Genomic DNA, 140,247 nt, shown 5'->3' with positions numbered 1-140,247 from the left:
ACATTTTTTATTTTTTACATAAAAAACAAGGCAATTCATGAGTTTTCAGTATTCAGGATTATGAAGAAGACACGTCTCTTTTTAACAATATGAATTGTTTTCATCTAAAACATAGACTATGTACCTGTATAAAAATGACTTCTGCATGTTAAATGATTACAATTCATGAGTTTTTAGCTTCATTCACGATCATTATGAATATGTCACGTCTCTTTTTAACAATATAAATTTTGTTCATCTAAAAGCGTTATGTACCTATATAAAATGACGTTTTACTGTTTACTAATTAGTGTGGAAACACCTAGATGCTATTGCAATATACATTCATGTAAAATCAAAAGATCGTCATCATCATTACTATCAGGCAATGACGACGAAATCATACTATTCCAAAGCTAAGACAAAATAGAAAAAAATATCGGAAAGCTGAACATATTTCATGTAAAAGATGGATTTGCATATTCATGCAAAAGTGACAAAGAAATAGTTACATGACGTTGTATATATGTTATCACACACATGAGCAGGTCCAAACTTCTAAGCTTTTTCTTATGACATTTACATTAAAGTTAATTTGAATATATGTAGTTATAAAAGGGGACATTTCTTTGATGATATTTTCCCAAGAAGACATAAAATGAATTTAAAAGCTTATAATTTACCTTTCATTTTTTGCGCAAAAAGCTATATAAAGCATACTGTCACGAAATTGGTTTCATTTCGTAGATAGTTATTTCGGCGTAGATGGCGTAGTTCAGGTTAAATATACGACGCTAAAGTCACGTGTTAATTTTAAGAATGTTCGATTGTGCATGTTTTTGACAGTTTTAGTGTAATTACTTTTCTACCATTAACAATTACTTGTTCTCTTTTGTTTAGTTTTATAGAATAAAACTAGTGCTTTCATTTGATATATGGTTTGTTTCAATCTGATATTGGAAAGTGGAGTTATATCAATGTTTATGTAATTTTTGGAAACCTAACCAGAATAATAAATGTATAAGAAATGTGTATATAAATCAATTGTCGCACGTGTCTACGAGTTTCCTGTCTTAGTCTACATAATTGCCGTCGCCCACTGGGCAACACTTACACTGTAAGGCAATTAGGCTATGTTTGGATATTTGCCCAATAAAGTATTGCGTGCAACGAAATGATTGAGATGATCGTTGCATGTCTTTCCATGAGGAAGCCTAAGATTGATTTCTGATCTCAGGTGACGACCATGGTTAGGATCTAGGTTGTGTTTGTTGGGTCTTTTGCGTTCTAGCATTAGACGATACCAGGGATTGCTCTTTCGGTGGTCTGGAGTAGACGGCTGGTAGGGACTTACTGCGTAGCAGAGCCAGTGGCACGAGTAAGCTGACTGTACAAAGACAGACGGTCTGGTTGTTTGAAGGTGCATGCATGAAGCAAACTGGTGCGGCCAATGGAAGTTGCATGCACAAGCAGACTAGTATAGACGTCTGAAAGGTGCATGAAGCAAACTGGTGCGGCCAATTGGAGTTGCATGCACAAGCAGACTAGTATAGACGTTTGAAAGGTGCAGAAGCGGACTGGTTTAGTCGACTGGTGGTACACGACGGTACAACGGTTGGTAGAAGACGGTGGTGAAGTACAGACCTGTACACGGTCTGGTAGTGTCGACTGGACGGTGGTCGAGAGGTGGTGCAAGGTCAACGGGGCAGTATATCTCTGCCAAACGGATCCACGGCGAAATTGGTACCGGACTAAGAAAACATACCAGCAGAAGGCATCCTGACAAGATACCCAGGACCAAAATCCAATTGAAACCAGTTGAAATCTCCAACTGGTTTCAATTGGTTTCAACTGGTTTCAATTGGTTTCAATTGGTTTCAATTGGAATATAACATTTCCAGTTGAAACCAATTGCCGAACTGGAAAATATTGTTATGGGTACTCATTTCCAGTTCAAACCAATAAGAAGTGCAACTGGAACCAGTAAGGTAATATTTCCAGTTACTCAATTGGTTCCAGTTAGAGGTCATATTTCCAGTTACCCAACTGGTTCCAGTTAGAAGTTCAACTGGAAACAGTAAGATGATTTCCTGTTACTCAATTGGTTCCAGTTAGAATTCATTTCCAGTTATCCAACTGGTTCCAGTTAGCATTCATTTCCAGTTAGAAGTCATTTCCAGTTACCCAACTGGTTCCAGTTAGAATTCATTTCCAATTACCCAATTGGTTCCAGTTAGAAGTCATTTCCAGTTAGAATTCATTTCCAGTAACCCAACTGGTTCCAGTTAAAATTCATCTCCAGTTACCCAACTGGTTCCAGTTAGAATTTATTTCCAGTTACCCAACTGGTTCCAGTTAGCATTCATTTCCAGTTAGAAGTAATTTCCAGTTACCCAACTGGTTCCAGTTAGAATTCATTTCCAGTTACCCAACTGGTTCCAGTTAGCATTCATTTCCAGTTAGAAGTAATTTCCAGTTACCCAACTGGTTCCAGTTAGAATTTATTTCCAGTTACACAATTGGTTCCAATTGGAAATATTTCCAGTTACCCAACTGGATCCAATTGAAACCAGTTAATTTGCATATTATCTGCTTGTGTGCAGATCAATGTTTTATGTAATTTATTTTGATTTACAATGTACTTATTAATTAATTTTCATTTGCAAGTAATGCATTTGTTTTAGATAAATATAAAGATTAATTAGCAATGATAAGCATGTTCATTAGTAACATATTTTTGTAATTACACAGATTAAAAGTTGATTAGTAAAACACTAACCATGTACAAAATACATCAAATACAAACATATATAATGGCAATGCCTTTCTTGTTAAGTATATTATATGGTCTGCATATTATGATTCCCTTTACATTGTACTTAATGTAGACACATATAACAATGCTTCTGTGTTGACATTAGCGATAATTAGTGCAAGAGCTAATTAACTTATAACTAATTAAGTTTATGCCAACTGTAAGTTTCAATTGGATCCAATTGAAACCAGTTGAAACCAGTTGAAACCAATTGAAACCAATTGAAGCCAACTGGTTTCAATAGGGAAATTGGAACAGCTGGTTCCAGTTGAAACCAATTAGGCAACTGGGACCAGTTGGCAATTGGTTTCAACTGGTTTCAATTGGAACCAGTTGGCAATTGGTTTCAACTGGTTTTAATTGGAACCAGTTGGCAACTGGTTTCAATTGGAACCAGTTGTTCCAATTTCCCTATTGAAACCAGTTGGCAACTGGTTTCAATTGGTTTTGCTCCAATTGGTTTCAACTGGATTTTGGTCCTGGGTAAGCTGCTGGGGAGTATTCGACAGAGCTCCGGTTTCGTTACATGTGGTGTCAGAAGTGGGATCCAGTGACAATGGCACAAGGAAGAAATAGGCAGAATCGACCACGCCAGGAGAAATGATGAAGCACTTAGAAAGGAGTATGACAGAAGTAGATCAAATGATGGAGCAACTACGTGCTTCGATGAGTCAGGTACCAGTTGCAGACCCAGAACCAGGCCTCCAGGAAGCATTTCCCCCAACTCTGAGTGGACAAACTGCATCAGGACCAACTGCAGATTCACAGATGCCAGCGGCACAGCGTGTTAGATTTAGTTCAACGCCCCGAGAACAAAGTAGACGGCTGCCCAGTGCAGGAACTGGAGTTCATATCGTCACCGTTTTCACGAAGTGGCCTCAGTGGCCAAAATCGTTGAAATTTTTAATTTCGAGTTTTGACCGTTTTTGAGCAATGTATATAAATGTCTACAACTTCAGTAATTTTCAAAGTCTAATCTTGCTTAATTACGTCATACGTGACGTCACGAAACGTATCACAAGCGGTACAACTGGCAAACACCGTTTTCACGAAGTGGCCTCTTACGCGCAAATGTAGTCTGCTATTGATAATCGTACACGAACCGGCTCCGCGAAGCCTTTGTTACAGATGCCGGTGCTTCTGGCGGAATTGTTAGAGGAATCTGACAGCCCTAGGTAATTATTTTCACTTATTTTAAAACAATGTTATGCATCGTTCAATAATATCGTCTGTAGCAGTATAAACAAACTCATATTCTAAACGGATATCAAGTTACGAAATGGCGAGATAGGTCATTACAGTCCCACGCACTGTTTTCTGCGTGAGTTGTATTGTCGGTCTACTAGTATGCAGATCTAGTAGTACGTAGTACTCGCCTACTACTACTAGTACTATCAACAGAGTGCTACTAAGTATTAAGTAACACAGTATCTTAGATAAGCTTGAACATGTATAAGTGCAGGAGCAGTTACATGAAATAACAACAATGTCAAGAGTCACAAGGCGAATTCGCTGAAGAGTGAAGCCCAGGCCAGGGCGCGCAATTTTTTTTACACGCTAGCCTGGCCATTTCTATGATAAACACCATTGAAACGACTAATATTAGTCTAGCAGCCTACATGCGAGGAGCATGATGATAAACATGTACATCGTGCATGACAATCATCAGATAAAGACATAGCTGGCCCTTTTAAATGAGACGGCCATCTCAGCCATTGGGCGATGGAATTCAAAAACTTAATCTATTTTAATTTAATTTAGGAACTTTACATTAATCTTGATCTAAGCTTGAGACACGAACGACCGAACGTTCAGCTAGAGAGCAATCAAGTTAAACTGCAGTAGGCCTAGTGCATGCCTATATGTAGGCTTTACCTCCAGCGCACTTTTACTAGTATTACGGCGAAACTGGCCAGACTAGCGTGTAAAAATAATATTCGCGGCCAGGGCAGGGGAGATATCATTAATAATAATTTTACATTAACTATGTTAACTGATTAAGCAGTACCAGCCCAAGCCTCCAAGGCATGGCCCAATTAGCCAAGGGCACATTTTGGTTAAAATTCAATGTCAATGTTGATATGACAATTCCAAATCATAAAATGGCAATTGCGACGTAGGAGTTGAGTCTAGGCTCGAGCGCGAGCCTAGAGTCTAGATCTACTACGTTAGTACTTACGTACTCCTAGTACTAGATTTAAATGTTACATGACCCCCTCGTAAGCTCTTTCCATGTTCATGTTATAAATACGAGACTGAGACTTGAATAGTAAAGCCAGGTATGCTTGAATGAATAAACAATTTTGTGCTTGCTAATAATTTAAAGGGAAATCCAACCATGAGAATTGAGATGAAGTGGCTTAATTTCAGCAAATGCAGAAAAATGAAGCAAATACATTTCATGTTTCTTCCCGGTTTTACCAGTAGAATAGCCGGCTGAGAGGACCATCACTAGCACTCCCAGTGGCTGATGTCTAAGTAGGAGTTTGACGTGGAGAGCTTTAAGCATGTTGTTGAGGTACTAATGGATGGGGGGGGGGTCAACCTAGCATAGGCTGGAGCGGCTTCTTATACACTCGGCTTTATGCTCATAAACGCATGCCTGCTCTTAATTAATTTGCTTTAAAGACAAAGATAAAGCTGATGGTATGGGAAGATGTCCACTACAAATTCCTCCCTCTTTATTGTGCATGATAATTTCATTTTGCCACCAAAGTTGTGGTTGAGCTACTTAAGGTGTACCTTTTGCCTTGGACTTAGAGGATGACAGGCTTTTTGTTTTGTTGGGGGGGGGGGGGGTTGCTTATAATAATAGTACTACCGTAGTTGCTTCTGGTATAGCGCACATGTCCGTCACGTTGTGAGGGGGGGGGGGGAATTAGCACTAAGTTGGGTTGTTTCATCCCATGTTTGCAAGACTGAGACTTAATTATGCAAGGTCTTCTTAATTGCTTTAGATAATGATGTGCTTGCTAATAAGTTAAAGGGATATTCAACCGTGAGATGAAGTGGCTTGTGTGAACAAATGCAGAAAAATTAAACAAATACTTTTCATATTTTTTCATAGTTTACCAGTAGAATAGACGGCTGGGATACGCAAGAGATGAGGGACCACTAGCACCCCCAGTGGTTGATGTCCATGTAGGAGTTTGTGCAGCTGATGTGGAGAGCTTTTAGCAAATTGACAAGGTATGTGTGGTAAGGAAATTAGCTCCAAAAGAAAAGTTATAGATTGGGAGTTGGGCTGGCGAGGGGGAGGGGTCAATCTTTAGCAAACAAATGAACTATTTTCATTTACATAACAATGATCCATGGACAAAACTGTGCTGGGAAGTAATTTTCTAATGTGCGCAAAGTGGTGGGGGTGCTAGGAGGGCCCTCCAAAGATGACGGCTTCCCAAACACTCAAATTTTTTTCATAAACACATGACTGATCTTGCTTTGAAAGGTTTTAGGCAGTTGATGGTATTGTAAGGCATCAAACACAAGTTCCTCGCTCTTTAATGTGCGTGACAGACATTCATTTTGCCAACATGTCATGTTTGAGCTACTTATGGTGTATCAACTTACAAGATGACAGGCTTCATCTTATATTTTGTATTTTTCTTATTGTCTTTTTTTCATAGGGGGAAGAGGGTGAAGAAGGAGAGTTACACTAATTTGTGTTGTTTCATCACAGAAAAAATAAAATAATATGCATTAACCTGATGCCTGTAATTTTTTGAAGAGATGCGATTTTGAAATCCTATCATCCCAGTATAGCTTCCTGTACGAGCTGTGTTGGGGGTTTTCTGCATCCATCATGAGTTATCAAATATATTCTCCTTTTAACCCAGCATCTTCACCCTCTGCCCTTGAACTGATTGCTTTTCCAATACCACGGTTTGGAGGTCAGACCAAACGACTGACAGACCGACCGACTGAATAGCTAAGTCCCCTCAGTCATCAGAGGTAAGTTTTAACCTAATTTGTTACATTTTATATTGTTTATATATGAAATATTTTTATAATTTTGACTGGCTTTAATGGGAATATGAAACTATATTGCCCAAATATAATCATATTGGCGGGGTCAAAGACGAGGGCAATATGGTTATGTTGAGGGCAATATTGTCTCATATCAACCAAAATGTGAGCCAGTCAATGTTATTATTATCAATTATCCTCTTCTTATATTTCAAGTATCACTTATACATGTATCATGTACAAGTACCCAGATGTGAAACGTATGGTAATGCTCTTATATTACCCGCTGCTACATCACGCGTGTCTTTATGCGATAATTGCACCATAAATAATAATGAATGATATTATACGCTTGACTAACTTTGAATATTGATCCTTATTGAGTGGTCTTTCTGAAAGTTGATATAATAAAGTTTCTTTCAATCTGGCAGACAAGTACATGCAAGTGCATTCATTGTTACTTACTGGGTTTATAACATTCATCACAAATTTGCTGATAACCTGCAGATTTTATATCTTCTTTAGATATGAACATATCAATTCAATGATTGACAACAAACCCAGTAATACAAATGGAACCCTATCATATCATCTTCAGTGGTTGATAAATACTGTATAGATGTCCGCTACATTTCTTATTGAAATGGAATACAATAGTACCATACAGACCATGGAGTATGCTGTCACAATTTTTTAAACAATATACCAATCCTCCCAACCTTAACATTTTTAACACAGGAAAGCCATTCATATTTTTAAATAGGAGTTATACCACTCTGATTTCCTACCAGGAATTTAGTGCCACAATGTCACAAATTGCATTCTAAGTGAATAAATGGTGCAACAGTATTTATAAAACAATTGCAAATCTGCTTTTCTACTCGGTGCATGCTTCGCTTTTTTTCTGTTAAAAGTAGACCTTAAATTCATATTCTGATTTTCATTTATAGTTACTGTATATTTCAAAATATCAATTTAGGACAGAGTAAAACCACTTTTTATTTAATACCTGTTTCTAGGTTTCATCCCTGTTTTATGAAATAAAATTACTATGTCCTCTCTACTTATCATTGAACAGAGTTATTGATAACTTGATTGTAACAATCTTTTGTCAATTACCTCTTAGGATGGACAAAAATACAGAAGTTATTGTTAGGTGGGATCGTGATGGAGAGATCAATTGTGGCAAGAAACGAGATCTTCGATATAACAGAAGGCTTAGGGTGGGTTCAAGAGTCACTATGAGCTAGATGGATGTGGACTGGACGGGGACTGCAACGCTGACAGGAGACTCTGACTCCGAATGTGCCTCCATTTAGAGGTTTTGTGGTCTAGTGGATAAGTCGTTAGACTGTGGATCACAGGATCCATGGTTCAAGTCCCGCCACAGCAGTAATGTCTTTTGGCAAGATATTAATCTACATTTGCCACTCTGCTGTGAGCACCGAAAGCGGCTGCCTAGCAGAGCCAGGGTAATAATTGGAGCGCCTTGAGCATATTGTTATTATTATTTTGACAGTGACAACCTCCCTCCTTCCTCACTAAGAACAGCACAGACTAAGGTCATCCACCATATGAGAGTTGCATGTAAGAAGTTTTAATCCCATAAACTTACAGTGTTAATCCCATAAACTTACAGTGTTGTATGTTTTTAGAAGGATTTGGCATGTAGGACTAATATTAATTGCTAATAGTTTATATTTCAAAGGGCAATCCAACCTTTGTAACAAGTTGATTTATGTTAAAGCAGAACAAAATGAGTGTAATAGACTGGTGAAAGTTTGAAAGAAATCAGACATAGAATAAGAAATAATGTTTGAAAAGTTAGATTACAACATCTATGTAAATCTCAGATCTGCAATTTTATGAGGCAACAGGGACGTATGCAGCTGACAACTTTGTATGTCACAAAAAATATATATAATTAATGATTTTCTTTTAAGCTCCTCTTCCATTGTGGCAGTACTCAAACTATATTGTAACCCTCCCTCCCCCTAATCAGTGGCCTTGTGAATTTGCATTTCAGAATTTTCCAAGAACACCGGTACCCCCCCCCCCCCTTCTTTATAGAGCTACCATGTTGTATTTTTTGCCATGAGTGTTGGCTACAGTTAAATAAGTTGCAATTTTGATATTCAAACATGATTCATTACACCGGAGTGTTGGCTCAGTCAGTAGAGCGTCCACCTCACAACTGGGAGGTCGTGGGTTCGAATCCCGGCCGCGTCATACCAAAAGACGTTAAAAGATGGGAGTTGTTGCTACCTTGCTTGGCGTTCAACAATAAGGGATAGAGCAACGTCGATCTGGCGCTGCTCAGTGGCTGCCGGGCTCACGATCAATTGGGCAAAAAGAATTTCCGTTTCGGTTTAATAAAATTTTGAGTGAACTATTAGGCTATTATTATTATTATTATTATTATTATTATGATTTATCAATTTTTAATGATTGTACATGTAATTGTGAAATGAAAAGTGCAAAAATGATTCCAGTTACTGTATATTGCAAAGAAATAAATGCAGTCATAATCAAGACGAAAGTATTAATCTTAAGATCTTATTGCTTTGTGCTATTCAACGTTTATTCTTATTTAGTTAGATTTGTTTATAGGAGAAATGTGTCTGAGAGAGTAATGTACTAAAATGATAATGACTTATGTGACAACAAAGAGGGGTAATAAATGACAAAAAGAGAGATAAAGAGAGAGAAAGAAAGAGAAGGAGGGGGATGTTCTTGTTTGCATGAGAGAGCTAGAGAGGAGAGAGAGAGAAAGAAAGAAAGAATTGAGAAGAAGTTGTACATAGTGCTTGGTGTGCCCCCCCCCCCCCCCCAAACAAAAAGTATACAAATATGCTATTGATCATTGACAAAAATATTCAATTAAACTTAAATCACATATGAAGCAGGACAGTATATACAATTTCCATAACAGGCATTCAGAGTCACTAACAAGGGGGAAACAGAATCAGCTAGGTATGACAAATATATTTTTATGGGGGGGGGGGGGGGATACGCAAATTGGCATTGCTTTGCACAGCGCGCACGTCAACTGGGACGGTTCGTAAAAACGAAATTTCACATAACCAACAGGGGAAACGGGGCCGCGTAAGCTGCGGGGCCACTACGTGAAGACGAGCCTAAGCGTGGATGTCAAGTTTTTCGTTTTCACGAACCGTCCTCTGACTGTCCTCTGTGATTGACGTCTAATTATTGTTTAAATAAACATTATTTCCACGTAAAACTTATATCATTTCATTCTGTAGATAGTGTACTATCAAGATATCCAAAAAAATGAATACCATCACATACTTTTTCCCCGTGAAAACAGCGATTGTAAAAAAGTGAAACTTTAAACGCGTTTATCTCAAAATTTGTTTCTGTACGCTAAAACACTCTTGGGACACTTCGTGAAAACGGCGACGATATTACACCACCGCTTTTCTCTCCACCTATGCATGATGTGGGGAGGGCAAATGATGCAGTAATCGGCAGACGACCCCATATGGTACCAGACAGATTTGACGGTCGTAGTCCTGTCGAGGATTACTTGCACCATTTTGAGGCATGTGCTGGAGTAAACAGATGGACCAAAGTAGAAGCAGTGCAGTTTCTTGCTGCAAGTTTGAGAGGATCTGCTGTGAAGTTGTTAACCCAACAGCCTGGAGTGGATTTGACATACGACGAGTTGGTATACAGACTCATGAACCGGTTTGGTCTTGGAGGTAAAGCTGAGGTATACCTAGCAGAGTTGAGACAGCGTCGTCGGCAACCAAAGGAAAGTCTCCAGGAATTAGGACAAACGATACGGGAGCTGTGTGCATTGTCCTACCCCGAGTTCGATGAAAAAGGACAAGACCGACTAGCCCGTGGGCATTTTCTGGATGCCGTAGTAACACCAGAAATAAGAGAAGGATTGTTCCGTGCTCAACCTCGCACGCTTGATGATGCCGTGGAAGCAGCTTTAAATACAGAGGCCTTCCTGAGGATGGAGGGTCAGAGAAACGAAGTGAAGCGTTCAACCACGTACAGTCGAGCACTGGAAGAGTGTGAGGTTTCAGCCATCCGAGAACAGCAACCAAGGAATCCTACTATCGATGAGATAGTAAAGAAGGTATTAGATGCCTTAGACATGAGAAATGGGAGGAATACGATTAAACCAGATGTACCAGATAGGAGACCGGAACAAACCATGCCGACTAAAGTCTCGGAACGGGAAGATAACCGGTGTTTCAACTGTAATGAATTGGGACACTGGAGGAACCAATGTCCTTATCCAAGAAAAGCTAGGGGAGGAACAGCACCACCAGCAGCAGAGAAAGCAAATACAAACTTGCAGTGGGCAACTGCAAATGGGATGACAGATGAAGAGGAGCAGACCAGAGTTGGTTCGTCTCAGGATCCTAACAGGAAAGGACTTTTCCTGGAAGGGAAAATCAATGGACAGTCCTTGAAATTACTGATCGACACCGGAGCCACCAACACTTTGATTTCAGATAAGGTGTTTGACCGGATAGAGGATAATAGAAGACCTGAGTTATTACCAGTGACCAGCGTGGTACTACAAGCAGATGGGACCCCGTTGAGGACCAGAGGTATATCAAGGATGGAAGTGCAGATCGGAGATTCACTTGTCACTACAATGGTTACTGTGGCCAGCCTCAAGAACGAAGGCATTCTTGGGCTAGATTTCCTAGTTCAAATTAATGCCGTACTTGACTGCCAGAAGATGGAATTGAGGACCGAATGGGGCATAATTCCATGCCTAGATAGTGAAGGAGAATCATTCTGCAGAAGGATAGTAGCGGGGGAGGAATACTCACTTCCTCCAGGACACGAAATGGTGCTAGCAAACAGAGTAACAGGTGAAAAGATAGCACTGTGTGAAGGACTGGTAGAATCTCCTGTGAATCCAACCGAGTTATGGAAAAAGGGACCCATCGTTGCCAGATCTGTCGTGAAGGCAGATGAAGATGTGTTGCCTGTCAGGGTGTTCAATTCAACAAGGGAACATGGGATCACAAAGGCAGGCACTGCCATTGCCTCATTGTCAGCGCTGGAAGAAGTGGGCACAGAAATGTGCAATCAGACGATGCCCATTGAAACCAGTGCAAGCAGAAACAAGCAGGGAGACAAGGACGTTGATGCCCGACGTACGACTACCCACTTCTTTCAATGTGACTCTTGTACCAAAAGTTATGAGAAGAAAGACTCTTTGCAAAGACACAAGCGGGAAGTGCATATCCTGAAGTATCGTTGCGACCAACGCGATTATCGCACGGGTAGGAAGACGGAGATGGAGCGGCATCAGGGAGCCCACGATGTAGCTGTGGTTCCCGTGAGAAAACACAGCTTAACACCTGTTTCTTCGCCAAGATACAAACCCACTTCCACGCCAATAACAGGGACCTCTGAAAAGGCTGATGCATCGTGGCGTCATGTAAGAATGGACTGGCGGTCGCCGCCACGTAATGATCCAAGATTGGACCGACCTCGAGGGAGGTCACCACGTCGTTACCGCTCATCGCGACGAAAATCCAAATCGCCCCAAAGAGACCTGACGAAATTGTCATGTCAAAAGACCCCGGAGTCTCCACAGCATGATGGATCGGAAGCTTCCCCTCGACATAGCCGACAATCTACGCCCGAACCAGGAGAAGAGTTGGATAACGACGAAAGGTCCCCTTCACCACTTGACTTGCGATATTCATCTAGGAAAATGGCGTCGGAGACTGCATGGGCTAGTGAGTGGACTGAAATTGCTAGTAAGAATGCTGAAACTCAAACTGACACTGATAGTTCTCGTTAAAGAATTCAGTCAGTACTGCATGAACTTAGAACCGCTGGTTCCGGTGGGAAGGATACCTAGATGCCCATGGACGTTATTTTCTGTAAATGTGTTATATGCCAGTTTGTAAATTGTGTTAGATACCGCTCGGGGACCGAGCTAAGAAAAAGAAGGGAGTTGTGTCACGAAATTGGTTTCATTTCGTAGATAGTTATTTCGGCGTAGATGGCGTAGTTCAGGTTAAATATACGACGCTAAAGTCACGTGTTAATTTTAAGAATGTTCGATTGTGCATGTTTTTGACAGTTTTAGTGTAATTACTTTTCTACCATTAACAATTACTTGTTCTCTTTTGTTTAGTTTTATAGAATAAAACTAGTGCTTTCATTTGATATATGGTTTGTTTCAATCTGATATTGGAAAGTGGAGTTATATCAATGTTTATGTAATTTTTGGAAACCTAACCAGAATAATAAATGTATAAGAAATGTGTATATAAATCAATTGTCGCACGTGTCTACGAGTTTCCTGTCATAGTCTACATAATTGCCGTCGCCCACTGGGCAACACTTACACTGTAAGGCAATTAGGCTATGTTTGGATATTTGCCCAATAAAGTATTGCGTGCAACGAAATGATTGAGATGATCGTTGCATGTCTTTCCATGAGGAAGCCTAAGATTGATTTCTGATCTCAGGTGACGACCATGGTTAGGATCTAGGTTGTGTTTGTTGGGTCTTTTGCGTTCTAGCATTAGACGATACCAGGGATTGCTCTTTCGGTGGTCTGGAGTAGACGGCTGGTAGGGACTTACTGCGTAGCAGAGCCAGTGGCACGAGTAAGCTGACTGTACAAAGACAGACGGTCTGGTTGTTTGAAGGTGCATGCATGAAGCAAACTGGTGCGGCCAATGGAAGTTGCATGCACAAGCAGACTAGTATAGACGTCTGAAAGGTGCATGAAGCAAACTGGTGCGGCCAATTGGAGTTGCATGCACAAGCAGACTAGTATAGACGTTTGAAAGGTGCAGAAGCGGACTGGTTTAGTCGACTGGTGGTACACGACGGTACAACGGTTGGTAGAAGACGGTGGTGAAGTACAGACCTGTACACGGTCTGGTAGTGTCGACTGGACGGTGGTCGAGAGGTGGTGCAAGGTCAACGGGGCAGTATATCTCTGCCAAACGGATCCACGGCGAAATTGGTACCGGACTAAGAAAACATACCAGCAGAAGGCATCCTGACAAGATAAGCTGCTGGGGAGTATTCGACAGAGCTCCGGTTTCGTTACAATACATATAAAATACATAGTACATACATGTATATTAAAAACACGAAAATCCATTACAGAAATGTCTATTGTGAATAATTCATTACATTGTGAAATCTATCAACCTCTCTTTTTTTCCTTCAAGCTACATCTACATGTACTAAAATCCTCCAAACTAAGGCCATAATAATTATATACCGTTTCATCTATAGAAAAACGTGAACCTATAACCCTCTTCTTTATCCTCAGGCTCGTAAATATAATGACGCTGCAAAACTGCGGCGGGTTTTTTTTTTATATTTGTTTACGTTAAGTGTAATACGTTTCATATTTATCTAACGGGAAGGCAATATTTTTATAATTCTATTTAAACAAAATATATATCAATGTTCATACAATCCATGTTTTTCAGTGACAGAATGCGAAATACCTACACTACAACTATTGATAAACTACGATACACCCCTCTATAAAACAATAGCTACATGTACACCTTTAATCCATAAAACGATGACGTAAAGTGTCATATACGCTTCACAATTATAATATTCAGTTTATTGAAAACATGCGAATCTTTTGACTCGCAACGAAGGCGGGCAACAAAGGATTTTATTGCCCATAGTTGCCATTCAAAGTTACAAGCTTAAAAATTGCTGCAATTTTTGTTCTTCTATACTTTTAAAGACATGGTGTTCTTAGTTTATGTTATTTTAATGTACCATAATATTATAATACTTCAACACAAGAGAAACAACTTTTTTTTTTACAATTATATACACAGTATGTTGACAATTTAGTATCACTATGTTCAGTATGTTCAATATTTTATTTTCTTTTTCATTAACGTATTTGGAACATATACAAATTATATAAATCCTTGATAATCAACTGATATCAGTTGATTATCAAGGATTTATATAATTTGTATATGTTCCAAATACGTTAATGAAAAATAAAATAAAATATTTCCATAGTTCTACACTTTATAAATGAATATATAAAAATAAACATATTTCTATGACAGTTAAATTCCTATTTACACGATACTGTAGTATACACGAAGACAGTCTATAATACAACACTAATTAGGTTAGGACTCCACTATATTGTAAAGCAGGATTCCAACAGGCGCCCGGGAAACAAGGGCGTCCGAAATCCAAGTCTGGACCCTCAAAATTTCTAAAATGTTTACACATGGCTCACGAATACAGATTCTAAACAGTTCAATTCGAACCTATATTCAGCTTACACTCACGACAGTGTGGAGCCAAGCTGTAACGAATATATAGTTGTACATATAACAGGAAGACAATTTGTATCATTATTAAAAAAATATAGTTGATAAACTGCGAACACCCCTCTATATAACATCAACAATTTACATGTACACCTTTAATCCATTCCTGTACTTTGTCTATTGTGCATAATTCATTATACATGTATTGTGCAATATATCAACCTCTCTCCTTTTTTCCTTCAAGCTACATCTAAATGTACGAAGATCCGCCAAGCTAAGACCATAATAATTATACACCGTTTCATCAACAGGAAAACGTAACAGCAACCTTAACCCTCCTCCAGCTTATATAGGCTCGTTCAGATATAGCGCTGCAAAACCGTCTGCGGCGTTTTTTTTTTTTTACGATGACGTAAAGTGTAATACGTTTCACATTTCTGTATATTTCTGTATATAACAAAGGCTTTGGTGCACACAGTTGCCATTCATGCTCAGAAGTTAATATAAAACAAAAACTGCAGCGATGTTTGTTTTTGCGGCCGGTTAACAGCACCATATCTGAACAAGCCTTAAAGCTACAAACATTAAAAATATATATCATTGCAGATTGAAAACTGCTTGAAAATAAAGGCACTTTTGAGTTTGAATCCACTATATGTACATGTACTGTTCACATTATTTATTTGGTATTTTTAATATACAAAGAAATTATGTACCATAATAACAGAAACGGCGAAAAAGAAAAAAAAAGTTCTCGGCCGGGAGTGGTGAGTGGCTTAGCTCTGGTAAGCCTGATTAAATAGATCTCCATTAAAAAGCAAACAATCAATGAAATACTTAAATATCATTGTGAGTGATTATTATACAACACCAACTCTTAAAAGAGCTCCCGCAAACAGAAAAGTATATTTACACAGTAATTTATAGGTGCCGTGTCGGAGATCAAACCCACGACCTTTGCATTTGAAGATAAATGCCTTAACCCAACCCACTACGACACCTAAAGGGCAATACACAGGAATATCTTCAGTGACATGTACAACCTTCGTATAATTCTACGTCTGCACTCATAACGTGTAATTGATTATAGAACAGAGCTGTGTAGTATATACAGTCAACAACTAAACTATTCATACCCCCTTTTAAATTTGATGTTGTTTGTGTTATTTGTAACTCAAGAATGACAGGTGTACTGGTTGAATACGGCCTTTGTGAAATACTTTTAGATGTAAGCTTCAATATGTCACATTCTCAAGAAACATATATCGGACAAACACATTTTCTGAAATGCTTAAAATATACGAAACTTGGTAAGAGTATGAATAACTTAGTAGTTAAATTATATGCATACGGTACATTCTTTTTTTCATACATCAAATGGCACTGAAATGTGTATATTTGATATATCCTTCTTTTGCACTTAAAGAAAACTTCACCAGTTATGGTCATGCGATTGCATTGTGAAAGAAACATTGTGAAATCGATCAGAAAAGGTTGATCATCTAGCATAGATGTACTGCAAGGTTCTGGAATCATCAAAATGATAAGAAATTTGGCCAAGTCTTCATAAAGTTAGAATCACTGTACACATGCAGAAAGATGTATATGGAACTACACACACGTGCGCGACACGTGCATTTGTATCTCTCAACAGGCGAGAGATACACTAATTTACCAAATATATCAATAAGTAGGCGGTTTCCCGTCAACATTTTTATCATCATGTATTATTCAAAACATATTCTTTCACATGATTGGTAATAAGAGCTTCCATTTCCTTTTTTGAAATTGGGGCGTTTCCAATACTGGTCTTTACCTTTAACATACATGTACTTGATAATTACAGCCATGCAACGTTTATATACACATCCTGTTTCTTACAGATATATACATGCAAAACTGGAATAAAACTTCACATAAATTGAAAATGTTGAGAGTTTAGTAAAAAAAAAAAAAATAAAATAAAAAAAAAAAAAAAAAAAAAAAAAAATAGGCAGCTGATCGATGAAAATGGATTGGCATGTTTCGGGAAGAAAATAATCTTCTTGATCAAAACTTCTAGGCCCTATTTCATAAAACCTGTAATCTATAACGAATGCTACATTACTGTGACAAATTATATCGCAGCCAATCAAATTCCACGAATTCAGTAGGTTAAAACATTTATTGTAACTTGTGATTGATAACAAGTTTTATGAAACACGGCCCTGCCGCGGTTTAAATCAGCAAGTTTTGAGAATCTGGTTAATAAGACATGCATTTCACAACTTAAAGGGGTACTGCATATAGGTCTGGATGTAGCAGTATCATCCCGTACATCACTGAGCTGTTGGTTCCTCAAACTCTTTACTACTTAATGTAGAGTTCAGTGGGTTACGTACTGTTCACAAGTTGACCACCACATGGTGCTGTGCAACTTCATCGGTTCAGTCTCTCCTAAGTACAACTCTTTTTTGTTCATTTCCCACCATCCTCCCAGACTGTCAAAGTGTCCCTACTCTTCTCTTCTTCTTGTACAAGTACTAAAAACTAGAAAACCACAGGGATAGATAATTTGTACTTGCTGGATCAAACGTTTGGAACAACGGAAAACATACATGTACATGAATCATCTGATCTGTTAATCCTTTGAAATCTTGCCTCTCAAAACAAAAGTTGTTCAAAACAACAACTTTCAATTAATTGAATTTTTTTTATGTAGACCTAGATGAATCACCAGAGCCCAGAGCATTTTGCGCAATGGATACATGGAACTTCACACATGTTTATATCCTTTATCACTACTATCGTAACCACCCTTATTCATAAAACGATTATTATTCATGTCATTTTCATTACCATCTCACTGTCTTGACGGAAAAGGAAGTATTCCCTTTTTCCTCCTGATGTTTGGCTGTGTAAATGCAACCACTTTGGACTGTTGAGCATTTAATCTGCGTAATTGTAATTCATCTGGCGGTTTTGGGAAGATTTCGAGCGTTTCCTAATCCTGGTATTTGGATAAGGCTCAGTCAGAGCAGAAAATCGACCCCCATATGCCTTATTAACTGTTATGTTATGGAGCAGCTTTTGAGCAAGCTGGACTCGCGCGAATGTAGTTGATCGGACCCACTTTGCTGCTGGTCTTGTTTATGAAGGCTTCGACGCCGAAGTCGCTGATCTGATCCGCCTTGCTGCTGCTGATGGTCAGGGCTCTGATTTTGTCCCGCTTCATTTCCATTAGAACCGGTACAACGTTGAGAAGTTCCTGCACCAGTGACTTCGCTAGTTGGTCTTCTTTCATTGTTATCATGCTCCTGTCTCTCTGGACTCACTTTTTGTTGACAGCTCTTACGCTGAGGTCGTTGATCTGACCTGCTTTGCCGTTGCTGATGGTCAAGGCTCTGATTTTGTCCCGTTTCATTTCCTTTAGAACCGTTACGACGTTGAGAAGTTCCAATAGTGACTTCACTAGTTAGTCTTCTTTCACTGTTATCGTGCTTCTGTCTCTCTGGACTCACTTTTTGTTGACGGCTCTTACGCTGAGGTCGTGGATCTGACCTGCTTTGCCGTTGCTGATGGTCAATTAGGCTCTGATTTTGTCCCGTTTCATTTCCATTAGAACCGGTACACCGTTGAGAAGTTCCTGCACCAGTGACTTCACTAGTTGGTCTTCTTTCACTGTTATCATGCACCTGTCTCTCTGGACTCACTTTTTGTTGGCGGCTCTTACGCTGAGGTCGTTGATCTGACCTGCTTTGCCGTTGCTGATGGTCAAGGCTCTGATTTTGTCCCGTTTCATTTCCTTTAGAACCGTTACGACGTTGAGAAGTTCCTGCACCAGTGACTTCACTAGTTAGTCTTCTTTCACTGTTATCGTGCTTCTGTCTCTCTGGACTAGTCACTTTTTGTTGACGGCTCTTACGCTTAGGTGGTTGATCTGACCTGTTTTGCCGTTGCTGATGGTCAAGGCTCTGATTTTGTCCCGTTTCATTTCCATTAGAACCGGTACACCGTTGAGAAGTTCCTGCACCAGTGACTTCACTAGTTGGTCTTCTTTCACTGTTATCATGCTCCTGTCTCTCTGGACTCAATTTTTGTTGACGGCTCTTACGCTGAGGTCGTTGATCTGACCTGCTTTGCCGCTTCTGATGGTCAAGGCTCTGATTTTGTCCCGTTACATTTCCATTAGAACCCTTCCGACGTTGAGAAGTTCGTGCACCAGTTACTTCACCAGATGATCTCTTTTCACTCCTTACATGCTCCTGCTTCTCTGGACTCACTTTTTGTTGACGGCTCTTACGCTGAGGTCGTTGATCTGACCTGCTTTGCTGCTTCTGATGGTCAAGGCTCTGATTTTGTCCCGTTACATTTCCATTAGAACCCTTCCGACGTTGAGAAGTTCGTGCACCAGTTACTTCACCAGATGATCTCTTTTCACTCCTTACATGCTCCTGCTTCTCTGAACTCACTTTTTGTTGACGGCTTTGACGCTGAGGTCGATGATCTGACCTGCTTTGCCGCTTCTGACGGTCAAGGCTCTGATTTTGTCCAGTTTCATTTCCTTTAGAACCCTTCCGAGTTTGAGAAGTTCCAGATCTAGTGGCTTCACCAAATTGTCTCCTTTCTCTCCGACCATGCTTAATGCTGTCAGTCCTTGAACTCTGGTGTTTTCGCTGCTGACCTGCTTTATTTTTACCCTTCTGCTGCCTGGAAAATCTCACATCGTTCCCCGTTCCTGTAACACTTACTTGTAAACTTTTCCCATCCTCTGTGTCAAGGCTAGCATCAAGACGCGAACTTTTCCTCCTCTGTCTTTGAGGACTACAGGTGCTACTGCTGCTGGCAGTTATGCCCTGGGCTGTTATTGATCGACTGTGGCTCCTTAGGTTGCGATGCACCTGGTGACCAACAACACCTATATCCTCTTCATGACTTGTTGATGCTACGTTTCTGTCAGGTTTCTTTAGTATGCTTCGAGGTTGAGCAGGGTCTCTGGATGATGGGGGGAAATGGCTACTTCCACCAAATGACTTCCCGCTAGAGGACTCACCGTGGATAGAGTCGCATGACCTTGTGACCTTTGCTGCTTTTCCATGATCCTCTGTCCCTGTGTCTAAGCGTACTCGCTTCTTGCACCCGTTATCTACTCCATCATTGCCAGAAGATCTGATCTTCTCCACCCCATCGCACGAAGCCTGGGTGGCTTGAAAAGATTGACTCTGAGAGATATCTCTTAGAGCATTAGGCACATGCTGTTCTCCTACGATCATAGGGGCGTTACCTTTGCTGTTAAGTTCCTGAGATGATCTGCTACCCGTGTCCACTACTGGAGGTAACAAGATGGCCCCTGCAGGCATCACAGCATCTGCCGGATGGCTTGATGTCTGCGAATGGCGTCTCTTTTCTGGAGGTTTCCTAATGTCCGATGGCACCAATGACGGGTTTGGAGGGTCACCTGGACAAATAGATCTATCTTCATCGGTAGGTTTTGCCCTGTCTTGTTTAGTATTGGGTGTCGATGAGGTGCCTGAACAGGCAGCTTGACCACCAATGGTCTCAGAGATGTTTGCAGAGTACGAACTTGTTGAAGGGAAGGACTCGCCTAGAATTGATGAATGACCATGTGACAAACTTCTTGAATCTGCAAGTAGTATATCCTCCAAATCCATCTCATTTGAGTTTGATGATGCAGGTTGTTGAAAGCAATCCTGCTCGGAATGGATCACGGAAACAAAAGAGGTTTCTGAAGGTTCCTTTGAACTTAAACTAGGTGGATTAGATGGAGTGCAAGGAACGTCCTGTACATAGTTGGTCCTCAGGGTGGGATTCTTCTCCTTTTGACGATCATTTTGTTTTGTAGTTGACGGTAATTTATCAGGTCTTGAGGGTCTCTGGATGTGTTGTTCATTTCTACTTGCAACCAATTTGTCAGGTGCTGCTGTAGATATGCTTGGGGCCACACACCGAGAGAAAGGCTCCAGTAGTTGCAGATGAAGAGAGGGACTTACCTGATTAACCTTGGAAGGTTCTGTCCCTTGGTTTCCTGACGGAACACTTGATGTCTGCGAGTGGCGTCTCTTCTTTAGAGGTTTGCTCATGTCCGATGCCACCAATGATGGGTCTGGAGGGTCACTTGGACAAGCAGATCTATCATCTCCAGTAGGTTTTAACCTGTCTGGTTTGGTACTGGGTGTTTCAGAGGTGCCTGAAGAGGCAGAATGACCACCGTTAAGAGTCCTTGAGGATTCAGAGATGTTACTGGAGTACAAACTTGTTGAAGGAAAGGAAACACTTGGAATTGATGAATGACCATGTGACAAACTTCTTGAATCTGCAGGTAGTCTATCCTCCAAACCCATCTCATTTGAGTTCAAAGATGCAGGTTGCTGGAGGCAATCCTGCACGGAACGGATCATGGATGTAGAAGGGCTTTCTGAAGGTTCCTTGGAACTTAAGCTGAGTGTATTAGATGAAGTGTCAGGAATGTCCTGTAGAGAGTCGGCCCTCTTGGTATCATTCTTCTCCTTTTGACGATCATTTTGTTTTGTAGTTGACGGTAATTTATCAGGTCTTGAGGGTCTCTGGATGTGTTGTTCATTTCTACTTGCAACCAATTTGTCAGGTGCTGCTGTAGATATGCTTGGGGCCACACACCGAGAAAAAGGCACAGCTAGAGCTTCTAGCGAGAAAGAATACACAGGTTCTGATTCTCCCTCTTGTAGCAACAACAATCTTTCTTGTGGGTGCAACCTTGATGGAGACCATGCATTTCGTAGACATGGAAGAAATTTCTTTCCAGAGTTCTTATCGAGGTCCTCGGAAATTCCTCCGGATAAGTGAGCTTTGGAAGGAATGGACATTGCTAATTGCTCCTCTTGTAGCAACAAGAATCTTTCTTGGGGATCCAACTCTAAGGGACACCATGCATTTCGTTGGCAAGAAAGAAGTTTCTTTCCAGAGTCCTTATCAACGTCCTTTGAAACTCCTTTGGAAGGAATGGACATAGCTGCTTGTGCCTCTTTACCATGGGATACTGTTCCTTTCTCATGTTGATTAACTTGTTCTTTAGTGTCTTCATTCTCCATCTTGATACTTAATTGAGAATCTTTGGGGAAATACTGTCCTTGAGAGTCATCCTCTAGAGGCTTTTGCTGTAGCTGCTGAGTGGTCAGATCTTCAGTATCCTCATTCTCCATCTTGATACTCAACTGAGAATCTGTGGGGAAATACTGTCTATGAGAGTCATCCTCTATTTGCAAACGTGGCGGATTGACACCATTATTTGAAGAAGTTTCTAAACCTGCATCATCCCTTTGAGGTTGGTGGATTTCTTCATCAGGGCTTTGACAGCTTACGTGAGAGTTAGGTTCTAGGTCAGCAGCTTCTCTATCATTATGTTCCTTATCCTCCAACAAGTGTGGTGGGAAATCTCTTGGAACGATCGTGTCAGAGGTAGGGAACTCTTTGCTTGCATCACTTAAAGAATCATCACTTTCTTCATGAAGAATAGGTGAGAAAGGCTGTGTATCAAAATCCTCAGTTGTTTCTTTAAGGACTACCTCACCCACTTCATCGCCTGTCATATTTTCAGTGTGCCCGTGATCATCTCCATCATTACTGTCAATCATAGTTTCATCCGAGTCTGTCTCATTCTCGGACACCGCTGAAGCTTTTGTGCTGACAAGACATCTTCTTATTTTATGAGTGTCTTCATCGCTGACAGTATCAATAGGCTCTTCGCCTGAACCTTCATTCAACGGGCGTGCAGGAATTTTAGGAGGCAACCTGTCCATTTTTCCAGATTGCTCTGGACCCCGTCCTTGCTGCAAGCAAACCTCATTCGTTGAAACTTGGTTGGATTCAGGATCCTGTAATGAACCAACATCACCCAAAGAGTAACATTTACCACTCTTTGCAACTTTCTGCTTCTTCTTCTGACCTCGCCTGTTCCTACATTTCTTTTTACGTTTCACCTTCAGCTTTCTTCTGGCATCAGACTGTTTATCAAAGTCTGGCTTCTTCTGTACATTGTCCCAGGATGTCAGGTCTCCTTCATTAGTCGATGAATTATCATCACTGCAGTGAGGTTTTCTACGGCTTTTTGTCATGGCCAAGTTGATTTTATCTTTGCAGCTACCATCCAACCCACAGCCTGAAGTAAAAAGGACAATGTTTCATGTTGTACTTTCATATTTTATTATGTAGACTTCGATGTCAAACTTTTTGACTCAATAGTGAAACGGTTGGAATATTAATAACACTTTTAGGATATGGTGCATTTTAAATCCAACGAGTAACATTTAACAAATATTAATGGCAAAATATTTATAAGATTTATGGATAATAATGGCTATTTCATGTAGTGTTGTGAATAATCAGAGAAAATGGAGACCATAAAAAATAAAAATGGAAAGAAAGCAAGTACCCGGTAGTTAACATTTTTTCCAAGCTATCCTAAAGCAATTTGCAAGAATTTGGGAAAGGTTGCTCATTGCGCACATCTATATTTAAACTATGCAGTTGTCGCTCCAAAGTTATTATGGGATAACACAGGATTATAAGTACTCAAGTTACTATCAATTTCAGCATTATACCTAATATCTAATAAAAGATATGGGAAATTGATATTGAGTCACAACCCCCCCCCCCCCCCCTAAGACAATCACCCCCGGACAATTACCCAAGGAAAACCATAAACTTTCAAATCTACGTTATTTTATGACAGAATATATTTGTTTCAAACAGGGGTTGTACAAAAAAACATATTTGCATTTAAATATATTTAGGGTGAATGTATAATTAAAATTTTCTCACGGAAGAAAACAGCTTTTTGGAAGATTTTAGTACAAGAAAAATGGGAGGGGAGCTCGCATGATACGTCACAATTTTGCTAATTTGTGTTTCATTGATGACAACTTTTTTTTTATTTGTTATTGGATTTTTATCAAACTCTCAGTAACTTGTTTCTCCATATTTTCTTCTTTTATTAAAAACAACTTATTAACAGGGTAGACTTCCCCTTTAATGAACAGCCCCCTGGAAAATCACAACTGTTGTAATTTTCCAGGGGGCGTAAAATTTTCCTCGGGGGTTGTTGTCGTTGCATAGTTGTCGCTGATTGTGGATGAAATTGGGGTTGGGTACGTGGCTGTCCCATGACGATATTTTATTTATTTTTTTTGGGGGGGGGGGGTATTTGGGGGCAGTGGTTATTTTGTGTGGGATCGATTGTCCTTGGGGTTTAATTGTCCTAGGGGATAATTTTCCAAGGGAGTAATAATCCTCGGTGGGTGGTTATCCTTGGGGAGTAATTGTCCCACTGGTAATTGACCAGGGGTGAAAGGGGGCAATCGTCCTAGAACCTAATTAAACAAGTATGTCCCCTGATTAGATTCAGAATCAGGATAAACTCTGTTTCTTGGATCAAGGAAATCTCCCAACAACTAATTGCAATGTTAATGAGCAGAAGATGGAGATCATTATATTGAAGGGAAAAAAATCATACCTGGATGACGAAGGTATGTGCCACTTGCAGATGGAGCATCATCGCCTTCACAGTCGCTGGATCTGACAACACCTGATAAAATGTGAACAGCTGATGGTGAATCCTGAGGCAACGGCGACTCCTGAGATTGAAAAATATCTGGGTTGCTGAAGTCTGCTAGATGTAAGTCCCAAGGCCTATCCTCAAACTTGTATTCTACAGCGTCCACTTGACTATACGACTGAGATTCCTTCCAAAGGTCTCCCAGAGTCATTCCGTTGCCTTTGATGTCACTAGCGTGACTAACGTCTCCACTCATATGTCCTGGTTCATTATGATGTCTTTGATTACGAGGTTGTCCTTCAGATTTATAATCACCATCCAGTTCTGAATTTTTCTCTCCAATGCCACTAAGTTGTTCCTCTGCTTGAAGGTCAGACTCATAATCCACTGCACTATCTTTCCCCACTGATGGCAGTGAGGTATCCTGCTTTATTGCAATATGCCTTTTCCCACATCCTGACGCTGTGATCCTCCCAGTGCTTATGGATGGCAAATCTCTGTCGACATCATCGTCCTTAAGGCTTTCATTCTCACTGGCCCAAATATCTGGTAAATCTGAATTAGAGTTCGAGGCATTATCTTGCAAATCCTTGGCAGAGTTTGAGGGACTATCTCGAGGGTCACAACTAGTGTCTGAGGATATTCTGTCACTATCAGATTCAGTTGGGGATCCTTCATCCATGGTGTCTTCCACTTCTTAACTTTCATTCATTTCTTTTCATTCAGCTCTCTGTACTCATCATCATCTATAAAGCATAAATTGAGAGAATCGTCATGACAATTAGGACATTCTAAACGTTTCCCTCTTTTGCTCATCTGGCCATCTGCACTAAGCTTGATAATGTTATTGGTGTGTTCTATGTCCTTCACAGATAGTAAAATCTATCCCTCCTTTCTTTGGCACGAAAAAACACCGTATGCTTAAACAAAAATACAATGGACGATGGACGACAACCAACGCGGCAAGCAGTGTAAACGTAGCTATAAACACAGCACAAATTTGCGTCCCAAAATGGCCGCGATGTACACGGAAGTTTAGGGGAATCCCTACGGGGAATCCCCGCAACGACCCGGCCGTTACGATTTTTGTTTTTTTTAAAGATATTTGTTATTATATTCTCTCATATCAAATACATAATGTATAAATCATTTATCTTAAACAAAATTGTACATATTTTCATATAACAAAACTGGATTCACTGTACATTGATATTTTGGTAGGCCCTAATAAAAGGGGAAAAAGTACATTTTCCTAAACTGTTTAGAAAACATTTTCATATATTATATGATCAAAGAATAGTATCTGTCAACTATGTACATAATCGATATCGGAACGATACCACTTCTCAAAAATAAATGGATCCACACTACTCCGTCCGCCTCTCTAATTTACGTGTATTTCAGAGACTGCGGAGCCGGGGCAGGGGCATAGTGCCCCCCACTTATTCAGATACCCCTTAAGTGCTCCATTTTACATACGAAAAGTGTCCATTTTAGTTCAGACAAGTGCCCGTTTTTATTTTTAATAGGTGTCCGTTCTGCAATCTTACAATGGCCTCTTTAATACCATATATGATAAGCGCCCCTTCACCTATTATAAATTCCCCTATTCAAATCTGAAAGGTGCTCATTTTACTTTAACAAGTGCCCTTTTCTGTTGTAATAAGTGCCCCTTGCCCTTTCCCCTTCTGATAAGTGCTCCTTTTTTACTTGACACGTGCCCCCTTTTTCTTTCTAATAAATGCCCCTTTTCCTTCCGATAAAAACCCCTTTCCTTTTTTAATAAGGGCCCATTTCGCTTTTCATAAATGCCCCTTCTGACACCTCTGATAGATGCCTCTATACAAATCTCATAGGTGCCCCTTTTCTCGCGACAACTATCTATTTTCCTTTGTGACAAGCGCCCCTTTTAATTCTAACAAGTTCCCCTATACATCAGGTGAGTGCCCCTTTTCAAGTACAATAATTGCCCTTACCATAGGCGCCGGAACTGCCCCCTGCCCCCCCCCCCCCCCCCATCTAAAAAATGGGGGCAAAATGCATTTTTGCCTCCCCAAAACGCCCCCCCCCCTAAAAAAAAAGCAGTAAAGGAGTAAAGATGGTTTGTATTTTAACCCAAAAGAACATATTAAACAATAATAAAAAATGATGTATAAAATTTCATTCAAAGAAAAGGAAAGTTAACAGGACTTAAATTTCCTAAACGTTGCGCATGCTACCTATAATTTTCAATGGAGGTTTTTTATAATAGCGATACGCGCATATCGTGGCCATATTGTGAGAAATTGGGAAAGCGTGTCTATTTTTTGTTACAGGGATGAGAAGACATGAGCCCCTGAACGCTGGCGTACTGATGGGTGGGGGGGGGGTGTATTTTTGTATTCGATACCAATGATTTACAAATGTTCCTGAAATGACATGATTTTCCGGTATTTTTTTCTCAATTTTGTTTGTAATTCATACCTTTTTATGCGTCTGTTGGAAAAAATTGAAATTCCCAAATTTAGTGCAGTCGGGCTGAAAATAAGATTATTTAGAAGCCTTTATGGCAGGGTCTGCAGAACGGCCAGGCTCGGGGGCTCGACCCCCCCCCCCCTCACTTTTTGAAAAAGTTCTGTACAGAGAAAAAGAAAGAAAGAAAGAGAGAGAAAAAAAATAAGTGACCTGCCAATGTCACAAACGAGGTAACAAAATATGCTCATCTGACCGTAATTAAATGCCTAAAACCCCAGAGCTTCCGGGGGCTCTGCCCCCTGGACCCCACCAAGGGCCCTAAGGCGGGCCCCTGGATGCTCATCTGACCGTAAATAAAATGCCTAAAACCCCAGAGCTTCCGGGGGCTCTGCCCCTGGATCCCACCAAGGACCCTAAGGCGGGGCCCTGGATGCTCATCTGACCGTAATTAAATGACTAAATCCCCGAGCTTCCGGGGGCTGTGCTCCCTGGACTCTTCGCCAATTAGTGGCCTGCCAGTGTCACAAATAAGGTATCTAAATACGCTTATCTGGCCTGCATGTAACGTGTAAGAGTGGTGGTGATGCAGATTTTTCTTCTGCCCCCCCCCCCTTCCAAACGTTTTTGCTCGTTACGTCAATGCATGACGCTGGAAGGTGAGCCCGCTGGCAGTGAGGTATCCTGCTTTATTGCAATATGCCTTTTCCCACATCCTGACCCTGTGACCCTCCCAGTGCTTGTGGATGGCAAATCTCTGTCGACATCATCGTCATTATGGCTTTCGTTGTCACTGCCCCAAATATCTGGTAAATCTGAATTAGAGTTCGAGGCATTATCTTGCAAATCCTTGGCAGAGTTTGAGGGACTACCTCGAGGGTCACAACTAGTGTCTGAGGATATTCTGTCACTATCAGATTCAGTTGGGGATCCTTCATCCATGGTGTCTTCCACTTCTTAACTTTCATTCATTTCTTTTCATTCAGCTCTCTGTACTCATCATCATCTATAAAGCATAAATTGAGAGAATCGTCATGACAATTAGGACATTCTAAACCTTTCCCTCTTTTGCTCATCTGGCCATCTGCACTAAGCTTGATAATGTTATTGGTGTGTTCTATGTCCTTCACAGATAGTAAAATCTATCCTTCCTTTCTTTGGCACGAAAAAAAACACCGTATGCTTAAACAAAAATACAATGGACGATGGACGACAACCAACGCGGCAAGCAGTGTAAACGTAGCTATAACACAGCACAAATTTGCGTCCCAAAATGGCCGCGATGTACACGGAAGTTTAGGGGAATCCCTACGGGGAATCCCCGCAACGACCCGTTACGATTTAAAAAAAAAAAAGATATTTGTTATTATATTCTCTCATATCAAATACATATTGTATAAATCATTTATCTTAAACAAAATAGTACATATTTTTCATATAGCAAAACTGGATTCACTGTACATTGATATTTTGGTAGGCCCTAATAAAAGGGGGAAAACAGTACATTTTCCTAAACAGTTTAGAATTTTTTTCATATATTATATGATCAAAGAATAGTATCTGTCAATTATGTACATAATCGATATTGGAACGATACCACTTCTCAAAAATAAATGGATCTATTCCGTCCGCCTCTCTAATTTACGTGTATTTCAGAGACTGCGTAGCCGGGGGCAGGGGCACAGTACCCCACCCCACTTATTCAGGTACCCCATCATTAAGTGCCCCATTTTACATACAAGAAGTGCCCCCTTTTAGTTCAGATATTAGTACCCCTTTTTATTTTTAGTAGGTGTCCGTTCTGCAATCTTATAATAGCCTCTTACCATCTCTGATAAATGCCCCTATTCAAATCTGGGAGCTAGGTGCTCATTTTACTTTTGTAATAAGTGCCCCTAATTCCCCTTCTGATAAGTGACCCTTTTTTATTTGACACGTGCCCTCTTTTTCTGTCTAATAAATGCCCTTTTTCCTTCAGTTAAATGCCCCTTTCCTTTTTTAATAAGAGCCCATTTCGCTTTTAATCAATGCCCCTTCTGACACCTCTGATAGATGCCTCTATACAAATCTCATAGTTGCCCCTTTTCCCGCGACAATTGTCCATTTTCCTTTGTGACAAGCGCCCCTTTTAATTCTAACAAGTTCCCCTATACATCAGGTGAGTGCCCCTTTTCAAGTACAATAATTGCCCCTTACCATTTCTGATCAATGCCCTTTCTCCTCTTATAATTGCCTCGATATTTTTGAATCTGAAAGGTGTATGTTGTGGTACTATATGAACAACATCAATAGTTCATTGATGTGCGTAATGAGGCCGCGATTGGCGGAAGGATACATGAATAAAGCACTTTCAAGATGGCCACTTATACATGAACCTTGTCTACAGTGATCTCTTATTTATCCGTTCATCTGATCTTTCAACATGGTGGCAGCGGTCAAAAGAATTGCCATATCTATTACTATTGAACTGCAGATCACATAGGGCAAGCAATAATCTTGAATGACTTATGAAAGATTGATAAGGGACGGTTTTTGAACTGCCGACAATCACACTGCACAGCCAGCAGAGTAAACTCACAGCCGCGTCTCCAATATGACTTTGTGTCGGCGTAAGGTTGCGCACTATATTACGCGGGAAACACTGCGAGTAGACTAGTGTATTGACTGTCAGACTAAAGCCCTATACATTCAGGACCAGAACTGATGCGGAGGCAGAACCAGAGCCTAGAGGCTCGCCAGGAGCAGAGCCTAGAGGCTCGTCAGGAGAAGAGCCTAGAGGCTCGACAAGACCAGAGCCTAGAGGCTCGACCGGGACCGGGAACAGTACAGCTCTAAGGCCGCTACCTCGGACTTCCAGCCCTGCACTGCATTATGGTTTTGGAACTAGCCGCCACTCGGACCCAGAGCGTCGTGTTGTGGACCGTGCAAGTAGATCCAGGACTGATTGCTGGACTTGGCCGGATCTGATTGTGGAATGAAAACTAGATTAGACTCTCAATCAAATGGACTATCATCTAAGCAGACATATAATGTTTGGACTCGGTTTGAAACAATTAAACCATAATTAATGTGCTTTGTTTGTCGTATAAAACTGGACTAGAGTCTAGTCTAGTCTAGGGGTCTAGATCAAGACCTAGCCTAGATAGATAGACACTTTTTTCTAGTCTAGACTCCACTTATGGATCTAGACTAGACCGAGTATGAGAATGAGTATGACTAAGAAGGTGTAATTTGATCAAAATCTACTTTCACCTTGTTCTATATTACTGGACCTGGTCTAGATCTGGACTAGGCCTAGTCTAGATTTCTAGATGTGTTTACTTTAGACCTTAACAAGTCCAATTTCTACATGTGGACCTGTCCTAATTAAGTGAATGATACACACATATCTCTTACATGTATGTAGAAGTGCTGATGTACTATTACTAACTTAGATCTAGATCTAGTGGTGGTAGACTCTACTGCCACTGGTACTATAGACCAAACAGTGGTCCGTGGTATCCCCTTAAAGCGGGTCCAGGACCAGTTGTCTTTGCTAGACCAATTACACAAGGGGGTCTAATTGTCTATGGATCTAGACTTGATATATTTTGATACATTTGAACCTACATTTTGAAGTTGTACATATAGATCTAGTCTATAGTGTAAATGCTAATTGCTATGTAGGCATACATGTCGATTTAAGTCACAATTCATGTATTACATGTAATTACCTGTGTAGTCCAAGACCCCATTGTAGAAACCAGGACCATGGTTCGCTATCCAGAGATGAAGTGGGACCCTCAGTGTGGTCTCGCTGAAGAATTCACGTTATTTCAACAGCGAATGGAACTTTGCCTTCTCGATAATGAGATAACTGATACTACAAAACAGGCAACAAAAATAAAGATAGCTCTTGGGAACGAAGGGTTACGCAGGATAAACGCCTCTAGCCTCAGTGTAGAGGATCAGAAGGACCCAGGCAAGCTATGGGCCCTAATCGAAGGCCAACTGAATGTCAAAGTGAACTTCAGGATTCATCGTCTCGAATTAATGCGGTACAAGCAGATGCCTGGAGAAACGATCGACGAGTTCGTCAATAGATGTCGGAGTAAGGCAAAGGAATGCAAATTCACCGAGGGGGAATTGAGTGAAAGACTCATAGAGCTGGTGATTTCGTCTACACAACTCGAGTCATTTCAGAAAGACCTACTCGACAAAGAAAAGGGGTTCTCAATTGATAAGCTTCTTGAAGAAGGCCGCAAATATGAGGCCATTCAAGTCGGTAAACAGTGCCTGCAGACGCTCCACACCATTGGAAGTGGGAACATTGATGCTGTTAGTCACGACAGTAGGCAGAAATGCAGGAACTGTGGTCTTTCACACCTTCCAAAGAGGTGTCCAGCCTTCGGGGACCTGTGCAATTTGTGTGGCGTCAAAGGACACTGGGCGAAGATGTGTCGAAAGACGAAAGAACAGGTCAAACCGAAGATCCCTCCTAGACGTCCACCATCACAAGACAGGTGGAGCTCACAGCAGAGACAGCCCAGAAACAGGCAGTATAGGCCTACATCCTTTCATAGCAGGAACCAGCGTAAGGTTGACGAAATTGGACCGGACGACACAAACCAACCGGACAGTGGGGAACGTGAATTCCACATGATACATATATCGCTAAACTCTATTGACTCGGAGGAGACCGAAGCATATGCGAGTATCAACATCATATGTCCAGACTTGAGGGGTCATCATCGCCTCAATGCAAAGGTTGACACAGGAGCCAGCGGTAATGTTCTGCCACTGCGGACGCTGAAGGACATGTACAGGGCTCGATGGAAAGATGTTATCCGTCCCACTACTACGCGACTATCTGCCTACGGAGAAACGCCTTTACGCTGCTTAGGCACCTTGATGATGTCGATGATGTATGAAGGGTCGCCTTGGGTCGTAGACCAAACATGGTATGTTGCGGACGTAAAGGGACCAGTCATTGTCGGACTTCCTACTTCCAGAAAGCTAGGGATTGTTACGATTCACACAGTAGAACAACAGATGGGCCTGGACAGTCCAAATGATCTTCCTCCCATCAGGTCAGCTAAAGACCTACAGGCGGCTTACCCAGACCAGTTTGACCAGATTGGGAACTTCAGTGGCAAGGCAACGTTGCACTTGAAGAAGGATGCAACTCCATCAATTGATGCCCCTCGAAAATGCAGCATCCACCTGAGGGACAAGCTCAAGAAAGAGCTGGATCAGATGGAAAGTAACGGCATCATTAGGAAAGTTACTCATCACACAGATTGGTGCAGTTCCCTCACCACAGCCCTGAAGAAGGATGGGTCATTGCGAGTCTGCCTTGACCCCAAAAGGCTCAATCAAAACCTGAAAAGATGCCCTCACAAGATTCCAACTCTAGAGGAGCTCAATCCTGCATTCTCACAGGCCAAGTACTTCTCGAAATTGGACGCAAAGGCAGGATATTGGTCAGTCCACCTGGACGAAGAATCGCAGGAGCTTACTACATTCAGATCACCATTTGGAAGGTATTGCTTTCGCAGACTTCCATTTGGACTTTCGGTGAGTCAAGACATCTTTCAACAAAGGATGGACACAATCCTTGCACAGGCGCCAGGCTGTGAAGGTATAGCTGACGACATAGCTGTATTTGGCAAGACTGAACAGGAGCATGATGATAATCTCTGGAGACTGATGGGAGTTGCACAAAAAGAAGGTCTGGTGTTCAACAGTACAAAGTGTGTGATCAAGGCGAGAAGCATCAATTTCTTTGGTTCACTGTACACAGACAAAGGCATACAACCAGATCCTAGCAAGTTGGAGGATGTCAGAGAAATGCCTACACCACAGAACAAGGACGATCTCCAGCGGGTGTTAGGGATGATGACCTATTTATCACCATACATCTCAAACTATGCTGAAAAGTCAGCAATACTGCGTGATCTTCTGAGGAAAGATGTTCCCTTTACCTGGCAGGAGGACCATGAGGAATGCTTTCAACGATTGAAATCAGAAATTTCAGAAGGAAAGTGTCTACGGTACTATAACCCCAGTGTCCCAACAGTACTAGAGGTAGATGCATCGCTCAAAGGACTTGGAGCCTGCCTCCTTCAGAATGAAAGACCAGTCGCATTCGCCTCAAAGAGTTTGTCAGATGCACAATCAAACTACTCAAACATCGAGCGAGAGACATTGGCACTTGTTTTTGGGATCACACGTTTCCATTCATATCTGTTTGGTAACCAGTTCACAGTCTACACTGACCACAAACCACTCGAAACGATCTGTAGAAAGCCCCTGGGGAGTGCGCCTCCAAGATTACAGAGGCTTCTCGTCAAAATACAGGGCTATGATTGTGATATCCTATACAAGCCCGGAAGTCAGATGACATTACCAGACACACTCAGTAGGTTGCCAAACCCCAGAAAGAGAGGAGACGTCATCGTTGAGCTCCATGTAGATGAAGTCATGGAATTAGAAGAGAATCATGACAATGATCTGGCAAGCTTCACACCTATGAAGCAGACACAGCTGCAGAGAGAGACAGCAAGCGATCCACACTTGAAGCAGCTGAGTAGAATTATTCACGATGGATGGCCAGACGTGATTAAGCAGGTTCCAAGCAGCTCAAGGATTCACTGGTCATACCGAGAGGAACTGGGTGTCGCCAACGGCATTATCTTCAAAGGAAGACAGGTGTTGATACCTTCAACGCTGCAATCAGACATCCTGGAGCAGCTACACACGAGTCATATGGGTATAGAGAGAACTCGTAGACTAGCAAGGGACACGGTATACTGGCCAGGCATCAATAAGGATATTGAAAACCTTGTCAAGACTTGCCCTGCTTGCCAGGAGAACCAGGATCGGCAACAAAGGGAACCACTACAACCGCACGAAGTTCCAATGACGCCATGGACAAAGGTAGCCACAGACCTGTTTTTTCTTGATGGAACTGAATACTTACTCATTACTGACTATCATTCCAAGTTCCCTGTGATCAGGAAAATGCACAGCACCACAAGTGCTTCAGTTGCTACCGTAATGAAAGAAACCTTCAGCCTCCTGGGAGTGCCCTCCGAAGTTATATCTGATAACGGACCCCAGTTCATTGGAAAAGCTTTCAAAGACATGTGTGAGTCATGGAACATCAAGCACACCACCTCATCGCCGAGATATCCGCGCTCCAATGGCCTAGCTGAGCGGATGGTACGCACCATAAAGTCGATGATTAAGAAGTGCAAACAGACAGGACAAGATGTCCAAAAGGCACTTCTCCACCTTCGAGCAACGCCTCAATCGGACCTGCCATCTCCTGCCGAAATGATGTTTGGGAGGCAAATGGAAGACAACCCTTCCAGGTCGCCATGATCATGACAGACAGATGAGCGATGTCCACGACCAGCTCCAGCGAAGGCGGGATGTGATGAAGACCGACCATGACAGACATGCCGGTCGGGTACTGTCCCTCCTGAAGGTCGGCCAGAAAGTCAGAACTTTGCATCCAGACGACAATACATGGCTGCCGGCTGAGGTTTCAAGAGTTTGCCCAGAACCAAGATCATATGAAGTGACAACACCAAATGGCAGGGTGTTAAGGAGAAACAGGTCCCATCTGCGAGAGATGCCGATACAAACAGAGACGGCAACAGCACCCACACCAGGGACAGAGCATCTTCCAAGAGAGGATGGTGACAACTGCACAACACCCGCAGGAACACAGGATTTCGATGGTTCAATCCCTCGTTCTGATTCTTTTGCCTATGTCACACGATATGGTCGCAAGGTTAATCCCCCATCTCGTTATCAAGAATAAAAACTTCATCGATTAATAGATTGATAAACAACAACTATACTTTATTTGTTTAATGATTTAGCATACCCGGTAGAATTACATTGAGGATAGTAAAACCTCATATTTGACATCAGGTGATTCAATTTCTTAATTTAACAATTGTATGTCGTGCTCGTGCATGATATTTCTTCTCTCCACACAAATGACCAGGTATTATAGTTTTGTTACGCTGATTTGTCGTATTGCTAAGTTCTAATTGAAATGGGATGAAAAACGTTTTTTCACAGGAAAATGTTGTTTATAACTGTTTGCCAGAAAGCAATATGGAATCACTTTAGTTTATTCCAGCAAAAGTTATGTAAATTATAAAAAAGTTGAATTACATTATACAAGTATGTCGATTCAGCGACAAAAATATGCCTGTTATAGTGGAGGACACTATTTTACCATTCTAAAATTTGTTTTTCTTGTTGAAAGGTACTTGTAAGTTTTAGTTGAACAGTTTTTAGTACTGTGCTTCTCAAAAAAGAAAAGAAAGAAGAATATGTTTGGAATGTTTCCTCTTGTTGAAATTTCTAAATTGTGTTACTGTTTTAGTGGATAATTTCCGTCATGTACAGTGCCTATTGAGCAGGGAAGATATAACTGGTTAATGAGAGCACTATCAACTTGTCATTGAAAGAAGGGGGATGTTGTGGTACTATATGAACAACATCAATAGTTCATTGATGTGCGTAATGAGGCCGCGATTGGCGGAAGGATACATGAATAAAGCACTTTCAAGATGGCCACTTATACATGAACCTTGTCTACAGTGATCTCTTATTTATCCGTTCATCTGATCTTTCTACAGTGTAGATTCCTATTATTTTGACATGTGGTTCTTTTCCATTTTATGCCGTCTTTTCATTCTTAAAACTGCCCCTTTCGCATAAAATGTGCTCTTAATTTAAAGCGACTAAGAGCTACTTTTTCACCCAAAGCTAATTGCTCGCTTTTTAAAATTGATATAATTATATTTCTTAACCCGTTCAACTCGGGAACCGAGATTTCTCGGGTCCCGAGGTACGTACTCACAAACGGGAACCGAGATTTCTCGGGTCCGAGCAAGGGCTTCTTTTATTGCAGAAAAGTACATCTATTCACCTTCTAAATACAATATAAACTACCTGTATACAAACCATGAACCTTTGCCTACCTGCATCTCATTTTTTACCGACTGTAGATGCGTAATTTTTGTTTTATTACAAGTTTAGCATGAGAATGCACGAGTCCTCTTTCAGGATATTCGTATAGAACACATGCAAGTCAGTTTACGTTATTTTCATAGATTTTCGGATTCGCTGCTGCTAGCTAGCTGGGTCTACTATGCCTAGGACTGTGTAAGCCGGACATAATGATTTTGCAAGCAGCGAATTCCACACTCGCTCTGGATACCTTTGTACTCGGCACGCGCGGATACACCGTTCAATGCATGAGCCTTGGCCTTATATGGTCATTGACGCCTATTCATGGTAACGGGCCGATTATTGAAAAGCTTATAGTATATTACAGTCTCGTTCGACCTAGCGCTCTCAGTTCAGTTTACTCATGCGTACGTATACAGGGTACCGGGCCGACCTATTATTGGGGAGATTAGCTAGTCTCGATATAGTCCATCCCATTGTTTCGTTTCAAGGTTGTCGGCTATTATTTACTTATCGTGCTATAAAGTGTCGGAGTTTTACTATTTAGTTCAGCTTTTTGATTTTCATGATAGTTGGTTGCACAAATTAGTTCTCAATTATTTGCTTGTAACTGCTCTTTATCTATGTAAGATAGTTTCTCAAAATGTCTCGTCATCGGAGAAAGCCTATTTTTAGCGTTGAAGATGCTCGAGAAGTGATCCTTGACTCGGACTCAGAAAATGAATATGATACAAATGGACTTATCAAGCGAAGAAGAGTATTCATCGGACGTAGAAAATGAAGAATATAAAACAACGACATTCGATGATATTTCCATAAGTTATCTATAAAGCCTGTCGTCTCAAAAGTTTTGACTCCACAGCTATCTTTTACGTCATTGTATTTACATAACAATACGCTTTTCATGTTATCAACTTGACCAATTTAGCGAATCATTCATGTATGGACCTCCTCTTTTATGAAAGGCTTATCCAGGCTCCCTCAGCTGCCCCACGCTAAGGGGGAACAAAAGAATGTAAAGAAGTAACTACTCTGGAAGATTGCCGTTTTGAAAGAAGAGGATGTAGGCGTAAATAGGTCAATTTACATTACAATACAAACAACCACTCTAACTTATACACCTTTACGAGGGCATGTAACAGTTTTAGAGCAGGTTGAAGTAAAATATCTTGATCAACCTAAAGCCGGTCTTGGCTTGAGCGGGCATATGAAATGTTCAAATGTTATGTTCTGAAAAACGACCCTTTACTCTTCCTCTCTCTCCCTACGGAATATTACTCTTGTCTTGAGCAACTCCGGCGGTAAAGCCACGAATATGAGACTTTTCCCGGGCAAAGATGCTACCATTGTTGAAAAAAATGCAAGGCAACATAAAACAAGTTTTCTGGCAATGAAGAAAAGCGAGTGCAAGATGAAGAAAATAATTGTTATTATTATTATTACTATTTTATTACAATATTGTAAGCATCATCTTCATCATCATCATCATCATCATTATCATTATCATGTATGCATGTACATGCCATCTACAGAACTGATCATGAAACGATGATTATTTAAGTTTTATTGACACGATAGGTTGAACAAGGACACAGATGGAGACGAAGACAAATAAAGTGAATTATCACGTTGTTTGCACTTCTTTCTTTATTGTTCCGTAATATAATGAATTACTATATTTTCAATATCATTTATTTTCGAATAAATAAAAGACTACCAATACTACTGCGATTAACTCCTTATTAGCCGCACCCTTTCAAAAAACAAAAAATAAACACAACAACGCGATACGGAAATAAAATACACTGAAGCACAATTCCAATTTCACGAAATTCCTGACGTATTCAGAGAGGGAAGGGGAGGATAGAGACAGACAGACAGAGACAGACAGAGAAAGGTAGATAAATAGATAGAAAGAGAGAGAGAGAGAGAGAGATGATTGTGATGAATTATGATTTTGTTCTAATCTCTGTCATTTATTTATCTCTTTCCATTACATACAAAACAAATGAAATATGCGTACAATGATATTTAATGATATTTGTCTCTCCGGTCACCCCCCCCCCCCCCCAACTCTGATTTTTTTTCTTCTTTATTTTGTCTCCTTTTTGTTTGATTATATCTTTTTGCTAAAGTATAATGTCCGACGTATAACATCAAGGATATGTTATAATAATTAATCTCAAGGAAGGGATGATGTCGGCATACATGCAAATGGCGGAATAGACAACATTATGAAGATGAAGATGGAAAACGACATAGACAGAGAGACAGACGGACAGGGGGAGAGAGAGAGAGAGAGAGAGAGGGGGGGGGGGGGGAGATAGAAAGTTGGACGTAGTCTGTACTGTATTTATTACTATGATATTTTTCTCACCGACCCCCCCCCCCCCCCCCCCCCCCTCAAGCTCACATTTTTTCTTTCCATTTTTTTGTTTTGTTTTGTTTATATCTTTGGGCTAAAGTATAATATCCGACGTATAATAGTACCGTCAATATAGCATAATAAACAATTTTTGTATCAATCAGTTTGATGCAACAGGGATTTACAATCAAAAGTTTTACTTGGTATAATTGTTGTTCGGTAATGTTCTTCTCATTTCGACATTATCAGCCGCTCGTTCTCTATTTCGTTTCCTATAATAAATATAAGATATAATGTGTACATCATCAGGGATAATTACGTTATAATAATTAATCTCAAGGAAGAGATGCTGCCGGCGTACAGGCAAATGGAGGAATAGAAAACATTATAAAAAAGATGAAGATGGAAAACGACATTGCCAGATAGACAGAAAGACAGAGAGAGAGAGGGGGGGAAAGAGAGAGAGAGAGAGAGAGAACGAGGGAGAGAGAGAGAGAGAGAGAGAAAGGGGAGGGGAAAGCTAGGGGCGGGAGAGATAGAAAGTTGGACGTAGTCCGTACTGTATTTATTTATATAATATTTGTCTCTCTGATCACCCCCCCTCCCCAGCTCCGATATTTTGTTACCCTTTAGTTTGCCCTTTTTTTTCTTCATCATATATCTTTTCACTGAAGTATAATGTCCAACGTATAATAGTATTGTAAATATCGCATTTTAAACATTTTTTTTATATCAATAAATTTGATGCAACAGAAATTTTCATTCAAAAGTTTTACTTTGGAAATATAATTATTGTTCAGTAATATTCTTCGCATTTCGACATTATCAGCCGCTCGTTCTCTATTTCGTTTCCTATAATAAATATAAGGTATAATGTGTACATCATCAGGGATAATTACGTTATAATAATTAATCTCAAGGAAGAGATGATGTCGGCATACAAGCAAACGGAGGAATAGAAAACATTTAATAAAAAAAGATGAAGATGGAAAACGACATTGCCAGATAAACAGAGAGACATATAGAGGGAGAGAGAGAGAGAGAGAGGGGGGGGGAATAGAAAGAGAAAGAGAGAACGAGCGAGAGAGAGAGAGAGAGAGAGAGAGAGAGAGAGAGAAAGGGGAGGGGGAAGGGGGCGAGAGAGATAGAAAGTTGGACGTAGTCCGTACTGTATTTATTTATATGATATTTGTCTCTCCGATCATCCTCCCCCCCCCCCCCCCACCCCAGCTCCGATTTTTGTCGCCTTTAGTCTGTCCTTTTTGTTATCATATAGATATCTTTTCGCTGAAGTATAATGTCCGACGTATAATAGTATAGTCAATATAGCATAATAAACAGTGTTTATATCAATTTGTTGCAACAGAGATTTTCATTCAAAAGTTTTGCTTTGGAAATATAATTATTCGCATTTAGACATTATCAGCCGCTCGTTTTTCACTTCGCTCGCTATAATAAATATAAGGTATAATAAAGTGTGTACATCATCATTATTTTATAATAATCTATCTCAAAAAAGGAATGTTGCCGGCATACAAGCAAACGGCGGAACAAAATTGGCAGATAGACAGAGAAAGCGACCGAGTGAGAGATAGAGGGAGAGAGAGAGAGACACATAAGCAGAGAGAAAGAGAGAGAGAAACAATCATTTCTTATAATTATCTATTTGTCTGTGACATTTTATCTTTATCACATATTCTTGTCCATTCCTTTATCGTGCATGATTGTTGTCTTTGAATGAGTGTTTCAGATAGGGTAAAGTCTGGCTTTACGTTATATGATTTTTTATTTATGAGAATGTCGGAACGTGATCCCATTTAAAAAATTTAAAAACAGCAACGACAACTGCAATAACAACGAGACCCTTCCCTCCCCCAAAACAACATAAAGCAGGGTTATACATGAATACAAAGTCAGTTCATTGTTGTTGTTGTTGTTGTTTGGTATTATCGGCGTTTCATTCTTTTTTAGAATATTTACGCCTTTCACTTTATTTATTTTTTTCTTCTATTTTTTGGTACTATTTGTAAATTCATACTCTTCTCTTTTTGTTTTGATAATATAATCTCAGATCTGTCATCCAATTATTCAATTATACCCTTACCTTACTTCCGCTCTTTAGAGTTTATAGCCATGACAACGACCCGTACCCTCAGCAACGTTCATTGTTCCTCTTACGTAACTCAGCTGTGGGAACATGCATGGGCCAAAGACAAAGACAAAGCTCTTTTCGCACATTCTATATAGGTCCCAAATACTTGCAGACATTTCTGTGTCGGTTTTATTTGTATTTATACTTTGTCAATACATATACTTACAAACTAAAATTGTCAAAATTTGGCAATATATTCATACATATTGATATTTATATGGCATAAACATGCTCAAAGCGCTTTACATTAGTAAATAAAACAAACTAATTATTTTGCTCTCCAAATGGCACATCGGTATAGTCTGTACTGTATTTATTTATTATTATTCTATTTTGTCTCTCCTTTCACCCCAACCCTCCCCCATCCTGGATTCTTCTTTAGTTTCATTTTATCATGTCAATATCTTTTCGCTATAGTATAATGTCCGACAAAATAATATTATAACCGTCAATTTAGGCCGGTAAATTATTTCATATGAATATGATGCAACAGAGATTTACATTCAAATCCTTAATTTCTTATAAATTGTGTATTTTTCTCATAAAATTGAGTATCTAAATAAAAAGAGAAAGAAGAAGAACAAAATAAGAATGAGGCGAAGAAGAAGAAGAAAAGATAACGAAGAAGAAAACCCTACGAAAGAGCTGAAAGAACTGAGAGGCTTGGAGCACAGCAGAGAACGGCCGTGCAACGTGTTCTCGACATGAGAAGACCAGATTGGCAAATGATCTGCGCATGCGCTAGGTTCCCGTTAGTCGAAGCCTCTGGCCGCTTGAACGCACACGCATTGTGGCTGAGCGGTCTCATGGTACGGCGTGTTTGATTTTTAATCTCGTTTGTGAGGTGGCTATCAGGCTGAATAATGCCGAGCTGAACGGGTTAATAATTATTAAAGATCTATGCAGTCTCTATGATGAGCTTGCATATGTGCTTTAGAACTTTAATACTGCGACCTAACAAATCTTAAAACTCTTGCTCGCTCGCATCAAGATCAGTACAAATAGTATTTTTCAAATACGATACATCAGGCCTATATGTACAAGTTCACCTCGAAATTATCATTTTCACTACCATCATCACCGTCGTCATTATCAATTATCACCATCCCTATGCCATCATGATCAACATCTTCATCATCAGTTACCAACATCACTATCATCATCAGTTATGAACATCACTATCATCATCATCACAACCATCAGTTACCAGTATCAATATTATCATCGTCATCATCATCATGATGTTATCAATATCATCATCATCAGTTATCATTCAACGCACTATCATCATCACATCATAAGTGAATATCAACATTTCTATCATCATTGTTACTGTAGATGTTGGTCTAGAGGATATGTTACAGGAATTTGGATCGCATGATTCGCAATTCATGTCTTGCAGTTTATTATTTATCAGGGCAGCCATGCTAAAGCCGGGGTAATAATTGTGGAGCACCAGGAGTGTCCAGTCTGACAGACATGAGCAGCTATACAAGAACCCACTTTTTGTTATTAACATCAGTTATCAACATATCACTATCATCATCATTGATCAGCATCATCATCACCATCAACGTTGTCACCATAATGACCAATATACATGTAATCATTATCAATATTGATTGATTGATGATTGATTTTTATTCGACAAGCTTCCAATATACAACAATATACAATAATAACAGTGTTTCATGAAACAATTAGTCAGTGGTTTTCACCGACTAATATCATGTTCACCGACAATTCTGTAGTCACCGACTATTTTCCAGGCCAGTGATTGGTCACATTTAGTCAGCGCTGACTAAATTGTCGGTGAACATGATATTAGTCGGTGAAAACCACCGACTAATTGTTTCATCAAACGCCCCCCAGAAATAAGTCAGCTTAAACAGGATAACCCACGAAAGCTCGAGACCTTATTTCCAGTGGGGTCAACTGGAAACATCAACATCATCAGCCGCTAACATCACTACACTGAACTACCAGAAACACTTCTTGAAATCGCATGTACACACGTGTATATAAAATATACTTGAAAAAAAAAAACGAATTTGATTACCGGTAATGAAAGCTCTTGATTTTTTATATACATCTGAAACAAGACAATTCATGAAATTTTCAGCTTCATTCACGATTATGAATGACATCTTGTTTTGGCAAATTAAATGTTATTGATCTAAAAAGCATTATGTACAGTATAGTACCAGCATAAAATGACTTTGGGATGTTCACAAAATACTGAGGAAACACACACTGACAGATGCTATTTCAATACATACTAATGTAAAAGCAATCGATCATCATCATAACTATCAGACACTGATCACGGAAGAATACTATTTAAAAACAAAGACAGAATAAAACAGTATTTGAAAGCTGCACATACTTCATTTAAAAGACGAATTTGCATGTACATCATATTATAAATTGCCGTTAGAAATAGTGAAATCACCAATGTTAAACCTGGTCGGTGTTTAACTTTTTTCTTCTATAGTTGATTTACAGTAGGCTTGCGGGTGCACCATGTGAGAGAGAGGGAGGATTGAGGAGTCCTGAAAAGTACTCTCGGTAATCTTTCTTGAGGGTGTGTAGTCCTGAAAAGGACTGTTGGTGTAGTCTTGAAAAGGACTGTTGGTGTAGTCTTGAAAAAGACTGTTGGTTATCTTTCTTAGCTTATAGTTCTAAAGAGAACTATAGTGCTTGGAGAGGATGGGTGGCGGGAGTGGCTCGACGTTTCGAAACAGGTTGACTATCCGTCGTCAGGAGTGAATATATTCATATATTCACATTCATATTTATTTCATTTCCAACAGAAAGGTAAACAAAAATATTACATATTTTTTTCATACATAATTCAATTTTTTTGGAAACTACACAAATACACTATACAAATACACTTTGCACATAACAAAATTATTACAAGAAATTCTTAATTTCTGAGGAAATGGGGGGGGGTCCACAAAAAAGCAGTGCACCCGCAAGCCTACTGTATATTTACATTACCATGCAAGCCGATACTTACAAGCTATAGTTGATTTGTTATGCAAATGCTTACCATAATAAGAGAAATATCATTTTTTTAATTATATACACAGTATATTGACAAATTATGTTTCACTATGTTCAGTATGTTCACAAAAGTATCTATCGCTTGATTATAAATGATTCATATAATTGTATATGTTCCAAATACTATATATCATATATAATATATTTCCATAATTGCTCCACTTTATAAATGAATATATAGAAATGAACATATATATTAATATATATAAAGTTTTATGACAGTTAAATTCCTATAAACACAATATCATTGCATATTGAAAACTGCATAAAAGTAAAGGCACTTTTGAGTTTGAATCCACTATATGTACATGTATATGCACATGATTATTAAATTTTCACATTACTTATTTGGCATTTTCGATACTTGGAATAGTGAATATCAACCAACAATGTACAAAGGAATTATGTACCACAATAGCAAACTTAAAAAATACGAAACTTGGCAAGGGTAGGAATAATGTAGTTGTTAAATTATATGCATATACATTCTCTTTTCATTCTTCAAGTGGCACTAAAATTTGCTTGATTTATTCTTCTTTTGCACATTAAGAAAACTTCAAATTTCACATTTTTCATGATTACAACCATGCAACGTTTCTATACACATCCTGCTTAATATATACATAAACATGCATAAAATTTGGTATAAAACTTCATATAAATTGAAAATTTGAACAGGTTTTTTTTTTTAACAGTTTAGTAAAACAAAACAAAAATGAAAATTTGAACAGTAATAGTAAAAAAAAAAAAGGCATGTTTCGGAAACAAATGATATCTTGTTGATGAAAACTTCTGGGCTCTATTTCATAAAACTTGTTATCAATAACAACTGCTATATTACTGTGACAAATTAGATCTCAACCAATCACATACCACGATTACTGTAGCTTATAACAGTTACTACAACTTGCGATTGATAACAAGCTTTATGAAAACTGGTCCTGACAGTACATGTGCACTGAAGAAAGTCAGCTGATGAAATTGAGCTGTCATAATATTTCTGGAAGTATAAAGACATGTAATACCCGTGCATAAAGGAATAGCCTCATTTAAAAATGGACGACATGAATACAGGCAAATTAGCATAAGAATTCTCAGGGTGAAACCAGACAGTATCTGGAATTTGAAGGAATATCTTTTACAATGACCTGCAAGAGGATTCTACTGTTCTAGCCTCTCGGTATTTTCTCAGTATTTCCTCCCCCTTTTGGACTACTGTTGCATACTTTCCAAAGATATCAATAGACTTGCTGTTCTGTCGTTATAAGTTCTCTGATTTATAGCGCCATTTTGTAGCCGTTTCAATTAGCAAGTTTGGTGAATCTGTCGTTTATAAGACATATGCAGTTAACAACTTAAAGGGATATTGCACTAAAAGCGTTTCTCTAACGCCATTTCAGGTCAGCTGAAGCAGTATCGTCCGTAAATCACTGCACTGTTGGTTCCTCTAAATTCTTCACTACGTAACATAAGAGTTTATTTGGTTAAGCATGAGATGATGCTGTGCAAGTTCATCGTTTCAGTCTCTCTTAAGTACAATTCTACTTTTTTCATTTTCCACCATCCTCCCTTACTGCCCAAGACTACCAAAATCTTTTCTACTTCTTGTACAAGTACTGATAACTAGAAAATCACAGAGATTGATCATTTGTACTTGCTGGATCAAACGTTTGGAACAACGGAAGACATGTTTTTATCTTTTAATCCTTGAAATCTTGCCTATCAAAACTAAAGATGTTCAAAACAACTTTCAATCAATAGAAGATGTTTTTATGTACATGAATGACCAGTGCCCTGAGCATTTTGCATAATAGATACATGGAACTTTATACATGTTTATACCAAGTATCATTGTTATCTTTATCATCATCATTATTCATACAATTATTTCTATTCATGTCATTTTCGTTTAATACCATCTCACATTCTTAACAGAGAGGGAGCATTTCTTTCTTCTTCATGATGTTTGGCTGTGTAAATGTATTCAATATGGGGGATACATCTGGCGTTCTTTGACAGAGTTGGAGCGTTTCCTCCCCCTGATATTTGGCCGAGGCTCAGTCAGGGCAGTAGAACGACCCCCATACGCCTCATTAACTGTCCTGTTATGGAGCATGTTTCGATCAAGCTGTACTGGATTGTTGGCATATTGGTTCAGGGAAGCTCTTCGCTGAACCAGTCTTTCTGGAGAGGGTTGTGGTTGTGGTTGACGGCACATATGCTGAGGTCGTTGATCTGACCTGTAATGCAACGTAGGGCCACAGCTCTGATTTTGTCCAATTTCATTTCCATTTGATCCCTTCCGATGTTGAGAAGTCCCTGCACCGGTGGCCTCACCAGTTGGCCTTCTTTCACTCCTTATATGCTCTTGTCTCTCTGGACTCACTTGATGTTGACGCCACTGATGCTGAGGTCCTCGATCAGACCTGTTTAGCTGTTGCTGGTGGTAACGGCTCTGATTTTGTCCCGTTCCATTTCTATTTGTTCTGTTCCGATGTTGAGAAGTCCCTGCACCGGTGGCCTCACCAGATGGTCTCCTTTCACTCCTACCATGCTCCTGTCTCTCTAAACTCACTTGTTGTTGATGGTACTGATGCTGAGGTCTTTGATGTGACCTGTTTTGCCATTGCTGATAGTCAAGGCTCTGATTTTGTCCCGTTTCATTTCCATTTGAACTGTTACGATGTTGAGAAGTCCCTTCACCAGTGACTTCACCAGATGGTCTCCTTTCTCTCCCACCATGCTCAATGGTTTCCGTTCTCCTTGAACTCTGGGGTTTCCGCTTGCCAACGGTGTGACCTGCTATATTTTTACCCTTCTGCTGCCCGAAAAGCCTCTGATTGTCACTCATTCCTGTAGCAATTACATGTAAACTCTTCCCATCCTCTGTGTCAAGGCTAGCATCAAGACCCGAGCTATTCCTCCTCCTTTGTCTTTGAGGACTAAAGGTGCTACTGCTGCTGGCAGATATGCCTAGGACTGTACTTGCAACTGATCGACTGTGGCTCATTAGGTTGTGATGCCCCTGGTCACCAATGACACCTCTATCCTCTCCATGACTCTTTGATGCTACGTTTCCATCAGGCTTCTTTAGTATGCTTTGAGGTTGAGCAGGGTCTCTGGATGATGGGGAAAGATTTCTACGTCCACCAAATGACTTCTCGCTAGAGGAGGACTCGCCTTGGACGGAGCTGCACGACCTTGGGACCTTCGCTGCTCTTCCATGATCCTCTGTCCCTGGATCAGGTGGCACTCGCCTCTTGCCCCTGTTATCTATTCCAACATCGCCAGATACATGTTTATGTCTTGAAGGGCTGTTCTCCTCCACCCCTTTGCTCGAAGCCTTGACATTTAGACAGTCCTTAGGATCCTTACTGTGGCACTCCTTGGCATCTTTACTGTAGGAAGCCTGCGAAGTCCTGAAGACAAGCTGTCTACCGGTAGCATCATCTACCAAGGATTTCCAGTTGCCGCTCATCTGCACAGAAATAATTGTGGATACTTTGACTGGATTTTAGGCATTATATGGGTAGCCTTGAGTTACGGTAGTGGTGAAGAGTGGGAGAATGGAACGAAATGCTTTGAATGTCAAAGACTACAAACTAATTACAAGGAACACAATATTTGTAGTCATAGTTAAAGGAAGAATACATTACATGACTTATCCTTGTGCTGGGACGTCACGACCATGATATTTGTATGCATGAAAAGAAAGAGAATGGACAGATCCTTTTTAGATCTGTCCATGTTTGGTGCAGGGGGAGAGATATCAGCTGGGAGCGAGTGCCATATTCAGGATGCCCTATCCAAACGTTCGTCCTTTAGAAAAAGGCTTACATTTGTGAAGACAATGAATGCAGAGAAATAATAATAAAGTTTGTACCTTCTGTAAACTCTTCATGTTGCCAACGATGATGAGGCTGAACATGGATCGAGTCAAAGCTAGATTCAAGACCTGTTTGTTCATCACGAATCTGAAAGAATGGAGAGGGAAAAAAATGGACATAAATGATGATGGCTTACATTATAAAAGGTCATCTGTAATGTTAATATGTATGTATTTTTGAAAGTTAAACTTTTTATCTCATTACAAAAAATCTTTACATTCCAATTTTTAAGATGTTAAGCTATAGGCATGCAAGCTAGCCCGGCCCTCGTTTCATAAATGCAGGCTATGTCACAGTGGAAAACACTCCGTCCATCAGACAGGACATTAAACGGAGGCCGATGTAGAGGGGAGTAACCATATTTGCTTGTTAAGAACCCACTGCACTATTCTTATAAGAGTAGGGGCAAACTCCAGTGTGGTGGTGCACCTGCGCACCTCAATCAGTTATACTGGGAGGAGAGACCCAACGGTTACAACGATTTAGTTTGTTTTTGCCTCCCAGGCACAGGTGACGCCAAATACTTAATAATAATAATAATAATTCATGATCTGGCACCAGTGCATCAGTGAATTATTTGAATACTAACCCATTCTCTTTAGGTGTCCTGGAGGTGCTGGTGCAACACAGGATGATGACATCTTTCTCCAAGCCGTAGAAATTTGTAGGGGTTCCAACAAGCAGGCCAGGAATGTTCTTCCTGTAAAGATACAAAAGTTTACAGTAAACTAAATCATGCATACCCTTACCAAGTTTTGTAATTTGGGAAGTATGTCAAAATTTTATTTGACCCTATTTATTTTTCTTGAGAATGTGACATATTGAAGCTTAGGCCTACATTTAAAAGTATTTGACAAAGGACTTAATTCAACCACCTTACATTTTTGTGCTCTGGCTTTGCCCCCGGGAAGGGCCTCAGGGCCTTGACAATCCATCTGGAAATGGACTCCTAACCAACCTGAACCCGAGGATGATAGAGACCCCAGATAATAATAATAATAATAATAATAGTGGCTTCTTGTATAGCGCTCATGTCAGTCAGATTTAACCCTCCTGGCGCTCCCGATTATTACCCTGGCTTTAGCACGGCTGCCATACGGCGCTCTAGCATTTCAAGGAATAAATTCCTACCAGGTACCCAGTTACTTCACCTGGGTGGAGTGTGGTAAATGTAGATCAATGTCTTGCCAAGGGATAGGGGTTGAGCCGCATGTCAGATCTTGCGTGGGCCTCAAAGTTACGCGCCCTGTCTATCCTTGACCATGTCGGCTCGGTGACAAAAATTCAAGCCCATTCTCAAACCCACATGGGAAATGTCGGGTGAGAATGACTTCGGTTAGAAAAATCCAAGCGAGTCTTAGGGTCGGAAGGTATCTTGCAAAGGAACGCTTTCTAGCAGCCCCAGATGTAGACGATTGTTCAGCTTAGACCTCATAGGCTAGCTTGAAGTCATCCGTCAGGTGTATTCCCGAGGAAGGAGCCCCTTGAGAAGGGAAGAGAAGGGAAGTCTGGGCCGCATCCAGCTGAGCTGGAGTGTAGGTCTCCGGCAAGTATTTCTCCAGGAGAGCCTGTGCGTCGGCTGCCAAACCATGAGGGGTTTGGGGAACCACGCTGGCTAGTGACTCAGAAACAGAGTCACTATCCTGATTCCACAAAATCAGCTACATGGGGAACCTGGCCCAAATGGGTTGGGTGCAACCACGAGCAGGCAGTCTCCCCACCTGGAGGGGAGCCAAGCACAGCCGGGATACGAGGGGGAAACTCTGAACAGGCGGTTCTGTGCCTGCTGGGATCGAGCATTACTGAGTTCTAAACACGGGCCGAGCTCAGCGGGGCTTTCGGATAGTCTCTTACGGCTCGCAACTATCCGTCTGGGACAGTTGGGGGGGGGGGGGACCAGCTCCTGAGTGACTGTGGCTGTACATGCACTAGCTGTGTCACTCAAAGTGCACGGGTCACTAGCTGGACAATGCCAGTGATCCTGCTCAGGTGGGAGTCAGAGGTCGTCAAACCAACGGCTCCCATGAGTGGGGCTCGAGTGTCGGTGGTCGGTAGTCCGACGACACTCGTACCTGGGGAAGATAATCCGCAAGCAAGATGTCGACTAGTGTAGCAGGGTTCATCCAAGATGAAGCCGTCACACTCATGGAAGGGGGGTACGGGTAGCAAGATCAGAAGAATCCATGACAGATCCTGTGAACAAAAGGAAATCTTAGCAAACAAGCAAGAGCGAAATAAACCAAGAGCTCATTCTATTTCCAAAAGAAAAACAATCCCAAATAAAAGTGAAAGAAACTCACTCCCAAAGGCAAGCACAAAAAATTCTAAAGAAAAACCCAAACCCGAAAAGACAATAACTGCGCCGCAAGCCGTGCCCAGCGAGGTGACGAGAGCTATTCTATACAGTGGCAATAGATTAATCTTGCACTAAAAAAAGTGAAAAAAATCTTGAAAGTCTTTGGTACATCTATCCCATGATACATACAATGTGGAACAGGGATTTGTTTGCATATAAAGTTAAAGAAATATTTGTAATCAACCTCACCCTTGCAATCTTTCTAGAAGTTTTCCCTTTTGTCCTTCAGAGGGGGTGATTATGCCTACGGTGAAGCGTTCTCTTAGTTTAAGGAAGCCTGAAATCAGGAGCTCGATGAATGAAACCTCAGAGGTGTTGATAACTGAACTGTACATGAGAAAAGATCAAAGAATGAAAATGATGACTTTTTTCATTCACATGTCGCTCAATTTTTTGTGTGACAAACTTTGAGAAAATTGTAGCAAGGTTCGATCTACAAACTCCTTATCATACACAGGCCAAAGCTGGGGAATCTCTTATTTTCATGTACATTTCATGATGATCAAAGAATAGTAATGGTCTGTCAACAAAATATGCAGTAGTACATGTCTCAACATACATACATTCAATGAAGTAATCACAAAGTGACCTTTAACCTTACACACCCGATATCTATTCAGTTCATCTTTCAATGCTATCATAGATGTGTCGTGTTTGTCACAATCTGTTCTATAGTTTGCATGTTAAACAGGAAGTCCACCCTGACATTAAATTGGTGGGAGAAAGTTTGAGCAAAAACTGATAACAAAAATAAGAAAGTTATTAATTTTTAAATTTTCAATCGATCAAACACAAATTGGCAACTCTGTGATGTATCTTGCAAAGTCCCCTCCCATTCGCTCTGTTTTAACGAATCAGACCGAAATGTCATTTTTTTTGCCCTTAAGAATTTACAACATCTGGGTGGAGAGTGGCAAATGTAGATTAATATCTTGCCAATGGACATTACTGCAGTAGCAGGATTTGCACCGCAAACAACGTGATCCACAGTCCGGTGACGTATCCACTAGATCATGACATCTCTATGTGTCAATCTATGTACCATATTAACTCCTTGGCTACCGGTACTGAATTCATTCTTTCCTATAGGCTTAATACAGTAGCCACCAGGCTCCCGTAGGCGATGGGTTGAAATCATTCTACTTGTTTTGTGAAACGTATAGAGATAGTAAGCAAATGATTATCATTGGTGAAGGTGATGGGACAAACTATCACTTCCGAGGCGATATGGATGTAGCTATCTTTCCTCAGCTTCTCTTTCCGAAGCGAAGCTGAGGAAATATAGCGTATATATTCAGATCGCCGAGGAAGTGATAGTTTGCCATCGCCTGAAACCAAAAGGTGATTATTTGCTTTATATTCAACATCGGAAACATTTCACTTCTTCCGTAATTTTAGAGCAACAAGTCATAAATTAAAAGCTAGCAAACGGTGTACGATACGTACAGTGCATGCAGTATGGTGGTGTGACCATTGAGTTCGCGCATGACCAAAGTTTGCGTACTAACACTTAAAGCGCCTAAAGAGGAGAGCAATACGCAACGTATTACAAGAAAGTGCGTTGCACTGTGTAGATAGTACTTCTATCTTCAGTGAAAGTGCAACTAACTTTTCTTCTCCCATCAATGATGGGAGAACTATCTTTTATCACGTGACTTACTTTTGACCAATCATAGAGCAAGATTCTATTAGGAATATAAAAATATATATGTGCATAGTAGAAGCCTAACATGACCTCTATCGTCATACCATATACTCACTCTCTGTGTAAAGATTCTTTTCCATCAGCCACGTCAAAGATGATATATGGACGAAGACAGAAGAGCAGGTGCCTACAGAAAATCAAGAAATCAATGGATTGTCACCATCAGGATGATGTCTGATACAATAAATTGACCCATTGACTACTGAATTCTCCTATATTCCAATAATAAATAGTACAGTTATCATCTGGTTAAGACAGGAGCTGGAGTAAGGGTGGGGTAAGGGTTAGGACAAGAGTTGGTGGTAAGGGTGAGGAAACAGCTAGGACAAGAGTTGGGGTAAAGGTTAGGTAAGGGTTAGGATAGGAGCTGGGGGTAAGGGTGAGGTAAAAATTAGGATAAGAGTTAAGGTAAGGGTTAGAATAAGAATAGGGTAAGGGTAAGGTAAGGGTTAGGACAAGAGTTGGGGTAAAGGTTAGGATGATAAGTGTTGGGGTAAGAGTGAGGCTAACATTAGGATAGGTGTTGGGGTAAGGGCGTGGTAAGGGTTAGGATACGAGTGGGGTAAGGATGAGGTAAAATTAGGATAGGTGTTGGGTAAGGGCGTGGTAAGGGTTAGGATACGAGTGGGGTAAGGATGAGGTAAAATTAGGATAAGAGTTAGGGTAAGGGTTGGGTTAAGTGTTGGGATAATGGAAGGGTAAGGTTAGGGCAAGAGTTGGGGTAAGGGCGACGTAAGGGTTAGGATAAGAGTGGGGTAAGGGTGAGGTAAGGGTTAGGATACGAGTGGGGTAAGGATGAGGTGAGGGTTAGGACGAGAGTTGGGGTAACAGCAAGGTAAGAGTTTGGATAGAGTTGGGGTAAGGGTGAGGTAAAGGTTAGGATAGGAGTTGGTGTAAGGACAAGGTAAGAATTAGGATAAGATGCCAAATCACTTACTTATTCTGAGTCTTGAGTCTGTGTAAGTACATAACAGACGATGGATATTTTGCAATTTCTTCCTTCATGCGGTATTGAACCTCCCATCGGTGGATACGTCTGTCCTCTATCTCAAAGTTCTCAGCGAGCCTCTCTAGCATGGAATGACCGAAGTCCAGATCCCGGGCCCCCTAGGTGCATGTACAAGAGATAATGGTACAGTGAAACCTGTATATTAAGACCACTCAAAGGTGACAAGAAAAGTGGTCTTTAAAGACAGGTGTTCTTTTTGTATTGGGTTCTGTAGTACATCAGGGTTCTATGAAAATCGATTGTTATAGTTAAGGGGAACAGAAAATGTGGTCTTTATAGACAGGTGGTCTTTACATAGAGATGGTCACTAAAGCAGGTTTCACTGTATTCCACACATATTGCATGATAAAGTATCCAAAACAACAAAATATATGCATGAAGGAGGTGGACATACAGTTTAGAACAAAGATATGCAAAAATCGTACCAGTACGTACGTACCTTTGAGCAAATGCTAACAATGCCCTGTTCTTGATCGCCTGCCAAGAACACACGCTTAGTTTTACACTGAAGGGCAAGGAGAATCTCAGTTTCCAAACAATGGCCGGCCTACAAAAAAGAAACAGAATCAGCTGCAAACATACTGTAAATGAAGAAACTTTGTGAAGACCAACACTTTTCCAGTTTTCAAGAGTGGTCCAAACCCATAGGCAAACTATTGCAAGGCTCCCTGACAGTGGCTCTAGCAGGCTGCACATTTTCCTATGTTGTAGTAGTTGCTGCAAATCATAAAATCATCAACTTTCGGAACTCAAGACTGTCTTCAGGTCTTTCATAGCCAACATATACTTCATGTGGGAAGTTCTTTCTTATGAAACCAAACTTAAATGAATGCTCCCCCCCCCCTCCCCTCCCTCCCCCACACTTTGTCCCAACTACCAGAACTGAACCTTCTAATGTTGTCAAGGATCTACAAGCATATACTGTACTTACATCATCCACAATGAGTGCAAACACATTTCCTGCCAAGCTGCTTCTTACGATCTACAAATAAAACAAAACAAACAAGATGAATGCAACTATTATGAGAATGCAGACAGGCTTGCACATATTAACCAATGACTTGTCCTAATTTTATTTTTTATGAAACTCAATAACATTTCTACAATTCTACTAACATAAAAGATAACTTTGTTTTCAGAATTCCACCCTTTTGGAAATAGATATATTCAGCACTCAAAGAGTTAAAGGTAAAAAAAGAGACAATTGGAGACCGTAAATGGGTTGTTTTGCAAAGCTTTTGTCATACACAGTGCATTGCAGGTTAATTGGTGCAGGGTGTGTAATGTGGGTGCCATTGAAAGTTTAATAACTTCACTAGAACTGCGAAGGTCCCTGGTCCAAGCCCCAGTACATCACTACCAATTTTTAAACATTCTATTTCAATGATTTCGCTTGGGTAAAAGATACAGAAAGAAAAGTAGAACTGTTTACCTCTAATCCACAATCTTCAAGCGTGCACCCCACAATATCAGCTTGCTGAAGTATTTTAGTTTGAAGGTCATCTTCAGACAGCTCGACATCTATATGAAATCCATCCATAAGAAATATGTAATCCAATCGATAGTGTCTTTAAAATTTCATGTTTCATTGTAGGAACACAGTACAGGACAATTTTGCTCCACTAGCATCTCAATCTTGGCCACTTAAGCAAGAAAAGTCCACTTGAAACTCAGGTGAGACAATATAAAGTCAATCAAATGATCTGGCAATTAGAAATTTCTTTTTAAATAAAGTATAAATACCGCAGTAGCATACTGCTGTACAAGTACTGCAGTTGTAGTACCGCAGTGGTACTGTAGTACAAGTATTGGGGTAGTACTGCAGTACAAGTACCGCGGTAGTACCGCAGTCGTACTGTAGTGCAAGTATTGCAGTAGTACTGCAGTACTAGTACCGCAGTGGTTGTACAAGTATTGCGGTAGTACTGCAGTACAAGTACCACGGTAGTACTGAAGTAGTTCAGCGGTAGTATACATATACCGTACTGCGAAAACGATCAATTTAACGTAATACAAGTACTGCAGTAGTACCGCAGTCCATTTTAACAAGGGTATACAGGTATAGCAATATTCAGGTCTAAGAGTACAAGTGATGAATAAATGATGCAGGGTAATGAAATTGCTTTGTTTGATTGGCCATTAACAAATAATATGTACAGTGGAACCTGGATATAAATACCACCAAAGGAAGACAAGAAAAGTGGTCTATATGGTCTTCATATACAGGTTCCTATGAGAAATTACTGTCAAGGGAAATACAAAATGTGGCCTCTTTAAACAGGTGGTCACTAAAGCAAGTTTCACTGTATTTACATTTGGAAATGGAGGAAACAGGATCCAGAAACTTACAGGGTGATCCTTGCTTTCTCTTACTCGCCACTACGGTGGATAGAAGAAACTCTTTGAGACGACGATCGGCTTCCTCAGCTTTATCGACACGGATGATTTCTACACCATCTACGATGTGTTCTAAAACATAAAGGCAGGACAAAAAAAATGGTTGAAAAGAATACCCATCAGGTCCCAAATTCATAATACAAAATAATACTTTTTCTCATTTGCACATGCATCAATGGTCTGGCTCCTTTTCTGTTAAAAACATAATTATAAATGCATTTGGGTACTTGATAAAAACACTACCGCAAAATCCCCTCAAGCGCTATCTTAGATTACCTGTAGCAGCATAACTCGCTGCTTCCCTAGCTGTGCTGTTGGTTCTCGCATCAAGTCTGCGAAGTGGGAATTAGATATTGGGCTATGGGGAGATAAAGTATCAGTTCAGTATTGCTCTAAAAGGATGTCTATTGTCTCAGACAAATATCATCCATTATAGGGTAAAATATAGTCAAATAGTGACAAATTTTTTATTAGAACCAATGATTACACGCACACTGTATGGGTCGATCTTTAAAACTGAAGAAAAATAAATTACTCACTCATAGCATTTATATAAGACGTAACGATTGTAATGGTTAAATCTACATTCACAGATCGGTGGCTATCGTTATTGGGTGAATAGCTGGAGGATGACAAATACCTAAAGAGTCTTTAAAACTGAAATAAAGTACTCACTCATCGCCTCTCTGTTATCCTTCAGAGCCTCCCATATCTTCCTTAGCAAGACATCTAACGACTGATTAGTCGGGGCACAGACCAGCAGTTTGTAAGGGTTTTTCAAAGTCTGCAAAAAAAGGCAAGAAATACAGTTATAGCTCTGCTGAAGTCGGAGCTGTTGGGACCGCAAAAAATGGTTTGACTCGTACAAAATTCGAATTCGGAAATGTACCAAATTCATATTTTGCTATTGGTCAAAACATTTATTAGACTAAGTGAAAGTTCAGCATGTGCAACTTCGAGTTATGCAGATTTAACTGTATATCGCAGTATATACCCCTTGCAAATTTGATGTATTTTGTGGTTTTTTGTAACTCAAGAATGATGAACTGGCTGAATTAAGGGTTTTGTTGAATACCTTTAATAGATGTACGCTTACGCCACATTCTCAAGAAACAATCTGGGGGGGGGAACTATTTTTGTATGCATTTAAAAAGTTACATAACTTGGTAAGAGTATGATTAATTCAGTTTTTTTAGTGATGCACTAAAAGGACTAAAAACATCAATATTTTCTCGTCACTCAACTCATTTCTACGGCAACAGGGCTTTTGGAGTGGCTGCCCGAACTCTCTGGAATTCGCTCCCTCTGCATGTCCGTCAAGCTCCCACACGACAGACTTTCAAAACCCTTCTTAGAACTTACCTGTTTCGTTTGTAATTTTTGACATTACTTTTCATCTATGTATAATAATTGAATATACTCTAATTGATTTGTCATAAGTATTTGCTATTTGTATTAACTTTGCTCGCAATGAATTCTCTTAGCTACATGTCTTTAGTTTAAGGTCTTTATATTTCGTTCTTAATTTGTAACTATTTAAATATACTTGTACTTGATTGTTTTTAACTTTGTAAAGCGCATAGAGAAACTTTGGTTTATTATGCGCTCAATAAATCTATCTTTATTATTATTATTAATATTTTAATATTTGTATAAACTTCTGTTGTAACCTGCTCTCTATATTCTGAAGTGGAGCTGCTGGAAACCCTACATGTATAATGAAAAATGTAAGTTTTTGAGCATGGAGTTGAAAGTCAAGGTGATATTCAAAGTATATATAAGATTTGAATTTAAATAAAAACGAATAAAAAAACACACATCTGGAGTGTGTTTTTTTTTTTTTTTACATCAGTCTTCAATTACCTATAATGAGGTTTTGTTGACAAGATTGTTGACAAAGAGCTAATTGACAACAGCATGAGTGTTGATATAAATTGAACCTAGCTTACCTTATGAATCTTCTTATGTTCTCTTGCGATCCGTCTAACAAGTCGACGCAAAAATGATGTCTTTCCCGTTCCCGCTGCCCCTATCATGAGTCGAATCACTTTCAAGTGTGATGAGGTACTTGAAGTTGATTCCATGTAGGACTTTAGCAACTCATCGTCAGATACTCTTCCTTCCGCGTGTATCTGTGGTGCAAATCACACATTCATTAGTCAAATCACTTTTGATTATGATGCCGTTCTACTTACGGATTTCATGTAGGAGTTTAGCAACTCATCGTCAGATACCCTTCCATCTGCTTGTACTTGTGGTGGAAATCACATATTATGTTCCGTTCAGATCAGTACGCTTTCAAAACTCCCGATTTCTTAATCTCCCTAAGCTCAATACTAAATGGGGGGAAAGAACCTTCTCTCATGCAGGGCCTTTGCTGTGGCAGGCTCTTTCATGGGAGATTCTTAACTCTTTATGCGCCACTTAAAAAACCCCCCTGTGCCACATTCTTTTAGGGTCACACATTTCGAGGGAATCTTTATTGACTCTGCTGAATCAAGAGGCTATAACTCTTCACTGGATGATCATGATGAAAAATATTGTGCAGCAAAGTTGTAGACCGGAAAACGTGCTTTTCGATGAACCGTCATTTGTTATATTTTGAATTATCATTTTTATAATAATCATAATTATATAATGTTTAATTTTTCTTATTTACGGCAGTTTTTTATCCCTCTAGAATTTCTTATTTAGCAATGATAAGACATCTTCAAATCGAATCTATTAGAAAGGTGGACTTCTTACCTTTCTTTACATACCTTGCTCAAGTATTCTAACAATTCAGAAGGTTAGTATTTAGGTTGTTGAAGAAAAGAAGTTCAATAGGGAGAGACTTGAAAGTACCCCGCTCAGCCACCCTTGACAATGGGCTAATCTGCCCATTGAAATCCCTATTACCCCAGGTTATTGTCAATGTCCGGTTTAGCGGGGCATGAAAAGGGACGTCGTGGGGATGTTTTTCTTTGTTGTGCCATGATAAGTCAATAAGAAATAAGAGAATGTTATTGATTTTGCCCACTGGTATGAGCATGTAAAAATGGTATAGGCATAATATATTATATGTGATATACATGACATAATCAGCATCTTATTGAAATGTCTCATTATGAATGTTCACCGCATCTGTTCTCTCACCTTCTTTACCCCTCAATAAAATTGATTTCAAGTACATTTATCACAGCCATAGATATACAAAGAAAGAATGAATCAATCTTAAAATATAAACTATATTGCATTGTTTTCCATTTACTTTATTGTGAGAGAGCTTATTATCAGAAATGATTGACGAGTGGAGTATGCAATGAATAAAATATGGAGAACGGACGTGAGAGACATTATGAGAGAGAAATAGTGATATGAAATGAAAGGACTTTACTGTGAATAAAGATTATAAGAGAAAGAGATAAAGATGACGGCAAGACAGGATACATATTGATACGAAAATAACAATAATAATGAGATAGAGATGACGGAAAGAAAGAGAGTAAACACTGATAGCATAAGAATGAATAAAGATAATAAGAGAAAGATATAGAGATGACGGCAAGACATAGGGTACATATAGATAGGAAAATGATAATAATAATAAGATAGAGATGACGGAAAGAAAGAGAGTAAACACTGATAGCATAAGAATGAATAAAGATAATAAGAGAAAGATATAGAGATGACGGCAAGACATAGGGTACATATAGATAGGAAAATGATAATAATAAAAAGATAGAGATGACGGAAAGAAAGAGAGTAAACACTGATAGCACAAGAATGAATAAAGATAATAAGAGAAATATATAGAGATGACGGCAAGACATAGGATACATATTGATAGGAAAATAATAATAATAATAAGATAGAGATGACGGCAAGAAAGAGAGTAAACACTGATAGCATAAGAATGAATAAAGATAATAAGAGAAAGATATACAGATGACGGCAAGACATAGGGTACATATAGATAGGAAAATGATAATAATAATAAGATAGAGATGACGGCAAGAAAGAGAGTAAACACTGATAGCATAAGAATGAATAAAGATAATAAGAGAAAGATATAGAGATGACGGCAAGACATAGGGTACATAATTATAGATAGGAAAATGATAATAATAATAAGATAGAGATGACGGAAAGAAAGAGAGTAAACACTGATAGCATAAGAATGAATAAAGATAATAAGAGAAAGATATAGAGATGACGGCAAGACATAGGGTACATATAGATAGGAAAATGATAATAATAATGAGATAGAGATGACGGCAAGAAAGAGAGTATTACACTCATAGCATAATAATGAATAAAGATAATAAGAAAAAGATATACAGATGACGGCAAGACATAGGGTACATATAGATAGGAAAATGATAATAATAATAAGATAGAGATGACGGAAAGAAAGAGAGTAAACACTGATAGCATAAGAATGAATAAAGATAATAAAAGAAAGATATAAAGATGACGGCAAGACAGGATACATCTTTCTTTCATTAGTTTTATTCATTCTTATTCTATCACTGTCTACTCTCTTTCTTGCTGTCATCTCTAGCTCTTTCATTAATTTTTATTCATTCTTATTCTATCAGTCTACTCTCTTTCTTGCTGTCATCTCTATCTCTTTCTTTCATTATTTTTATTCATTCTTATTCTATCACTGTCTACTCTCTTTCTTGCTGTCATCTCTATCTCCTTCTTTCATTTTTTTTATTCATTCTTATTCTATCAGTCTACTCTCTTTCTTGCTGTCATCTCTAGCTCTTTCATTAATTTTTATTCATTCTTATTCTATCAGTCTACTCTCAGGGAACACTTTTATCACTAGAGTCTTCGTCACTGCTCGATTCGTCGGAATCAGAGTCCATGCTCCATGCTTCCATAGTAACAAGATCTCGAGCCTCCTCTACACTAAACACACGTTGACGTTTTCCAGCAGGTGCCATCGTAACATCAGTAAAAAAAATCCAAAGAAAACCGCTAAATACACGGTAATTTCGAATGTAACACTATGAAGAAAAACAGTTTACCGGAAAGTGTGCGATGTATACAATGTAAACAATAGTAAACGCAACGCGTGGCTACACACTGCGAGCGGTATTATGAATGTCTAATTGACTCGTATACATCTGTGCAAAAATGCGAAGTTGGCACGCCTACGTCCGTGCAAATCGGCGAACAAAGCAAACAAAGAGTTAATAGCAGATCAAGATTATTAATACCCCTTTAATTTGATGAGGGGAAAATCCATTTTTCACAGACTTAAAGGGGAAGTCCACCCTGACATCAGGTTTATTTAAATAGAAGCAAAAAATGAGACAAACAGGTCAACGAAAATTTGAGCAGAATCCAATTATTAAAGATAAAGAAATTTATGAGTATTTAAAGTTCTGATCAATCAAACACAAATTGGCAACTTTTTTACTTTTCTTGCGAGATTCCCTCCAATTTGCTCTGTACTGAAAATTTCATAAACTTCCATTTTTGGGGGTTATCTATGACAGAACAGAATCGTTCCATACAGGGGGTGTATAAAAACATATTTGCAACAACTATAAATGTAGGGTGCATGTATATGCCTGGAATTTCTCTATAGGGCAAAATAAAAAGTTCTGATTTTTGAAAGACCAAATGGGAAAGGAGCTCGCAAGATACAAACATTTTCTCATGAATTCTATTTGATACCTGTGTGTCCTTTACAAACACGGAGGAGTCCTCTGGCTTTATGATGTGCTTTGCAAGAGGATGGCTGCTAAAAGACAGCAACGCTCTTATCTGATTCAGGTAATGACTGAGTGATGTTACAACCTGCATGAAGACAAAAAATGAATTGGTTAAACTTTTTACTTTTTTTTCATGCTGTTACACTTAGCCAAAAAAGGCATGTACGTAAAATAAGAATACAGGACTAAAATTTCATTTTTAAGGAATACAAAGATTAAGATTTTGAAATTTGAACAATCTGGATAGGATCTGATACCAGTAATAAACAAACTTTACAGACCCCAAACAATTATCTCAGGGTTAGTACTCAACCAGGTAATAGGTTGCTAGTATGTCATGTGAAAATTTAAACATTTCTATGCATTCTTCCATTTTTTTTTACTCATGAAACCCTCCTACAATGCTCTCTCGATCATACAAATGTTTCTCCCATCAGATTTATTCAGGCTACAAAGAGTAGAGCTGTTTGTATTAGACTGTTTATTGTCCATACAATAAACAACTAAATTATTCATACCCATACTAAGTGTTAGAATTTCTTGAAATGTGTGAATTTTTGTATCTTGAGAATGTGACATATCAAAGCCTACACCTTAAAAAAGGCCCTAATTCAACCTTTCATCCCTGATTTTCAAGGGTAATGAATAATTTAGTTGTTAACTGTACTACATTGTACATACCTTCAGTCTCGTTGAGCTAGGTACAATTATGCTCTTGTGAAGGGCTAGGCATACGGTTCTATCTGTCAATCCAACCCCACAGACTAGCCCAAAGTTGAACTGTTTCTGTGAAGCAGTGTCTGTTGTCATGTCAACGAGGACCAGGTCCCCAACACCCAGGTCGTGAGGTTCCGTCGGAATATCAGCTGCTTCATATTGCACTACATGTAAAGGGAATGAAATACACAGTCAATTAAATCTTCGAACATTTTTCAATACAATGTCTTTTACTATACTACTCAGAAACTTTTTTTTTAAAGATTAACCTGTTTACCTCGTTTTTTAACCAGAATATCAATAAATATGTAAAAACAGGTATATAATTTGAATAATTTATAATTAGGTAATAAATAAGTGAATTTCTTGTAAAAAAGGTTGTGCATCCATAACCTTTACAAATTCTTGCAAAATTTGCCGTCGATTGGACCTTCCGTGGTCAAGAAATTTGATCCCTCCCCCAAAAAGCCTGGTCAGAATACGATTAATGGTCTTCTACCTTCAACGATGTCCTGTGAGATTTTGTTCTCCCTAGAGTTCTGCCTCCATGTCCTATCACAATCTTTAGCCACAGAGCTCGAAACCTACAGATTTGATATGAAAAAAGGGGTAAAACTTTGAGTGGGTTGATTAGTAGAGGTAGCGCAGTCCAGTGGTTAAACACTTAAAGAGAAGGTTCTTTGTTGTTTTCATCATGAAAAAAGAGAGGAGAAAAAATGGGGTGCCGTGAGAGAGAAATAGAAGAGATAAGACAAAGAAAAAAAGGGAAAGTTGAGGATAAAATAACTCACGTTTGACCACATCTCCAGGAGTAAAAAGCAAATAAATGCCTCTTGATAGCTCCTAATGTCTGGGTAGCATGCATGGTATCTTGGTACTTCCTTAGCCATCAAGAAAGATTGCAAAATCTCTGCGGAATGTACTGAGAGGATTGATGCAAAATATTAAATAACAAAAAGCAAAACAAAAGTCACACGTATTGAAGCAAATTTGTACAGAATTAACACTAAAAAAAGACAATGCTTCCACAAAGATTTTGCATGTATACCGGTATATAAGATACGATCTAATTTTTTGATGCAGATATAACAAGTGATTGGGATACTAAGATTCTTTTTTTTTAATTTGAATAACAATGATTTTAAGTTTTTTAAATAACAGAATAAATTTCTCTCTCTAAAAAAAAGAGAAAAAGAAAGAAAGTTTATAATTGAATTCCCTACTAGAGTCCTTCTCCCCATGGCGCATCTGAAACACAATAAAATACATTGTTTATCTAAGGGAATCAAAAATTAATAAAAAATGGAAAAGTGTGCAATACAGTACGATAAAAGATATATATATATATATATATATATGTACATTTCTTATTTTAACATCCTTGTGTAAGTCTGCACAAAAGTATTGGATGAAAATTTGAAGGGAAATCCAATCATAAAAGAAAACTACTCTAAAAAGAAGGGGGAAAAGAAGAGAAAAGTCAGAGGGGCAGACTGGTGAAAGATTGAACAAAATCGAACAAGAAATAAGAATGTTATGAACTTGTAAAGATTGATCCGATTTATTACAAACTATCATCATTTAGTTTCTCTTGCTTTTCTGCTTTCATACAGGTCAGATATAGGTTGAATTGCCCTGTAAAAAAAAAGATCTGTAGCCCATACCTTCTTTGTGCTTGTCAAACCAGTCAGCGTTCCAGGAGAGTACGCAAGATAAGACATCCTCTTGCTTGAATTCCTTGGTGATCTTCAGCAAAAATAGAATTACAAGTATAAAATGACCATGTTAGTTTAAATAACCCTTGTAGAGCAAATTTAGAACAACTATCCAAAATCAGGATTTCCAAAAAAAGCCCATTCATATATATATATATATATATATGGTGCAAATAATCTACGTGATTTAATTTTTTGCACATCTTTAGACAGCACCCTTCGGCTCCTGATGGAGAATATTATAACTGCATTTTCATTTATAATATTATGGCTGTCAAATGGTTATATTGCATGTTCATTTATAGCCACCTATATATTGTATTATATTTTTGTGAGTGTACATGTATAGTAAATAAATGGCAGGGGGGATGACGAAGGTCCTACACGTACCTGTATGCGTATACTAAATATACTGTATACTCACTAAACACCTGTTTAAATGTATAATGTGTTTTCAGGTTTAAAAAGTCTGAAGTACACTTACACTTCCTGTGAGTACTGACACAAGTTATGTTGCATGTCCTTCCTCTTATCTTTCCAAAAGTCTTATAGCCGAACTGGGGGTTTCTATATCCCCACCCCCCCCTACATTTATTATACAGGAGGTGACGACATATAACTAATTAACACTGTAATACATCTCCCAAAAATTGCTTCTTATGCCACCAGTAGTTGCAGAGGAAAAGAGGAACTCACCCGAGTAACCTTGGACAGTTCTGTCCCTAGGTTTCCCGACGGAATGCTTGGTGTCTGCGAGTGGCGTCTCTCTTTTAGAGGTTTCCTAATGTCCGATGCCACCAATGATGGGTGTGGAGGGTCACTTGGACAAGCAGATCTATCATCTCCAGTAGGTTTTACCCTGTCTGGTTTGGTATTGGGCGTCTCAGAGGTGCCCGAAGAGGCAGCATGACCACCGATTACAGTTCTTGAGGATTCAGAGATGTTTCTGGAGTACGAACTTGTTGAAGGAAAGGAAACACTTGGAACTGATAAATGACCATGAGACAAATTTCTAGGATCTGCTGGCATTTCATCCCCCAAGCCCATCTCATTTGAATTTGGTGATGCAGGTTGCTGGAGGCAATCTTGCACGAAACGGATCATAGCTGCTGAAGGGGTTTCTGTAGGTTCCTTTGAACTTAAGCTGAGTGGCTTAGATAGAGTGTCAGGAATGTCATGTAGAGAGTTGGTCATCTTGGTAGGATTCTTCTCCTTTTCTTGATCACTTTGTTTCATAGTTGACAGTAGTTGTTCAGATCTTGAAGGTCTCCGGACCCTGTTATTCTTTTTAGGTATGTGTTTTTTATTTCTGGTGGGAACTAAGCTGCCAGGTGCTGCTGTAGATGTGCTTGGGGCCATACTGGGAGAGGAAGGCATAACTAGAGGTTCTTGCAAGAAAGAAGACACATGTTCTGATTCTCCCTCTTGTAGCAACAAGAATCTTTCTTGTGGATCCAACTCTGAGGGACACCATGCATTACGTTGGCAAGGAAGAACTCCTCCAGATGAGTTGGGTTTGGAAGGAATGGCTGATTGTGACTCTTCACCATGAAATACTGTTCCTTTCTCATGCTGATTGACTATTTCTTTAATGTCTTCATTATCCAGGTTGATACTCAATTGAGAATCTGTGGGGAAATACTGTCCTTGAGAGTCATCCTCTAGAGGCTTTTGCTGTGGCTGCTGAGTGGCAAGTTCTTCAGTATCCTCATTGTCGAGGCAAATACTCAACTGGGAATCTGTGGGGAAGTACTGTCCTAGAGAGTCATCCTCTTGAGGCTTTTGCAGCGGCTGCTGAGTAGTGAGTTCTTCAGAGTCCTCATTGTCGAGGCTAATACTCAACTGAGAATCTGTGGGAAAATAGTGTCCATGAGAGTCATCCTCTCTTTGCAAACGTGGCGATTTACGTCTGTGGCTTGAAGAAGTTTCTGAACCTGCATCACCCCTTTGAGGTTGGTGGATTTCTTTATCAGGGCTTTGACAGCTTATGTGAGAGTCTGATGGGAAGAGGTCCTTAGGTTCTAGGTCAGCAGCTTCCCTACGATCATGTTCCTTATCCTCTAAGAAGTGTGATGGGGAATCTCTTGGAACAATCGTGGCAGAGGTAGGGAACTCTTCACTTGCATCACTTAAAGAATCTTCAGTTTCGTCATCAAGAAAAGGTGAGAAGGGCTGTGTATTAAAACCCTCAGTTGTTTCACCAATGACTGCCTTATCCCCTGCATCAAGAATAGGTGAGAAAGGCTGTGTATCAAAACCCTCAGTTGTTTCATTAACGTCTACTTCATCCCCTGCATCAAGAATAGGTGAGAAGGGCTGTGTATCAGTGTGGCCATGATCATCTCCATCATTACTGTAAATCTTGGTTTCATCTGAGCTTGGGGTTCTGACTTGATACTGCCAGCTTGACTAGACGATGGATTCAAGTCATCATCTTCAATACATGTTTCATCAGAGTCTGTCTCACTCTCGGACACCAATGGAGCTTTTGTGCTGACAAGGTATCTTCTTAGTTTGTGAATGTCCTCATCACTGACAGTATCCATAGGCTCTTCTTCTGAACCTTCATTCAACATGGAAGTTGGATTTTTAAGAGGCAACCTGTCACGGTCAATGGATCTGACAACACCTGAAGAAATGTGAACAGCTGATGGTGAAACCTGAGGCAACGGCGATTCCCGAGACGGAACGGAACTGGGCGATCCCGGTGATGAAACCCGAGGCAACGGTGACTCCAGAGATTGAAAAATATCTGCTGTGTCCCATGACAGCCTATCCTCAAACTTATATTCTACAGCCTCCACTTGACTGTAAGACTGAGATTCCTTCCAAAGATCTCCCAGAGTCATTCCGTTGCCTTTGATGTCACCAGCGTAACTAACGTCTCCACTAATATTTCCTGGTTCATTATGATGTGTTTGATTTCGCGATTGTCCTTCATCATTATAATCACCATCCAGCTCAGAATTTTTTTCTCCAATACCACTGGGCTGTTCCTCTGCCTGAACTTCAGACTCAGAATCCAATGCACCATCTTTCCCCGCCAGTGAAGTAACTTCCTGCTTTATATGACCTTTCCCACATCCTGACCCTGTGCCTCTCCCATTGCTTGTGGATGGCAAATCCCTCCTGACATCATCGTCCTTATGGCTTTCATCGTCCCTGGCTAATGATATGCGGTCAATATCAGATTCAGTTTGAATTACCTCATCATCCTCACTATCAGAAATCACGATACAATCATCATCCATGGTGTCTCCCACTTCTTAACTCTCATTCAATTCTGCTTCATCTTCAGCTCTCGATCTGTAATCATCATCATCCATAAAGTCTAAATTGAGAGAATCATCATGATTCAACATCTGTCTTTATCTCTTTAAATTTCTACCACCAATGGTTTCTTTCTTACCCAATTATTTCACTATAAGCTTGTCCACTTTCTCTAATTCTTATCCTCCATATCTATGGGTTCTTCTAATGGATTCCTTGCTTCTGTTCTGTTTTGAAAAGGACCCAACTTCTGAAGATAATATTCCCTCAGCCTTATCAATTACTGAAGTTGACCTCTGATTACAGAACTTCTTTCATTTTCATGGAGTAAGAGGATGGTTTTGATATGGTTGTGTCAACTTCTGTACTAATTTGCTGCAAAATTGTGCTCTGAGATAGAAGAGTTTATTTGATAGAGGCTCTGCCTGTAGCTGATGTGATCTCTACATCCTACAGATTCCTTGATAGAGGTGCAGACTAGAAAATAGTAATAGTAGTACTAGTATAGTAGGCTTAGGCCTGGTTGATCTACAAGAACACCTTAGTCCTTATCTATATAGGAAACATCTCCTTTAATAAAAGCCTTGCTGATGTTTTCAATATGTTCTTCCATAAACTTGGCTTGCACTGTCTAAAATTGAGGCCGTTCTGACAGGGCTCTGTCTGTGGTCTTGGTGGTCTAAGTCCTGCAGATCCCTGGACAATAGATTATCGGCACAAAAGACAAAGTTTCATATCCTGGAGGCTGCCTGTGGGGAAAAAACAATTCCAAGTCTTGCTGATGTTTCCATTGCTATTCCATGAACTTGTGTTTCCTTTTCACTTAGGCCTACTCTGCACGATCAGAACATAGAATTACAACAAAAAATATACATGCCTGCACTGCAGCTTTACTGTGCACTGCCTAGTCCCCACAGACACAGTACAGTAAGCCTACAGGTGCATTAGTAGTTCACTAGTTGTTGTACATATACGCACGCAGATACTACTAGCTCTCACTTGCTTGCCTCTGGCATCGATCGCCACGGTCTCTGGCCTTCGTCGGCGTTGCGTAGCCTCAGCATGCAGTCGATGGAATAGCTGTGAGACGACAATCACATGCGGCAATAAGCAGCGTAAAAGTAAATGTTACCAGAGTTGTTGTTGTTGGAGCTGGAGGTGCTGTATTGAACACGGCCGCCTAGTAAATTTGCGCGCCAACTTTGGGGGAATCCTGACGGGGAATCCCCGGTCCGCAAATTTTTTGTTTTGTAATATTCTTTATTGTATTCACTCAATAAATAATATTAATTCATACAAATTGTAATATATAACATATTTAAACCAATTACAGAGTACAAAATACAGTAATCTCAATTATATTGAATGAATTAATATTGTTATAACCCCCCCCCCCCCCACTATACTTTGTTCTGTGTTACTAGTATCCCTATTACATATTATAATTTATAACATATTGGAACAAAGTACAGACTACAATCAACTTAGTTATATCGAATGAATAAAGTTTGTTAAATCCCCTACCCCCGTTAAAAACAAAACCAACAACAGCAAACACAAAACAAACAAAAAAAACCCAAAAAAAAAGAAAACAAAAACAAAAACAAAAAACAAAACAAAAAAACAAAAAAACAAAAAACGATACAAGAAGACGTGGGCAGTCTATGGCAGTCGAGACCGGTCAATCACACACAGCTGTGAACCGGGCAGGCCCCCCCTTTCCTCATCCCTTGCATTTTCTTGCATATTATCCATGTTTACCTTGAGATGTTCCCATTTTTTATAGTGGAGCGTCAACGTATTTCGTTCAGTAGCACTCTTTCTTTCTTCCCGTTTACTTTTGAATATTTTCTCTCTTATTTCTTCAATACTTGGAGGCTTCTTTTTTTCCCTACTAATAAATATCAAATATTTAATTAATAAAACCACGTGATTAATCATTTGCCTATCTTCGGTTATTTCGTCTAATCCAATGTGAACTTCCTTCCAGCTCATATCTTTAAGGATTGGAATATCCAAACTATCACTACATTGATCCCATAATTTTCTCACCATTTCGCATTCAAAAAATATGTGCCTATATGTTTCCTCTTCTTTTCCACAAAATGAGCATTTATCACTTAATATGAATTGAAACCTGTATAAATAACGATTGACATAAACAATTTTATAAAGCAATTTGAATTGAAATTCTCTTAGTTTATTATCTAAAGTACTAATTCTTGGTCGGACAAAAACCTTTTCAATTTCTTTAACCGACAGATTGTATGATGAATGTAAATTCTGAAAACTGACAGGGACGTCTTGCGTTTTTTGTATGCATGCCCTGTACAGATTTTTCGAACAAACCGATTCAAATTGGAATGTTTTTTTTGTAAACATAAATTCTATTTTTAGATCATGAAATGAAATTTGCCTCTTTGTTAATTCGATTTTCCATTCCTTTGGTATATTACCATAGATTTCTTTAAGCATTGATATTTCCTCTTCCTCTAGTCCCATACATCTGAAATAAGTTTCCGACTTTAATGTTCCTTTTCCATCTATAATATGGTACAATCTATAAGTATTTTTTAAGAAAAGATTTTCATTGAAGTATGTTTTTCCACTATTGTGTATATACCTATTATTTAAAAAAATTTCATTCCCTTTGTGAGTTGTATCTTTTTTAATAAAATCATTCATATCTAACCAAATGTTTATTAAATCCCGATAGTATTTTGGTAATTGTATATCGATCTTGTTAGGTAAATAGTTACAGTAAAAAATAAGATTTCCTCCGAAAGGTCTCATTAAAAATTTGAAATACTTTTTCCATTTAACTCTCTGGTTTCCTGTTACAAGTCTTTTAATCCACATCACTTTTTGTACTTTCACAAAAAGTTGAAAGTTGAGCATTTTTAATCCTCCTTGCTTGTAATCAAAATACATCGTACTTTTTTTAATTTTGTCTTTACCTCGCCATAGAAAATTAAAACAGATCTCATCAATTTCTTTTATAACCCATTCAGGCACTGGAGTCAAAGAGCTTACATAGATTAGTTTTGAATATGCGTATGTTTTCAGTAAATGAATTTTTCCTATCAAAGTAAGATCTCTTTGTTTCCACCAATTTAACAATTTCTTTATTTTGCTTAATATTTCTTTGTAATTCATCTCTTCCGCCACATTGGGATCTAATGTAAAATATATACCGAGTATTTTTAAAATGTGTGCCTCCTTTCCAAAAGGATACACAGTCGCAGAGCCAACAGAAGATCCTAAGGGTAAAATGAATGTTTTATTTCCATTAATCTTTAGTCCTGATATTTTCCTAAAATTTTCCATGATTACCTCTATTCTATTAATCGAGTTTATGTCTCGTACAAAAATTGACATGTCATCTGCATATAAGATCATCTTTATTTCTGTTTCTCCAAAACAAATACCTTTTACCAACTTATCATTTCTAATGCAGTGAGTTAAGCATTCTATGCATAAAATAAATAAATATGGAGATAACGGATCTCCTTGTCTTACACCCCTTTGAACTTTAAAATATCCGGTTGATTTACCCCCATTAAAAACACAACTTTGAGCATTGGTAAGTAAAATTGTAACCCATTCACAAAACATTGGCCCAAACCCGAAAGAAATGAGCACTTTCTGAAGAAAACTATGTGAAATCGAGTCGAAAGCTTTTTCATAATCTATTGCCAATAGGTACCCTGGTTTGTTAAAACAAGAAGTATGAAAAATCATATCATTGATTAATCTGATTGCATCACCGATGTTTCTATCTTTTAAATAACCTACTTGATCGACCGACACAATTTCATTCAAAACTTTTTTTATTCTTTTAGAAAGTATTTTGGTAATAATCTTATAGTCTACGTTGAGTAAGGAGATAGGTCTATAATTACTAATGAAATTGGGGTCTTTACCATCCTTATGTATAAGCGTTATGATTGCTTGTTTTTGAGAAGGCGACAATTCCTTGAATTTCATGGTATCGTTAAATGCCTTAAGAACTAAGTCACCAACTACATGCCAGAATGTAATATAAAATTCTACATTTAATCCGTCATTTCCTGGGGATTTATTTAACTGCATTTCTTTTAAGATTTCAATACACTCTCCCTGGTTAATTTTTCCTTCACATAGCTTCCTCTGATTTTCTGTTAATTTGGGTAAGGTTTTGGGGAAAAAATTAATATTTTCGCATAATCCTTCTTCTGATTTAGCATACAGTTTAGAATAAAATCTTCTAATTTCTTGTATGATATCTTTTTCATCATCAGTTATATTTCCATCTACTTGTAATTCTTTAATAGCACTTTTTTTCTCTTTGAAATCTATTAGTTGCTTAAAATATGCCGTTTCTCTTTCTCCACTTTCAAACCATTGGGCTCGAGATCTGATTTTTACCCCTTCACTTATATAACCGTAAAGATTTTTCAATTCCCTTCTTTTCTTTTCCAAATCGTTAATCAAAGAATTGTCATTCACCTTCGCTGGTATTTGTAATTCTTCCTCTAACTTTGAAATTTCTTTTTCCAAACCAACAATCTTATCCTTTCTTTCTTTGGCTTTTTTCTTACAGTATTTTCTTGTAAAACTTCGTATCTCCATTTTAACATAATCCCATAATATTCTATTATCTATTATCTCTTTGGATAGATTGAGTTTCAACCGTGTTATTTCTTCTTTCATACTTTTCACATAATCTGCATCGTTACATAAACTGTTATTAAATTTCCAATATCCTGCTTTTATTACAGGATTAGTAGAAGAATGTAGTTTAATAATCAGTTCTACTGCTGAGTGGTCCGGTGAAATTGAAGTTAATATTTTGCAGCTAAATACCATATCTTCTATGCTCTCCGAAATAACCCAGTAGTCCAATCTACTATGCATTTTAGGATTCTGTTGGTGATATGTAAATTGTTTCTTTAAATTATTTTTGACACGCCATATGTCTGTGGCATTATAGTCAATTAAAAACTTTTCAAATTCATAGCTAAGCTTAGACTGTTTTTTATTAACATTATGTCCACTGTAATCTAAATGTACATCTCTAACCATATTAAAATCCCCTCCAATAATGAGAGGTTTATTTTTGAATTCATCTTTTTCCAAAATATTTCTAACTTTGCCCAGAAACTCCAATTGTTCCAACTCTTTGCTCCCAACAGGGAAGTAAACATTTCCGAATATTACCTCCTTATTCTGCAGAAAACCAACTGCAAAAATGTATCTGCCATTTTCATCGATAACTGTGTGTCGTATCTTAATATTTACTCCACTATCAAATAGTATCATAACCCCTTTACCATGATTAGTACCGTGGCTGTATATACATTCGCCTTCCCACATCGAATTCCAAGTATTAACTATATCTTGTGTGCTAAAGGTTTCCTGTAAAAAAATAATATTCCCACCTTTTTCTTTGCACCATTTGAAAATGCTTCTTCTTTTATTTTTCTCCCGAATACCTTTTACATTTAAGGATATCAAATTGCAGACGGAAATTTTAGTGTTACTCATCATGTGCGTGTTGAGTATATAATATAGGTGGATGAGAGATGGAAAGGTTGTTGCCCACATTCAAGCCATATAAAACTAACCAGATCAAAGGCTGCCACAAACTGTCCCCATTGAAAAAAAAAGAAGAATACATTAAACATTTACGTAACATATAACACACACAATAAAACCTATGTAGAAAAGACATGTCTACAAATAAAGTTGCACCTATTTCTCCTCCGCTTACAACCACCGCCTCCCCCCCCCCCCCCCCCCCCCCAGCTTCTATCCTTTCTACTACCTTCTTTATACAATCATTCCAATACCGGCTACATGCATGCGCTTCATTAAACCTAAACATCTTTGTATGCAGAAACCACTTCTGTAAATGAATGTCAATGAGCATCTATGTGTTTGACCAGCACAATGAACTCTTTCCTTTTTCTCTATATGAAGAAACCAAAACAATCATTAAAACATCTAGTATGGAGTAACCAATTTTATAAATGAATGTCAATGCATGCGTGCACTTCATTAAATCTAAACATCTTAGACTAAACTATCCTATTCCATCCCGGGCATTCTTTAATCGTCTAAAGAATCATTAGACCTTGGCATTCTTTAATCGTCTAAAGAATCATTAGACCTTGGTATGAAGTAACCACACCTATGAATGTATGTCACTATGCCTACTAGTACTTCGACCATCACAATGAACTCTTTTTTCTTCTTCTTTTAAATGAATATATTTAAATGGCAATATTTCTTCAAACTACTCAAGATTCCTATGAATCAAAAGACCAAACTGTACTATTCAATCCAGGGCATTCTTTTTTTTTTTTCGTTTAAACATAAGACATGCTCAGATGTCTATGGGTCAAAATACCAACCAATACTAATCAATCCCGGGCATTCTTTAATCGTCTAACCCTAAGACACGCCCTTAGTATAAAAGACCTTTATTCAACCAAAACAATCATTAGACACCTTGAATGAAGTAACCAAAAATACTGAATATCACTAGGCATGCTATAGTATTCAATTATTACAATCAACTCTTTTTTTCTTTCTTTTTTTTTTCCCACTTAAATGGAGGAACCCCTGGCATATTTCTTCAAACTACACAAGATTCCTAGAGTTAAAATACCAAAACTTTACTATTCAATTCAATCCCGGGCATTCTTTAATTGTCTAAACATAATACATGCTCTTAATATAAAAGACATCAAGATTTCTATGGGTCAAGAGACCTAACTATTCTATTGAATCCCGGGTATTCTTTCATCGTCTAAGACACACCCTTAATATAAAAGATCTTTACAGACCAAAACAATCATTAGGCCTTTCTATGAAGTAAACAAATCTATGAATTTACATGTATGTCACTATTTATGCTAGTACTTCGACCATCACAATGAAACCTTTCTTTTCTTTCTTTTATTTTCCTTCATTTAAATGGAAAAACCCTTGCAATAAATCTTCAAACCTGACTACTCAAGATTCCCGGGCATTCTTACATGCTCTTAATATAAAAGATCTCAAGATTCCTGTGGGTCAAAATACCAACCAATACTAATCAATCCCAGGCATTCTTTAATCGTATAAACATAAAACTCTCTCTTAATACAGAATACCTTCCTTAAACCAAAACCATCATTAGACATCTTGGATGACGTAACCAATTCTACAAATGGATGACAGTGTGCATAATGGTATTTTTTTCTTTTAAATGAATATATTTAAATGGAAATATTTCTTCAAACTACTCAAGATTCCTATGAATCAAAAGACCAAACTGTACTATTCAATCCAGGGCATTCTTTTTTTTCTTTCGTTTAAACATAAGACATGCTCTTAATATAAAAGAACTCAAGATTTCTATGGGTCAAAATACCAACCAATACTAATCAATCCCGGGCATTCTTTAATCGTCTAACCCTAAGACACGCCCTTAGTATAAAAGACCTTTATTCAACCGAAACAATCATTAGACACCTTGAATGAAGTAACCAAAAATACTGAATATCACTAGGCATGCTATAGTATTCAATTATTACAATGAACTCTTTTTTTTTCTCTCTTTTTTTTTTTCTTTTTCCCCCACTTAAATGGAGGAACCCCTGGCATATTTCTTCAAACTACACAAGATTCCTAGAGTTAAAATACCAAAACTTTACTATTCAATTCAATCCCGGGCATTCTTTAATTGTCTAAACATAATACATGCTCTTAATATAAAAGACATCAAGATTTCTATGGGTCAAGAGACCTAACTATTCTATTGAATCCCGGGTATTCTTTCATCATCTAAGACACACCCTTAATATAAAAGATCTTTACAGACCAAAACAATCATTAGGCCTTTGTATGAAGTAACCAAATCTATGAATTTACATGTATGTCACTATTTATGCTAGTACTTCGACCATCACAATAAAACCTTTCTTTTCTTTCTATTATTTTCCTTCATTTAAATGGAAAAACCCTTGGCAATAAATCTTCAAACCTGACTACTCAAGATTCCCGGGCATTCTTTAATTGTCTATACATGCTCTTAATATAAAAGATCTCAAGATTCCTGTGGGTCAAAATACCAACCAATACTAATCAATCCCAGGCATTCTTTAATCGTATAAACATACAACTCTCTCTTAATACAGAAGACCTTCCTTAAACAAAAAAAATCATTAGACATCTTGGATGACGTAACCAATTCTATAAATGGATGACAGTGTGCATAATGGTATTAACCAAAACATCCATTAGAAACCTTGTATGGCTTAACCTTTTCAGCAAAATGATAAATATAAAAGATCATGCTTGTATTCGAACCTCCTATTCTCGCCCCCCCCCCCCCCCTCCATCAGAGTAAAATAGCCCTTGGCAATATTTTTGTCATATTACCCAATGTTTCAAATAAGTCAGATACCATCGAAATGAACTGTGGTTTACTTCTTGCTTATCCTAAACAAAGCATAACATTGACACATCTCTTGCATTCATTAATAAACCGCTTTTTCCCCTCTATATTCTAGGTATCCAAGAATATAATTATATTTGAAACATCTCATTGAAGCCTTTCTTTTTATGTTTCCTAACTACCAAATATCCGTTAGAAAACTTGTATGGCATGACCTTTTCTGCAAAATAATAAAAACCAAGGTTCATACTTTTTTTTCGAACCTCATTTTTTTGTCTTTTCTTTTCATCAGAATGAATTAGCCCTTGGCAATATTATCTTCAAATTACTCAATGTTTCAAATGAGTCGGATACCACCGAAAAGAACTTTGGTCTTTTCTTACTTAACCATTACAAAGCATAACATTAACGCATCTCTTGCATTCATCAATGAACCATTTCTGCTCTACATACTAGTTAGCCCAAATATAATTATTTTAAACATCTTATTAAAATCTTTCCTTTTCTTAAAAGTTCTCTTCTTCACAACCTTTTCTGCAAAATAATGAATATCAAATTTCATGCTTGTATTCGAACCTAGGTATCCAAAAATATAATTATATTTGAAACATCTCATTGAAGTCTTTCTTTTTATGTTTCCTAACTACCAAATATCCGTTAGAAAACTTGTATGGCATGACCTTTTCTGCAAAATAATAAAGACCAAGGTTCAAACTTTTATTCGAACCTCATTTTTTTTTTTTTTTTTTTTGTCTTCTTTTCTTTTCAACAGAATGAATTAGCCCTTGGCAATATTATCTTCAATTTACTCAATGTTTCAAATGAGTCGGATACCACCGAAAAGAACATTGGTCTTTTCTTACTTAACCATTACAAAGCATAACATTAACGCATCTCTTGCATTCATCAATGAACCATTTCTGCTCTACATACTAGTTAGCCCAAATATAATTATTTTGAACATCTCATTAAAATCTTTCCTTTTCTTAAAAGTTCTCTTCTTCACTACCTTTTCTGCAAAATAATGAATATCAAATTTCATGCTTGTATTCGAACCTAGGTATCCAAAAATGTAATTATATTTGAAACATCTCATTGAAGTCTTTCTTTTTATGTTTCCTAACTACCAAATATCTATTAGAAAACTTGTATGGCATGACCTTTTCTGCAAAATAATAAAGACCAAGGTTCATACTTTTATTCGAACCTCACTTTTTTTTTTTTTCTTTTCTTTTCATCAGAATGAATTAGCCCTTGGCAATATTATCTTCAAATTACTCAATGTTTCAAATGAGTCGGATACCATCGAAAAGAATTTTGGTCTTTTCTTACTTATCCATTACAAAGCATAACATTAACGCATCTCTTGCATTCATCAATGAACCATTTCTGCTTTATACTAGTTAACCAAAATATAATTATTTTGAACATCTCATTAAAGTCTTTCCTTTTCTTAACAGTTCTCTTCTTCCTAACCTTTTCTGCAAAATAATGAATATCAAAGTTCATGCTTGTGTTCGAACCTAGGTATCCAAAATTAAATTATATTTGAAACATCTCATTGAAGTCTTTCTTTTTATGTTTCCTAACTAATCTGCTCGACATACTAGTTAGCCTAAATATGATTATTTTTTTGAACATCTCATTAAAGTCTTTCCTTCCAAACATCCATTAGAAATCTTGTATGGCATAACCTTTTTTTTTTTTTTGCAAAATAATAAAAACCAAAGTTCATCCTTGTATTCGAACCTCACCTTTTCTTTCTTTCTTTTCTTTTCATCAGAATGAATTAGCCCTTGGCAATATTATCTTCAAATTACTCAATGTTTCAAATGAGTCGGATACCATCGAAAAGATTTTTGGTCTTTTCTTACTTATCCATTACAAAGCATAACATTAACGCATCTCTTGCATTTATCAATAAACCATTTCTGCTCTACATACTATAGCCAAAATATAATTATTTTCGAACATCTCATTAAAGTCTTTCTTTTTCTTAAAAGTTTTCTTCTTCATAAATACCGAATGAGATATTTTGATATTATTGTTGTTCTTTTTTTTTTCTTCAAACGCATTGTTAAGTTCAGCTGCTTGCTTCTTCTTCTTCTCTTTTTCGTTTCCGTTTCAGATCATATTGGCTGCTCAAATATTTAATAATATATTTCATTCATCTTGATGGCTGTTTTCCTTCTGTTTCCTTCTCCATCCTCATTTCAGCTCACATTGGTTTTTGAAATAATCAATATGGAATTTTTACTTATCTTAAACGGTTATTCTCCCTCTGTTTCTTGTCTCCATGCTCCTTCCTGTCACCACTGACGTTGGTCGCTGCAATGATGTTTCCCTTGGTCGTTACACCCTTGTGTCCATCACCTCTATTGGCGCCTCCGCTCCTCTGATAGGATTTCCCGTCTCATTCGTTTCCCTCTGTTCCTCTCGGTTTCGTAGAACATTTCCTTCAGCCTGCTCGGTCAGTTTCGTTTCCTCGTTTTCCTTGTTGTCCCGGACATTGATCGCTGCCGTATGCCCCACCTTGACTTGAACTCCCATAGCGCTCTTCTCCAATTTGTTTATAAGGCTCTTCTGTTCCCCGATTGGAACTAGGACATGGTCTACGAAAAGCTTCGTTGGCTCCGCACGACCAAAAAACGCTAGTTTCCCTGCGCTCCGGGCTGCTCTTAGGGTAGGTACCTGCACCCTCCTTAGCTCCCTCACATGCTTAGGTAGGTCATCCGTCAAATAAATGTTGGAGCCTTTGAGAAGTTTGGCGTTTTTCTGCACCAAGAGTTTGTCCGCATATCGAGTAAATCGCGCTTTAATAGGGCGGGGTCCTCCACCCGCTGCAGCCACCCTGTGTACTCTCTGGTACTCAATTCGTTGTATAACATCGTCCTCCATTTTTAGTTTTTCTTTGTACAATTTACTCAGCTCGCTGGAGAGATTTTCGTCCTTCACTTCTTTCAATCCCAAGATGACTAAATTCTCTCTAGCAACATACGTAGCTAATCTGTCGACTTCCTCTCGAAGTTCCTCTTCTTTTCGTTTAAAGTTTGTTTCCATGTCAGCCATTTTTACTTTTAGCTGGTCTGTTTCGTGGCTTTGAAACTCCAGCATAGCTCTAATGTCATTAAGGTCATTGTCCAACTCTTTAATTTTAGTAAATAACGAGCTTTCAAAGTTCTTGAATCGACTCTCGAATTTTTCCATTTGGGCATCTAAAAGTCTTCGTATCACTGGTATTAGAGCGCTTGTATCGGTTGGGCTGGGCGGAGTCTCACCGCGTGGCCTCTTGGCTGCTTTGGTTACTTTCGACATAACGCGGAAGATACGCGGAAGATACGGAAGGGGGAGAGGCGGTGAAAAGAGCGTGCTTACTCGACGATGGTCATTGGTGCTATCATTGGTCTATAAATGACCTGTTATACGATATGTCAATTATCGATACTGGAGCGATACTACTGAAGAAAACAAATATGGATCCTAATTAGTCCTAACGACTCGACTGTCCGTTCCCAGCTCTGTTCGCCTTTCCTATTATATTTTTTATTGTGTAGACCTATTTATAATATTTATCAACAACATAGTGCCGACGGCAAAACGTTTAACACGTATTGGAGTGGTACGTCATCTTTGATTCATTTGCGGACATTTTGGCTTGCAATATGAGATGCATAATTATTGTTAGAGCGTTCTGTTCATAATTCCCATCCTGGTCCTCCTGGAGTTTGAATGAGTCACTAGAGTCTAGTTTTTCACAGTTCGTGATCAGCGCGGACGTACAGCTGTGTATTGGAGCCTCCGAGGAGCACATTTTGGATACGTAATACTACTAGACATTTCGGGCAGAAAGGCTTTTCTTTGTGAAAGTGGAATGAATGCAGCTAATTTGGTGGACCTAGACCGAAAATTTCTGTCTTTTTCGTTCGTTATATTATTTGGGTAGGATCGGCTCTCTCTTTACAGAAGCCGACAACAAGCACAACAAGGTCTCCTGTGCAAACTTTGCACAAAATACTCATTGAAGACGTCATATCCTTCAAGCGCAGTAGTAACATTGAACATAGACAGAAATAACCATCTGATATGATACATGCGTCGTTTCTTTAATAAAACTGACATTTGTTGACATTCCCCAATAGAGGCGGTCAGATCGAGGAGCGAGACCCAAGACGAAAATCCAATTGAATCCCCATTGAAATACCATATATCAACTGACAATTATTTGGAGTAGAAGGTCCAGGCTACATGGAAAGTGAAACAATGCTGGGTACCTATTGAAACCAATAATTGGCAATATTGGTGCCCATTGAATCCAAGTAGCAATTGGTTTTAATAATGGGGACCAATTGCCAATTGGTTTCTATAGACGAGACATGATGAGCACTACATACACAAACCTACAGGTGCAATGGCATTAGTAGGCCTTAAACAAAAAAGTTGTATTGCCAAAACCTGGGTTGGTCGGTCGGGAGATCTTTTTTTTTTTGGACTTTTTTTTCTGTCCCTCTTTGGGATGATGTTTTCAGATCAGTTTTTTATGCATTTAACATTTTTTTCTAAAAACTGGTTAATTTTTTTTTTAAAGCCGCGACCGTAGATTTGAAGATTTTGAGATCGGTCGCAAATTAAGGGCAATAGTCAATACAACATCTTTTTTTGTTTAGGCCTTATCGTCATCCGTTTTGTCATCCCAATAGTATCACAACTTCCAACATTATTAAATAATCGCCCTCATCACGGCCATCATCACCAATATACATGTAATCATTACCACATCTTTATCAACATCATCATCAGCCAGTGACATCACTACACTTTAGGCCTACTACGAACAAAGAAGAACTCTTCTGGAAATTGCATTTTAAATAAATGAATTTAATTAATGAAATTCTTGATTTTTGTTTTATATCTAAAAAAGGCAATTCAACAATTTTCAGCTTCATACACGATCATGAATACGACACATCTCTCTTTGGAAATATAAATTTTGTCCATCTAAAAGAAATAGGTACACTTTGTTGCACACACGGGCGTGTAGGCCTAAGTTTGGTCCAAACTTTTAAGCTTTTTTTCTCATATTTACATTCAAGTTTATTTGAATATATATAGCAATCATTTTCAGGAGACATTTCTTTGGTGATATTTTTCCAAACAGACATGAAATGAACTTGAAAGCTCACAATCGATTGACCTTTCCTATTTTTTTTGCAAAAAGCTATTTAAAGCACAAATAAAATGCATTTATACAGTAGTACATACATGTATATATATATATATATATATATATATATATATATATTTGTTTGTAAATACCCAATTGTACTTAATGTGCTCATAGAGCAGTTTAGTCAAGTACCTAAATATAAGTACTTTTATTTCATATTATCCAACAAAGTCTGCCATTAAAAATTAAGAAATCGCTAAGGTGTAACCTAATTGTCAAAGAAATTTCTTCTTTAGTTGAATTATGTAGGATTCTTTTTTATGCAAATGTTATATTTAATGTACAAGAGATACATAAGAGAAACAACTTTTTTTAAATTTGTTTACCGGTACACGGTATGTTGACAATTTATGTATCACTATATGTTCAGTATGTTCACAAAAGTACGTATTGACCAGTATAATATACTAATGAACGAGAAAAGAAAAGTTTGTTACAAAATAATAACAATAACAATAATAATAGTGTAAACTTATAGAGCGCACACACCGTCCAGGGACGCTCATGAAAGCTCAGCAACAGTTCTCTTTTATACAAGGAAATGATATGACCAATAAAATCACTAAATAGAGTTATTTAATACTTAATGCAGAAGAATATATACAGATAGTTCCTGCACTTAATAAATTAATATATCGAAATGAAATCTTTATAAAGTTTTATTCCTAAATCCCTATACATTTTACACACAATATATACCGCAGTGTACTTGAGTCCAATCACGGAGGCAGTCTAGAATACAATTAGGTTTGGACTCCACAGTATTGTAAAGCAGGGCTTGACTTTAAAAGTAATTCAAAGTTTTGGTATGGGGTCATGAATTTCGTTCAAATGAACATATTGGAAGCATATATGCAATCCTACAATATTCAGTGATCGTTGTCGCGGTTGAAATCGAGTCTAAAGTTATGAATTTGTCAATAATAAACTCTTTATGTTGTTTAGCTCCCTCTCAAGGTCAAGATATTGATTCAGCCATAAAACAATGTTTCTTGACTAAAATCGGCCGAATAGCCATTCCCGTTTTGAAATTATATATCTCAACTACATATTCTGATATTTTCATGGTCGCAGCTACCATTGTACGGCCATACGCGATATTTGAATTTCTTACCAGGAGCACCAGTAAATTGTTATATTCAAATTTTCTCGAAAACAGACGTGTTTTAGGGGCTAAATTTGCCAGTGCTTGTAATACATCCACAGGGGCATCCAAATATATCGCAATTGTATAGAATCACTATCCACCCAATTTTCAAAATTTCCCAAAACTTTGTATTACCTTTAACAGGCGCCTGGGAAACAGGGCGTCCTAAATCCAAATTTTTAAAACATTTTGGTGCACACAGTTGCCATTCATACTTACAAGTTAAAAACTGCGGCAAATTTGTGTGCGGTGGCATCATATATGAACAAGCCTTTAAGTTTCAAACAATTCTTTTTAATGCCATGGGAGATTGAAAACTGCACGTTAAAGGGATAGTTTAGTTCTGTTGCAGAGGGCGCTACACAAAAAAAAATTGTGAGATAATGAAAAACCGAGTGTCAAATTTTAAAGAACATACAATTTAAATGACAATATCATCTTTGTTTGAACAAAATCGGTTCAGAGACGGCTGAAATATCCATGAATATAAAGGTTTCTAATTCTAATACTTGTGAACCACTAAAAATATTAGATAATTTGAAAAAAAAGTTTTAAAAAAGCACCTTTTACCTCGTATTTCAGCCAATGCCGATGTTGCCTTTTTTGTTGGTATTTTCGTGTTGGTTATAAATAATATGCACAACCAGCCGGCCCATGTATTGTTATTTTTAATTAAATAATTAATTAACGGTCACCATATTTTTTTTAAAGTGGAGCTGAATTGGTATGATCGTATTGGCTAAATTTCACACATTTTGGGGTCAAAATTACCTTCATAGCAACTTTAGGTTCTAAAAGGGCACTAGAAGTGTCATAGATGAGAATATAAGAGCAACAACCATGCACTTTGAAGGCATTTGCGGTCTGAAAACAGAACTCGACTATCCCTTTAATAAAAATATAGTCAGCTTTGAGTTTGAATCCACTATATTTTTATGTACATGATTATTTTCACATTATTTATGTGGCATTTTGAATACTTGGTTTACCGCATCGTATCTGAACATGCCTATAAGTTTCAAACAATTCAAGCAAATATATACAAATTATAAAACGTCAGTGTGAGTTGTTTTATGGTCTATGGTATGTGAATTGTAAATGTATTATAATTGTACCTTGTAACAGAGGCAATGGAAAAATAATTTCTATGTATCACTATGTATCACCATGGATCAATAAAGATGAAATGAACGAAATCAAATACTTTTAGATGTAAGCTTTAGTGTGTCACATTATCCAGAAACATAAATTGGGAAAAATACATTTTTTGATATACTTACAAAATTAAAAACTTGGTAAGGGTATGAATAATTTAGATGTTAAATTATATATGCATACATTTTAGTTTTCAATCATAAAATAGCACTTAAATTTGCTTGATTGATCCTTATTTTGAACAAAAAGAAACTTCAAATTTCACATTCTTCATAATTACAACCATGCAACATTTCTATACACATCTTTCTTCAGACATATAAATGCATAAAATTTGGAATATAATTTCATTTCAATTGAAAATATTGACAGTATAGTGAAAATAGGCAGCTGATAGAAATGGATTGCCATAATGTTTTAGGAAGGAAATAATATCTTCTTGATAAAAACTTCTGGGCACTATTTCATAAAAACTTGTTATCATTAATATATGCTACATTTCTGTGACAAATTTGCTCTCGGCCTATCAAATGCAATAATTTTAGTAGCTGATAATAGTTATTGTAACCTGTGATTTATAACAAGCTTTATGAAAACGGACCCTGACAGTACATGTGCAATGAAGAAATTGAGCAGTAGACATGTAATAAATACCAAGCCTTTCCGTAAGCATGCGCCGGATGATTTTTACCAAACGGTCTCCGACTTTTGGCGCCCGAAGAGACAGAAAAAATGAGTCTCAGGTGCCGGTCTTTTTTCTTCTTTTTTTTTAGCCCTGTCTGGGAGAATTAACATTTCCTGTTTCAGAAACTTTCACATGGCAGGCACTATTATGTTCACAAATCTGACAAAAACTTACTTAAAAATACAATGAGAACCCTAAAATCCTTTTGTGATTGTATACATATCCCACATAATTCATTTCATGCACTTTAGTTTTGCATGTTGTTTTTGTCTCTGTCTGTGGTTTGTTTATACATCTCAAACTGCTACCACTGCTGTGCAGTGTGTACTTTATAGTGTGCTGACAGACTAATGAATAAATAAAAGATGACGGTTGACAATCTAGAAGATTATATATTTTCACTAATTTTGGAAATGGGTCCTGGTCCTGGACTTTGAGATATTTGGCTCCTGGTCTGCTTTGACTTATGGAAAGGCTTGTGTAATACATTACCTAAAGGAATAACCTCCAATAAAAGTGAATGACAGGAATACAGGCAAGCTGGCATAAGAATTCTGAGAATGAAACCACACAGTATCTGAAATTGGTAGGAATTACAGTGACCCGAATAAGGATTCTACTGACTAGCTAGCTCTCACTATTTTCTCGACCTTTTGGACAACTGATGCATTTGACACTTTTCAAGGATACCAATAGATTGCTATTCTGTCGTTGAAAATCTCCTGATTTATAGCGCCATTTTATAGCCGTTTAAATCAGCAAGTTTTGTGAATCTGTTGTTAACATATATAGTCAACAAATTTAAAGGGATACCGTGCTGCTGCACCAGACACTGCACAGTGGGTTACAACCTGTTTACAAGTTGGCCATGAGATGATGCTGTGCAAGTTCACCAGTTCAGTCCCTTTCAAGTACAATTCTACTTTGTTCATTTTCCACCATCCTCCCAGACTGCCAAGGTCTTCTAACTCTTCTCTACTTCTTGTACAAGTACCAAATACTATAGAAACCCACAGGGATTGGTCATTAGTACTTGCTGAATCAAACGTTTTGAACGGAAAACATACATGTACAGTACATGTATCATCTGTTAACCCTTTGAAATCTTGCCTATTAAAACATAAGTTGTTCAAAACAACGGGGCGTTGGGGCATGCGCCTGTAATCCAGCTAACAATGGAAGTGACAAAACTGATTCAGCCGAGGACGCAGGTTAGAAACTGAGTCCCGTCTTTCGGACTGTAACGTTAAAGGTTGGTCCACAGATGTAAATAATCATATCTGATTGATACACATCTGTAAAACCCCAATTACACACACACAATTTCAATCATTTAACAATGTTTTTTATGTACATGAATGACCAGTGCATAGAGCATTTCGTACAATGGATAAATGGAACTTTATAAATGTTAATACCCTGTATTATTATTAGCGTTTCCCCCTCCTCAAATTTGGCCGAGGCTCAGTCAGGGCAGTAGAACGACCCCCATATGCCTCATTAACTATCCTGTTATGGAGCATGTTTCGATCATGCTGTACTGGGTTGTGGGCAAGTTGGTTCAAGGAAGCCCTACGCAGAACCTGTATTCCTATATAAGGTTGTGGTTGACGGCACTGACGTTGAGGTCTTTGATCTGAACTGTTTTGCAACGCAGGGCCACGGCCCTGATTTTGTCTAATTTCATTTCCATTTGAACCATTCTGACGTAGAGAAGTTCGAGCACCAGTGACTTCACCAGATGATCTCCTTACACTCCTTCCATGATCCTGTCTGTCTGGACTCACTTGTTGTTGACAGCTTTGACGTCGAGGTCGCTGATCTGACCCACCTTCCTGCTGCTGATGGTCACGGCTCTGATTTTGTCCCGCTTCATTTCCATTTGAACTGTTCCGACGTTGAGAAGTTCCAGCACTGGTGGCTTCACCAGATGGTCTCCTTTCTCTCCCACTATGCTCAATGGTTTCCGTTCTCTTTGAACTCTGGGGTTTTCGCTTGCCAACAGTATGACCTGCTATAACTTGACCCTTCTGCTGCCTGGGAAGCCTCTCATTGGCCCTCATTCCTGTAGCAATTTCACGTAAACTCTTCCCATCCTCTGTGTCAAGGCTGGCATCAAGACCCGAGCTATTCCTCCTCTGTCTTTGAGGAATCGGGGTACTACTGCTGCTGACAGATATGCCTGGGGCTGTACTTGCAATTGATGGACTGTGGCTCCTTAGGTTGTGATGACTTGTTGATGCTACGTTTCCGTCAGGCTTCTTCAGTATGCTTCGAGGTTGAGCAGAGTCTCTTGATGACGGAAAAGAATGTCTACGTCCACCAAATGACTTCACACTAGAGGACGCACCTTGGTCGTAGTTGCCTGACCTTGGGACCTTTGCTGCTCTCCCATGATCCTCTGTTCCTGTATCAAAGTGCACTCGCTTCTTGCCCCCGTTATTTATTCCAGCATAGCCAGATACATGTTTATGTCTTGAAGGTCTGTTCTCCTCCACCCTATTGCTCGAAGTTGACTCTCTTTGGCTCTGTGAGATATTTCTTGGAGCATAAGGCATGTGCTGTTCTTCTACGAAAATGGAGGCGTTGCCTTCGTTGCTAAGTGCCTGAGATGATCTGCTACCTGGGTCCACTCCTGGAGGTAAATAGTTGGCCCCTGCAGGCATCACAGCATCTGCCTCCATCGGATCCCGACCACTGCCATGTGCAGGATTATCCTGCGGCCATGGGTTGTGTCTGTGGCGGTAACTGTCCTCACTTCTCCTAGAATTTCCATCTTGTACCCCTCTCTGCTGTTGTCCAGGAGGAGTTCTTCCTTCAGACACATTTCTCAGAGGCATCTCTGGTCGACTACTAGATGCACTTGGCTTTGAAGGTATTGTTTCCTTTTGACAGTTCTTGGCATCTTGACTGTAGGAAGCTTGCGAAGTCCTAAAGACAAGCTGTCTGCCGGTAGCATCATCTACCAAGAATTTCCAGTTGTTGCTCATCTGCACAGAAATAATCATGGAAAGTTTGACAGGATTTGGGGCATTATGGGTAGCCTAGAGTTATGGTAATGGTGAAGAGTTGAAGAATGACTACACAATACACAATATTTCTAGTCATAGTTAAAGAAAGAGAACATTTTATGACTAATCCTTGTGATGGGCGGGACATATTGCACCTATGATATTCTTATGCATTGAAAGAAAAAGAATGGACAAAATGGACAGTGAGTGCCATAATCAGGGTGCCCTATTTATTCATTTGTCCTCTACAAAAAGGCTTACATTTGTGAAGACAAGGAATGCAGATAAACAATAATAAAGTTTGTACCTTCTGTAAACTCTTCATGTTGCCAACGATGATGAGGCTATACTTGGATCGAGTCAAAGCTAGATTTAAGACCTGTTTGTTCATCACAAATCTGATAGAATGGAAAGGAAAGAAATGAACATAAATGATGATGATGATGGCTACAATTAAGTTTATTTCTTGGATCTAAGCACTGAAGCACACATATATGCTGCAATTGATCTATTGTGGTGTCATTCTTCAAATTTTCTGGGGGGGGGGGTGGTAGGCGATTAGTACTCTTCAAGCAAATGGAGGTCTCAATGACTGTGTGACTCCCAACATTTTATTTGGGTTTGGTATATTGATTTTGTTGACCCGCTTTTTAAAACATTTAATCATGGGGGCGATTTGGCTCAGTCGGTAAATTGTCTGAGGGCTACAGCGATTTAGTTTGCTTTTTTCGCCTCCCATCATAGGCGACGCTGAATACTTAATAATAATTATAATAACTCATGATCTGACACCAGTGCATCAGTGCAAAGATGCCAACCCTATAGGATGGTTGTCAGTAACATTTACCTCATTTGTCCGTAACAAATGGGGGTCTTTCCGGAATGCAAGACAACGCAGCATTTTTTTCGCGCAAAACGTACACAAACACCCAATCACTCTCACTGCATTTCAAACCTACCATTTTTAAGTTCAAAATAAAGATGTGCATCAAAACGTTTAAAAAATCTGTTTGCATTCATAGGATCTCCTCCTCGGGTACTCGCTCTTTTTAGTGAATCCATGATAATATTCAGGAACAAAACACCTTGTTCAAGCGTCGAACGGCAAATTGGAATCCACAGTAAAAATGGCAGAACTCGTACCGTACACACTAATGCACACCACACGCCCACGGTGCCGCCAGTACCAGCCCAGGGCGCTAGGCCCGACATTCATGAACATCACGCACCGTACCTCACTTGCAATGCGCCTGCTGAGTCACCGCGCACACGATCATCCACCATCAAGCTCCCCCAAAACGCACAACCTCGCGTAGCATACCTATCAGAACAATAAAGGCAGCGGCCGTGTTGTTTCAGAATTAAACAAGATGGCGCCGGACGGACTGTGCGCAATTAGCGTGTAGAGGGCGAAAGTGCCCATCCAGTGTAGTCAAATTCAGTGAACTTTTGAGTAAATGCGTGCGCGACATGCAGCGCCGTGTACGCAGGCTATGTGTATATAGGCGGCATACGCAATAATCATGGACCTACTAATCCTATAATGTACTTATTTATCGTTTCACGTAACCTTTTGGTTGTTCACCGTAACGCCGTAACAAGAACAATAAAACCGGAACAAATACGGCGAAACCGTAACGTTTGGCATCCCTGTCGGTGAATTATTTGCATACTAACCCATTCTCATTAGGTGTCCTGGAGGTGCTGGTGCAACACAGAATGATGACATGTTTCTCCAAGCCGTAGAAATTTGTAGGGGTTCCAATAACCAGGCCAGGAATGTTCTTCCTGAAATGATACAAACATTTACAGTCAACTATAAAAATTATTTATACCCTTACCAAGTTTTGTAATTTTTGAGGTACGTCAAAACTATATTTGTCCCGATTTATGTTTCTTGAGGACGCGACACATAAAAGCTTACATCTTAAAGTATTTGACAAAGGCCCTAATCCATCTACCTTTCATTCTTGAGTTAAAAAAAGAAGAATGAAAAGGAAAGAAAAAAAAAGAAGAAAAAAAAATCAAAAAATCAAATCAAATTTATAAGGGGTATGGATGATTTAGTTGTTAACTGTACATGTATAACATCAATCATGCATGTACCGGTACTCTCCCAATTGCGTTGTGCAACACAATGGCTCTGCAAAATTACTCATTTCCCATCTTGATTAGTTACATGCCCGGCCCCCTCCCCATCCAGTGTTATTTAGGGTATGCATATGCATGTTCCCTCCTTTTGAAAACACCCCCCTATTAAAGTCCGGTGTGTAAAGTCAATGCGGGCCAATTTTTGTGTACCAAGAGCGGGACTTTGGTGCGTGAAAAGTACCCCTTTACCGGACATTTTGGGAAAACGCATGCGGTCCCTCCGACCCCGGAGTGGGGGAGGCGGGGTTACATGAAAACCGTTTTCACACTGGTGAATTAACGTTTGGTCTACACCCCGTCTAGTATCCACATGGTCTAATGATCATTTCGTCTATTTATCATTTGGTATAATCTCCAATTAGTCTACTACGCATTTGGTCTATTCAGGGGTGATAGTGAGAGTTAACTAGATATATAGATTTTAGTGAAAGTTTTTAAAAAATGGGTTTTAGAAATCTGAGCGAAGCGAGGTGCTGAGCACTTGCGCAAGGCGTTTAAGCAAGTCATAAAAAAGCCTGCACCTCACCCCCCCTAATTGATTTACATCAATCTCAGGGACTATACATTCGTTGTGAAAAAAAAATCATGATAAAAAAAAATGGGGGAAACCTATTTAACTCAAGAAATTATCAGGCCTATCTATTGTTCATTTAGTCTAATTCCCAGTTTGTCTTTTATCGATTACATGGTTATTAGACGACGTGCATAGATAAGTAGGCGGGCTGAGTGTAGACCATATGGGAATAGACCTATTGGTAAGTAGACGAACTAGTTGTAGACCAAACAGCAATAACCCTTCACACTGGTATAGATTGATCTTGCACTAGAAACAATCATGAGGAAAACTTGTTGATTAAAATTGAAACCCCCATTTGACTTTCACTACTCTTAGAGCTAGGCCTAAAGTAAACACTAGCGCTATACAATGTAATCCCCCTGCCGAGACCTTGACTGGGTGATAGAGAGGGAGAGAGAGATAAGCATGATAGAGGGAGAGAGGAAGGGAGAAAGAGTGCTCATTTTCATGATTAAAATTGTTGTTATATTGCCAATTCTGGATCATTTTGCCTTGTTTGAACTTTCATTATGGTCTTCATCTATTACTTTTGGACATGAAAATATCTTAAAACTAGTAAAATATATATTTCCTACTTCTCATTTCCTTTCATGCAGAGCCCCAGTAAGAGTTTGTTTACACTATTACGTAAGATGATGAAGAGTACAGCTGCAATCTCTCACGCAGAGCTGCAAGGCTCTGTCCAAGTTTTAACGAGAGAAACAAAAGCGGGGTCGCGATACCCCACCTGATTTACATTGGTGCCTGTGTTATAATGGTGGCTCTGTCAAAGTTTTAACGAGAGAAACGAAAGTGAGGTTGTGATACCCCACCTGATTTACATTGGTTCCTGTGTTATAGTGATGGGGTATAGTTTTAACGAGAGATATTCGTAATGGAACAAATCTTGAAGCCTTTGGTATATCTATCCCATGATACATACAATGTGGCACAGGAATTTATGTGGCATATAATAATAATTATAGAGTTAATGAAATATTTGTAATAAACCTCACCCTTGCAATCTTTCTAGAAGTTTTCCCTTTTGTCCTTCAGAGGGGGTGATTATACCTACGGTGAAGCTATCTTTTAGTTTAAGGAAGCCTGAAACCAGGACCTCGATGAATGAAACCTCAGAGGTGTTGACAACTGAACTGTACATGAGAAAAGATCAAAGAATGAGAATGTTTAGAGTATACGTACTGTAGATCGCAGGACACCTGTTGGTGACCTTTTTCTTTCATATGTCACTCAAGTTTCGTGACCAAGTTTGAAAAGTTTGTAGCACGGCTCTAAATCTCCTTATCATACGAAGGGCTAAAGTTGGAGAAAAAATCATTTGCATGTTTTTTGCACAATGATCAAAGAGCAAAAATGTTCTGTCAACAAGAAATATGAGGTAGTACTGTTACTACATCTCAATGTAGATATGTTAAATGAAGTAATCACCCTGTGAACTGTGACATTTAACATCACATACCCCATGTAGCGTATAACCAACCAATCGGACTGACTGCACTTCAATAAATAGCGATAATTTCAAGCATGTAGCGATACCGTTCACAAAAGGCGGTTCAACAACATTGGGCTTGTCTGGAATACTAAGTTATCGATTGCATGTCAGAAAGATGACTTTCCCAAAAAGAGAATCATGTGCAGCTAAATTGCTACGCCCCCACTCGGCAGACCAAAAATTCAACCAAAAAAACATCGCTTCTGACGTCATACTTTGATCGTCAACTGAAACAAAAAATGTCCTTTCAAAACAGAGATTAGTATCTTACAACCCATATCTATTCAGTTCATCCTTCCATGCTATCCTATATATGTGTGTGATGTTTATCCCAAGCTGTTTGATGGTTTGCAACTTAAACAGGAAGTCCACCCTGATATTTAGTTGGTCAGTGAAAGTTTGAGCAAAATTTGATTGAAAATAAAAAAAGTTATGAATTTTTTAAATTGTGATCTATCAAGACATAAATTGGTAACTCTGTGACATATCTTGCAAAGTGCCCTCCCATTTGTTCTGTACTATAAAGAAACTTTACAATCATAATACAGTAGCCATCTGGTTCCCGCAGGCAATGGATTAAAGTCATTTTATTTTTTTTGTGTAGCGTATAGAGATAGCAATATATATGTGCATAGTAGAAGCCAAACATGACCATTATCATTATACCAGATACTCACTCTCTCTGCAAAGATTCTTTCCCATCAGCCACGTCAAAGATGATATATGGATGAAGACAGAAGGGCGGGTGACTGCAGTAAAATAACAAATTAGTGGCTTATCACCCTCAGGATGATGTCTGATACAATAAATTGACCCATTGACCTCTGAAATAGGTGACCTCCCTACACACCAAACACAAGCAACTAACTCCCATATCCTATATCCTAACATAGAATATTATCCATAAAACTTCTGTAACCTAGATTCATAATTATATCATTATAATATGATTATTGCAATAATAATATACATAGCGTCATTTCCACAAGATACAGGGCGCTGTCCCTTAGTACAAGGACAAATTAAGAATTCGAGTGGTATGTTTTGAGATGGTTTTTTAAGAAGTCAAGTGAAGTAAAATTAATTGTATGAATACAATACTAAAGCATAAAACCTCACCAAAATTGTCTTGCAAGTACAACAGATGATAATTAAACACAAGAAAGCACACACACAAAGTAGTTGGGGTAAGGGTGAGGTAAAATTAGGATAAGAGTTGGGGAAAGGGTTAGGACAAGAGTTGGGTTAAGGTCAAAATAAGAGTTAGGATAAGAGTTGGGTAAAGGGTACTAAGGACAAAACACTCACTTAACCCGAGTCTTGAGTCTGTGTAAGTACATAACAGAGGATGGATATTTTGCAATTTCTTCCTTCATGCGGTATTGAACCTCCCATCTGTGGATACGTCTGTCCTCTATCTCAAAATTCTCAGCCAGCCTGTCTAGCATGGAATGACCGAAGTCAAGATCTTGGGCCCCCTAGGTGCATGTACAAGAGATAATGGTATTAGGTGAAACAATCAAGGGTGACAAGAAAAGTAGTCGGTCTTTAGACATTTCTTCTTTATGTACAGGTTCCATGAGTAGAGGTTTTTATGAAGAAAAAACGATTGTTAAAGATACTATGTCCCTTTTGTTACGATATGCGATATCCTAATATCCGGTATCCGTTGTAGTTGAATAAACAACATGTCTACCATAACAAACCAGTCTGCCTACTCTATATTATCCTGAGTTTTCTACCATTACTAAGACCCTCAAACTCATAATAATAATAATAATAATAGGCATTTCTATAGCGCCGTCTATCTAGATAATTCTATTCTGAGGCGCATTTATTATTGGTGGCAGTTGTGGGATATGAACCCACACCTTGAAATGACCTTTCGCAGCCAACATCAAACTCTGTACAACTTTGCAGGAATTATAAATGTGACAATTATGAATATGTCATATATGTCCTATCGAAACTACTATAACATGGCCCTCCATAATTAAGACAAAAATCTGAAGAGAGCTCTCAGGAAAAGAAAAAAAAGGTACACATATTTTTTTAACTGATCGTACTAGTACATACCTTTGAGCGAATGCTAACAATGCCCTGTTCTTGATCGCCTGCCAAGAAGACACGCTTAGTTTTACACTGCAGGGCAAGGAGAATTTCAGTTTCCAAACAATGGCTGGCCTAGAAAAAAGAAACAGAATCAGCTGCAAACATACTGTAAAACAAAGAAACAATGTGACCACTTCCACTTTTAAAGATTTCAGAAGTGGTCTAAAGTCCAGAGATTTTGTTCAACCTATTGCCTTTCGGAACTGGGCCCTGTTTCATAAAACTTTTCATCAATAACAAATCATTAACAAATACTAAATATATATGACAAATCTGCTCTCAGCCAATGGAATGCCAAGATTTCAGTAGCTTATTTGTTTTTTCTTTCGAAAATTAGAGGCATATTTTGAAGATGCAGGATTTAATTGTTAAATTGACTGCTTAGTGAGCTTTCTGAATACCGATTCGAAGCTCTATTAGTGCTCAATTAACTTGACGACTTAAAAGAAAAGTTAAAAGGAAAGTTAAGTGAATTTTCAGAAAATTTGCACTAAAGTTTCTAAAATTATTAATTTTAGGAACTTGTGCAAAATCAAGACTGCCTTCAGGCCTACCATATACATCATGTGCTTCATGTGGGAAGTTCTTTCCAATAAAACCAAACTAAAATATATGCTCACCCCCATCCCCCCCCCCCCTAATTTTTCCCAATTACCAGAACTGAAACTAATGTAGCTCAGTAAAGATCTACAAGTATATACTGTACTTACATCATCCACAAAGAGTGCAAACACATTTCCTGCCAAGCTGCTTCTTACGATCTACAAATCAAACAAACAAAAATAGTTAAATGTGACTGCATCTCTATTATGACAGGCTTGCCGAGACATTAAACAATGACTTGTCCGAAGTTGATTTATTATGACAACTAAAGTCATGTACTAGTATAAAAGATAACATTGTTTCAGAATTTCACCAGAATTTCACCAGATACATTCAGCGATAAAAAGAGGCAGGGTTGCATAATGCCAACTTTGCCATGAATAGTAACTTCCATGATGGAAACCTTGATGAGACTGGCTGTTGACTAGCTACTGCATTGTCAAAGTCCCATAGGCTTAATACAGGGACTACCAGGCAACGGGTTAAAATTGATGGACAGACCCTAGGGTTGACCTTAGTCTCCTTTGCTTTTGCACTTGATGTCAGGCGCGGATCCAGGATTTCTTAGGGGAGGGGGCCCAACTTTTTATTTTTTTTGCTCCCGAAAATTTGAAAATCGCGCCGGCCGAAATGTTGCTCAAGTGGGGGGGGGGGGGGGGGGGGGGGGGAGGGGGGGGGGGGGGTAGTGAGCACTTTTTTCTTTTTTTTCCTCAAAAAAATTTCAATTTGCACCCCCCCCCCCCTTGAGCGCCAGGGGGGGGGGCCCCAACCCCAAAAAAAGGTAAAAATCACGTGATTTTACATGATTTTTTTCTCAAGGGGGGGGGGCCCGGGCCCCCCGGGCCCCCCGGGCCCCCCCTGGATCCGCCACTGCTTGATGTTGACCACAGCAGCATTACAACGCAAGGCATACCATAACAAAACGACTATGATGATGATTATTGTTTTACCTGACTGCTAGGAAAGCATGTGCTTGTAAGTAAACAACCGGGGGACCGATGGCTTTAAGTCCTCTTCAAGGGACTTGGTAGTAAGGGTTAATTAATTAATGCCTTAACAAAGGACACAAGAGCATCCACTTGGTTTCGAACCGAGATCTCTTGGTTACGAGACCACAGCTCTACCACTGAGCCATCACGTCTCCTCAATTTTATTAAAGATACTCAAGTCAAGGAATTAGCTCTTGATGTGCCATTTCACATTATGTTTCCCATGATGAAGTTTTCCTAACAATCCATCCAAGTACATTTCTTAATTTTCAGTGTAAAGCTATAACATACAGGCGTTTATAAAGAATATGCAAAGCTTTTGTCATACACAGTGTGGGTTTTCTGTAAAATTGGTTTGTATTTTTGGTGCCAATGGGCTCTCAAAGCAAGTGAAAGGTTAATCACTTCACTAGAAATGTGAAGGTCCCTGGTTCAAGCCCCAGTACATCACTACCAATTTTCAAACATTTGATTTCAAGAATTTTGCTTGAGTAACAAAAAAGAAAGAGAAGCAGAACTGTTTACCTCTAATCCACAATCTTCAAGCGTGCACCCCACAATATCAGCTTCCTGCAGTAATCTAGTTTGAAGGTCATCTTCAGACAGCTGGTCATCTATATGAAATCCATCCATAAGAAATCCATGTAATCCAATCAATAATGTCTTTAAAATTGCACCTATCATTGTGGTAACACATTGCAGGACAATTTTCCACCACTCGCATGTAAATATAGGCCACTTAAACAAGAAAAGTCCACTTGAGACCCAAGTGAGACAATAAAAAGTCAATCAAATGATTTGGCATTTAGAATGATTTTCTTGTTATTAGTACAAATATATCAATATTGAGGAGTAAGAGTAATGGTGCGAAACAAATGATGCAAGGTAATAAAATTACTTTGTTTGCTTGGCTGTTAGTAAATTATAAGTACAGTGAAACCTGGGTATAAAGACCACCCATGGGAGACAAGAAAAGTGGTGTTTATAGGTAGGTGGTCTTCATATACAGGTAATTGGTAAAGCAGATTTACATTTGAAAATAGTAGAAACAAGAACCAGAAACTTACAGGGTGATCCTTGATTTCTCTTACTCGCCATTACAGTGGAGAGAAGAAACTGTGTGAGACGACGATCGGCTTCCTCAGCTTTATCAACACGTATGATTTTTACGCCATCTACGATGTGTTCTGAAGCATAAAGGTAGAACCAAAATATAGTTGAAAGTTGCAACACATCCATCAGGTCCGGGATTCGTTCCAAAATACTTCTTCTCACCTTCAAAGGCATCCATAATGCTCCACCTTCCCCCCTTCCCCCCACCCGGCCTCATTAGGGTTAATCTGCACTTGCCACACTCCACCCAAAAATGGGTACCTGTACCTGGTAGAATTATTACTTCAAATGCACCGTACGCTGATAATGGCTGCCGGAGCTAAAGCTAGGGTAATAATTTCCAAAGCTCTTTGCCTTTGGATGACCATAGGGATGTTTTATCATACTGTGTTATGTACTATACAAGAACGGGTAATTATTATTATTAAATTCCTAAATGAGAACCCATGTGTATCATCCAGCTCCCAGGGTAAATAACCGATTGGTGACAGATTCTCCATGAGAACCATCCATTAAACAAACACTGTATGGGTCTTTAAAACTGACAAAAAATAAATTACTCAATCACAGCATTTATATAAGACTTGACGGTTGTAATAGTTAAATCTACTTTTAAAGATAGGTAACACTTGTTATTGGGTCAATAGCTGGAGGATTACAAATTGCTCACGAGACTTTAAAACTGAAAAGAATTACTCACTCATCGCATCTCTTCCACTGCCTGTCGGTGCATTATCCATCTTCTTCATCAGAGCATCCCATATCTTCCTCAGCAAGACATCTAACGACTGGTTGGTTGGGGCACAGACCAGCAGTTTGTAAGGGTTTTTGAAAGTCTGCAAAAAAAATGGCAATACAGTCAACTCTGCTTACGTTGAATCTGTTGACAAGATTGTTGACAAAGGGCTGGTCAACAACAGCAGGGGGGTGTTTCACAAAGATCCTAAGTCAAACTTAACTTTAAGTTGGACTTAAAAATTATGGAGAGCCATTTGTAGCCTTAAAATAAAACATATTCAGAAGCAAACTAGATGGAATTCGACTGCGCGCAGTCAAAAATGATGCCTCCGTCATAGAGCAATTTTACAAACTGAAACGTAAGAAATTTTTCAAATTCAAGTTCAATTGTAATCCATTAACAGGTTCTCAGAATATCGTGATTACAAGCAATTTCTCATATACATATATGACCCTTTGATCTTTGACCTCATGACCCTAAAATCTACTCAGTTCATTGGTTCTGCAAGATGTCCTGAGTTAAATAGTAATCCATCTGTCAGTTCTAATGAGAATGCCTTCACAAGCCATTTTTGCATAAATAATGAGCCCATGACCTTTGATCTTATGAACCAAGAATCTACTCAGTTTATTGGCTCTGCAAGATACATAAATGATCTAAGTTTGGCAGGAAGCCATCAATCTGTTCTAATGATAATACGATCACAAGCTATTTTTGCATACATAATGTGCGCTGTGACCTTTGACCTCGTGACCCCAAAATCTTATCAGTTCATCGGCTCTGCAAGTAACATACATGACCTAAGTTTGGCAGGAATCCATCAATCGGTTCTTGAGATAACGCGATCACGAGCTGTTTTTGCATACATTATGAGCCCTGTGACCTGTGACCTTTGACCTCGTAACCCCAAAATCTAATCAGTTCATTGGCTCTGCAAGATACATACATGACCAAAGTTTGGCAGGAATCCATCAATCGGTTCTTCAGATAATGCGATCCAAGCTCTTTTTGCATACATAATGAGCCCTGTGACCTTTGACCTCGTGACCCCAAAATCTAATCAGTTCATTGGCTCTGCAAGATACATACATGACCAAAGTTTGGCAGGAATCCATCAATCGGTTCTTCAGATAACGCGATCACAAGCTGTTTTTGCATACATAATGAGCCCTGTAACCTTTGACCTTTGACCTCGTGACCCCAAAATCTAATCAGTTCATCGGCTCTGCAAGATACATACATGACCAAAGTTTGGCAGGAATCCATTAATCGGTTCTTCAGATAACGCGATCACGAGAACGGGACGTACGTACAGACGTACGTACGTACGTACGGACGAACGGACAACCCGAAAACATAATGCCTCCGGCTACTTCGTGACGGAGGCATAAAAATCAAGTATTTTAGAATTTTCATAAATTCAACATCAAAAACATGAAATCTCCCAAGATAATAGAAAATATGAATGATTTAAATCAATATTTCATGGCTTTTAAAATAATTTTTACTAATTATTTTCAATGATGCTAACGGCTTTCCATAATTGTTAAGTCCAACTTAGAGATAAGTTCAACTTAGGGTCTTTGTGAAACACCCCCAGGAGTGTTGATAAATTGAATCTTACCTTAGGAACCTCCTTATGTACTCTTGTGATCCGTTGAATGAGTCGACACAAGAATCCAGTTTTTCCCGTTCCCGCTGCCCCATCCATTAGTCGAATCACTTCTGATCGGGATGCGTGACTTGTAATGGATTCCATGTAGGAGTTTAGCAACTCATCGTCAGATACTCTTCCTTCCGTGCGTACCTGTGGTGCAAATCAAACATTCATTAGTCAAATCACTTTCGATCGTGATGCCCTACTTGTAATTGATTCTGTATAGGAATTTAGCAACTCCTTGTCAGATACTCTTCCCTCTGCGTTTTCCTGTGGTGCAAATCACATTCCGTCCAGATCTTTACGCTCTCAATAATCTTAATCTTCCTAAGCTTAAAATGGAAAGAACCTTTGCTCATGCTGTGGCATGCTCTCTTGCAAAAGATTTGTAATAACAGATCAGTTGAAGTATTCAAGAGATGAAGAATTGAGGTCTTCACGTAATGCTAGAAATATAGTCAAGTTAGAATTCATCAAATCATCTACAGTTAACAACTAAATTATTCATACCCCTTTAAAATTTGATGGGGAGTTTATTGTGTGTAATTTTCGTAACTTAAGGGTAAAAGGTGGACAGGTTGAATTGGGGCTTTTGTCAAATACTTTAAGGTGTAAGCTTTGATATGTCACATTTTCAAGAAACATTAAGAGGGACAAATCAATTTTTCACATACTTAAAGGGGAAGTCCACCCTAATATTAGGTTGGTTTTAATAGATGCAGAAAAATTAGAAGAAACAGGTCAGTAAAATTAAGAGCGACATCAAATTATGAATTTTTAAAGTTGCTATCAGTCAAACAGAAATTGGTAACTCGGTGACATATCTTGCAAGTTCCCCCTCCCATTTGCTCTGTACAGAAAATGCATGGAAATGTTCTATAGGGCAAAAATTTCAGATTTGAGGTAGAGCAAATTGGAAAGGAGCTCACAAGATATGTATATTTTCACATAATTGATACCTGTGTGTCCTTTGCAAACACGGGGGAGTCCTCTGGATTTATGATGTGCTTTGCGAGAGGATGGCTGTTAATAGACAGCAACGCTCTAATCTGATTCAGGTAATGACTGAGTGATGTTACAACCTGCATGGATGATAACAAAATAAAATTAGCAACATTTTTTACTATTTTTCATGCCGTTAAAACTATTACAACAAAAGGCAAGTAGGTAGAATAAGAACACAGAACTGAAAGTTCAATACAACAAAAGTTTCATGGAAAACAAATTTATTGAAATTTAAACAACTTGGATAGGATCTGATACCAGTAATAAACAAACTTTACAGACCCAAACAAAAATTGATATCAGGGTTAGTATTCAACCAGGTAATAGGTTGCTAATGTGAACATTTAGTAAGTATTCTTCCATTGTTTACTCTTGAATTCCTCCTACAATGCTCTCTCGATGATATGAATTTTTCTCCCATCAGATCTATCGAGGCTACAAAGAGCAGAACTGTTTGTATTAGATTTTTTATTGTCCATACAATTAACAACTAAATTATTCATACCATTTATCCAAGGCTTTAATTTTGAAGTACCGGTATGTGAAAAATTAGTATTTTTACTGATTGATGTTTCTTGAGAATATAACATATCAAAGCTTACTGTATTCAACAAAGGCCCTAGTTCAAACCTTCATCCCTGAGTTACGAAAACAAAAAGAAAAAACATCAGATTTTCAAGGGGTATGAATAATTAAGTTGTTAACTGCACATACCTTCAGTCTCGTTGAGCTGGGTACAATTATGCTCTTGTGAAGGGCTAGACATATGGTCCTATCTGACAATCCAATCTCACGGACTAGTCCGAAATTGAACTGTTTCTCTGAAGCAGTGTCAGTCGTCATGTCAACGAGGACCAGGTCTCCAACACTCAGGTCGTGAGGTTCTGTTGGATTATCAGCTGCTTCATATTGCACTACATGTGTAGGGAATGAAATACACAGTCAACTAAAACTGTACATAACAAATGAACAAATACAAAATATAAACACTAAGGTTCTGATATGACTTAAACTACCACAAAAAAGGGGGGAAATTGCTGTTTTCTCTTTTTTTAAACTTGTATATATGTAAATTAATTGAAAGTAGAAAACAAAATTCAAAAGATTTACATTCATAACTTATATCAATAAATAAGTAAAAATAGGTATCTAATTTGAATAACTATAACTAAGTGATATATAGTGAATTTCTTGTAACAAAAACTTATGCAGCAGAACATTTTATATGCATGTCAAAATCCTTGCAAAATTGGGCGTCGATTGGACCTTCCGTAGTTGAGAAATCTGACCCCCTCCCCCCACCCCCCACATCTTCCATTAAAAGTCTTTCCCAGAAAACCCAGTCAGAATACGATAAATGGTCTTCTACCTTCAACGATGTCCCCTGAGATATTGTTCACTCCAGAGCTCTGCCTCCATGTCCTATCACAATCTTTAGCCACAGAGCTCGAAACCTACAGGAGAGTAAATTGTGTTTTGATGGAAAAAGGGGTAGAATTTGAAGTAGATTGATTAGTAGAGGTATCTCAGTCTAGTGGTTAAACACTTAACTGGAGATGCAAAGGTTGTGGGTTCAATCCGTCCCCGGCAGATTAGTCCCTAAAGATGAAGTTGAGTTTTGGTCATGCGATTGCATTGTTAAAGAAGCGTTGTCGAATCGATCAGAAAAGGTTGATCATCTAGCATATAAGTATTGGTGTGTACTGCAAGGTTCTGGAATCATCAAAATGATAAGACATTTGGCCTAGTCTTGGTACTGTACACAGAAAGATGAATATGGGACTACAGGAACATATGGCGTAAAAATCCGTCCTGATTTATATGTTACATGCCATCATTAGAATATTAAGGCTTTTGAAGAACCATGCCTTTCAGGGAACATTTTTCATCTGATGTTCTTCCACACTTGCATAATACAATGATAACGCTCATAAATAATTGTTCACCTCTTCCCAGAACTCAACCTTTTCTTTAAGCAAGCCATTTTAACTCCATCGCTTCTCTCCACCAAGGTGTTACATGAAGGATGCAAAATTTGATGTGGTTGAATTGGCACATGTATGAATGTAAATTAGTGCCTGGTAGGTAGGAATACTCCCCAGGGAGCAGAGCATGTGTACTATCGTTAGAGGAATGACAACTGATTCCAATGATTTTGATCATGACGATTTGAGTGTGAAGGGCTTAGAAATGTGGTATAAAGCACTTGAAATATGTAAATATTTTTACTGTTATTATTAATTATGATGATATGAGATTTGTAAAATTTGCTTCTTACACTTTTTCTTTTTGTTCATATTGTTTGAATATTCTTTATATAGGTAAAATACATTGTAATACAAATCTCCATTGCTTACATAATGAAAAAGGTAGGAGGAAAAATGGTTGAGAGAGGGAGAGAAGTGATAAGAGAAAGAGAAAGGGGAAAAGTTGAGGATAAAATTACTCACGTTTGACCACATCTCCAGGAGTAAAAAGCAAAGAAATGCCTCTTGATAGCTCCTAATGTCTGGGTAGCATGCATGGTGTTTTGGTACTTCCTTACCCGTCAAGAAAGATTGCAAAATCTCTGCAGGATGTACTGAGTGGATTGATGCAAAATATTAAAAAACAAAACAAAGCAAGACAGATGTCACTGGTAAGCAAATTTGTAAAGAATTAAAACTAAAAGAAGATAATGCTTCCACAAATAGCTTCCAAAAATAGTTTGTATGTATATTCAAGATATGATCTAACCTTTTGATGCTACTTATGATATAAAGAATGATTGGGACACTAAATTTTTTTTTAAATACAAACATTTAAATAACAAGTTTATACAAAATTGGGCACAAAACAAGATATGAATTTTAAAAGTTGTAATCACTAAATTAATGGGTACTTCAAATTGACTGAATTAGTAATATCACTATGATGTTATGCCACAAAACTTAATCATTTGTTCCAACACCCAAATTGACTAAAATCGTTTTATTATTTTTTAATGACTCAGGAAGGTCTCTAATTTTCATAGGACCTACATGTATAATGATATACTATCCACGATACATTTAAAACAGAAATATACTTTAAGCATGACAAACTGGACAGTTGTCCATGGCGTCAAAATCCATCAGCAGAATTGCCAATTTGAGATTTGCATAGGTATAGTCATCTCATATTTCAAACATTCATAACTCTCGTTATTGATTTTTATCAAATTTTCATCCTTCTGTTTCTCTTGCTTTTCCGCTTTTCCGCACTTTAAAAAAAAATCCAAAGCCAATACCTTCTTTGTGCTTGTCAAACCAGTCAGCATTCCATGAGAGTACACACGATAAGACATCCTCTTGCTTGAATTCCTTGGTGATCTTTAGCAAAAATAGAATCACAAGTATGAAAGGACCATGTTAATTTAACCCTTGTTGAGCAACTTTAGAAAAGGTATCCAAAAACAGGATTTCTCAAAGTCTTGTTCACATATGGTACAGAAAAATCACAGTAATTTTATTTTTTGTAATGCTTCTCCAAAGGCCATTTGCTGCCCATTTTGGGCCAAAGGGGCAACGACGAGTACCTCTTTAGACCGAGAAAAGGCCTCCTTGACTTGACTTATCCCATAATCAAAATGTGATACAGAATTCTTTAAAACAATAATACATGCAAACAATAATTACAAAATAACTATACACATGAGAATGTTATGACTTCTGACACAAGTCTTCTGAAAGCCCCTCTGTACTACTTGTAGCTACTTGCTCCCTCTTTGTAGAAAACTTCCCCAATCAGTGCCTGTTGGTCCCCCATGGTCCTCTTTTTCTTATGTTAATTGATAGCTGAGTTGATGAGAAAGCCACTTGTCAGTGACCACGCTGTGTGGTCTAATCTCTTCTGGCCAAACTAGAGAACTACAGACGGCCTTTAAGATCAAGTTGAGTTATGACAGAGCCAAGACTAACATTTAAGCAAGAGAGAGACGTGGCTGACATTCCTACAGTTACTATAATACAAGTTGTGACATGCAATTCATTAACACTTTAAAACATCTACCAAAAACAACTGCCCCTTATGCCACCAGTAGTTGCAGATGAAGAGAGGGACTTACCTGATTAACCTTGGAAGGTTCTGTCCCTTGGTTTCCTGACGGAACACTTGATGTCTGCGAGTGGCGTCTCTTCTTTAGAGGTTTGCTCATGTCCGATGCCACCAATGATGGGTCTGGAGGGTCACTTGGACAAGCAGATCTATCATCTCCAGTAGGTTTTAACCTGTCTGGTTTGGTACTGGGTGTTTCAGAGGTGCCTGAAGAGGCAGAATGACCACCGTTAAGAGTCCTTGAGGATTCAGAGATGTTACTGGAGTACGAACTTGTTGAAGGAAAGGAAACACTTGGAATTGATGAATGACCATGTGACAAACTTCTTGAATCTGCAGGTAGTCTATCCTCCAAACCCATCTCATTTGAGTTCAAAGATGCAGGTTGCTGGAGGCAATCCTGCACGGAACGGATCATGGATGTAGAAGGGCTTTCTGAAGGTTCCTTGGAACTTAAGCTGAGTGTATTAGATGGAGTGTCAGGAATGTCCTGTAGAGAGTCGGTCCTCTTGGTATCATTCTTCTCCTTTTGTTGATCACTTTCTTTCATAGTTGTCAGTAATTTATCCGCTCTTGAGGGTCTTTGGAAGTTTTTATTCTTTTTAGGTATATGTTGTTCATTTGAAGTTGCAAGTAAGTAGCCAGGTGCTGCTGTAGATGTGCTTGGGGCCTCACCGGGAGAGGAAGGCGTAAATAGAGTTTCTTGCGAGAAAGAAGACACATGTCCTGAATCTCCCTCTTGTAGCAACAAGAATCTTTCTTGTGGATCCAACTCTGAGGGACACCATGCATTTCGTTGGCAAGGAAGAAGTTTCTTTCCAGAGTCCTTATCAAGGTTCTTTGAAGCTCCTCTGGTTGAGTGGGCTTTGGAAGGAATGGACATAGTGTCTTCATTCTCCAGGTTGATACTCAACTGAGAATCTGTGGGAAAATACTGTCCTTTGTCCTCGAGAGTGGTAAGTTCTTCAGTATCCACATCGTCGAGGCTAATACTTAACTGGGAATCTGTGGGGAAATACTGATCTTGAGAATCATCTTCAAGAGTGGTAAGTTCTTCAGTATCCTCAATGTCGAGACTAATACTTAACTGGGAATCTGTGGGAAAATATTGTCCAGGAGAGTCATCCTCTCTTTGCAAACTTGGCCGATTGACACCATTACTTCTGTGGCTTGAGGAAGGTTCTAAACCTGCGTCATCCCTTTGAGGTTGATGGATTTCTTCATCAGGGCTTTGACAGCTTACGTGAGAGTTAGGTTCTAGGTCAGCAGCTTCTCTACCATCATGTTCCTTATCCCCCAACAAGTATGATGGAGAATCTCTTGAAACGATCATCTCAGAGGTATGCAACTCTTCATCTGCATCACTTAATGAATCTTCAGTTTCGTTATGAAGAATAGGCGAGAAGGGCTGTGTATCAAAATACTCAGTTGTTGTATTATGGACTACCTCATCCACTGCATCGCTTGTCATATTTTCAGTGCGGCCAGGATCATCTCCATCATTACTGTCAATCATGGTTTCATCTGAGTTGGGGTGTTCTGACTTGATACCGCCAGCTTGACTGGACGATGGATCTAAGTCATCATCTTCAATACATGTTTCATCAGAGTCTGTCTCACTCTTGGACACCACTGGAACTTTTCTGATTACAAGGCGTCTTCTTAATTTATTCATATCTTCATCGCTGGCAGTATCCATAGGCTCTTCTTCTGTACTTCCATTCAACATGGGAGTTGGATTTGTAGGAGGCAACCTGTCCTTGTTTCCAGATTGCTCTGGACCCTGTCCTTGCTGCAAGCAATCCTCATTTGTTGAATCTTGATTAGATTCAGGATCCTGTAATGAACCAGCATTACTCAACGAACGACTTTTGCCACCCCTTGTCTTCTTGTGACCTCTCCTATCCCTGCATCTCTTTTTACCTTTCACCTTACGCTTTCTTCTGGCAGCAGACTGTTCACCACACTCTGCCTTCTTCTGTACATTGTCGCAGGATGTCTGGTTTTCTTCATCTGTGGATGATCTATCACTTCTACTGTGACGTTTTCTACTGCTTTTTCTGATGGCCGATTGGTTCTTCTTTGGCCTTTTATCCACAGGTTCTGGACAAGAATCCGACTTGATTTCATCTTCTTCATCTGTGGATGATCTATCATTTCTACTGTGAGGTTTTCTACGGCTTTTTCTGACGGCTGATTGGTTCTTCTCTGGCCTTTTATCCACAGGTTCTGAACAAGAATCCGACTTGATTTCATCTTCTTCATCTGTGGATGATCTATCACTTCTACTGTGAGGTTTTCTACGGCTTTTTCTGATGGCCGATTGGTTCTTCTTTGGCCTTTTATCCCCAGGTTCTGGAGAGGAATCCGACTTGATTTCATCTTCGATTTCATCTTCGCCATCATCTGACAAGCAGCCTGAAGAAAGAAAGGACAATGTTTCATTTTGTACCATCATTCTTTTACAGTCAAACCTGTCTATAGCGACCACCCAAGGGAAACACAAAAGTGGCCTTTGTAGACAGGTGGTCTTTGTAGACAGGTTCCTTTAGTACATGATTCAATGAGAAACCATTTTCAAGGGAAACAACAAATGTGGCCTTTGTAGACAGGTGGTCTTTGTAGACAGGTGGTCTTTGTAGACAGGTGGTCACTAAAGCAGGTTTGACTGTCTATACAAGTAGACTTCGATGTTAAACATTTTGAAATGATAATGAAAGGGTTAGAATATAACCTAACAGATTAAGGGTGCGTTCAATCGAATTTTCGAAGCTAGAATCACAAACATGAATCACAAATCAAAACGCCATTACAAAAAACAAGGTCACTGCGGTTAGCGTTCAAGCGATTTTTCATCAACGCTGATTCTAGCTCATTTCGAGCCCAGCCACTGCGGATCACACTTGCAGTTTGACCCAGGAAGTAAAGGTCAACTTCGGCGCGCGCTTTTTGGAATTGTTTACGGCCGACTGTCGACTGCTGTTTTTGAGCATAGATCGCAATAATAAAACAAAGAATGAGAAGGTGATGGAAGGAAGAAACAAAAAATAACATAAGGAAAGACAGAAAGCGAAAGTGATAGAATGATTGAAACAAAGAATAACATAAGAGAAAGTGATAGAATTATAAAAACAAAGAACAACATAAGAGAAGGTGATAGAAGGAAGGAACAAAGAATAACATAAGGAAAGACAGAAAGAGAAAGTGATAGAATGCTTAAAACAAAGAATTACATTAAAAATGCTGATAGAAGGGAAAAAACAAAGATTAACATAAGAATAGAAGGAAGAAACAAAGAATAACAAAAGAGAAAGTGATAGAATTATAAAAACAAAGAATAACATAAGAGAAAGTGATAGAAGGAAAAAACAAAGAATAACATAAGAATAAAAGGAAGAAACAAAGAATAAAACAATGAAAGACAAAAAGAGAATGTGATACAAGGAAGAAACAAAGAATAACATAAGGAAAGACAGAAAGAGAAAGTGATAGAATGATTGAAACAAAGAATAACATAAGAGAAAGTGATAGAATTATGAAAACAAAGAACAACATAAAGAGAAGTTGATAGAAGGAAGGAACAAAGAATAACAAAAGAGAAAGTGATAGAATTATAAAAACAAAGAATTACATAAGAAAAATTGATAGAAGGAAAAGAACAAAGATTAACATAAGAATAGAAGGAAGAAACAAAGAATATCAAAAGAGAAAGTGATAGAATTATAAAAATAAAGAATAACAAAAGAGAAGGTGATAGAAGGAAAAAAACAAAGAATAACATAAGAATAGAAGGAAGAAACAAAGAATAAAATAAGGAAAGACAGCAAGAGAAAAAGATAGAAGGAAAACAAGGTATAACATAACGAAACAGGCCACGATAAAGAGCATGGTATAGTAAACGCAAATTGCATGAAAAGCAGGCGCGCGGTTTTTGCCCAAACCGGAACAGGCCCCGTCATACAATCATGATTGAGAACTCTGTCCGTTCAATCGAATTTTAGCGACCGTGATTCTGCAGAATCATGATACAAAACGCATCTTTTTCAGCGTTTCATGTTTGTGTTTTCAAACACGTTTATTTTTACGACCGACGAAAAAATCGCTTGAACGCATTGCGTTTTAAACTAAACGTCTTTAGAAACCGTGATTCTAGGGTGAAAAAGTGTCGATTAAACGCACCCTAAGACATCTAGATGCCTAGCCCGAAGGGCATTAATTTATATACAAAACTGTTAATGTCATTCTGGCTCAAAACAGACATAAACTTGTAAATGTAAAGCTATGAAAAACAATAACCATTTTTGTGTGATTCCTTTATAACTTGTGAAAACAGCTCTCATTGATGATTTGAAAAGCTCAAATTGTACAGTTAATTTTAAAACTCATGTACAGTTTTAGTAGCAAAAATAAAATGAGACAAATGAGACAGATGAGACAAATATTTTTTAGTTTTTTACAAGATCATTCTATCCATGATTTCCTGTGAAATCTGTAAATCTGTAAGGAATGCTAGATAATGCCTGAACACTTCCCTAAGGACCCTTCTACCCTGATTGCTCCTGAAACATTGCAAGCTTTGCTTATCGGGATTCGCGCCTTCTTCCTTGTAATACAAGTTCTTTAATTATATTTATATTCCTATGTATAAATTGTATTGTTTGAACAGATGTCAAATATGTTGTCAAATTGAATGGAAGAAAACATATGTTCATGTGAATTTAAAATGAATTCAAATGTCACAAAAAAGAACTTTTAACTTACAAACATCATCAAATATGTTGTCTTTTGTGTTCTGGATGCTTCTTTTCATGCCAGCAACTTTAATCATATTTACCATAAGTTTACTACAAATGTTTCAAAGCAACAAAATTTGTATAACTATTTTCAAGATTCAGCCTATTTACGGACATGTACACTGTGTATGTGTACATGTCGTGTGTGTAGTGCTGGTCGCCGTTGTTTGAACTAATACTCTCCAGGATGGTATCTGAATTATATGCTACCTCTTATTTGTTTAATATTTCACTTGAGGAAAAAAAAACTTCACTGCAGCTTAGTAAATGCGAGTATCTACAATGTACATTGTACATGTACATGTATAGATCTATAATCCAGGAAATGGAAGAAATGATTTTGAGGGATTACCAAAACTGTAAATCAGCTCTAATGGAACATAAATGTAGGCCTGCATTGTGAAATTTATTTCTTCACACTGAGTACTTTATTATTGTAGACTTTGTAGTATAATTACCTGCGGGTAAAGGAAGTCTGTGGAGCTTAAGTTCCATTCTATCGTCGTCAAGGGCTTGATGCAAAAGAAATTGGGGAAATGGACCACCTGTTCATTAGAAGTGAGAGAAGAAAGACATGTAACTTTCAGAATTAATTACCCAAATGACCTATGATGATACCCAGTAAGCCTATACACTTGCCGTTAAACTGTAACAGGACCGTAAATTACCCCCCCAAAAAAAAAAATATATATATATAATAATACCGGTAATAATAAAAATAAAATAAAATAATAATAATAATAAAATAAAAAATAACCCCCTAGGACATGGGTTCTCAAAGTATTTCCTTTACAGTCCAGATGTATTTCCACAAAAATTACAAGGTCTGTAACATGGGATGCCATTTGCTGATTTGCATGAAAATTCTTATCTTAAAGGGATCCGGTAACTTTGTCTCAGATTCTGAAACAAAATTCTGGATTTAGCTCATGCTGCAATCATAATTACAAACCTTTAGGTCAGTCAGGAACCCCATGATTTTTACAAGCCGATCGCTTGTCTGATTAGCAAGATATTTATGATTGGATTTACAAATTTTGAAAAACATTTGCCTAACGGTTTTCATAACACTACAGTCTATTGGGGAAAACAAGTATGGTAAAACCGGTCACTCAAAGATTTTTAGTTTTTTGAGGCACTTCTTGATCATTTTGAAGCTCAATTTTTTTAGGGCATCAATATTACACCATATCACAGACACTGATAACACGTAGGGCCATGTATCTCAGATTTAACATTGTTAAATGATCCCTTTAATCATAGACAACTGAAGTAGAATAATGTAAAATTGTTGGAAAGCCGGAAACGACTCAAGCATTCCTCAATTTTGTTTCAGACTAAGAAAATCTACTACGGTACTTAAATTTAAAGTAATGACAATTGTATACCGTACTGAAATAATGAGGCTTGTTTTAAGTCTATTTCTGATCTAAGAGAAATTTTAACAGACCTGTAGATCAAAGTAAAACAACTTGTCACACAGAACCAGACTAGCAACTTTAAACTGCAAAAATTGACTCTTAATTCAGAGGAAATGGGTAAAACTATAAATTTCTCAGTGGCGGATCCATGATTTTTCCCCAAAAGGGAGGGGTGCAAGCCAACGTGTGCACAAAGTACACTGTGAGCACGTAAACGCAAGCTTTTCTGGGTGGTGCCAGGGGCGGACTCCAAAGACGCTATCGAGATTTAGCAATCCAGAGCCTTTAAGATAGCTTTCTTGAGTGCTAGAAACACCCACATATGATACAGAAACATTCATTTTGGGGTAATCATAGCATGTAGCTTTTACCAACCTTAAAATATAGTAAGAAGCTTTTGTCTACTCTTGTGGACTTTCTCAAGCCATGTGATTATTCAAACACTTTATTTATGCTGAATCAAGATCACTGGAGCGAAGATACAGTACCATGTACATGTACCTTGTACAATGTAGGTGACAATGATTTTCATTGAAGAATTAATCCTCTTTATCTACATGGATTCTTTCACCTTTCTTGACCAGAAGTGCATTTCAAACTCAAGATCGCTGGAACAAAGATAAGTGACAATGACATAGTCATTCAATGAAGGAATAATCCTTTTTTTTCATCATCCCATCAATCCAGTGATCTGTTAAAGGTAATACAAAGTTTTGGGAAATTTTGAAAATTGGGTGGATAGTGATTCTTCACAATTTTGATATATTTGGATGCCCCTGTGAATGTATTATAAACAATAACAAAATTAGCCCCTAAAACACTTCTGCTTTCGAGAAAAATTGAATATAAAAATTTACCGGTGCTCCCGGTAAATTTTGGTAAATTTCAAATACTGGTAGCGCCTACGGCCGTACAATGGTAGCTGCGACCATGAAAATCTCAAAATATGTAGTTGTGATATACAATTTTCAAACTGGAGTAGTTAATCGGTCGATTTTAGTCAAGAAACATTGTTTTATAGCTTAATTAATATCTTGACCTAGAGAGGGAGCTATACAACTTAAAGAATTTATTATTTACAATTTCATAACTTAAGACTCGATTTCAACCGCGACAACGATCACTGAATATTGTAGAATTGCATATGCTTCCAATATGTTAATTTGAACAAAATTCATGACCCTATACCAAAACTTTGTATTACCTTTAATAACAGAGTGAGATGGAATGCTCAATCTGAGGATTCTTTTTTGCTCTTTTAAAATTCTATGGGATGATGTCCACATTATTGAGTTTGAGAGGCACTGGTCAAGAAAGGTGAAAGATCGAATCCATCTGGATAAAAAAAGATTAATCCTTCACTAAATCTTCGCTCTAGTAAACATGAGGCAGCAGAAAACAAGGAAATTGTGTGATTTATAAAAAGTTCACTGTGGTGGACGAAAGCTTGCCTACATGTACGTTAAGGTTGGTGGTAGAAGCTTAACCTCCATGAAACACAGTTTGGATTTTGTCTTCATCTGGTGAACTTTGTTATAATATAAAATTTTATAGATTAATAATCCAACCCAATTGTAAAGTGAAATCAACAAGAGTCATACCTGGAGGATGAAGACCTGTGCCACTTGTAGATGAGGCGTCTGAATTAACGGCATCATCAGCTTCACAGTCGCTGGATCTGACAACACCTGATGAAATGTGATCCTGAGGCAACGGCGATTCCCGAGACGGAACGGAACTGGCCGATCCGGGTGATGAAACCTGAGGCAACGGCGTTTCCCGAGACGGAACGGAACTGGCCGATCCTGGTGATGAAACCCGAGGCAACGGCGATTCCCGAGACGGAACGGAACTGGCCGATCCGGGTGATGAAACCCGAGGCAACGGCGATTCCCGAGACGGAATGGAACTGGCTGATCCGGGTGATGAAACCTGAGGCAACGGCGATTCCCGAGATGGAACGGAACTGGCCGATACGGGTGATGAAACCTGAGGCAACGGCGATTCTCGAGATGGAATGGAACTGGCCGATACGGGTGATGAAACCTGAGGCAGCGGCGATTCCTGAGATGGAACGGAACTGGCCGATACGGGTGATGAAACCTGAGGCAACGGCGATTCTCGAGATGGAATGGAACTGGCCGATCCGGGTGATGAAACCGGAGGCAACGGTGACTCCCGAGATTGAACAGCATCTGGGCTGCCGCAGTCTTCTACATGTAAGTCCCAAGGCCTATCCTCAAACTTGCATTCTACAGGCTCTACTTGACTGTAAGACTGAGATTCCTTCAAAAAAACTCCCAGGGTCATTACGTCGCCACTGCTGTCACTTGCATCACCATGATCACTAACCTTTCCACTAATATTTCCTGTCTCATTCTGATGTATTTGATTTTGAAACTGTTCTTCATCATTATAATCACCATCAGAACTGTTCTCTCCAATACCACCGAATTGTTCCTCTTCCTCAACTTCAGACTCAGAATCAACTGCACTACCTTTCCCCGCTGGTGGCAGTGAGGTATATTCCTGCTTTATTGCAATATGCCTTTTCCCACATCGTGACGCTGTGACCCTCCCAGTGCTTGTGGATGGCAAATCTCTGCCGACATCATCATCCTTATGGCTTTCGTTGTCACTGCCCCAAATATCTGGTAAATCTGAATCAGAGTTTGAGGCATTATCCTGCAAATCCTTGGCCGAGTTTGAGGGAATATCTTGAGGGTCGACACAGCCAGTGTCTGAGGATACGCTGTCCCTTTTGGATTCAGTTAAAGGGGATCCCTCATCCTCACTATCATAAATCACGATACAATTATCCTCCATGGTGTCTCCCACTCCTTAACTCTTATTTAATTCTGCTTCATCTCTCTGTAAAGTCTAAATTGACGTAGATTCTAATCGTAATCATCATGACATGGACATTCTGAGCTACATCATACATCTATTTCCTTTTGTTCGTTTCTCATCTGGCCATCGATCTGCACTCAGCTTTGAGAATACTATCGAGTATTGGCAATGTTCCTTCAAAGATGAGGCAAATTAATCAACGTCTAAAAATTGTGAATTAACAAGAGAACCATATAGTCACATAAAAAAATTCTTAATTTGCCCATATGCTCATCTGCTCTCATCTTGGTGTCGTGGGTGGGGGTTGGACCTTGCTAGGGGCCGGATAGTATCAATGATGAGACGTAGACAGCAGATTAAGGTCTACAAGGTTTATTCCGTGTCGTAAACAAAAAACCCTGTAAAGATACAGAAAAAAGGCAGTGATAAATCAATTACATTACAGATTCAAACAGTTCAGTGACATTGTTCACATATTCAATATGCATGTATTTGTTCATAATTATACATTGTATAAAAACCAATGTCATTACGCAATCTAGCGTATAACTGAAATAAACACCTGATTCAGCTATGCAGGATACATTATACTACGAAAAAGGAATTTTCCAAGTGAAAGAACATCAAATATAACCTCGATCCTTAACACTTAATTGAAAGCAGAATATAAATTTGCCTTAAACTTAAACATCATAACATAAAGACTTCCACAAATATCCAACTTCCGATAGGAATGCCAATTAATTAGCATGTTCTATCTGCTTTATTTTACATCATGACTCTTCAGACTCAGAGTCGAGTCAGAGGTAGCCTTTAAACAAGGCCACATACAGGTGTACCTGGTAGACGCCGAGCGACTAAAAAGAGACTAATCGCGAAAACCTGAATGAACGCCAGTGCGAATTGTCCAGACCTGTGGCCTTTATCAATCTGGTTTGGATTTCTTATGTTAACCCTTGTTTCCGACTGGAACTCGCTTCAGAAAACGTAGTGTCCAATCAGCGAACGTATCCTAGCACGACGTCAGCATATAGTATCCATCGCACACACACACACACACACAGTAAACTCTACGTAGTGCGAACATGGACCTACATGCCTACTATACGTACGTGCTAAGACCACTGACCACTGACCTCTACATGGAACGAATCACGAACGAAGCCAACTGGGAGATCGCCGTTCTGATTGGTCAATGAATCCAAAGTAGGCGTATTGGCATAAGCCTACTAATATTTATCTATGAATAATTCATGCGAAGCAGTGAAACCCACTTTCCAAAAGGCCTCATATGACATTCGTCATTCGGTCACGCGTTCACTCCGGGTATCTAGACTCATCTCAGCCGCTTAGCCAGAGTCAACGAGGCCTTGTCAAAAGGCTAAGTCAGAGGTAGATGTGTCTTAATTGTTACAACAGCTGCCCTTACCGAAAACGCAGGCTTATTTAGCCTGCTTTGAACCTGCGTCTGGCCTGCATTCTTAAATACATGCTAATTATTCTATTGCATGTTAAATTTTAGCCTGTATTTTGCAAAATCAGTCTTACATGTTTTAGCAGGTTAAATTTTAGCCTGCATTTTGCAAAATCAGTCTTACATGTTTTAGCAGGTTAAATTTTAGCCTGTTATTAGCATGCATTTTGCAAAACACAGTCTAACAGTTTTTAGCAGGCTAAATCTCAGCCTGCAGTTTAAAATTAGCATGCATTTTGCAAAATACAGTTTTAGCAGGTTAAATCTTTAGCATGCCAGATGAGATGCAGTTTAATCTTTAGCATGTAAATTTCTATCATAATTTGTTAAACCTGCAATCTGGAGAAATGTCCTCTGAGCAGGTTTAACCTGTTATTGCTTTTTACAGGTTATTTTTCACATGCACGTTTAATGTTATATATCAGGGGTGATTCGAGACTTGAAACAAAAATAGGTTCATAGAAAGCCGAGCAAACGAGGTTTCGAGCGCTTGGGGAGGCATCCCCAGACAAAAATCCCAATTGAAACCAATTGAACACCAATTTAATTTTCATTTTTTCAGTTGGTTTTAATTGGTCTCAATGGGACTTTAATAGGACTTCAGTTGGTTTCAAGTGGTCCAGATTGGCCCTATTGGACCAATTGGCCTAGGCCCTATTAGACTTTAATGGGAACTCAATTGGTTTCAATTGGACCAATTGGCCCTATTTTGGACTTCAATTGGTCCAATTCAGTTTCAATTTCATTTTATTTTCATATTTCACATGTTTATTTCATTACATTTGGCATGTTACATTTTTTGTAATCATTTTTTTGGGGGGATGCATTTATACAAACGAACAGAATAATACATAAGACTAAGTTAAATAAAGGAAGAAATATGATGGAGCCTAAAGAGAGAGCAATGTTTTTAGGCCATAGTTATAACATTGATATAGTCTTGTGTTTATTAAATATCGTAATTGGATTAAATTGCAACTTATATGAAGAAAAGATATATTTGAACCCAATTGAAAACCTTACAGTCTATGGGGCTGATTGGTCCAATTGAAGTCCCATTTAAGTCTATGGGGCTGATTGGTCCAATTGAAACCATTTGAAATATCTAATGGGGCCAATTGGTCCAATTGAAACCAATTGAAATCCCGATTAGAGTCAAATGGGGCCAATTGGTCCAATTGAAACCAATAAGACCAATAGATCTACCAATAGGAACAATAGGACCAATATAAACCAATAAGACTAATTGAACCCAATATGGGACCAATAGAAACCAATAGAAACTTTCATTTATGTTAGCCTGCCTTTTCGATTAGCATGCTAAAATTAACCTGCAATACGTATCTCATGAATATTCATTATTACTTTACACGTCTCACAGAAAAATACATTTATCATGATTAATTGTTAAGCAAATTATGACAATTAATGCACATATCAATTTTGTGATTGTATTTTTCTTTGGAAATTATTGACCAATAGATTATTTGTCTGATCACACTTACATTCACGTTTTAGCAATAGATATATTGATTATACGATTACTAACCAATTCAAATAGCATGTATGTTTTCTATATATAGGTGTATGAGCCTGTACCTTTACAAAAGTCAATCTTGTATTAACTTCAAATGATCTTTGTGATGGAGTTAGTCTAATGCAATTGAGGTTAGAATATTCCTATTGGTGGACACTTGCAAATATTGATTATGATGTATCAATTTATCCCTTGTTCCTCTACCCGAGTTGATATACCAATAGAAGTCTTGTACCGATAGTGATGGCAATTAATCGAATATCTTCATTTTTGTTAGCCTGCATTTTAGATTAGCATGCTAAAATTAACCTGCAATTAACTTACATATTTCAGCATTTTTGCAGGCTAACAAAGCAGGTTAATTTGCATACTAAAAAAGCAGGGCAATTTTGCAGGCTAATTGAGCCAGGTTAATATGATTTTGCAGGCTAAAATAAGCCTGCTTTTAAAATGTACAGGCTAAATTAAGCCTGCCTAATTTGCATATTTCGGCGTTTTTGCAGGTCTAGTGCTTGCTAAGGAATTAGCCTGCTTTTTAGCAGCTATGCAGGCTTGATGCAGGCTATAAGCAGGCCTGCCTTTTCGGTAAGGGTGAGTACAATTACAAGCCTATCTACATGTAAACATGTTGACGTTCAGATATTTGCACAGATTTACAAATGTAGCCTCAAGTTACAATCTAACTCTAAGCCAATGGGGTGTGTCCTTCTCCTTGAATGTACAGTATATTCTATACTTACTAGTTTATGCTACAACTGCCTTTAATTTAACCAGTTGTAAAACGCACAGATATCGCTCACTAATTGCTTTGCCCTTAATTGGCCTGGCATCGATCGCCACGGTCTCTTTATTCTTAGCCTCGGCTCAGCAGTGCAGCTAGTTTGGTAGTATAAGTGCTCCGACAAAAACAAATGAAATGTCCGAAGTCAAATATAGATCTATCCCTCTTTTCTTTTCAACGCGACAAAACACATACGTATGCTACATGTATACAATTACCTTCAATGGATTCGTTCTTCCACGTCGTGGGTCAAGTCTAGAAAAACACCGCATCAGCCAAACTTCAGCGGCCCAAAGATCGATTTACCAGCAGTAAGGGCAAGCATCAAGCTAGACAGAAATAACCGTCTGATATGGGTCATTTCTTTAATAAAACTGACATTCCCCAGAGGCGGTCAGTGGAGCCAGATGCAATCTCAGCGGAACCACCGTCGATATCAGAGACTGCATGAAGCTTTCGGTCTAGCATCAAGCGTAAACGTAGCTATAACGTACACACGGCATATAGATTTGCATCCAATAAGCGCCGCGTCATAAGTGCGTTGGCCATGGGGAATCCCCGCTCCCCGCTACAACTAGGTGAAGTGGCCGATTCCACTGCTAATGACTGTTTCTATACATCCAGACAGACAGAATCCCATGTTTGTTGTAACTGCATGGTTATGACAGGCAATCGAGGGGATGGATATTGGTTATGACTTTTGGAATAGTTCACGACTATTTGCTATTATAGTATAATCATGAAAAGTTATCATGAGTCAATTAAATGCAATTATAAGATGATGACGTAGATCCCAATCAAATGATTGGTTGAAAGCGTGTACACGTGACCAGGCATTTATTTTGCCTAACGCGTAATTTGGGTAATGACCGGTCAATACCCAGTGGTAATGACCGGTCATTACTACATCTAGCTAAAATTAGCGCAAAATAAGCGCGACACAAGTCAGAGGTTTAATATTAGACGCGCGCAAGGCAAGGTACGCCTCAATTTGCTCTTAGTAAACGAGAATTTAAACCATGGGTTAGATTTAAACCTCCTTTGTAAATTTGGACCTTTGAGTTTGAGATGAGGGCGATTGATCAAATAACAAGGATCCACGTTATAATTTTATAAAACAAATAATACACATCATTTTGTTCGGGCATTAGTATAATTACCCACACTCGGTACCTTTGAAAAAGTCTAACAAGTGTTAGACTTTTCCAAAAGGTACGTTGTGTGGGTAATTCTTACTAATGCCCTCACTGCTGTGTATTATGTGTATATTAACACATAATGAATTAGCTGATGGCAGGCCTATATAGGCAGGCGCGTACGCCGATAGGGGGAGGGGGGATGTTACCCCCCCCCCCCCCCCCCCCCCCAATTTTTTTTTTTTCTTTTTTTAATATGTTACTTTTGCAGTGTTGTCTTCTTTTTGCTGAAAACAGCCACAAAAGCAGGGTTTTTTTTATAACCGTATTTAAATAAATAAATTGAGATGAGGGCGATTGATCAAATAACGTGAGCGAAGAGAGAGAGCAAGAAGAAAATGCTTAGGAAAGGATAAAAAATGTGAAAGAAGTAGTAATATTATACGAGATACAGAGAAGTGTAGAATTACATGTACTATCATGAAAGACTTGAAACAACGAATAGCATACGGAAAGATAATTATAAAGAGAATATAAAAGAAGATAATAAAGATATAATGAAAGATTAATAGGCCTAAAGGGAAAAACTTAAAGAAACATAACCCTTGAGGAGATTTTATAGAACTATGGTAAAACAGACAATAACATAATTAGGACCGATATGAACATCGTAAATAAGAGATAAAAGTGAAGAAAAACAAACAATAAAAAGCAAAGAATGAGAAGGAGTGATAGAAGGAAAGGTGATAGAAAGATTTTTTTAAAGAAAGAGTAACGCAAAAGATTTATTTATAAAAAATAAAAATAAAAAATATTTTAAAATGCATCCATAGAGAATGATAGAAGAAAAGATGAAAGGGGGGTAGAATTGTACTGGAAAATGCATAGAAGATAGAAAAGGACAAAATGTTGGTATGCTTCCATCACTAAGATTGAAGGACCTATAGGTCCAATTAAGCTGACGAATCAGTCCATCAAAACCTGCTGCAGGGGGCAACTTTATATTTATCCTTTGAAATTATTTTGTTATTAATATGTTACTTTTGTAGTGTTGTCTTCTTTTGTATAAGGACTTGCTGAAAACAGCCACAAAAGCAGGGTTTTTTTTTATAACCGTATTGAAATAGATAAAACAGACCAACAAACAATAAACGAATGGCAGTGCGTCACCCTCCTTTGTTCAAGGCGCCATTCACTTTGATGCGATTGAGTGCGTTTAGGAGTATAACCGCCGTGGCGTATAATACATGTACATGTGTGTATACAGTCTGCAGTGGTATGAGCGCTGTTTGTGTACTGTGTGTAAACCTGTGTCTCAAGGAAATACATATACCTTTACCTTTACCGCAAATACTGGAAGAATGCTGAGACAGCAGTCGAGCTTCCAGGTCTATCTTCTTGTACTCATACTCTTTAATAATAATTCTCATACAAGAGAGGCAGAGGTATACGTCTAGATCTACTTCAGTATTAAACCGGTATACGGGAGAACGAAAAGGGTGAGTACATCAGCATCAGCATCAGTATACGGAAGTGTGAGGTGATCCTGTTGAAACTTCCGGTCGTTTCATTGGGTGGTGCTTCGTTCGAAAAAGAACCTTAACTATTTTTGCTCGCATGGCGGGTGGACGCACAAATAAATTTTATGGAAGCATTTGGTGCTGAGAGGACCAGTGCTTGTCCAATCTAATCTTGAAAGAAGTGATTGAGGATGAGGAGATGACAGATGTAGGAAGACTATTCCAGGATTCTACTACTCTCTGACTGAAGCTGTTTCTTCTTAGGACTGTGTTGCTCCTTTGCTTATACAGCTTCTGGTGGTGTCCCCTTGTAGCTTCATGAGGTGCAGATGTGAAGAAGGCTGCGGGATCGGAGTTTACGAGTCCGTTCATCAGCTTGTAGACCTCAATCATGTCGCCTCTTATCCTTCTGTATTGCAGTGAATACATTTTGAGGTTCTTAAGTCTGTCTTGATAGGATAGGTGTCTGATCTCGGGAATTAACTTTGTTGCTCTTCTTTGCACCTTCTCAACTTTCACTGCTTCAGCCTTAAACATTGGATGCCAGATGACATTCCCATATTCAAGAAGAGGGCGAACAATGGTCGTGAACAGGATTGGCATTGTGTCTCTTGATATTCTTGTGAAAGTTCTCTTTATAAGTCCTAACGTCTGATTGGCTCTTTTAACTGCAGTGTCAATATGTGTATGAAAAGTCAGCTCATCATCTACCATGACACCCAAATCCTTTTCTGCAACAGTTTCTTGAATTATTTGGTTGTTTATGCGGTACAATGACTTGGTGTTACCCTTTCCAATGTGCATAACTTTGGTTTTTGCTGAGTTGAAGGTGAGTTGCCACGATTTGGCCCAGGAAGCTGCTTTGTTCAAATCCTCCTGTATTGAGTCTCGTTGGGTTGATGTACTAACTTCTCCATATATCTTGGTATCATCAGCATAGATTTGAATGCCGTTACTAATCTTGCAGGGCAAGTCATTTACATAGAGGACAAAGAGTTGGGGCCCGAGGACGCTACCTTGAGGCACGCCACTGATCACTGTAGTCCACTCTGAGAAGTCCCCTCCAATTGCAACCCTTTGAACTCGTCCTATCAAAAAGGCTTCGATCCACTTGAGAACCTGGTGCTCGATGCCGTAGGCTTGGACTTTCTTCAGGAGCCGTTGGTGAGGCACAGTATCAAAGGCCTTACTCACATCTAGGTAACACACATCTATGGGTTTCCCTAGGTCTAGTAGTCTAGTCCAGTCTTCCATTTGTTTCATGAGTTGTGTGCAGCATGACCGGCCGGGAGTGAAGCCATGTTGGGCATCATGTAGAATGTCATTGTCGATCAGGTGGTCCATTACTTCATTCCTTATAATGGACTCCATAACCTTGCCAATAGTAGAGGTTAAACTTATTGGTCTATAGTTACTAGCAAGTTGTCTGTTGCCTTTCTTGTGGATAGGAATCACGTTTCCCGTCTTCCAGTCCATTGGCAGGAATCCTTCACTTAGGGACCTTTGGAAAATAATTGCCAGTGGGCAACTTATCTCTTTTGATAATTCCTTCAGCACTCTAGGGTGGAATCCATCAGGACCAGCAGATTTGTTTACATCAAGTTTCTTTAGCTGCTTTTCCACTATTTCTTGCGTGATTTCCACCGTTGATAAGCATGGTCCATTGTATTGCCACTCTGGTGCAGGCATATTAATCACGTCTTCTTTGGTAAAGACTCTTGAAAAAGTGGCATTGAAGGTCTCAGCAATGTCATTGCTTGCAGTTACTTGCTCACCGTTCTCTAACACAAGTTCGTCTATCCCTCTCCTTGCCTTGATTCTGGAGTTGACATAACGCCAGAAGTCTTTGGGATTCTGCTTGATGCTGTGAGTGATGTCCTTTTCAAAGTTTATACTGAGAGTTCTTGTCAAGCTCCGTAGAGAGTTGCTGACATCTCTATAGTATCTGTAGTCATTTTGATTGAGTGTCACTTTATATCGCTTCCAAGCCCTGTGTTTCTTCTTGCTCAAGGCAATCGATTCTCTGGTTGTGTAAACCTGTCTCTTCTTCCTCCGACTTGTGGGTCTTGACACTGGAATACACTCTACCATACTGTTCTTTAGATAAGTAGAGAAAATTTTCCATGATTCGTCACAGTCCTTATTCGCGAGAGTGTTGATCCAGTCATTGTTTGACATCATAGTTCTCATATCAACGTAATTTCCTTTGTTGAACTGAAGTTGAGTTGGCTGTGACAGACATCTTGCAGACTTTTCTGAGATAACATCAAAGTACAAACAACAGTGATCACTGCGTCCTAATGGTGGATCACAGATCACACCTGTTATCAGTTCAGGTTTGTTGGTTATGACAAGATCCAGGATATTACGATTTTGGGCAGCCCTGTATCTAGTTGGTTCTTCCACCATTTGATGTAAGTACAAGTCTTGTAGGCAGTCAAGAAAGGAGCTGGCTGTATGGTTGTGCCGATTCCTTACATGACAATCCCTCCAGTCAATGTTAGGGTAGTTGAAATCGCCTGCGATGATTAAGGTGGTGCGAGCGGGTGAAATTGTTACCAATTTTCTGAGTACCTGTATAAGGTGATCATTGTTTACTTGTGTACTGGATGGGCTTCGGTAAACACATGCGATACTCAAACAGTTATTATCTCCAAGTTTAATGTGACAACCAATTATTTCCTTGAAGTCTGTATGGAACTCAATGTCAGTAAAGTTAAGGTTGCATTTGACGTACACCGCAACTCCTCTAGTTTCCTCTGACTCTAGATTGGTGATAAGGTTGTAGCCTGGGATTGCAATGGATGGTTCTTGTAGTTTAAACCTACTATACTTCGGTGTTATTTCGGTTGTCCACTATTGCAAGGTATCACTGTTCATCAAATAACACATCATTTATCATGCACGAGTCAAATTTGACTCTAAATGGCGTCAGCTGGGAGTCAACTCTATTCCTAGTTAAAGTGACACGGATTCCGAATCAATTTGACTCGGATTGTGTGGCATCAGCTGAGAATTGACTCAATTCAGAGTCAAGATGACTCCTTTTCCGTGTCACTTTAACTCGGAATAGAGTTGACTCCCAGCTGACGCCATTCAGAGTGAAATTTGACTCCGTGGAAATAAGAGTGTATAGATCTCTAAAACAGTACAAAACACAATGTGTGATATCTAGCCAATATTGGGAATTTCAAATGTCTCGAATCCCGTTAGTTTAACCATCGACTCTTGTCGTCATGAAGATTAATACTGACATACATCTAAAGTACCGTTGTGTGTGTAATTGTTTTTTTTCTTCACAGATGTGTATCAATCATATATGATTATTTACGTCTGGGGACCGACCTTTAACGTCACCATCCGAAAAACCTGACCAAGTTTCGAACCGAGTCAGTTTATGTATGCCTGCGTGACACATAGCTGACCATGTGAACGAACCGCTAAACCAACTGAAAGAAGTCTACACTTAATATACCTTGTTAGCTAAAGCATTTGTACATGCATATACTGTACATAATTATACATGGTGTACACGTTAAAACATAATGTTTGCGACCATATACCACAGTACTCTTAATTGCACTCACTTTTGGACTTTTAACGATAGACCGGTGCATTTCAAATTATACTTCATTTTCTGTCTTCTATAATGCAGAATGATGAATATCTAGTTGCATTCTATACATTCTATGCACTTGCCAAAAGTTGTCCACTATTGCAAGGTATCACTGTTCATCAAATAACACATCATTTATCATGCACGATTCAAGGGGTACCGTTTTCTAACTATGACATTAGCTTGGACAGGTATAGGTGGTAGACACCATCGTAGATTTGGAAGCGAATTATTATAATGGCGGACAATACTTGGCGAGGTGTACGCCAACTAATATAGCTCCAGCGCGGAAACGCCCCAAATTGTGATATCTTTAGCGTTATAGACCGACTGGGGTTCCATAACCAGGGGGCATCTAAGAGCCTAACGAGAGATAATCTGATGTCGTATGTAATCTTACAGATGCATGGCCGTTCTTGAACTAAAGCGGGGATATTGACTATTAATTAGCATAGGCCTACTTGATGGCCTCCAGTAATGGTGACTGACAAAACTATCGGTGTATATTGTGATTATTCAATTTTGACTCTTAGTTTCCATTTCTCGATATATAAACTTTTAAATAAAATGATTCACCTGCATTCTCTTTTATATCTATTTCCCCCATTATAATCAATGTTTGCTTTCCATTTTGTTTTCATTTCTCACACGTTAGATCACGATGGCGTCAATACTACAAGTCGTTACAGCTACCCTGCTATCTTCCCTTGCTCTCCTGGTGGAAAAAGCGTTATCGCAGACAACAGAGTCAATGAATGACACAGTAGTCATCGGACCAAACACAGGTGCTCAGGTCCTCAGTAAGTAGCAATGCTATTGTTGTTGTGATTGTTATTGTTGTTGTTTGGTGCAAATGACATCCATTCCATTTAGTAGATACGCCTTTAACTTTCAAAACAAAAATATTCTTGATATGAAAAATAGGTGGTTCATACTCTTCATAAATTTAGTTGATATTTTAAAGTTATATTTTGTTTAGTTTTTTGGAGGGAAAAGGGGGAGTATGGTCTCAGATCCACGTTGGCACGTTACTTTGAAATAAATGAGAGAGCGCATTAGCTGCATGGGTATCGAAACCATTTTCCTCCCACTAATATGCGATTGCTATAGTCCACAAGACCACTCTACCTCACAGACTATGGAGGCTCTTTTATAAGATAGTGAAGCGACACTCTCCTGACTGTTATTTTGGGTCGGAATAACATGAAACCTTTGATCGGTTGTTTTGTAAATGTAGAAAGTTGTCCCTACGTGGGAGAGTCGGGAAAACTGATTCAACGAGTTCTAATCTTATTATGTTTTCCAAGTTCATCTATTAGTATCTTTCTATCTACAGTTACCAACGAAATTATTTATGCCCCTTGTAAATTGGATGTGTTTTTGTTGTGCTTTTCATAAATCGAGAATGAAAGATGGACTGCTTGAAGGATGGCCTTTGTTGAATACTTTAAAGGCACACTGCCATACTTGTAGCTACTTGATCCCTCTATATAGAAAACTTCCCCAATCGGTGCCTGTTGGTCCCCCATGATCCTCTTTTTCTTATGTTAAATGAGAGCTGAGTTAATGAGATAGCCACCTGTCACAGTGACCTCGATGGCTCTCTGTGTGGTCTAATCCCTTCTGGCCCAGTAGTGGTGACGGTCTTTAAGGTAATATCAATGTCACATCATCAAGAAACATAAATCGAGACGAATCAATTTTCACGTAATCTTTTTAACAAAACTTGGTAAGGTATGAATAATTGTGTTGATAACTGTATCTTTCTTCCTTGCAGATTTTCGTTACCTCTCTAATGACGAGAGGGCGGCGCTCTGGGCCTGCTTTCTAGGCGGTCTCATGGCGCTCGTCGGGGCTGGCATTATCTACTACGAATACCGTCTAAAGAAATACGAGCAGAACTTCCCTTATCGTCCAAAGAAGAAGTCTAGAAAACCCAAGACTGTCGAAGAAACCTCCCACTGAGAGCAGAAAATCAAAGGCGTATCCAAAATAGTGACATTCAGCCGGAGGGGTAGGAGCCAGGCGCGGATCCAGGATTTCTTAGGGGAGGGGGCCCAACTTTTTTTCTTTTTTGCTCCCGAAAATTTGAAAATCGCGCCGGCCGAAAAGTCGCTCAGTGGGGGGGGGGGGGGGGGGGGGGGGGGGGGGGGGGGGGGGGGTACAGAGCACAATTTTTTTTTTTTTTTTTTTTGCTCCCGAAAATTTGAAAACGCGCCGGCCTAAAATTCGCTCAGTGGGGGGGGGGGGGGGGGGGGGGGGGGGGGGGTAGTGAGCACATTTTTTTTTTTTGATCCTCAAAAAAATTTCAATTTGCACCCCCCCCCCCCCCTTGAGCGCCAGGGTGGGGGGGCCCAACCCCCAAAAATCGTACAAAATCACGTGATTTTACATGATTTTTTTCTCAAGGGGGGGGGGGGCCGGGCCCCCCGGGGGCCCCCCCCCCCCCCCCTGGATCCGCCACTGGTAGGAGCTGTTGTGGAAAATATGTATAAATCTGGAAGTTTGGACATACTGTGGAAGGGATATTTTTACAGGAAACCCCACCCCAAGGAATAACTAGTTATTCTGGTATGGGTGTTATATTCTTGCCCATTAGTCTACACAGTTCCCCACCAATTAAAGTGTATGGGAGAGGCAAGATATCCTTAGCATAATGAACAGTTCTCAGCACGTCATGGGCAACGCCATTTTCTTGATAACGTGACGTACTATATTTACGTTACGTTTATCATGTAACACATTATCAAGAAAATGGCTGCGCCCATGTCATGCTAAAAGGCATTACATCATGTCAAGATGTTTTTCATTTATATCTCTTGCACACTTTTGTAAGGAATATTGGGCATCAAAAGAAAGGAATACATCTCATATTTCAGCATAATTCTTTGGGGTAAGGTTTCCCTTAAGCAGGACCGCACTGCCTACGCCCTGTTTATAGCCAACATTTCCCAACCATGTTAATTGAGAGCTTATTTGATGAGATAACCACCTGCCAGAGACCACGCAGGGAGGTTTAATTCCTCCTGGCCAAACTAGTGCAGACAGGCTTTAATTCAAGAGGTGATATAGTTCTAGATTGTGAATTTCAATCACGTGTGCCGATAATGCCATCATATCTACCCATAAAGGCCTTGTATTGTAATATATGATGAAGCCTTCATCATTTACAATCTTTATTCTGGTATCTTGATTATAATTTGTCTAAAATAAAGAGCAAGTCAGGAAATTATACAGTACAATAGAGATCTCATTATGTACAGCCAAAAAGAGTATCGCAGTATATAGTCAAACCTAAAAATGATAACGGTAACGTTAGAATCAGTCGGAGATCATAATTAATATATTGATAGTTATATCTTTCGAGTGGGGCCGGTGGGGGTAGTTGAAAGTGCCCCTATAAATATAGAAGATTTTGTCGGCACATTTCGGAAGGAAAGGCCACAATATTCGACTGAAGTAGGTGATAAAAAAAATTATGACAAATAACCTACAGCTGGCGACATTGTGTGCGTTCTAATGCATATTTCGTTTCTTTATTGCAACCAAAACTTGTTGTTAGATTTCAAATACAAATAAATATACAAAAAGTTAGATTTAAATGGTAGAAATAATGTACACAAGGATACATACATATATGATAGACAGGGGCTACTTGAAAAACAACCGCTACATTTTAAAAATCCGAATGTGGTCGGCTCATCCCCATTCTGTATTATCGTCGACAAAAAAGTAAAAGTGTTGTGCAGCGAGTAAAAGCAAGCAATAATGATGTAGAATAACTACCAATGAATAGTGATAATTTCATTCGAAATTTTAGATGCGTTTGTTTTTTATTTCAATAATATCCAGCGGTTATAATTAATTTTTACGTATTTCTTCGTCATGTATATTTCTTAAGATTGTATAACATAGGTTAACATACTTTTTTACAAGATTTTTTGTATGTATATATTGCACCAGTATATGTTTATTTTGATACAAACAGGGTGAATAAAGAGGTAACTTTAGTAGCCGTGATAGAACATTTTACACGTGAATCGAATAGTTATTATTGATAATCCACAAGGCGAAACTAGACAGTGTAAGAGATGAGGAGAGATTGAGTGATCGAGGGAGATAGACAGAGAGGGAAGGAAGGAAAAAAGAAGAAAAGATGGGTAAAACGAAAGACAGGAATGAGTAGGCACCATGTAAGGAAGAGACCGATGGTGACGATGAATGAAAATGGTGTCGATAGTGGCGTTGATGATGGTGGTGATGAGGATGATGATGATGTTGATGGTGACGGTGGCGTTGATGATGAAGTACTGGTTGGGTTGATGATGGCATGGATGATGGTGGTGGCGGTGATGGTAGTGGTGATGATGATATTGATGGTGATGATGATATGATGGTGATGATGATAGTGATGGTGGTGGTGGTGGTGGTGATGATGTATATGTATATGATGACAACAGTAAACATAATAATAACTTCTTATATTAAGCGCTTGTACAACAAAACTGATCAAAGCGCTGATACAACAAAAACCAAAATGTATTGGAACGATTACTTATATACATATAACACTTAACGTAAACATAGTATTCATCTATATCCAAAGATTGGGCATAATGTTCATAACAATATTATAAAAGATAATGACATAATCATAGCTATGCCTATGGTATCAAACATGTATATCACTTGTCCTGTAGAGAGCTAGAGAAGTGTTAATAAACAACAAACCGATTGGAAAAGGGAGAAAGCAAGATCACAATAATCGCTGAGACTACCTTTTGGTACATCTTAATGTATCTCAACGGTAAAGTTCAGGTAACAGATTGTAATCGAGGGCCATATTATATACTGATAGTGAGAGTAAGGGGATATAGAAAATGGGGTTGTTGGAGAGATATTATAAAGGATGATAATTTAACATTATCTTATTTCAAATTAACCATGACCTTATCGCTCAATCGCATCTACTTTTCTTCAATTCGTCACCTGATATTCCCCCTCACTCAAGATATTATGTCTCTCTCTCTCTCTCTCTGCTCTCGATCTCTCATCTCTGTTTCATCTTCCCTTCTCTACCTCTCTCTAGTATCCTCCCCCTCTCTTTATATCTTTCTCTTCTTCTTCTTCTTCTTCTTCTTCTTCTTCTCCTTCTTCTTCTTCTTCTTCTTCGTCTTCTTCTCTTCATCCTCCTTCTTTTTATTCTTCTCGTTACATGAATTATTATTATTATCATTATCATTATCATTATTATTATATTCATTCTACTTCTACTATATACACAAACCTCCTGATTTTTTAAAACATAATTAAAATAGCATGTTACTATTTCACGCCATGATTGTTACTGCATTTCCACATTACCCATGCAGCATAGGTGTGAAAAACACATTGTCATGACTGTCAGTGTTTCCAACTCCAATCAAAATTTTAGTTCATAATATCACATCAAATCTACGTACTTTAGTTTGTTGACAACAAATTACTGACACGACGGTGCTGCAGCTGCAGCTGTGACCGATAACATAAACGTTTTGTGTTCAAGTCCAAATAGGCGACGAGGGGAAATTCTGCATCACAAACCAATATATAAGAAAACTTAAATACAGGATTAAGAACATGATGAAGATGAGGCGGTTGACGATCTCCGCAACGACCTCCATTTCCGTCCTTTCCTGTAAAATGATTATAAAAAAAGGAATATTAAGCGTACTCGGGCAACGGTTCAAAGATATGTTGATTGCATGTGTTTAAATGAAGTACAGGCAGCACCAAGTTAAAGTAACAATAATTTACTAAAAACCAAATGATATTCTGGATTTAGGATTGCTTAAAAATTAAGTGAATATTGATTTGTGACCTGCCGAATTAACCTTTTTTTTAATTGAGCCCCACTCCCTTTTCTCTTTGACAGTGTTATACCAAGTATAATGATAATTTCTGTCATTTTTTGTCCTTACTTGAATAATTGTAAAGGAGAAAAAGAAAAAAGTCTGTGATTAAAAAAGAAAATCCACAAAACTGAATGTCTACCGACGTCTTTTGTATTGAAAAGACCCCTCCCGATTGAACAATGTGAACCATAGTACGTCCACGGAAATAGAGTGTAAATCGCCTTTTCTTTCTTTTCCTTTCTCTTTTTTTTTGGTATTAATATAGTGGGAATAGTTCTTAAAGTAAGTATAATATAAACATGAGGATCATTTACACACTTTCAATAAAGGTGAGTAATTAAAACAATCAATCAAGTAATAAAATGTACAAACCTCCTTTACATTATCCTTTTCTTGCTGCTTTCCTGCGCCTGACGAAACGCCGTTTGTAGAGGGATGCCTGTCTCCATCAATGGATGATGGTCTACTTGGAGGAGGGCTGGACCGGTTGCTATGGATACTACCGTTTGGTATTTGCCTCCCATGTCTGTATCGCCAAATCAATTGCCCCGAGCCGATTTCCCCAAGTTTTGGTTGACTATTCGCAACAGTTTCTTTTTCTTTTTTGCCGAAGTCGTTTCGTACGCAGACGATCTTTGCCAGGAAACCAAACCAGAAAGCGCGCCAGAAACGGCCGCGTATCTTTCGCGCGCTTTTGTAGATGTTGAAGTTTATTATGCAACTGAGGAGGCATCCGCATGACACAAGAAAGTTGACGAAAATGTAGCGGGCGAGCAAGGGCATGTCGCCATCACTGACAGGAAGCATGTCTGTGACGACAATCTGGAAGACGACCACGCCGAGGAGAAGCGACACTGCTGTCGAGAGTTTTCCCCCGAGTCCAGGGGAACCCAGAACGCAACTAGCGACATTGCATTGATCAGGGACGACGGCAACACGAGGTTAATGACGAAGTAATACGACTTCCGTGTCAGCGTGATCTCAAAGTGAATCTTGGAGTAGTTCATGTTGATTCTGGGGTCCATGTGGACCGTCTCGTACACGTCGCCTAACCCCACCTCCCACTGGTTGCTCGGAACGTTGCCCATCTTCGACGCCAGGTTCCGAGGCGTGAAGGAAGCACCGGGCATGCTCGGGCTGCTGACGGTCACCGTGCAGGTCTGGTTGTCGAAGGGGAAGTTGACCACGTTGGTGAGGCAGAATGTGACGAAACGGGCTGGTACGGTGACCCGGATGTAACCGTCAGAGAATATGATGGCGTAGCTGCGATGCATGGCAAACGGGTCTTCCACCGATTCCATGGCACTGCATGGGTTCAAAATAAAAATATGATGTAGTACGATACGGTGTCTTGTCGGGTAGGGGACATTAATATAATTATTATAATGTACAGTCGAACCTGCGTGAGTGACCACCTGTCTACAAAGGCCAAATTTTTTATTTCCTTTGAAATGGTTTCTCATGGAAACGTGTACTAAAGGAACCTGTCTACAAAGACCACCTTTTGTGTTTCCCTCGGACGGTCACTATAGACAGGTTTGACTGTGCATCATTTTAGGCCACTAACTATATAAACATACTTTATTATGAAAACATGTTGTGTGATCATTATATCTATATGGAGCGTCTTCCATGTGACAGAGATAAATATTAGTCATAGGTCAAATTTAGTTATTTCAAAGGGATATATTCAAATAAAGTTGAAGTTCCTTTTGGTTGTGGCCATTCTAATGAAAATTGTTGAAATACTTAAGGAATATAGGCTGTTTATGAAAAAAAGATCGAACAGACGTTTCAGAAAATCAACATACTTATTAAGGCAAAAGAACCTACATATAGGCGTAGGCTTGTGCTTCGCCTTTTGAAGTATGCCGAACATTACAATGACATAATCCGAATATAGTTTCCATAGGCGTAGAGCTAATTTTAATGTGATAATGTGATCGTTTTGAGGAGTCCACACTTACGAATTCTGCATGATGACCCGTGGCATCCAAATAGTTTCCGGGTCGAGGTTAAGATACTGAATCCCGTCATACTCGCTCTCATTCCATGACAGGCGTGGATCCTTCCACATCTATAAGTGACAAATTATAGAATAAGTCTAAACAAAGCATAGATGTGTTGTGGTCCAGTGAATAAGTCTCCAGACTGTTAACCTCAAGGTAAGGGGTTCGAACCCCTATCACAAAACTAGCGTCCTTTGGCAAGACGCTAGTCTACATTTGTCACTCTATCCAGGTGAGGTACTAAAAGAGTATACCTTGTAGGATTATTCCTTGAAATATATACACTTTGCGCTGATAACGGCCGCTGGAGCTAAAGCTATTGAACCTAGGGTAATAATTCCCAAAGCTCTTTGGAAGCGCATATAAGGACGTTGTAATAATGCGCTATACCAGAACGAAATAGTATTAGTATTAGTATTATTAAAATTAAACAAAGTTAACAAATAGTATCATCCTTTATTAACAATAGAAATTATACTTTACGGAACCAATAAACTATAACAGATTATGATGGTGCCTAGGTAGATCTCATCAAATCGTCGGGGGAGTTCATGAACCTGAACAATAATTAACCCGTTGGCTACTGAATTCTCTCATTGCCATAGGCTTAATACAGGGGCCACCTGGTTCCAGTAGGCAATGGGTTAAGTAAAATAGTTAAATAGTGTAAAATAGTAGTTGACACTGCTGTACATTCTCTATGGAAGCCAGAAAAAAATATACGTTGCTTACCAATTCTACCCAAGCCGAACCACTGACAACTTGCCGACGGTCATCCTAGCAAAATATAAATAAAAAATAGAAATATCACTTTCGGAATTAAATGCTAATTGCATTAACATTTTTAAAAAATGATTATTTTTAGTCTTCCCACAGTCGTCATTGGGCTACTGACTTGTTAGTCTATCAGCAAATCAAACCATTGCAATGGTGTTTCTGATAAGCTATGTGGGCATACTAAGGAGCCCGAGAAGAAAGGTGAATACACGTTAATTAAGCATGTCTGAACAAGCCAATCTAGCTTTATTATTAATGATTCGTTAAAATTTCAGTGTTCTCACGAAGTTACAACATGAATCAATTTACAAACCAAGCAATTCATCCGTTCATTATTTTAATTAACCCTCCATTTACCAAAAGTGCGTATTAACACAGTCACCTGTTTGCCGCACGTTCCGATCGTCACAAAACGATAGTAAAAGCATCTTGTGCTAAAAGCTTTGTAAACCAGCCATTTTATGTCTTCATGAGCTTCATAAGAACTCTTATAACACAGTCTAGCTTGATTCGTTTTGCCCTTAAGACATTTACATAATCATGAAGCCTTTGGTATAACTATCCCATATGAAATACAAATAAAGAGTTTAAGAATAGCTTAACCAATCATACAACCGATAAGTCATTGATAGATGAACAAGTAAATAGGTGAATTAATTAAATAAATAAATACTTATTAATCAATTACCAGCTCAAACAAAGCGAACAAGACGAATAGCACATCAACATAGACTATATCGCGATTGTTACGTAACGGTCTCTCTCTAGGGTCGTAGCCCGTGTCAATCAGGTCTCTGATCAACCGACCTTCTGCACTGAGGCTGCTTTCATTGGTACCTAAAAAGAGAATAAAAAGAGAGAGGGAGAGAAAAAATGGGAGGATGGGGAGAAGTGAGAGAAAGAGGGAGGAGAGAGAGAGAGAGAGCGAAAGAAAGGAGGAGAGAGAGAAAGAGACGGGAACAAAAAAAAGGAGAAAAAGAGAGAGGGGAGCGAGAGAGTTAGGGCAAAATATTTAGAGAGATCGAGTAGAGTAGGAGAGAAAATGGGGTGGAGAGAGTGGAAAGGCGAGTATATTTTGAAGAGATCGGGGGGGGGGGGGGGAGGGCAGGGAGGTAAAAGTATTACAAAGAGAATTTTCAGAATAAGTTGAATAAGACAATGAGGTAAAAAATTCTATTCAATAAATACGTAGTGATAAATATTTTATTTTCAAATCATTACCTGAGCTGTTGGAAAATTATTCTAAAAATGTATTATTCACTTTTTTAATGCAACGTGATTTTAAATTTTCTTCTTCTTCTCCTGCTCTTCCTCCTCCTTCTCTTCTTCTACATCTTCTCTTCCCCTTTTTCTTCTTCTTCTTCTTTTCTTTTTCTTCTTCTTTACTTCTCTCTTCTTCTTCTCTTCTTCTTCTTCTTCTTCTTCTTCTTTTTCTTCTTCTTCTTCTTCTTCTTCTTCTTCTTCTTCTTCTTCTTCGCCTTTTTTTTCTTCTTTTTCGAGATAACTAGATCACTTGCCTTACACATCTCTATGATATGGCTTCTATTCTAAATACTTGCTACAAACAAAAATACTTTTGTTTATTTTACATCTGATAAATATAGAATATACACACCTTGTGCTTTCGTAACGCCTTGGCCAGCTAGGATAACAGTCACCATGGTCACCATAACAAGATCAAAGGAAACCTTCGAAAGTAGCGCCATTTTCCCTGCAAAGTACATTCAAAGAATCATGACCTTAGGTACAGTTTTAAATTTACCAGATTTAAATCGATGTACAAAAAAGGTATTTTTCAAAGAAGGTGGCTGAGTAAGTACTTCTTTTCCCTTTCTTCTTTTTATTTCGCTTATCATATTTTTCTCTCCTTAATCATACTCTTTCTTTGATGCAATATGAGGGTGTGTATGTGTGTGTTTATGTGTATGTGCGTGTTTGTCTTATGCAAGTTTTTTTAATTGTTATTTACGTTCATTTTTTGTTCTTGTTTTTCTACAGGGCCCCGATAACAAGCATAATTCTGCTTTCTAGGCGTCCTAACCATTATCTTGCATATGGTCACTGTAAAAAAAAAATTTATAAAACTTGAATAAAGATTTTAATTGAAGAAAAAAATCCAACTTAATGGATCCGGGAGGATTAATTTCCGTTTAAAACTCATCGTGTTTCCTTTTGTAAATAAATATAAAATGGACGATGAGTGCTCATTTCCTGGCTGGGACTCGAGAGGCAATTAAATCTTCCATTACCTTTGCAGATAATAGCAGGCGCGGATCCAGGATTTCTTAGGGGAGGGGGCCCAACTTTTTTTTTTTTTGCTCCCGAAAATTTGAAAATCGCGCCGGCCGAAAAGTCGCTCAGGGGGGGGGGGGGGGGGGGGGGGGGGGGGGTAATGAGCACATTTTTTTTTTTTTTTATCCTCAAAAAAAAAATTCGATTTGCACCCCCCCCCCTTGAGCGCCAGGGGGGGGGGCCCAACCCCCAAAAAAGGTAAAAATCACGTGATTTTACATGATTTTTTTCTCAAGGGGGGGGGGGCCGGGCCCCCCGGGCCCCCCCCCCCCCCCTGGATCCGCCACTGGATAATAGTATATGTGAACGCCTATACCAAATTAAGAGATAATTGTTTTAGGTAGACATATAATTTGTTAAGAGCAAACATAGTCCGTCACTGTATCAATTTAACCATTACCATGGCAACATACATGATACGTCGTTCAATCGCATCGTGGCGTTTCCAGCATTACATGAAGTCTGTTTCGCCATAAGGCCCCCCCCCCCCCCCCCGTTTCTTAAATAAATTATAGTACACGGCTCATCGTCACCATTCTAAAGTGCTCATATTCATAATTTTCTGTATAATCTGATATTAAGCATGACTAGTTCTACTTCTTTTTGTTGCCATGACAACTCTCCTGGTAGGCATACCCGTGCATTCCTTAAATCTACATTGAAAAATAAATCAAATATATCTGAAAATAAGTTTGTTTTTTTTTAGTTAATTTTGAATACAGGAATACGTTCTCAAAATACAAATTTCTACCATTTCGTTGCTATCGTTGGCATCACAACGACACGGTAATGGTGTAAATATAACTTAGAGTGATCAGTTTCAGGATCATGGTAATCAAACTTTTAACATGAAATGAAAATATTTCGAAAGCTTTCGACAGCTTTCTATACATTTTCCAATTTTATATTAATCGTCTGCAATTGACAATATTCTGTATATAATTATATAGAGGCTAGTTTCCGGAAATAAGGGGATATGTACTCCATCAACACAAAAATAAGATTTGAGATGATATTACCTTCATGCATTTATTAGTTATGAAAAGTAGATTAAAGAAAGACTTCTTTCCAGAAGCTCTTCTCATTTTGTTCGTCTATTCATCCTTCTCATTCTGTTGGTCTTACTGGCAGTCACAACGCCAAACCGATTCCGTACCAACAGATTCTTGACCATTTTGTGGTATAATGTATTATTTTTTGTTCCAATTGTTGTCGGTTTCGTGTCGGTCTCGTTGGTGTGACTGAGGTAATAGTATTAAATGCTTCAATTTTTTTCGCCCTGCCATATCTAAATGCACCAACAACAAATACGGATAGGATAGGAAGGGGCATGCTTACGATCACGCCACAATAATACAACTCACCGTCAGATACTATATGCTCCGTAAAGAAGAATAGCCCGCATATATTCCACAAAGGTATGATCTGGAACGGATCTGGAAATATTACTCTGTCACTTCACCCAGATTACAAGCGTGGTGGGTATGCAAATTAACAGTCTATACTGCAGCCCCTGACTGTACTGCAGCTATATGATGCGTTGGTAAATATTACGTTTTCATGCTCGGTATTGAATGGGAGCTAGAAGCTAGGAATAACAATGCCAAGTCCTCAATTTTTTTTACTCCTGTCACGATCGGCTTCGCATGATCTATTTATAAAGCTTCGTGTATTGATATTAGAAATTTTTCTATTCAACTTGGGTGATGATGCGGAAAGTGCCTCTCACCCTCAGTGCAGAGTAGTTGCTGCTATTAATTCCATCAGACGTGCATATATGCCACCAGTGGCGTACGCAGGATTTTTTTCAAGGGGGGGGGGGGGTTAAAATCAAAAGGGGGGTGTTTTCCAAAAAAACATACATAAAACATACACATAAAAAAAAACTCGAGGGGGGGGGGGGGTTTAACCCCAAAACCACCCCCTGGGTACGCGCCTGTATGCCACGATATGTTATCCTTGTTTTTGTAATGTACTTATTGTCTCCTGTATTTCACCCTTGAAATTGATAGTACCTGTATTTCATGGGACTTCGCCTTATTTCAATGAGTTCGGGTTTATTCCCATTTTTGTCAGGCAGTTTAATATTTCCTGCCTTCTCAGGTTGATTGTTCATTTTATCTGGGCTGCCAGTTTTCTATTCTTGAGATTCCTTTTTGATGGGAAAATCAAGTTTCTGCGTTATTCACCTTGCTCTCTATCTATCTATCTCCATATTAAAGTAATGTAAATCTGTACTTTTAATTTTCTCTTCTCTCACCCTCACTCGATCCCCATCAACCCCTTCTCTCTCTTTCTTCAGGCTCTTCTCTCTCTCTCTCTCTCTCTCTCTATCTGTATTTCCGTTTCGGTTTAATAAATTTTGGAGTGGACTTTAAAAGATTATTATTATATTATTATTATTATTATTATCCTTCTCTGTCTTCTTGTTTTCCCTTTTTCTTATTAATCTTCTTTTTTTTTTTTTTTTTTTTTTGGGGGGGGGGGGGGTACCATTATTGTTCTACATTACCTCTAACAATAATAACATAATAACAGGCACCTATAGAAATTCGTTTAGTTTAGATATTTATTTCATAAACAAGTAATCTCGCAAAGATGTTATCACCATTCTGTATTACCCAAATGAAACACAACAAACAAACGTAATACATGTACATCTGTGTTCACAACACATATCCCTAAAAACCTTCAAGCTACTTCATATTAGCAAATATTCGTTGAAGGTACAACAAAATTCAAAAACGTAGTAGAAAAGTGATTCAACTTTTTTGTGATTGCAATATACATGAAGTAAAATCCCAGCACCATAAATGATTGAAAAAAGTGATCTACACAGTTTCTGTATTTCTTGAATATTTCTCATGATAACATCTTGAATCATTTACAAACAAATAAACAAACAAAAGTCCATTAAATGGATTTGTACACCATCACCACCATAGTGGAAAGAGATGGATAGAGAGGGGAGTACTGAAAATAGATAAGAGAGGGGAGGAGAGAGAGAGAGAGAGAGAGAGAGAGTGAGTGAGGGGGAGGGAGAGAGAGAGAGAGAGAGAGAGAGTTGTCTGAAAAATAGATCATGCAACAAACGTAGCAGAATATTATTCAATTTTAAACATAAACTTTAAAATAAAACAAATATGTAAAACTAAAAGCTGAGGTATCAGATATGAAGAGAAATACAACGCATTATCCTTCAAAATTGTTTGAAATATGAGGGTGACAAATTACAGCAACCTTTCGGTGAAATTTTTGTTGCAAATTAAGACTTTCATTGGGAATCTTCTCCAAATGGTTTTGTAGACATGACATGAAAAAGAAAAATGATTGCAGCTCATAAAATTATAGCATTATATTCTGAAAATTGTCAAAGAACTTGCTCTAGATTTATACACTATTCAAATTATTCGACTTCTTTTTTTTTCCAAGGTTGGACTCTTCCTTCAATAACGAATCTATGTGGCTCTCATTATAGAGTATAAAACTTTGTGAATTTCACAAGACTTAAATATGCTTATTAGTTTGTTCCAACAAAAAGCTCAGAGTGGTATTACATTTGACAAGCTTTAATTGATATACATGTATATCACATTATAAACCCTATGCTACGATTTGAATCATACAATGCAAAGTAAGGAGAGAGAGAGAGAGAGAGAGAGAGTGAGAGAAAGAGAAGGGGGGTGAGAGAGAGAGAGGATGAGAGGAAGGGGATGTGAAGGGGAAGATGAGGATATAGTGAGTGGAAGGAGCATGGAAGCATACTAGATAGCCGTTCAAAAAGATAGGCAGAAACAGAGAAAGAGAGAGGAGGGGCAGAGACAGAGAGAAAAGGTGGGAAAGAAAGAGATTTAGTAAGAGCACAAAGTTATTCTTTACAAAGTTTATGTAACACATTTATACATCATACACATATTGTAAATATATCTTTTCACATCATGAAGTACACTTATTTAGATCAATCAATCAGAAAATGTGTTCATCAAAAGGAAAATGGAAATATAAAATTATCTTATGATTATATACAGCAGCTGCAAGATTTGAAAAACAGCATCATTTTATGTCTACATTTTTTCCTCTTTCTTTTCAAGGTCCTCGGAAATGAAAATATTCAATGTAAGCACAAAATCTTCTTTAACAAAAAAAATTAAAATCATTGAAGGGGGTATCTCACTGAGCGGCGAATGCTTACGAATGTTGCGAATTATGGATTCACCAACTTCAGCGACACCGTCTTACAACTGTTTGCAAAGGCTTACGACCGTTTTGCAGACACTTGCAACCGATTGCAGAAAAATAAATCTGCATTACGTAGAAAAACTGTTTGCAAGAATGAAAACTGTTTGCGAACTTTCTTGCAACCTTTTACAATCCGTGGCGAAACCCCAAATTCGCTACGTTCGCAAGCATTCGCCGCTTAGTGAGATACACATTTTTAAGTGTACTAATCAACTCCAAAAAATATTTTGTGTAGAGCTAGATTGTATAAAATCAACCAGAACCTTAACAAAATTTTACCTGGCATTTATGGGTAAACCGAGTATTAAATAAATAAAGAATAGCACAAAACCCCATGTATAAGCCGTGCACGAAACCGAAGTCTGACTCAGCGGGTTCAGTGCCCGGTCTATTCTATAAGATATAACAACAACAAAAGATGTTGCATTGCCTTTTGCGACCTACCCCAAATCTAGAAATCTATGGTCGGCTATGAATTTTTTTTTTTAACAGCTTTTTAGAGTAATATTTTTACTGGTAATGAATAAAAAAAAAAGCATTAAAAACTGAAGAAAAAAAATCAGCCCAAAGAGGGAATGAAGAAAAGTGGAAAAAAAGAGAAGATTTCTGACCGACCGACCCATGTTTTGGCACCTAAAGGACAATACAACATCTCTGTTTTTTAAAGGCCTAAGAGTGTGTCTTACCATTCACTGAAACTGAAACTCCCTCTATAATTCTATACATGCACAATAGTATTTCAGTATTACATTTAACCGTCCGAAAACCAGTCATGTTGCGCATGTATTTAAATTGCAATATCTCTTTGTAGAAGTAATATTCGAAGCTCGTATTTTTAATACAGTATAGCCACATGGAACCTCTTACATCGAGAGAAAAATGTGTTTTGGTGATTAGTACATATTGATTATCATCGCGCAGTCAATCTTCTGTATACAATAATAATACAGTCAAATCTGTCTACGGCAACCGCCCAAGGGAAACATAAAAAGTGGTCTTTGTAGACAGGTTCCTTTTAGTACATGTTTCAATGAGAAACCATTTTCAAGGGGGAAACAAATGTGCTTGTTGTATACAGGTGGTCTTTGTAGACAGGTGGTCACTAAAGCAGGTTTGAATGTAGTTCATGAGATTAACATAGCGCCATTATGAAGGCGCTTCTAAATATTAGGGCACAGGAATCATGTACATTTACATAAGAAAGAAAGTACAATAACTGAAATAGTATCACTGACTCCTCATCCCACTATAGTCCAGGGGGGCATTTCACAAAGTCCTTTTCAATGACAAATTACAAAATTCAGTGACAAATCTGCAGATAACCAATCAGAAGCAAGGATTTCAGCAGCTTATAACAAAACCTGTTATTTGTCACTGACGACAAGTTTTGTGAAACACCCCCCAGGCATTCCTTTCAAGAAATAACTTTACCTACTTTAGACCAAGTACAACTGAATTTCATTGATAGCAGTCAATAACTTATTTGGCAGGGCTCGACACTACAGGTGCCCTAGACAAGTGGGCACCCAAAATCCAAGTCTGAACCCATATCATTTCATTTTTTGTTTAAACATCTAAGGCATATGCATACAGACTTTAACAAGTTAAATCCGGACCCCCTTCCAAAAAATTACTGGAGAGCCCTGCATTTTAATATTATATCTAAAAAGGAAAGGGTACAGCTTTTGAACATGTAATAAATGTTGTACAGTCAAACCTGCTTTAGTGGCCACCTGTCTACAAAGACCACATTGTTTGTTTCCCTTGAAAATGGATTCTCATTGAAACATGTACTATAGGAACCTGTCTACAAAGACCACATGTTTTGTTTCCCTTGAAAATGGTTTCTCATTGAAACATGTACTAAAGGAACCTGTCTACAAAGACCACTTTTTGTGTTTCCCTTGGGCGGTTTCTATAGACAGGTTTGACTGTAACACTGGCAAAATATATTAGTGGCATAACAAACATGAACATTGAACATAATCATGTTTGAAATTTTTTTTAAATCTGAGCTGTGTACATATTAGCTTTTGAAGCGATAAAATGTCATAGCATACAAATATTGACTGCTTTGAGGGGCAATGTCAAAACTATTGCCGGAGGTGACCTGGAAACTGTACTGTGCCCGAGATGGTTTCGAGGGGCATAGTGCATTCTCAAGATCACCAAGGATTAATAGTTTTAAAGGTATATACCAGTTTTGAAAACGCCCCCCTCACAAAATATAAAATGGAAGCTCTTATTACCAATCATGTGAAAGAATACGTTTTGACCAATACGTGATGATACAAATTTTGCCGGAAAACCGCCAACTAATTGTTATATTTGGTAAATTATTATCCGGACCGGATAGATATCGTGCACGTGTCGCGTAGTCCCATATACATCTTTCTGTGTACAGTGCTTGTAACTTTACCAAGACTGGGCAAAATTTCTTGGCATTTTGATGATTCCAGAACCTTGCAGTACACACCAATACCTATGCTAGATGATCATCCTTTTCTGATCGATTCCACAACGTTTCTTTCACAATGCAATCGCATGACCAGAACTGGTCTTTACCTTTAACCGTAACCCCCAAAATAGGCAGTCAATATCACATCCCAAGTGTCAATTCATAAAAAGAGATATTTTAACTTAACATGTATGTTAAAGTGTAGTTATATGCAGAGTCAGAAAGAATTTGCCGACCTAAGGGCATCGTGCGCCTCTCATGGGGCTTATCCATCATTAACAGTCAGAAGTGATCTTCATTAGAGGCCTGGAATCTTCCTACGTGGTACATAATAGAATCTATTCAATCAAACGTCATATTTGTGCTGGTGCCATCTACACTTACATGTGGTACAGTTGCACCATAAGCCTAAATTTGAGAATTAAACAAAATCAAAAAATATAATATGAAAACACAGCAAAAATCAATTAAAAATCAATATGACCTTGATGTCTGCAAGGTTCTATTATTGGCAAAGTCAATAAAATTTCAAGAAGTTAAATCTATTTCAGATGTTTCAAACATAAATTATAAAAATAAATTGATACATACAGAAGCCTTTCATTGTGCACCCATTACAGAAAAGTACAAGAATGAACTGAGAGCCCAATTCAAACAGTGTACCAGGATCTTGGGGGAAATAAAGAGGTTAAATCATAGCAAGCTCTGCTTAGTTTGTTTAACCCTTTGCTACTTGAACCGGGTTGTTCCTGCATTAACCCTATGTAAATGAAAGAATTCAGTAGCCTACGGGTTAAAATAACACCTTAGGAGTTTGTGTATACCTCAGGCATACCATCAAATCGACTCCAAACCAATCCAAAAACCAACCAACTTTTCAGCGTTAGAATGTTCAAATGTCGGAACCGCATCATTTCAGGTCATTTTTTTA

The 140,247-nt window shown here is 38.6% G+C and overlaps 5 protein-coding genes and 1 long non-coding RNA gene across 10 annotated transcripts; 2 read left to right on the top strand and 4 right to left on the bottom strand.

The window, feature by feature from the left end:
- Positions 1–3,643: 3,643 nt before the first annotated feature.
- Positions 3,644–8,668, top strand: LOC105441546. Of its 3 annotated transcripts, none has more exons than XR_004065015.1 (5): positions 3,644–3,969; positions 5,222–5,312; positions 5,862–5,983; positions 6,631–6,745; positions 7,887–8,668. It is a non-coding gene; the product is annotated as an uncharacterized LOC105441546 (long non-coding RNA). The 3 variants fall into 3 exon arrangements; XR_004065014.1 differs by having other exon boundaries at positions 5,219–5,312; XR_004065016.1 differs by lacking the exon at positions 5,222–5,312.
- Positions 8,669–18,361: 9,693 nt separating this feature from the next.
- Positions 18,362–23,145, bottom strand: LOC115926038. Its single transcript, XM_030990327.1, has 2 exons — positions 18,744–23,145; positions 18,362–18,457 (listed from the first exon to the last, which is right to left on the bottom strand). The coding sequence occupies exons 1-2, from the start codon at positions 23,139–23,141 to the stop codon at positions 18,362–18,364; spliced, it is 4,494 nt and encodes a 1,497-aa protein (XP_030846187.1). The 5' UTR covers positions 23,142–23,145.
- Positions 23,146–43,479: 20,334 nt separating this feature from the next.
- Positions 43,480–64,487, bottom strand: LOC105447190 (regulator of nonsense transcripts 1-like). The gene is made up of 18 exons (XM_030990814.1): positions 63,787–64,487; positions 63,040–63,121; positions 62,167–62,297; positions 61,875–61,959; positions 61,340–61,539; positions 60,621–60,743; positions 56,897–57,079; positions 55,623–55,731; positions 54,900–55,019; positions 53,983–54,071; positions 53,482–53,532; positions 52,990–53,097; positions 52,479–52,648; positions 51,597–51,668; positions 50,026–50,163; positions 48,070–48,180; positions 47,477–47,567; positions 43,480–47,071 (listed from the first exon to the last, which is right to left on the bottom strand). The coding sequence occupies exons 1-18, from the start codon at positions 64,465–64,467 to the stop codon at positions 45,578–45,580; spliced, it is 4,038 nt and encodes a 1,345-aa protein (XP_030846674.1). The 5' UTR covers positions 64,468–64,487; the 3' UTR covers positions 43,480–45,577.
- An 18,586-nt stretch (positions 64,488–83,073) lies between these two features.
- Positions 83,074–116,125, bottom strand: LOC100892083. 3 transcript variants are annotated; one of them, XM_030990797.1, is made up of 21 exons: positions 115,594–116,124; positions 110,335–111,981; positions 107,771–107,857; positions 102,530–104,937; positions 101,714–101,795; positions 100,896–101,026; positions 99,815–99,899; positions 99,160–99,359; positions 98,400–98,522; positions 97,408–97,590; positions 95,745–95,880; positions 94,999–95,118; positions 94,457–94,545; positions 93,050–93,100; positions 92,304–92,411; positions 91,536–91,705; positions 90,905–90,976; positions 89,731–89,868; positions 87,685–87,795; positions 86,315–86,405; positions 83,074–85,986 (listed from the first exon to the last, which is right to left on the bottom strand). In XM_030990797.1, the coding sequence occupies exons 2-21, from the start codon at positions 111,557–111,559 to the stop codon at positions 84,427–84,429; spliced, it is 7,170 nt and encodes a 2,389-aa protein (XP_030846657.1). In that variant the 5' UTR covers positions 111,560–111,981; positions 115,594–116,124; the 3' UTR covers positions 83,074–84,426. The 3 variants fall into 3 exon arrangements, with proteins under 3 accessions (XP_030846657.1, XP_030846663.1, XP_030846667.1); XM_030990803.1 differs by lacking the exon at positions 115,594–116,124 and adding an exon at positions 115,335–115,523; XM_030990807.1 differs by lacking the exon at positions 86,315–86,405 and having other exon boundaries at positions 85,877–85,986; positions 115,594–116,125.
- Positions 116,126–117,777: 1,652 nt separating this feature from the next.
- Positions 117,778–123,622, top strand: LOC115926189. The gene is made up of 3 exons (XM_030990786.1): positions 117,778–118,010; positions 122,303–122,447; positions 123,425–123,622. The coding sequence occupies exons 2-3, from the start codon at positions 122,309–122,311 to the stop codon at positions 123,610–123,612; spliced, it is 327 nt and encodes a 108-aa protein (XP_030846646.1). The 5' UTR covers positions 117,778–118,010; positions 122,303–122,308; the 3' UTR covers positions 123,613–123,622.
- Positions 123,623–127,070: 3,448 nt separating this feature from the next.
- Positions 127,071–134,283, bottom strand: LOC583477 (acetylcholine receptor subunit beta-type unc-29). Its single transcript, XM_030990304.1, is given in 8 exon segments — positions 127,071–127,322; positions 127,914–128,428; positions 128,431–128,846; positions 129,509–129,618; positions 130,283–130,327; positions 131,016–131,164; positions 131,943–132,038; positions 133,984–134,283. Coding segments are annotated over 7 exon segments (1,461 nt in total). The 5' UTR covers positions 132,034–132,038; positions 133,984–134,283; the 3' UTR covers positions 127,071–127,187.
- Between the last annotated feature and the right edge of the window lie 5,964 nt (positions 134,284–140,247).

This window comes from Strongylocentrotus purpuratus, unplaced genomic scaffold (assembly GCF_000002235.5).
Source record: "Strongylocentrotus purpuratus isolate Spur 01 unplaced genomic scaffold, Spur_5.0 spur5_contig_844, whole genome shotgun sequence".
In the NCBI taxonomy this organism is placed as follows: Eukaryota; Metazoa; Echinodermata; class Echinoidea; order Camarodonta; family Strongylocentrotidae; genus Strongylocentrotus; species Strongylocentrotus purpuratus.
The sequence above is the reverse complement of the archived record's forward strand: the minus strand, read 5'-3'. Positions and strand labels throughout refer to the sequence as shown.

What these genes read in the sequence shown, in the direction of transcription:
- LOC115926189 (XM_030990786.1), top strand. Translation starts at nt 122,309, where the DNA reads ATGGCGTCAATACTACAAGTCGTTACAGCTACCCTGCTATCTTCCCTT. An exon ending in CACAGGTGCTCAGGTCCTCA is followed by an intron (nt 122,448 to 123,424) that starts GTAAGTAGCAAT and finishes TCTTCCTTGCAG; the next exon opens with ATTTTCGTTACCTCTCTAAT.
- LOC105447190 (XM_030990814.1), bottom strand. Translation starts at nt 64,467, where the DNA reads ATGCCTTCCTCTCCCAGTATGGCCCCAAGCACATCTACAGCAGCACCT. An exon ending in TTGTTAGCATTTGCTCAAAG is followed by an intron (nt 52,649 to 52,989) that starts GTACGTACGTAC and finishes ACATGCACCTAG; the next exon opens with GGGGCCCGGGATCTGGACTT. An exon ending in ACATGAAGAGTTTACAGAAG is followed by an intron (nt 47,072 to 47,476) that starts GTACAAACTTTA and finishes ATTTCTGTGCAG; the next exon opens with ATGAGCGGCAACTGGAAATC.
- LOC100892083 (XM_030990797.1), bottom strand. Translation starts at nt 111,559, where the DNA reads ATGGAGGATAATTGTATCGTGATTTATGATAGTGAGGATGAGGGATCC. An exon ending in AGACTCAAGACTCGGGTTAA is followed by an intron (nt 90,977 to 91,535) that starts GTGAGTGTTTTG and finishes ATTTTACTGCAG; the next exon opens with TCACCCGCCCTTCTGTCTTC. An exon ending in AAAGAATCTTTGCAGAGAGA is followed by an intron (nt 89,869 to 90,904) that starts GTGAGTATCTGG and finishes TCTCATGTACAG; the next exon opens with TTCAGTTGTCAACACCTCTG.
- LOC115926038 (XM_030990327.1), bottom strand. Translation starts at nt 23,141, where the DNA reads ATGACAAAAAGCCGTAGAAAACCTCACTGCAGTGATGATAATTCATCG. An exon ending in GTAAGAGCCGCCAACAAAAA is followed by an intron (nt 18,458 to 18,743) that starts GTGAGTCCAGAG and finishes ACGGTTCTAAAG; the next exon opens with GAAATGAAACGGGACAAAAT.